Raw genomic sequence first — 144179 nt, forward strand, 5'->3', positions numbered from 1 at the left:
GCGTCGCACATCAGCCTTGGCCGGGAGGAGAGCTCCGGCTCGCCGTGCACATGTCGTCCTCGCTGGGGTCGAGGGGGCCCATTCTCAAACCCAGTCGCGGCACAGCGCCGCACGGCTGCGGGGGCACTGAAACATTAAAGCTAGGCGGCAGAATATTGTTGGACCATCATCTTTTTGAGGGCACAGACTTTGTGGAGAGGTTGAGGGGCCAGCGGCGTGCAGATATCCATGGCATTTAATATAAGCAAGCCACAGTGTGTATAGCAGGAGACGGGAGCGTGGTAATGGCCGTGGTAAGGACAGAATGGCAGTTTAACGAATCGGGGGAGGTTTACAAAAATGCTTAAATATAGAAAATATTATAGAAGGGGCAGAATGCCTTAAAAGTGAAAACTCAAAAAAAATATAACCTTCATATTCCTTTCAAGATAATATGAAGCACGTTAACACAGAAATTACACCGGTTTCACCTGGGACAGGTGAACCATAAATATCCTCTCGGTGGCTGGATTACTTAATAATAATGTGACCGGCGTAAGGAAATCGAGAATGATACAAGGCCCATGGAATCTGGGGGCAAGCTTGCCCGCGGGAACAAAGTTCTTGACCATAACTTGGTCACCTACCTTCAAAGGGGTGGGTCTCCGTCCACGATCATACCTTTCCCCAACCTTTTCATGAGAGACTTTAAGATTGGCTTTAGCCTTCTTCCAAAGATCTTTGATGTTGTCCGGATCTATTGTCTTGGGTAGAATGTCACTCAGAGACCAGAGGTTAGGGAGCGGCGTGTTGGGAACAAACTTGAACATCAAAGAGGCTGGAGTAAACTTATGTGATTCATGAACCGCCGAATTCAAAGCAAAAGCTAACCAATGCAAGGACGTGTTCCACCTGGAATGATCTTCATGATGATAGGCAATAAGCGCGGACCTAAGATTACGGTTAACCCGTTCAGCCAGCGATGGTTGAGGGTAATAAGCAGAAGTAGTTACATGAGAGATAGACAAGTCAAAACAGAATTTACGAAAAAGGTTTGATGTGAACGCCTTAGCATTATCAGACACAACATATTGGCACGGACCAAAAGAAGCAAAAATAGAATTTAGGCAAGTAATGGTGGACTGAGCGGTAGCCAGCTTAGTCGGAAATAACCAGGAAAATCTTGTAAAACCATCTACGCACACAAAGATGAACATGTTGGCATTTCCCTTTGACTGGGGAAGGGTCCTACATAATCAATATACAGGCGTTCCATGGGGCGCGACGCTTGATGCGAAGACAGAAGGCCTACCTTGGTGGACATAGTGGGTTTACTAAGCAAACAAGGTTTACAAGCTTTTACTAGTTCACGGATTTCACCGTCCATACCCTTCCAGATGAACCTTTCACGAATCTTTTCACGAGTTTTAAAGATTCCAAGATGCCCCCCTAATGGGGTCTCATGATAGTACTTGAAGATCATAGGTACAAGAACAGCTGGAACGACAACTTTCATCATCTTATCCTGCCTCGAAGGGCAACATAGAACACCATTCCTCAGAACATAAGGGACCACTCGTTCCCCAGAAGAAAGGGTTTCCATTATCGGAGCCAGCGTCGGATCTTCACGTTGGTATTTCTCGATATCCCTAAAAAGCATGGGGGCATCAGTTAAGATGGCATTAACATCAGATAACATGGACTCGGGAGGAGATGAACTATCGACCGGTTCATGGTTCTCAATGTCGTTGGAAAACATACGGCTGATTCCATCAGCGACAACATTTTCGGTACCTCGGATATGCCTGACATCGAATTGGAAGGCAGAAATACGGATAGCCCAACGGGCTATACGACCAGTACGACGCGGCCTACCTAAGACCCAGCTTAAGGCTTGATTATCTGTCTCCAGGTCGAATTTGACATGTTCCAGATAGAGACGGAACTTCTCTAAGGCGAAGAAGACTGCCAAACCTTCGAGCTCATATATGGAGTATTTTGCTTCTTGAGCCGATAGAGTCCTAGATGCGTAGGCGATGGGTCGCCTCCCTAGTTCAGTCTCTTGAAGAAGGACTGCAGCTACTGCTGACGACGACGCGTCCGTTTGGACGATGAATTTCTTTGAGAAATCAGGCATAGCAAGGACAGGGGCATTACAGAGAGCTAATTTAAGATCTTCAAAAGCGGCTTGTTGAGAAGGTCCCCACTCGAATTTGATGCCTTTCCTACGAAGCAGGTTCAAGGGCGCCGCTCTATTAGCGAAGTTAGGAATAAACTTCCTGAAGAAATTCACCATACCAATGAACCTGGCGATACCTTTAATGTCCTTGGGAGGTTTAAAATCACGGATGGCCTGTGTTCTAGAATGATCGACTGCTACACCATCAGGTGACACAATATGCCCTAGGAATGACATAGAGGGCTTAGCAAAGGCAACCTTGGACAACTTGACAGTTAACCCAGCCTTAAGAAGGCGATCGAGAACTTCTCCCAGATGATCTAGATGTTCTTCAAAAGTTTCTGAAAATACGACGACATCATCCAAGTAGTGATATAAGTACTCAAATTTGATGTCGGAGAAGACCCTATCTAGTAGCCTAGTGAGTACAGCTGCTCCGGTGGGGAGCCCGAACGGCACGCGGTTGTATTCATACAAGTTCCAGTCCGTAGCAAACGCTGTAAGATGTTTAGACTCTTCGGCAAGGGGAATTTGATTATAGGCCTGATTTAAGTCCAAGATAGTAAAGAACTTGGCCTTACGAAACCATGAGAAACAAGAATGAAGGTCAGGAAGGGGCACAGATTGTAACACCACCTTCGGATTGAGAGCCCTATAATCAATGACAGGCCTGAAGCCTCCTTGGGGTTTCGGGACTAGAAAAATAGGTGACGAATACGCCGACTTAGAGGGCCTAATAATACCGTCCTTCAACATCTGATCGATGATTTCTTTCAGAGCCTTCATTTTAGGTGGAGATAGCCTATAAGGTGGAAAACGGACAGGAATTGAATCCGTGATCTCAATTTTGTATTCAATAAGGTCAGTAACACCAATAGTATCAGAGAACACCTCTGGAAATGACTGACATAATTTACGAATACTATGAGCCTGCTCCTCAGGTAGATGTCTAAGGTCTAACAACATCTCATCCTGGGTAGGCGAAATAGATGAGCATGATACAGAATTACACTTTAACAAGGGAATTTTACAATTGAACGCAAATTTGAATGTGCACGACTTACTCTGAAGATCGAGCACAAGACCAGTGTGAGAAATAAAGTCCGCTCCCAGTATGATGGGGCAAGACAAATGCTTAGCTACAAACAGTTTGGTTTTCCATGTAAATTTAAAAATACGAATTTTGACCTGTACGGAACCTAGAATTTCTAATGGAGATGAATTAGCTGAAACATATTGAACAGGAGATGAGACATAGTCAGGTAGTTTACAAACAGATTTCAATTTAGAATACCATTCAGCCGAAATAATCGAACAAACACTGCCTGAATCTAAGAGAGCTGTTACATGTTCATTATTTAACTCAATCTTAAGAAAAGGAACCGGTGCGGGGGTATCCGCCGCAATCCTAAGACACTCCTTGGGGCATTCAAGGGATGGATTTGAAGATTGAAATTTCCCTGATTTTTCGCTCTGTTTACCCGGGGCTGAGTCTCGGGAAGATGGATTAATCGACTCAGCCGAAGGCACTAGTCACTTTATATTGTTGTTGGAAGTTGCACCAGAAGTTGAGCAGGAGGGGGTGCTATTCGAATTGGGACAATTCTTGGCGATATGTGAGAAAGCCCCACATTTAAAACAGTCTTGTGATGAACCAGCTCCATTCCTTGTCACACTAGATTTGAGCAATGGGCACTTGTTCCGAAGGTGGTCGGGCGACCCGCAAGCATAGCATTTACGGGGTGTGACTGATCGGCGAGGTGGAGGCCGAGTATTACTAAAAGAAGGCGGGGGTTCTTTCGCGACACGCAATGAATCGGCGTATCTAACTCCTTCCGCTGAGACGGCCAATGCCTCAAGTTCAGAGAAGGTTTGCGGGCACGCCGCGAAACACAAATATGACCTATAGGATGGTGAAATGCCTTCCACAATGGCTTGTATAATCTGGTCCTCCGGAAAGTGAAGAGCAAACACCCTAGTATAAAACTTAATGTCCTGTATGAAATCAGCCAAGTTTTCATCCAAGCGTTGTACACGGTAATAGTACTTCTGAATCAGAGATGACCTCGCGCGAGCAGGAATAAAATTTGCAAGCAAGTGTGCATGAAAATCTTCAATAGATGACTGTTCGGCTATGGCTCTTACTATTTTGTCTGAGAGAATACCAGTTGCATAAGGATAAATTATTTGCAAAATTTGACACGGAGAAAGAGAAAAAACAAGGGCATGATCCTGAAATTCAACTAAAAATCTTAAAAATGAAATTACTTCACTGGTGGTATTAACTGAAAACTTAGAGATACCCCTGAGCAACATTGCCAATGGATGGGGCAAACTACTGAACCCAGGTGACATAGTCGGTAAAGGTTTAAGTTGCAAAGGAGTTAATTCAGAACGTACATTAGTCAATGAGTTACGACGTTCAGACTCGTTGTCTAATGGGGCAGAGATAGTTTGAGCAGCAACGGTTATCCTATTGACTTCTCCCTTAGGAGGCTCTTCCTCGCTCCCAGCATTCATCGTGGCGGGTTGATCATTTTTGGGAGGAACTTCCCCAGTTAACAATTGAGTGTCCTTGCTAGATAATTCAGAAATATTTTCAAGCAGCGCACTAGCTTCCTTCTTCTGAACGTCATTCAACTTTAGAGACAACAGATCGTTAACTCTATTTGAAAAATGAAACAGCCTAGCTTGCACACGCTTAATTTGATTAGGAGAAGGATCATTTTCATCAAAAAAGCTAACTACAGAAGCTAGCCCAGTAGTATTCTCCGTGATCGTGGAAAGAGAGTCGTCAATTTCTTTCTCTCCCAAATTGGGGATGGAAATGGGCAAATCTAGGGATTCTCTAAGCTTGTTTGTGTCTACTGCAACCGTGCCTCTAGATTGTACATTTCTGATAGTTAACTCATAGATCAACTCCTCCTTGCGCAAATAGTTAAGATGGAGAACATCGCGAGGGCCGGGCATGGTGACAGAACAATTTTGAAAACCTCAAAAATTCCAGCAACTGAGAAAATGGTTAGAGTTCGGAACAGAACAATATTTAGCCGTCAAAAGGGTCTAAAATGAGACCTATTCAACCACGCTCTGCTACCACTTGTTACGGAGATTTCCGGGGAAGGTAGAGGTGAAAGAAGGTGCGGGTGTGAATAGGTCTCCAACTACGGAATTAAAGTTAAATGTAAAATTTAACAAGGTTATATTTTATTTCCAAAATTCAGAAATAACAAGAATGGCAGGTACGGAGTAGCAAGACAACAAAGTACAATTACAGTATTTACAGGATTTGGGCTTCGAGCCCTGAAAACACAATTCTTGAGCAACTAGCCCAACTTTACGATATACAAATTTCAACAACGGGGCAGAAGACCCCAATCAAACCCTGGAGCACTTGCTCCAAATTACACAGTAAAGCCTACTCGAGGCATACAAGACTCAGTTTCCGGAAAAGAGCCACTCGCTCTCAAATTTAAGCCTCTCCCAGGCCACACCAAACTCCACCTTCAAGCTGTCCTCAACGGACATAAACACAGGGGTAAAATACCCAATCTACTGAGGCCTATTAAGTGAGAAAAGGTTAATTATATGGCCTCTAAAATACCAACTTGAAAGGAGGCTCTCCGCACTCCCAATACACTTTATTTAAAACCTACTTGGCACTAGGCCGTTAATGCAAGGGCTAATCCCATACTACAGAGGTGACTTCAGAAAAGAACAATTTACATTATATTAACGAAGAATAGGTTGAGAAAAATAAGTTCACCTCAAAACAATATGATTGGGAGCTCGAGAGGGTTAAGCACTCTCTATCCCGATATGCAGTTTAAAAGATGAAATAGATACAAGTTTCTTTACATTTTAAGGAAGGTTACATAATGGAAAAAGTTTCGGACCCGCCCCGAGAGTTAAACTGCTGAGCTAGCAAAGAAAGAAGTTATTAATTGGCCATTACCTTGTTGTTGACCGCTGCCGAAGAAAGAGGCGCTTCCCGCCCCCTGCTATGTACTTTACACACAGAAAGATGGAACAGAAGTGGCGCAGAGACCCTAAAATCAGCAGTTTATATACTCTCGCGGAAGGTTCTAGGCGTTAGGGGAATGAGAACACCCGCCCACAATCACTTTATTAGAGAATAAAGAGAAACCCCTACACAAGATGGAGAAGAAACACATTATTGGTGGAAAATTAATTTCAGAAATTCGGGATTGGCTAGATTTAAAACAAGGGGAAAGAAAGGGGTAATATTGCCAACTTAACCAATGACTGAAAGAAATTTAACAAAGAACAAACTTTTGAAATAAAATTTTCTCCAAAGAACAGTTCTTTTTCTTCGCACTAGGGTGCACTATTGTAGTTCTTCAGTAGTGTCCTCTAGAAGAGAAAGTTCACACTTCTTACTTCAAGCAAAACAAAAACACATCAAAAATGACACAGTTCTAAAACTCCAAAATTTACAGGTAGTGACATCTTCTGAGAAAGTAGAAAATTAATACCGTCAATAAAGTTCAGACTTCCTCCAGCAGAGGAGTTTCAACTGGCGCACCTTTTGAATTAGCGGCGTGGAGGTGTACCGCCCGGTACAATTATTATTATTATTATTATTATTATTATTATTATTATTATTATTATTATTATTTCACGTTTGTTCCACTCGTTGGCTGAACGGTCAGCGTACTGGCCTTCGGTTCAGAGGGTCCCGGGTTCGATTCCCGGTCGGGTCGGGGATTTTAATCGTCTCTGATTAATTCTTCTAGCCCGGGGACTGGGTGTTTGTGTTTGTCCCAACACTTTCCTCTTCATATTCACACAACACACTACACTACCAACCACCACAGAAACACGCAATAGTGATTACATCCCTTCGTATAGGGTTGGCGTCAGGAAGGGCATCCGGCCTAAAACAGGGCCAAATCCACATGTGCGACACAGTTCGCACCCGCGACCCCACAGGTGTGGGATAAGCGGTAGAAAAAGAAAAAAACGAAGAAGTAGAAGAATTATTATTTCACGTTTACACTACCGTTAGCGAGATTTATGGTTAAGTGCATAAACCTTTACAATTTCAGTCTACTTTGGCACTAATCAATTGTTGTAAGACAAGATTCGCTTGGAGTATGATTATTATTATTATTATTATTATTATTATTATTAAAAATGGAAAGATGATATTTTAATTTCCACTCTTTAGAATTTAGTCACATATGTTAAATCCCGTTATGAACCACTAAGATCTGCTTTATATCGGTCGGGACAACACGGTATTAGGGACCGTACCTTCAGTTTCGTACTGCCGTTAATTTTATATGGGGACACACGTCCTCCCAAGACACATCTTACAACCTATGTCACATCGCGGCTGGGCAAATACCTCCAATGCCGGCGATTGCTAAACTATTCCTTCCAATTTGAAGTCCATTTCCTTTTATCGGAACTCTTCAAACATTTAATTCATAAATTAATCCTCGGTGCGTGGATTCTGCCACTAATAACACCGGAATATGCATTTTATATCATCTTAGGCCTTGAGATTCATCTATTTCATCATTACAAACAATACGGCTCAATTTATTTCACGCCGGATATTCGTCCCTCATGACTTCCAACTCTAAATATGGGCTCAAACCACTCTGGGCTTTTAACATATCGTGACCATTCTAATTCACGTGCCTCTATCGCTTTTAAGCAAATTTTAATGGTTAAAATAAAGTCCAAACGTGATATCAACAATTTACGTAAAATCAAACTGACTACGCGAATTAAAGTCTTTAACGCTACAGGTCATCTCCACATTGATTATTATTTTTGCACTGGCTAACCCACGAAGCACTGTCATTATTATTATTATAAGTATTATACTTTAACTTGCAAACGCAAAAATTATTAGTATTATTATTATTATTATTATTATTATTATTATTATTATTATTAATTTACTTTCCTTTGCCAACTCACAAACATTATTATTATTTCTTTGTCGCAAACACACCGAGCATTATTATTATATAGAACTTACGAACGCCCACAGCAGATAGAACATTATTATTATTATTTTTATGACCTTCCGTACGCAACACAAATTTTACATACTCTGGCACTTTCATAATCTGGCTGTCTGGTAGAAAATATTCCTAACTAAAATACAAATAATCACCGCAGTGATTGAAATCAAATAAATGGGTTAGCACAAAAAGGAATTTAACACTTGAAATGAATTGAAGTCAAAGTTTTACAAACAGCATGCATTAATTGAAAGAAATATATCCCATATTTACATTATATACAACAAACAAATACTCAAATTAATTAATCTAACCCATTATTACGTTAATATAAATTAGTTCGTCCGTCTAACAAAAAAATAAAATCATGACTCGGGAGGCGGACCATGTTCAGTCACCATAATTAATCTACACTGAACCCCGTTTAGTCGCGATAACAACCCCAAATATTAAATTTGTGTACTTATTCCTATGTAGAAATCCATTGTCTCGTAGCGGAAAAGAAACCTCACGGCCCCATGGTGATTTACTCGTCCATCGTGTCGCACAATATAAAATTAACACAGCAAAACACTTCTGTGCGATTACCCATGATTAACACCTTATTAAATAATTTACACTATTTTATACAAGAATACTAATTTAAAGAAACACTTATAGGTGCATCTAGACCCCTGACACTCGCACAATATATTCTTCATATAAGCCCGAAACACACGCCGTGACATATTACGACGAAGTGTCGTTCATTTGAACCGGCGCGTATCGCGTCTTAAACCGGCACTTCCTGGTTTGTTTCTAAGCCGTCTTGATAATCGCCTAGCTCCTATAGTTTCCTGCTCGGATAGTTATTCACCGTCTATCTTGAGCTATTTACTTCAGGCTCCGCACACTGCCTTCCAAAGGTACTATCGGCGTTCCCTTATTTATTATTTGATCACATGACATTTATTAAATTCAACATACAGTTGTACTGATTATTTACACTCGGTACTATGGATAATCTCACTGTTCATCTTCATTCTCATAACAACTCACGCACTTTCAGCTCTAACTGACTTCGAATGTGTCCCGAGGTACTGACTTACAGAGTCAACGTGTCAGAGTCTGAACTATTTCATACGACTGACACGACTGGTGACCGATAACAACTGGTGACTGGTAAGAACTGGTTGATGTGAGGTCCCACTACTGGTTATTTATGGACGATATGGTTTCCCGCCGGGGTCATCCGCGGTCATCTCCTAGGGAGGGGGTTGGTTATCCTAAATTGGCATATGCAGGTGGATTTTGATCCCTTGCTTTATCCTACTTAATAAACTGGCGATACACATCCATGTGCCGTATTCTGAACTCATATCGTTCGGTGATCATGGAAATATCACTTAATTCCTGTCCTCCACCTTTCGCGCACTACCTCGGCGTCCCTGATGGCGTGCTCATCTTGACCAATGACGAGATAGTGTGGGTTATTTCCACGAATTCATTACTTTAATTTATTACGATTACAATTAATCAACATGGGAATGATATCACAAAAATCCCCTCTATTCAATTATGTGGTTGGAATAATTTAATTATTGTTATCGGAGAAGGTAACTGGAGTTCACTCTGAGTTTTTCTTATGTTGGTTTATCTGCGGGCCTATGATAAACTTTTCCATTGGTCAACACCGCATTGGTTAGTTTAAAATCTCTTCCTTGCAACTTGACAATACAAAATGCCTCGAGGCGTGGGAAAACTGGTACGTCATATTCTCGGTATTGGTGCTGCACCTGCTCGCCCTTGTTCCGAAATACATACTCTTTCACTTCCTTGTAGTCATTACTTCTGTTGTTGTGAGCTCTAGATTTAATCCTCTTAGCTTCTGACCAAGAAACATTCTCCCCATAATGACAAGCTTAAATGTGGCGACGGATTGTCGTGACCACGTCTGGCTATGTTGAAATTCTTCCGTCCACACAAAACTGGTACTGTATTCAATTTAATATTCCTATATATTTGCATTCATCTTATAAATATTAAATCATGAAACTAGGGCCTATCTCATCCCGGTACAATACAGATGTGTTCACATTCAGAAAATAACTTGAAGGCATGCAAACTCGTAAGTTCGTGATCCTAGCCATAAGACCTCTCGTTTTATGTGGAATATTAGCATCAGTAACTTAAATTTTCAATTCAAAGTTCTCACATGTGTCGCGTTGCATTAATGAGTTGTCTCTAACTCTGCCGGTCGGCTTTCAAGCTCCCTTTTCACAGTCTGCTCATGAGCATTCATGATTGTAAATACACGGTTTTGATGCAAAATATTTCTTGATCTAGAGTATTTTGCTCATTCTACAATTCTTGTTGAATGATCTTTCGCTGATATACGGCAGCAAAAATCAACTTCTTGCGTAGCTTAGATGAGTTCGTTAACCAACTAGGGTACAGATAGAGGATTTTTTTACAATCTGCTTTACGTCGCATCGACATAGATAGGTCTTATGGCGACGTTGGGGTAGGAAAGGACTAGGAGTGGGAAGGAAGCGAACGTGGCCTTAACTAAGGTGTGGTGTAAAAATGGGAAACCATGAGGAAACATTTTCAGGGCTGCTGAATGTAAGCTGATAGTTACAAGACCCAAACCACATCGCCACGGCAGAAGTAGATAATTTCTCTAAACATCTACAGCACCATAGCGCACAATGTGATTACAACATTTCATTTATATTCTGCCGGACATCTTTTTGACTTGCGAATCTTCTTCTTCTTCTTAATAATAATAATATTATTATTACTTTTCCTTCTACCGCGTTTCGCATACCTGTGGGGTCGCGGGTGCAAACTGTGACGCACTTGTGGTTTTGGCCCTGTTTTACGGCCGCATGTCCTTCCTGACACCAACCCTATATGGAGGGATGCAATCACTACTACGTGTTTCTGTGGTGGTTGGTAGTGCTGTATGTTTTCTGAATATGAAGAGGAAAGTGATAAAACAAACACTAACATACAGTCCCCAAGCCATAAAAATTAAACAGAAGCGATTAATATCGCCGATCCGGCCGGGAATCGAACCCGAGACCTTTTGAACCGAGTGCCATAACGCTGACCATTCAGCCAAGGCATCGGACTTTTTAACTTGCGATTATTCTTGTTTATTAGCGAGTTCACAAATCAGCAGTTCTTCGTATTATAATTCCATGTCAAGCTGACCGGCTGGAAAAAACAGAGCGCAGGATACTAAGAAAAATCCTAGGTAATAGGTGGGTTGGACAGTGGCGAATGCGACCAAATGAGGATTTGTACAGCAAGACAGAACCTCTCACAGCATCAACTAAGAAGAGACGGCTATTATTTTACGTTCATCTCCTGAGGATGATTGATGATCGACTAACAAAAAGAATATGGAATTTTATTCAATCTAAGGCAACAAGGCCGAGATGGTCCCAGGAATGCGAAAAAGATCTGAAGCAGATTGGTATTTCAGACCAAGAAATTCATCACAGGAACGCATTAAGAAGATTGGTGAACAACTATCAAGGTTTCAACATGGCATGAACTTCCAGAAGACGGAAAGAACCTTTGTCTGAAGAGCATAAACAGACACTCGTCGCTGGGCTCAGAAGATACTGGCAGGAAGTCAAAGCCGGAACAAGAACAAGACCTAGACACTAAAATGAATTTGGTTGTTACCAGGAGGCTCAAATCGATGTATAAAAAATTTCCATGTCTTTTCTCTATTACTTAGGGTCGGCACTACATATAAAGCCCAATTTAACGGCCGAATGCCCTTCCTAAAGTTTACCCTTTTAGGAGGAATGTACAAGTATTCGCTATTACGTCTTTCTGCGGCGGTTGGTAGTGCAATGTGATGTACGTAAATGAAGATGTGTATTCCGATGAACACAAATACCATGACGCCGAGTTAGAGAAATTAAACAGACGCGTCTGAGAACCGACCTCAGGGCTCTCTGAATAAAAGACCACTGTGCAGACCATTCATCCAAGAAGTCAGATTTTACAGTTGGTTAATTCAACAATTTTAGTTGCTATTTTATTGGTTACAACTACTGTTCTTACACATGAGTGAACCTTTATTTTTTGGTAGTTGCTTCACGTCACACCGACACAGAAAGGTCTTATGGCGACGATGGGGCAGGGAAGGGCTAGGAGTGGGGAAGGAAGCGGCCGTGGCCTTAATGAAGGTACAGCCCCAGCATTTGCCTGGTGTGAAAATGGGAAACCACGGAAAACCATTTTCAGGGCTGCCGACAGTGGGGTTCGAACCTACTATCTCCCGAATACTGGATACTGGCCGCACTTAGGCGACTGCAGCTATCGAGCTCGGTGAACCTTTTGTACAATGTACAGTGTCATAATACTCAGCTAATGATCACAGCATGTTTCCATGAACTCACTGGGACGATATACTCGGTCCTACTTTCCTATTTCTTGTTTTTGAAGGCGAGTACATGAGAGTCGCAGGGTGAAAAATACGCTCCTTTAATCATCTGTTTCCCAGAAATGCCGATGAGTCGGACAAAATTCTGGTTTTGCACTGGCGGGGGAAAAAAGTACCTGGCTGAGAGGCGGTATTCACCTCCCGTCAGAGAAGAAACCTCTCTTCGCTCAGTTAATGGAATTTAATTTTGAGTCGGAGTGCTATTTAGGATGTAGGGGGAGAAAATTGTCTCCTTAAAAAACGGCACCTTGCAGGTTTTATTAGAGAACTTGTAAAACAATACGTTCTTCTCCGTAAAATGACTAAATTGTAACTGTGATTTTGACTCCAGCTTCACTTTAAGCAGAACTGCATGGGTACCATCCACCAGCGTATCAGTGTAGAATTAGGTAAATTCAACGGTACCGAGCGAGTTGGCCATGCAGTTAGGGGAACGCAGCTGTGAGCTTGCATCCGGAAGATAGTGAGTTCGAACCCCCCTGTCAGCAGACCCATTTTCACATCAGGAAAATGCTGGGGCAGTACTTTGATTCCACGGCCGCTTCCTTCCCACTCCTAGGCCTTCCCTATCCATAGTCACCATAAGACCTACCTGTGTCGGTGCGGTGTAAAGCAATGTTGTAAAACAAAATTCAACGGTATAATTTATTAACATGGATATGTTTGTGGACTGGGAGTCTATCCGGACTTGACGCGGCATCCGGAAAAAGGGCACATAGCCTATGTGACCTTTTACCGACCATCGTTTTTTTTTCGAACATGCCATAATGTTGAGATTACTCTGTGAAGCCTTTTTAGTTAAATATCTCAACACTAGAGTTCAGAGGCATAGTTCTGTAAGCGCATGTTTGATAGTTGAGCACCTGTTGAATCATAAGATAACCTAGTGATAGCCTACTGTATTCTTATAGTTTGTGCTTCAATGTGCATTATTAATTAACTACAGTGATAGATATAACTGTAGTTAACTACAGTGATAGATATAACGCCGTGCGCGTAGAGGCGCGCGGCTGTGAGCTTGCATCCGGGAGATAGTAGGTTCGAATCCCACTATCGGCAGCCCTGAAGATGGTTTTCCGTGGTTTCCCATTTTCACACCAGGCAAATGCTGGGGCTGTACCTTAATTAAGGCCACGGCCGCTTCCTTCCAACTCCTAGGCCTTTCCTATCCCATCGTCGCCATAAGACCTATCTGTGTCGGTGCGACGTAAAGCCCCTAGCAAAAAAAAAATAGATATAACTGAGCCAGTTGGAAATAATAGGCTATTGATACATAAGAAATGAGAAAATTCAAACATTCGTAAAGTACGAGGTGAAGAGTATGTTATTGAATTGAATTGAATTGAATTTATTGATCATGATTTACATGCCACTGAGACTGAAAAGCCCCTTTATGCAGCGTCTTCTTATAATACAATGCAGATTTATGAAAACAGTAACTACATTTTTATAATATTAAAGTATTAAACTAAACAAGAAACTTAAAAAAAATGAAAATACAGATACCACATCCAGTAAGGTTAAGACATACATAATATAATAAGTAAGAAAGTAAATCATTAAGCCCTTCTGTTATTCTGGACTACATGGGTTTAAAGAATATAAAGCTAAAGCAGAGAAACAATTTTCTTCGAAATATACATATTCCTGATTGTTCGACACAAGAATGCCTGATCTCAGCCTCTTGCGTACTCCTCCAGAAAGACAGATGTTAAGAACTGCTTTAGTTGGGTACAGTTAGTGTTACTTGCGAAACGGTGAAGATTAAAGACGTTGAAGATACGTGATGCAGTGCAAACAAAGGATTTGTTAAATTTAGTGGTACGATGAAGGGGAATTTGAAGGGTGGTTTTTGTAAATCTATTATCTCTGTTATGTACCGACTCCATAGGTTTAAATGCATTATAAAGGTAGGATGGTGTCTTCAGTTTGAGAATTTTCTGCGTAGCAACAGCTACTGAGATTTCCCGACGTTCATGGAGTTTCAACCATTGTAGCTGTATGTAATAGGGTGTTATGTGTTCATCACGCCTGGCATTTGTAACGTAACGAACACATGCGTTTTGTACCCTCTGTAGTTTTATGTTCAAAGTTTCAGATAAGTCGTTGTATACGACTGAACCATAGTCAATTATTGGAAATATAAGACTTTGAACAAGTAGTTTTCGCATGAAAGGTGGTGTACATGACACGTTACGTTTCAAAATATGCATGGATGACACAACTTTTCGGATTACATTTGACGTATGATCAGATCAGGATAAGGTTCTGTCGAAAATTAGACCTAGATTGTTAACGGTGTCACTATAATGAATATCTGTCTCTAGAATTTTTATTGCTGGTGTTACACACAAAGGTGAAGTAGTTCCATCAACAGATTTTGCATTGGTTAGTGAAAGTCATAGAAATAGACGTTATGAACATTTTCCACATCAAGACCAGTGTAACTTACTTGACTCATTCTACAATGGGCAAAACAAGGAACTTCAAGATGCCTACATATCAGCTTGTATGACCCTGTCTGCTACTATCAACATTGCAACAACCAAAAGAAACCTCGTCTCAAAACTTGGTCTTACTCGATGAAATGAAATGGCGTATGGCTTTTAGTGCCGGAATTGTCCAGTGACATGTTCGGCTCGCCAGGTGCATGTCTTTTGACTTGACACCCGTAGGCGACATGCGCGTCGTGATGCGGATGAAATGATGATGAAGACGACACATACACCCAGCCCCTGTTCCTGCGACGTTAACCAATGATGGTTAAAATTCACCACCCTGCCGGGAATCGAACCCGGGACCCCTGTGACCAAAGGCCAGAACGCTAACCATTTAGCCGTGGAGCCGGACGTCTTACTCGATGAAGACTGTGATTAGTTTGAACAAATACTCTATGAGCCTAATCAGTAACAGAGGCCACCTAACCTTTATGATATCAGCAGATTCGATCTTGTTGGCGTCTTAAACAACCTATAGTTATTTTTCTTCCACATCCTAATTTTTGCCAAAAAGTTTGTTTTGAAGTCATTTTTCAGTGTATACTAAACGAATATCTCAAATCTTAGAGTGCGCACTCTTTTATACCTAACACCTTGCTTGAAAAAGGGCACATAACACACTTATTTTATTTAAATGTCTTATTAAAGCTAGAATGTTTAATATCCAACACACAATACGGATTAAAAGTACATAGTTATACAAAATTATAAAATATGAATTAAATAATTTATATCTTAAGAGTTATAAGTGTATAAGTACTTGAAAGCTCACAATCTCAAAGTAACTTTTGATTTATGTGCCCTTTTTCTGGATGCCGCCTCTATTAGCGTCATTTATTTCTTCCCCTGTCGATGGGGGTGGTATATCTTCTTGTCGTAAGAGGAGACTTAAAGGGGCCCCAGGGTCTCTGACTTGTTAGTGTGGGTTGGCGACTACGGGTCCCTTATCTGAGTCCTGCAATTGTTTCTAATTAGTTGTGCCAGGCTCCTCACTTTCGTCTACCCTGTTCAACTTCGTTGTCAACACTTGTTCTCTTCATACCCCAACACTATTAAATCATTGGAGGGCAAGGGAGTCGTTCATTTTCACGCCTTTCGTGGCCCTTGTCTTTCTTTGGCCGATATCTTCATTTTTCGAAATGTGGGATCCCTTCCATTTCTCTCTCTGATTCGTGTTATATAGAGGATGGTTGACCAGTTGTACTTCCTCTTAAAATAATAATCACCACCACTACCATCAATTTTCTCGATACTATTGTAATCATCGTAACCAGTGTTCGTCTATGTATGCTAGCTCAGTAGCATGATCTTCTCACTATCCACTTCCTTCCTGTATTTAAGAGCTTAAAATCGGAGCACGGTTGCCCAGTTTCACATCCTCTTAAGACAGTAATCACCACTACCACTTGAGAAATCTCGTATGACGTGAACCACGTCCTACTCCTCAGTCCAGAAATGAAATTCTTGAACTTGCTTGAAAATGAACCCAGGCCTAGGCTTGAGAGATAGGCACTCTACCCATCACAGGGCTGCTTGATAATAATAATAATAATAATAAGAAGAAGAAGAAGAAGAAGAAGAATAAGAATAATATTTTGTTTTAGAATGGCTTTACGTCGCACCGACACAGATATGTCTTATGGCGATGATGGGACAGGAAAGGCCTAGGAGTGGGAATGTATCGGTCGTGTCCTTAATTAAGGTACAGCCCCAGCATTTGGCTAGTGTGAATATGGGAAATCACGGAAAACCATTTTCAGGGCTGTCGACAGTGGGGCTCGAAACCACAATCTCCCGGATGCAATCTCATAGCTGTGCGCCCCTAAACGCACGGCCAACTAGCCCGGTAAATAGGTAGATTATTATTATATTTAAGAGGTCTACAGTAGAATGTCTTCCATTTCCTCACAATGCATGAGCCTTACCAATCTTTTGTGAATACGCACATTTTTCATTTGATTTATCGAAACTCTTTATCTCCGCTGGAGGTAGCGTTAAAGGATGCATTATCTGTACCCTCTGCATGTTCTAAGAGGTCACTAAGAGAAGCTAAAGTCTCTCGTCTTCTTAGCCCAAACAACGTATTCATGATTCTATCCATTTCCGTGTAACGAAGAACACGTACGATTGCGATTATTTTTGCCAATCAGTACGTCGTGACTCATACATACCCGCTATGAGCTCTTGCTACTGAGTCTCATGTACTCAGGTCACTGTTTATGGCCTTACTTATATTTCCATTACTTTATTATATATTGTGTTCTGTTTATGCATTACGTGTACTTTTTAGTTTGTATGTTACTTTTTTCATTATGACCTTTGCTCTTTCTTTTTTTACTTGTAAGCTCCGGATTTCTTTATATCTTATATTATTTTATTATGTTTGTTGAGCTTTGTTTCTTTTCTCATTATATTTTCTCCAAATCTGTAATTTAGCTTAGTTATTTTTGATTTTATAATAGAATAGTCTATTTCTTTAATATATTTCTTTTATATATGTATTATCTTGTAATTTTCGTGGTTAAGTGTAAGAGAGGGCCACGAGCCCTAACTTCGCCGCTGCTAAAGTCACATAAACAATAAACATACTCGGCCCCTTTGAAGGAGAGTACCGGGCGAGTTGGTCGTGCGCGTAGAGGCGCGTGGCTGTGAGCTTGCATCCGGGAGATAGTAGGTTCGAATCCCACTATCGGCAGCCCTGAAAATGGTTTTCCGTGGTTTCCCATATTCACACCAGGCAAATGCTGGGGCTGCACCTTAATTAAGGCCACGACCGATACATTCCAACTCCTAGGCCTATCCTATCCCATTTCGCCATAAGACCTATCTGTGTCGGCGCGACGTAAAGCCCCTAGCAAAAAAAATGAAGGAGAGTAGTTTTACTACTGTATTTCTCGCTAATGAGTGATCATTTCAATACACTAAAACTAATATACTACTTAAATTCCTCAGTTTAACACTGCTCTGGTGGCGGACGAAATCTATATAGTTTCAGTTTAAGACACGAAATTCGTATCTATACCTCCGTTTATAATAATCCCTCAGAAAGAGAGAGTATATTAATTTGCGAGTCCCAACCGCCAGCCAATCGCTACTGATCTGCATTTAGGGCAGTCACCCAGGTGACAGATTCCCTATGTGTTGTTTTCCTAGGCGTTTCTTAAATGATTGCAAATAAATTGAAAATTTATTGAACATCTCCCATTGGTAAGTTATTCCAATCCCTAACTCCCCTTCCTATAAAGGAAAATTTGCCCCAATTTCTCCTCTTGAATTCCAACTTTATCTTCATATTGTGATTCCTACTTTTAAAGACACCACTCAAACTTATTCGTCTACTGACGTCATTCCACGCCATCTTTCCACTGACAGCTCGGAACATACCACTTAGTCGAGCAGCTCGTCTCCTTTCCCCCAAGTCTTCCCTGTCCAAACTTGCAACAATTTTGTAACACTACTCTTTTGTCAGATATCACCCAGAACAAATCGAGCTGCTTTTCTTAGGATTTTTTCCACTTCTCGACGCAAGTAATCCTGGTGAGGGTCCCATACACTGGAACTATACTCTAGTTGGAGTCTTACCAGAGACTTACATGCCCTCTCTTTTACATCTTTACTACACCCCCTAAATACCCTCACAACCATGTGCAGAGATCTGTACCCTTTATTTACAATCATATTTATGTGGTTACCCCAATGAAGATATTTCATGATATTGAGACCTAGGTATTTACAATGATGCCCAAAGAAACTTTCACCCCATCACGCAGTAATTAAAACTGAGAGGACTTTTCCTATTTGTGAAACTCACAACCTGACTGTTAAGCCCGTTTATCCTCATACCATTGCGTACTATCCATCTCACAACATTATCGAGGTCATTTTGCAGTTGCTCACAATCTTGTAACTTATTTATTACTTTGTACAGAATAACATCGTCTGCAAAGAGCCTTATCTCTGATTCCACTTCTTTACACATATCATCGATGTATATAAGAAAACAAAGGTCCAATAATACTGCCTTGAGGAATTCCTCTCTTAATTAATACAGGAACAGATGAAGCTTCGCCTCCTCTCCCTAATACCATTAAAGAATATCAAGTTTGAATGCCGATATCTTTCACAGACCTGCGGTATTTTAAGTAGACGTTCTTATTGACTCGGTACAGTAACTTTGTGTTGAATAGCTTAACTGCTACTTTCGTAATAATGTGCACTTTGAAGTATATTGATTCATATCCAGGAGCCTTGATTTTGTAATAACAACCGTTGAGCTCACCTCCCAGTAGTTCCATCAGACGTGTTGTCAAATTACACTGCTGTTTCTCTGCATGAGCCGGGCTGATATTAGTTCGCAATGAAGGGTTAGGCCGGGGTTGCCGAGGAGTTCTTGGTGGCGCAGACGTACGGGAATTAGAACAGCAACATTGCAAATGAAACGCGACGGAGCTGCACTAATATTGTATTGTGAATACTCACAGCATCTGTCTGCTGTTCAAGTTATAGATCCTCTAGATCCACTAGAGCTACACTGTAGTTTACTTCGTGTCTCACGCTCTTCGCAGTAAGTGAATTACAAGCGCCTGCAAATAATTAGCCGAAACTTTCTGGACATAACTTATTTAGTTGATCTCACTTTCAGTAGTTTTACGAAGAGACACATAATTGAACTTGTTAATCTTCTCCTTGGTGTCAACATCTGCTGTGATACTGGACCACCGTGTTGGAATGAATGTCGTTCCTTCAAACACGTCACTCATGTTTCTTTCTTTATCTGTCACCTACGACAATATGAAAGGTTTTAAATCATAATAGTGTTATCATAGCGTGAGGGTCGTGATCAACTCAGTAACTTAGGCACTGGCTTCACAAGCAGAAGGTTCAGGTTCGAATTCCGATGGATCCTCCTGGGTTGACATTTTCTTTTCATAAATCACGTGGCATCAGGGAGCGCATCCAGCATTAAACCCCCGACGAAAACCAGAATGAGCCTAGATGTTTCCAGAGAACCAGAAATAACTATGATGATGAAGAAAGGCTTTAGTCACCTAAATATCACCTGATTGAAAGATCTGTAACCAGGCGCTAAATGTATGTAAACACAATTTTACCTTGTCCTAGGCCAGTCTTCGTGATACACACTCTTCCCTCCCATGCAGGGCGTCAGGACGTTTGCACATTGCATTCTTGGAGATGCGCCAGTGCAGTCAGACAACTTTAGCTCAGACAGGAACACTGTAAGTCCGTGAACAGTGAGTGAACAGGATGGCAAGCTTCTCAAACCATGAGATATGAGACATGTTATTAATTTAAGGTGAAGCAAGAACAGGGCTCCTATACCGAGAAGGTTTCCTGGAATACATTCAAATAAACCTATGTTAGTTGCGGTAAAATGCCTTTGCTGGCGGGACCTAGTGCTTACAGTGCACTATGTCTTCTGGTATGGGCTAGAGCAATCTTGTTACTTTCATTGATCTGTCACAGCTTTATCCTTGGCTTTGACAAAATGAAAGTGACTGAGGTATGAGTGATGCTAGTAATGCCATTCCTTCTGCAGCCACTCCCTGCTATGAATGGTGTGAAAATATTGCTCATAGGGTTGGTTGGTGCATGCATTTCAGTGGGCTTGGCAGACTGATATGTAATAGCAACTTCTGGCTCGGTGAGGAAAGCAACGGGAAACTACCTCACTCCTCATTTCCCTGGTACGCCTCTTCAGTGATGCCTAGGTCATCTATGACAGCTGATGGCAGAGCTGTTGAGGATCCAACCAGCCTTCGGGCTGAGGACTAAACATACATACAGTTGCGGTAATAACCGTAATTATTTAAAATAAGTACCTCAATGTAAAATGTGTTTTTGAACGTGTTAACAAGACATCGGTCACAGGGATGAAGGTATCGGCAAACCACTTGTAGAATTTGCTCTTGCGCACTCGTACCTATTGACTTTCGCAAAACGGTTTAATTTCCGACCATTCATATATTTGCCAATGTATGAAGCCGTCTTCGACAGATTCTAAGGTTTTTTTTTTCTCTCAGTCCACGAAAGAGGTTTAATTGAAAGGGCCAAACAACCTCCAGATTGTTACATACATACATTATCGTTAAAGACTATTATGCCTTTCAGCGTTCAGTCTGCAAGCCTCTGTGAATTTGCTAAACGTCGCAAGAATCCTCTATTTGCAACTAGTGCTGTGGCCTCATCTACTTCTTTCTATGCCTCTTATCTTTACACTGGGTACGAAATGCTGGTAATTTCAAGATTGAAAAATCCTAAAGACTTAATGAGTTTAAAAGTAATACACAGTCTTGCGCCAAAATGGCTACGTGGTAATAAATCGTCTTTTTGAGAGGTTTTGTCACCCGACGTACGGATAACAGCTTCGCTACGCCTTCTCATGTTTCTGACAAAATAGTGTACGTTCAGTTGAGACAGAAGTTCCTTCCCTACCAAAAGGGCGTCTTCAAGTGATTGAACTGCTTGGGGTAATGGATTTCTCGCTTGGACGCGTTGCTCCAGTTGGTCTCATACGCGTTCGATTGGATTAAAATTGGGACTTCTGAATTTCAACTCCATTCGTTAGACGTGGTGCTCTTGCAAGAATCTTGGAACGATGTTAGCATCATGCGCTGTAGCATTATCATTCATGAATACTGCGTTCCCTTCAAGTTGCCTCGCATGAAAAATCGTATTTGGCACAACGATATCGTGAATATGCCATCGGGCAGTTACAGATTCATTGCGAATGGCCAGGAAATGAATGTTCATGTCAAGACTTATGCCTGCACAGACTATAACAGTTCCATCTGCATGAGCAACGGCAGAATTTACAGTTATCGAATTAAATCGCTCCCTATGTCGTTTCGCAGATGACCATCTGAACAATACACTATCACATAGGATTTATCTGAGGAGACCACAGGACACAAGCACCTTGGCTCCCAGTGCCGCTGGTCTCTAGTAAATTGCAGTCTCCTGCCACAATGTCGCCTATCCAGTCCAGGTAGTTGAGAGGGTCATCGGTATCTCAAACTGGCCTCTAGAAGCCTGTTTCTGACTCTTTTGTCACCAACTCATAATCCAATCCAGAAGCCTGCTGTAGGTTAATGTACATGGTTTTCTGTGATTTCCCATTTTCACACCAGGCAAATGCTGCGGCTCTACCTTAATTAAGGCCACGGCCGCTTCCTTCCAACTCCTAGGCCTTTCCTCTCCCATCGTCGCCATAAGACCTATCTGTGTCGGTGCGACATAAAGCCACTAGCAAAGGAAAAAGCAAAGGTTAATGTACACGTACAGTGTTCGTGCTGTAACTTGGTGGTTCCGAGGAACTTGTAGACGTAAATAATGATCCTGCCTTGGGTTATTTGTCTCTGACAGCCTGTGCTAGGGTACCTGTCTACATTTCCATTTCCATTGAATCGTATTCTGAACAGCCCCTATGTTTCAGGCAACGCAAATGTGTGAATAGCCCTCTTGAGGCAGTGCACTGATGGCTTCATTTGACAACTATATCCTCCATTGTCTACTTCAGTCCGCGCGATCAGAGAGCAACTTTTTTTTTTGCTAGTGACTTTACGTCACACCGACACAGACAGGTCATACGGGGCAGGAAAGGCCTAGGAGTGGGAAGCAATCGGCCTTGTCCTTAATTACGGTACAGCCCCAGCATTTTCGTGGTGTGAAAATGGGAAACCACGGAAAACCATCTTCAGGGCTGCCGACAGTGCGATTTGAACCCACTATCTCCCGGATGGAAGCTCACAACCGCGCGCCTCTAACCGCACGGCCAACTAGCCCGGTAGAGAGAGAGAGAGAGAGAGAAAGATAGAGCGCAACCTTTGCACACACCTTCTTACCTTTCAGTTGATAATGAAACCTTGCAAATATCGAATGACAGTATAGCCTTCTCTCATGTAAACAGAATACTGTATGTTGTTGCCGAAATAGTCCAATCCCGATCCTCTTCTTCATTCTTACAAATTTTTTGATCAGTTTATTTATAACATCGAACAAAAGAATGGTATATGCTAATTTTGCTTCTATTATTATGGCATATTTGTAGGAAATTGAAAGCTAAACTGAAACCAAAGTAATAAGTCATTTCAAATAAATACATAATTACCGTACGATTAGAGCTACAGACCTGATGAGGTGCCATCTCGGTGACTTCCCTACCAATTTCGACCTCCTGATAATAATGCTGTCTAGTAGCAAAAGTGGAACTCTCCTGGGCGGTTTCTGTGGCTGATTTAATTTCCTCGTGTTAAACTTTGTGCACCACTAAAACTCTTTAACTTGCGAATAATTAGGTATGACATAAGTTTTGAAGGTTTTTGTCCATCGTTTAAATGTCGCCAGGATTAAATCCACGAATATGAGACCTACGACTGATCTACCGAGCCAGATACATTTCTATGACCATCCACAGCGCATACATCCGGAGATGTAACCAACTGTCATGATGTTTAGCCTACTGGCTTCTTAAAATCCAGTTGTTGTTGTGATTAATACACTACCAGTGAAGCGAGTGGATAGTTGAAATAAGTCATAATCACAGGTAGTTAAAGAATGTTGGATCATTAATACTGGTTATGTCTACCCACACACTGTAACCCAGCTGCAGAGTGTTGAAAGATGGAGCAATGACAGGAAGTTAATTGCATCCGCAAGTAGTTCCACCCAGCATGAACATGTACCGTGTTTAGTGGGATGTACGGCTGCAGGTGGCTGGAAATAGGTAATCAAATCAATCCAAGACTCGCAACCTGTGACAAGAGAACCTAGCCACACTCTCAACTGGATCACTACTGTCAGAATTTGATCAATAAAATCAAGAGTATACAGATTCATCACCACCACCACAATTACTCTTATACTATATACACCGAGTTGACTACGCAGCCTGCATCACGTAGCTGTCGGCTTGTATTCGGAAGATTGTCGGTTCGATCCACACTGTCAGGAACTCTGGTTTCTGATTTTCGCACGGAAACTCTCTCTTAACTAACGCCTCAGTTGCTTCCTTCCCAGTCTTCGTCTTTCCTATTTCATTTTCGCCTTTAGCTGTTTCTGTGATACGTAAATGGATAACAGTAAATAAGGTAGAATCCTTCCAATGTCTTCTGTAACGTGATATTTAAATCACTGTACGTACATTTCGTCTGTAGTTCAAACGTTATTTCACTTGTTTGCTCTTTTAATTGTAACAGCTTTTGTGGATCACATTTTAAAATAAGAAGGGAAAAAGGAAGAGATGCGATAGTTTGAAACGTGGGAGTATTGGCAAGAGGAAGAGGAAAAACTTCTAAAAGTTTAGAAATGAAGGACTTTCTAGACAACACTATCCTAATACCGTCGGTATGAAAAGAGAAAAGAGTTCACCTAGGAAGATAGTACATAAAAGTTAAACATAAGGAATTTGGAACAAATAAGTCCAAACAACGCCAGACTCATCCTGAGTCCCCGTTGCTGCCATATCTTGTTCTGAACTTGAGATCCTCTGAAAATAACTCCATCTTTAAAACGTAGAGACGACTTTTGAATGAATGTAATTTTTTTAAATTTGGCTTTCGGTCTTTTCGACCATGCAGCAAGGTACATTTTGTATTTTTCTTATTATTCATTATGAATTGACCAAATGAATATAGCTAATGTATTTTAGACGAACACAAACATTCAACCGTGTACCATAGGAATTAAACAGACGAAGTTAAAATCTCTGATTCGACTACGCTTACGATTCAGCCAAGGAGCCAGACTAAATTAATCGATTAATTTTCATTGTGGTCTTGCTTAACAAATTGTTAAACTTAAATGTTACTTGAGGTGTTTAAAACCCGTCTATAACACGTTCAGCGCAGTGCCAATAAAACAAATCATACGGATTTTTTTCTTTGCTAGTTGCTTTACGTCGCACCGACACAGAAAGGTCTTATGGCGACGATGGGACGGGAAAGGGCTAGGCCTTAATTAAGGTACAGCCCCAGCATTTGCCTGGTGTAAAAATGGGAAACCACGGAAAACCATTTTCAGGGCTGCCGACAGTGGGGTTCGAACCTACTATCTCCTGAATACTGGATACTGGCCGCACTTAAGCGACTGCAGCTATCGAGCTCGGTAATCATACGGAAATGAGGATAATACTTTGATTTTGAAGTTTCAAACTGTCGCACGTGTTTACACTGATACTCGTAAACAGAAATTTCTAAAATATGTGAACTTTCTGGATCAAACATTGAGTGGAGTCTTACAAAGGAGTCAACGTCAAACTTTTCCTTCCTCTACACCTGCTGTGGTCCTTCGTAACAAAATATGTGTCTTACTATTTTAATAAATACATTTAACGTATAAAGTATCTTTGTTCTATTATGTTAGAAAAGTAAACAACAATATATAAGTTACAGTGTTGTGGCGAATATTATGTCCATCTCCTTGATCAACTGATCAGAGTAGTGGTCTTCATTCGGAGGGCCCCGGGTTCGATTCCCGGTCAGGTCAAGGATTTTAACTGTGTATCCTTAATATCTATGGCTCGGGGACGAGGTGTTCGTGTCCGTCCCAATAGACATCTTCATCTGAGTAAACACGAATCAATACTAATTTTTATTTTTATTTCATTTCCAAAATCTTCCTCCACTCGGAGGCTGCCAAAGAATACACAAACAATTTCATTCAAGAATAAAAGTTAAAAAATTAAAAAATTGTTTCTCAGTCTGGCGAATTGGTGTCTGAGTATCAAAAGAGAACCCCTGAGTGCTTTCAGCCCCAAATCGATGAACTTCTTGGCACCGATGTTAAAGGTCTTCGTCAATTCTATCGTCTTCCTAGAGACTGTTCCTCTCGCACCGATCATGAGACCACTCACACACACTTTTATGTCATCCAGCTCGTATTTATTCTCAAAATAATACGGCACTGCAGGCAGGTAGATAGACTTCTTTTCTCGGTCCACAGAAACAAACAATAGTCATTACATCCATTCACCTACGGTTGGCGTCAGGAAGGGTATCCTTTGAAATTCTAGGTCGAATCTACACACGCGCCAGTGAAAAAAAAAAAAAAAAAAAAATCAAAAATCGCCAGGAAGAAGAAGAAGAATGTAGCGAATATTATCTATAGCAACACAATAAGTGATCCATAATTTATCTTGAAATATACTGGAGCTCAGGTGTTATTTTTTTTTACCTTTTTAGCGGATAGCTCCAAAATTAAGTAAATTATTATGTTAACATTCAATGAATATACGGTAACATAAATCATATACATAGATAATTTTGGTTATGTCATGGCCTATCGGCAGGCGGAAGGGTAGTGTAAAAGCCTTGCATGGAGTAGGGTGTTTCAGTTACTGAGCAACATATGTGGCCCTAATAAGGACCTCTTTAAAATGTAATGCCATTATTTCAGTACAATATGTACTTCATATGACCAGTTGAGAGTTCTCTCCTCTGTTCAGAGAACACCACTTTCAGCACGGAAATAATTATGTTCTTTTATTTTGTCCATTTAAACTCTTTAGGCTGCAGCCAGCCAATAAAGTAGCCTGTTGGCTTTATCGGAATTACAGAGTTACGTGTAGTTCATTGAGTGCTCTGTGATGAAATGTATTCTTGAAGACAAGTGAGATTTTGGCGAAAGAAGATACAACATTTTCATAACTTTGTGCACTGTTCTGATGAATTTACTTGAAAGCAAGTGTATGTAGGTGCGATAAAGTGGAAGAAGTGATGTGACGAAAATCATAACATTGTGGTGATACCAGCTGTAATTGATTGAATTCGTTGAAATTCTTATAGCGGATTGGTCAATGATTTATTGATTAAATAAATTAGTTTCTTCAGGTTGCCGAAACGAATGTTGAATAACATTTATAAACTACCTGAAAAAGAAAACATATGGTAACAGAATTAAACATTAAAAAGGAACAATTAAAGTACAATAACATGTTTTGTTCCCGGAAGAACATCATCAGATTCTGTATTCTGATGATGTTCTTTCACGAACGGAACATGTCATTGCGGTTCAATTAAGCTGTTTAATTTTCAGGAACAATTCTGTTACCATATGTTTTTCCTTCCGCCTGTTGCCATTTCTTGATGGATGCAGTATTTTTGCATCCGTCTCTTGGCACAGGCCAGAGCAAAGTGTAGCTTCCGCCGAAGTCCCAGTCTCATCCATGGCTGTGACAATATGGAAGCTGCTGGGGTATGGGTGGTGCTGAGTAATGACATTTGGGGTACAACTAGTGTCTGAGTGTTATGAAAGGTTTTGCTCACAGGATCAGTCGTGCTGCAGTAGCACCTTCTGGTCCAGTAAAGAAAGCAATGGCAAACTACCTCACTCCTCACCTTGCCTAGTGCGCCTCATTTGGACTCTGCCATTGGTTTTTTTTCAGTTTCCATATAACTGTACAGCCTTTGATGGTGCTATTGAGGATCCAACCAGCCTCTGGGCTGATGACTTAACAGACAAATGTTTTTCTCTTTCAGACAGTATAAAAATTTTATTTTTTCAACATTCGTTTTGAAGAACCTAACATGAATTAACTGAGTCGGAACTGATACTTGATGGCTTCAGATATCAAAAAAGAAAGTTGACATTTACACTTTATATAAAAGGATAGACATGAACCCATTATAGAACAAGTAACGTTAAAAGATAAAATGGACGAAGAACAGTTGAAATGGTTTAGACACGTCCAACGCGGAGACGAAAATCACCTTGTTCAGACAGATGCAAATATCGAAAAAGTCCTGCATGAAGTCGAAGACCAAAATCACGTGAAGAATGTCCTGCGAAATAGTTTTCAGAACATAGATTTAGTATACCAAAGGGATGAGTAATCTCCTCGTATCCGCCGACCTCGACGCGAGTAATGTCAGCAATAGTGTTGTTGTAAGAAGTGGTAGGGAATTTACTACTCTTGTTCCGTGACAAGCTCGAAGATCAATGCAAAATATAGTGAACTTTCATGAAGGTTTTACTAAGGAAGGTTTGACATCTGATATTTCCGAGTCATTCAAGAAGTTTACAACCCCTGAAATAATTGATATTTTTGGCCTGCATATTAACCAGGAAGCAATTGTCAGGAACAAGAAAACAACAAACTCGGGGGAAATGTATGCATTCGTGAGTATATTGTTACAAATAGCGGCAAATAATGATGCCGTCTTGCCACTTCAAGACTTACGGAGTAGCGTACTGGTGTCCGACTTGATGGCTGAACGGTCAGAGTACTGGCCTTCGGTTCAGAGAGTCCCGAGTTCGATTCCCGGCCGGGTCGGGGATTTAAACCTTAATTGGTTAATTCCAGTGGCATGGGGGCTGGGTGTATGTGTTGTGTTCATCATCATTTCATCCTCATTACGACGCGCAGGTCACCTACGGGAGTCAAATAGAAAGACCTGCACCTGGCGAGCCGAACCCGTCCTGGGATATTCCGGCACTAAAAGCCATACGACATTTCATTTTTCATATATGCATTGCTTCTATGAGTCGTGTAAGATTTGCAGAATTGGTATCCCTGATCAGATTTGATGACCGACAAACAAGGTCAGAAAGACAAGGACATGATAAGTTTACCCCCCTTCGTGAAATGTTTCAGAAAACTAATGAAACGTTCTCCAAGTGCTATGTATCTGGTTTTTATCTAACAATTGATAGAAATACATTTTAGAGGGGGTATCCTTTTAAGGATTTTCTGAAAGATAAACCAGGAAAGTATGGGGTCCTTATCAGAATGTTAGCAGACGTTTATACCCGTAACGTACTACAAATGGAAGTTTATGCTGGCAAAGATGAGAGACCTACAGAAGAACGGTCTGCAAAGGCAGTTGTTAAACATCTGGTAAAGCTAGTTGTGGGGACTGGAAAAGATGTTACACAGATCGTTATTTTTACACATCAATTGAATTCGCAGGAAAGTTACTTGAAGAACCAGTGCTACTTCACCAACTGCTTCTGCTCCATCATACACAAGAGGAAGATGTCATCGGTGTTTAAAATCCATTCACACTAAGAAAGACAAAGACAAGAGGAAGATGTCATCAGTGTTTGAAATCCATTCACACTAAGAAAGACAAAGACAAGAAGAAGATGGCATCAGTGTTTGAAATCCATTCACAATAAGAAGGACAAAGGCAAGAGGAAGATGTTACTAGTGTTTGAAATCCATTCACACTAAGAAGGACAAAGATAAGAGGAAGATGGCATCAGTGTTTGAAATCCATTCACACTAAGAAGGACAAAGACAAGAGGAAGACGTCATCAATGTTTGAAATCCATTCACACTAAGAAGGACAAAGATAAGAGGAAGATGGCATCAGTGTTTGAAATCCATTCACACTAAGAAGGACAAAGACAAGAGGAAGATGTCATCAGTGTTTGAAATCCATTCACACTAAGAAAGAAAAAGACAAGAGGAAGATGTCATCAGTGTTTGAAATCCATTCACACTAAGAAAGACAAAGACAAGAAGAAGACGGCATCAGTGTTTGAAATCCATTCACAATAAGAAGGACAAAGGCAAGAGGAAGATGTTACTAGTGTTTGAAATCCATTCACACTAAGAAGGACAAAGATAAGAGGAAGATGGCATCAGTGTTTGAAATCCATTCACACTAAGAAGGACAAAGACAAGAGGAAGACGTCATCAATGTTTGAAATCCATTCACACTAAGAAGGACAAAGATAAGAGGAAGATGGCATCAGTGTTTGAAATCCATTCACAATAAGAAGGACAAAGGCCAGAGGAAGATGGCATCAGTGTTTGAAATCCATTCACAATAAGAAGGACAAAGGCCAGAGGAAGATGTTACTAGTATTTGAAATCCATTCACGCTAAGAAGGATAAAGATAAGAGGAAGATGGCATCAGTGTTTGAAATCCATGCACACTAAGAAAGACAAAGGCAAGAGGAAGATGGCATCAGTGTTTTAAATCCATTCACTCTAAGAAGGACAAAGATAAGAGGAAGATGGCATCAGTGTTTGAAATCCATTCACACTAAGAAGGACAAAGACAAGAGGAAGATGTCATCAGTGTTTGAAATCCATTCACACTAAGAAAGAAAAAGACAAGAGGAAGATGTCATCAGTGTTTGAAATCCATTCACACTAAGAAAGACAAAGACAAGAAGAAGATGGCATCAGTGTTTGAAATCCATTCACAATAAGAAGGACAAAGACAAGAGGAAGATGTCATCAGTGTTTGAAATCCATTCACACTAAGAAAGACAAAGACAAGAAGAAGATGGCATCAGTGTTTGAAATTCATTCACAATAAGAAGGACAAAGGCAAGAGGAAGATGTTACTAGTGTTTGAAATCCATTCACACTAAGAAGGACAAAGATAAGAGGAAGATGGCATCAGTGTTTGAAATCCATTCACACTAAGAAGGACAAAGACAAGAGGAAGACGTCATCAATGTTTGAAATCCATTCACACTAAGAAGGACAAAGATAAGAGGAAGATGGCATCAGTGTTTGAAATCCATTCACAATAAGAAGGACAAAGGCCAGAGGAAGATGTTACTAGTATTTGAAATCCATTCACGCTAAGAAGGATAAAGATAAGAGGAAGATGGCATCAGTGTTTGAAATCCATGCACACTAAGAAAGACAAAGGCAAGAGGAAGATGGCATCAGTGTTTTAAATCCATTCACTCTAAGAAGGACAAAGATAAGAGGAAGATGGCATCAGTGTTTGAAATCCATTCACACTAAGAAGGACAAAGACAAGAGGAAGATGTCATCAGTGTTTGAAATCCATTCACACTAAGAAAGAAAAAGACAAGAGGAAGATGTCATCAGTGTTTGAAATCCATTCACACTAAGAAAGACAAAGACAAGAAGAAGATGGCATCAGTGTTTGAAATCCATTCACAATAAGAAGGACAAAGGCAAGAGGAAGATGTTACTAGTGTTTGAAATCCATTCACACTAAGAAGGACAAAGATAAGAGGAAGATGGCATCAGTGTTTGAAATCCATTCACACTAAGAAAGACAAAGACAAGAAGAAGATGGCATCAGTGTTTGAAATCCATTCACAATAAGAAGGACAAAGGCAAGAGGAAGATGTTACTAGTGTTTGAAATCCATTCACACTAAGAAGGACAAAGATAAGAGGAAGATGGCATCAGTGTTTGAAATCCATTCACACTAAGAAGGACAAAGACAAGAGGAAGACGTCATCAATGTTTGAAATCCATTCACACTAAGAAGGACAAAGATAAGAGGAAGATGGCATCAGTGTTTGAAATCCATTCACAATAAGAAGGACAAAGGCCAGAGGAAGATGTTACTAGTATTTGAAATCCATTCACGCTAAGAAGGATAAAGATAAGAGGAAGATGGCATCAGTGTTTGAAATCCATGCACACTAAGTAAGACAAAGGCAAGAGGAAGATGGCATCAGTGTTTTAAATCCATTCACTCTAAGAAGGACAAAGACAAGAGGAAGATGTCATCAGTGTTTGAAATCCATTCACTCTAAGAAGGACAAAGACAAGAGGAAGATGTCATCAGTGTTTGAAATCCATTCACACTAAGAAGGACAAAGACTAGGGGAAGATGTCATCAGTGTTTGAAGTCCATTCACACGAAGAAGGACAAAGACAAGAAGAAGATGTCATCAGTGTTTGAAATCCATTCACACTAAGAAGGACAAAGACAAGACGAAGATGTCCTCAGTGTTTGAAATCCATTCACACTAAGAAGGACAAAGACAAGAGGAAGATGTCATCAGTGTTTGAAATCCATTCACACTAAGAAGGACAAAGACAAGAGGAAGACGTCATCAGTGTTTGAAATCCATTCACACTAAGAAGGACAAAGACAATATGACCAGAGCGCACTCACAATCGTCGTCACATACCAGAGGAGCTGAAGAATCACAGGGCCGTGAAAAATATTCCTCCAAGTTCTTATTCACGGAGACAAGAACACAAAGACCATCCGTAACCCTGGTTTCGTGCATCCCCTGCCAAAAGCCCATGAGAAATCTCCTCTTCCTCTCCACCCAGCATAGTGATGACAAAATTGACAATTCTAGTGAGAAAAGGATAACTTAGATCAACTTGTATTATAACGATACAAAAGGAGGTGTATATAGTGTTGACCAAATGGCAAGACATCACTCTGTAAAACGAGGTACGAGAAGATGGCCACTTTCTGTGTTCTTCACCCTAATAAATATTGCTTGTATAAATGCCTGCACCACATTCATAAAAAGTAAAGTGGAGTAAGAAGAAACCGAATCTCAGGAGGCTGTATATGTTAGAATTGGAGCAACAGCTTTGAAGACCACTTGCAGAAGACAGGGCAAAGAACATGCTTGGTTTGAAGAAACCTATCATTTCAGCCACGGAAAGGGTTCTTGGAAGGTCATTATCCAGTGCTACTTCAACAACTGCTTCTGCTCCATCACACACAAGAGGATGATGTCATCAATGTTTGAAATCCATTCACACTAAGAAGGACAAAGACAAGATGACCAAAGTGACAATGGTTTGCTGCATATGTTCCAAATACATCTACAAGGGTCATTACCATCTGTGAGAGTGAAAGTGAAAGTGAATGGAAGAACATCCATGCAACAACACCTGCTTTTGTTTCTCTATATTTACGGTCCATGCAACCATTATAATGAACCGACAGCTGTTGTTAAAATGTCCAAACTCAATATTGTTAACGCTATGAAGGTTAAAAGTAAAGTGAACAAAAGTACGGATATCTGCCCCAAACCGGCGGTGGAACCGGCCGCAGCGGAAATCTCCACTAATGTTCGCATTAGTTACAAAACTACCTGGTAGATGTTTGTGACATTGTATGGGAGGTTGCAAATACAATGCCAGTCTTAAAATCGGAAAGCTAATTCAGGGTAGATGGGATTCTCAGGATAGTGTTCTCATATTTCCGTCAACGAAAAATTTATCAAGACCTGGGAAAACCTAGTCAGGTAGCAATAATCCCAAGTGTGCGCAAATTTCTGCTTTAATGATGTGTTCGCAAATTTGCTTGTTCACACTTTTCCGACATCCGTTCTCGTCGGCCGGAATACCTGTGAGTTTCTTGAAGATTCAACGGGAATGTTCTAGCTCTAGTCACCTCGCGAAAATTCTGGCTCAAATCACCTGAGCTATAAAAAGGGAGGCTAGCCGCGGACAGTCATTCAGTGTTGGACTCGGAGTCAGAGTTGGGCTCTGTGGTGGAGTTAGTGTGATACTCAGTGTGTTGGGGTTTGGTGGCTGGGCTGAGGGTTACAGAGGTCGCTAGTGTCCCACCGAGGTCTGAACGAGGAGTTGTTGTTGTGATGTCGAAGAGTCCAGTGAGTGGGTGGACTGGAGACGACGGAACGGAAGACTGTACTGTGTGTTCGTGTATTTCTGTGGACTGAGGCTTGGCATAGCGAGAGTGAAGACAAATGGAGCTGTGTTAATTTTTCGCTGTTGTGAGTATCGTGCTGCTATTGAATACTGTTGAGCTGTTTAGTTGTTCACTGCATGTGACTGTGTGAATTGTTGGACTGTCTGTGGAGTCGAACCACGAACAGACATCGTGTGTCGAGTGGACTGTAGCCCTGTGTTCAGATCCAGCTGTCTACACACAGCTGCTGTATGAGATGACTGTGCCATAAGGAAGAGAAAGACTTTTTTAAATAGACGGCAGTTGATGAGTTTGGACATTCATGGTTAATTAGAATTGTGTGGGTATATATTGCACCCTTTGAGAGTAGCTTCGATGTTAACTTGAAGTTCACTGTTGCCACGGCTGCCGCTAAAAAGAATACACTTACCGAAGCCTTCAGGCTCGCCTCAGAGGTGATCAGTCCCTGTCGTCGATTTATTGATGCATAAGGGAATACTCAAATAAGGATAGCTATCTAACGAAAGAAAAGACCTTGACACAGACTGACTTATGAAAATGTGTATAAAATTTTATTGACCATAATCAAAAGAAAAATAAAGAAATGTAATTTTCCATTTTCAGTGAATATAATAAAAATTTAGAACCAAAAGGTGTAACTATAACATTGTTATTGTAACCATGACTATTATTAATTAAAATAAGACTTGATATCACATCATTAATTGACTTTTAAAATCAATAATTTCTTAACAACCTTGTGAGAAATTATTAATTAATTTCCAAATCTATTATTCAAATTCATTAAATACTTGCGCTTATATACACACACTTGCACGGTAATATTGTGATAATGATCATAAATAGCAATAATAATAAGTTGATAATAATAATAACAATAATAATACATTAAACTGAATAAAATACAGTGGCTGTCAAATATCAAGTATCAGAAATGCCTATAATCATCAAATGAAACTTGATCAAACCGATGATTATATCGTCCTGAAGTTACATAAAAATTATGTTAATGTTTATAATTAATTGAAGTTGTAATTAAATTTTAAAATGCATAATTAACAGCTTCTGAATGATTAGTAACTTGTCTCAAAAATAATATTAGGCCTTTCTAAATAATAGGTAAACCATTGCAATAACACATTAATAATGATAATGATAATGATAATAATAATAATAATAGTAGTAATAATATCTAGCCAATGGTATCCACTGTAATTTACTATCACTGTGTAGATGAGATTTTCTATTCACAAACTAATTAAACCATTACACCTCTGGTAATTACCATTAACTCTTATCTAAATAATTTAATAAACATTTGTTTCCATAAAAATCACCATGACACATTTCTTTCCAGAAAGAAAAATAATCTTCACTGTGTAAAATAAAATAAAAGTCCGTACATAAAGAATGTTTTTGTGACTGACAGTTATTTCATTGCTAATGGTTACTGAGCTGCCTAAAATAAATTCATAGTTCATTAACATACAAGTATAAATATATATATATAAATTTAGTTCACAAAGATTTTAGCTCAGTAACTCATTCAAATTTTCCGTTGTTGTTGTTGTTGTTGTTGTTGCCGTTGAATCTAAAACATTTCCTTCCGTTTATACGCGAGTCCTACACTAAATTTACATAAATTAAATCAGGGATAATAACTCTCCCACTTAAGAAAAAAGAATCACAAAAGTGAGCTACTATTTACAACAAGAGACACAGTCAAATAAATAGTCTACGAAGTCAATAAAAATATCGTTGAATGAAGACGATTATTGGTTGATTTCAGTGTCCAAACAGTATAAATAACTGAAATCACCGTTAACCACGACTATAAATAAATTAATCTCGTGGTTATTCAACCAGGTAAACTGTAAAATTCAATCACATATTCACGAAGTGGGTTCATGGCTTACGGGACTGTAGCACAAAAATTATCAATAAAAAGAATTGTAATAATAATAATAATAACAATAATAATAAATGAATGTCACGCGAAAAAGTAATTTCTTATAATTAAACTGTAATTAACAATCTTAATAAACCAATTGGCTATTTCTCACGTCAATACAATATTATTGTGGCAATCTAAAATGGTGAATTATAATTTTATATCAATTATCGATGTTGCGTCATTGTTAGCCTACAAATTCAACACTAGGTCCACACTACTACTCAGTTTAATCAACTAGTTGATTGCATGTCTTCTTCTCAACATTATATTCCATCGGCTTCCCAATGCCGGTATTAAAGTATTGTCAGCTGTACCGCTAATCTATTTCATTGCCAGTCTCCAGCTGCCACATAAATTCCTCAATTATTCCATGAGAACTGCCAAATCTTGGCTAAATATTTTGAATCTCTTCTTAACTGCGAAGAACCAGAATCAGAATTCACCTTTGAAGAATCCAGATATCCCAACCCAGACTCTTCTCCCCCCACAAAAGAGGAAATCAAACAGATAATTACATCATTAAAGAACAACAAAGCACCTGGAGAAGATGCGATAATTGCTGAACTCTGGAAGGCTGCAGGTGAAAAGGCGATCGATAAACTAACTGAGATCATTCGCGAGATCTGGAAAACAGAGAAGATCCCAAATGATTGGACAGCAGCCCTGATTCATCCCCTACATAAGAAAGGTGACAAAACAGATGTAAACAACTATCGCGGCATCTCCCTTCTCGCAGTAACATACAAAATTCTCTCCAAAGCCCTTCAAACTCGTGCAGAAGAGCAACTTGATTCACAGTTGGGCGAATACCAAGGAGGCTTTAGAAAAGGACGATCTTGTGCAGAGCAGATCATGAACCTTAAGTCTGTCCTGTCGTACCTATAATCCAGGAATAAGAATATTATAGTTACTTTTGTTGACTTCCAAAAAGCCTACGACTCCATAGACCGACACACACTCCTCCGCATTCTGAAGGAAATGGGCTTAGACAACAAAACGAGAGCTATCATTCAACAGACCTTAACCAGCACTACGTCCAGGGTGAAATTCAGGGGAGAAATTTCGAACGTCTTTGAAATCAAGACTGGTGTTAGGCAAGGGGATGGACTATCACCGCTTCTCTTCAACTGCGCTCTGGAGAAAATCATTCGGGAATGGCGCAAGGAGATGTGCAAGGAAGAGGTTGAGAATGGCCTTAGAATAGGATATAAGAAACATGATCTCATCATAGACTGCCTAGCTTTTGCAGATGACCTAGCGATCTTTTCTGATTCCCTAGATACTGCTGAAAAACAAATTAACCAACTGAGAATCCAAGCAGCAAAAGCTGACTTCCAAATCTCTTTCCAAAAAACAGAGTTTATAACCAACATCAAGCCAGCCCCCAGAGAGCTCATTGTGGAACAGGGAAAAATCAAGCAGGTGGAAATTTTAAGTACTTAGGCGAGTGGATAGTACCTAACAACTCTGAGAAAGAAGCAATCATGTGCAGAATCAACAAGATTGAGGTGACATATCAGCTGTCTAGGAATGTCTACAACAAAAGATCAGTGTCCATCAACGCCAAGCTTAGGCATTATTGTTCGGTTGTACGCCCGGAAGCACTGTACGCAGCAGAATGCCTTGCAATGAACAGAAAAGGTCTGATGGAGAAGCTAGAAGCTAAAGAAAGAAAAATCCTGAGAAAGATTCTTGGACTAATCAAAGAAAATGGTGAGTACAGGAGACGACACAACATCGATCTGTACCAGCAAATGGAGAGGATAACGGACACGATTCGGAAAAGGAGGATTAATTTTTATGGCCATATAGCACGCATGAGCACACAGAGACAAACCAATAGGATCTTTTCCTACCAAGGGACCCTGGTTTATCGAAGTTGAAAAAGACCTTCAAGAAATAGGAATCACACTCGAAGACATCCAGAAACGTGCTCCTCTCCAGAAAAAGCTCCAGGGATACAAGAGGTTCCAAGAAAGGCCAAAGTTGAAAACAGGCAAGAAATGGACTGATGAAAGGAAGGAGGCTCACAGAACGAGAATGCGTGAGTACTGGGGAAGAATTAAAGCTCAAGGATGCAAACGGTTGAAATAACGTGGTCCACAGCAGGCCGAAACGGAAATAATAATAATAATAATAATAATAATAATAATAATAATAATAATAATAATAATAATAATAATAATATCTGTACACATTAACAAGACAAAAAAACCTAAATAATTTGACTGCCCCCTCGTATCTTATCACTACGACTCGCGTAACTACAACTACATTACGGTAAAGATATGTTTTAGATTCTATATAACTTATGAAACGAACTGACATTTTGCAACCAAATCCAGGCCTGTCACCGGGCTCCGTCATGGTGAAATTAGAACTCCATTCTTAGCCAATTACAAGTCTTCATTTTTTTGCTGTATCCCACATTGCTTATACACAACGTATATCTAACACAGAAATATGACGTTTTATTATTCACACTCAACACACGATATTTTCACGCATAATACGGTGGAGCATTGATCAGCTTATACTCGCACACATTACTCCGTGCTAAATCGCGAAGGACAGCTGGTAATTATTTATTTATCTCGGACGTCGGCCTTTTCCACACACACAACCAAATCCTACAGTTGCAAGCCTTCCCTTAAGTCTTGACAAAGAGTCTCACTTAATATGCTAGGGCTTGTGTTTGTCCTTGACCGAGTATACTGACTGCCGTTGAAAGACCCTCCTTTTAAATGGTGAGAGTGAATATTTCCAAACAGCCGCTCGCCAGCTGGCTTACTACAAACATGGAAAGGAAAGTGTTCTTTAAAATGGAATCATTCCCTGCTGGTTGAAATGTCCGCCGTTATTACTGAGCGTAACAAAGACTGTACTGCAATTTGTGTTGTAATTATTATGTAACTCAAAATCTCTTATTAACATAAGTGCCTGCTGTTCCATAAATTACATTTCTATATCGCTTAATTCCATAATGATCTAAATGACACTGTCATAAACACTTGATACCTTGATTAAATACTGCATTTATACTTATACAGATGCACTTGGATATACCGTATTTGTCCACAATACGGAGCGATGATACACGTCTGACCAACACAGTCTCTTCCTGTGAACTAACTTGTGCGAATTGGGCTCTGTATTGGCTTAGTTGCGCTTCAGCGGAAGGATCTTCACTTTTAGCATATGGAAATCCCCGATTGGAGAGCATCTCTCAGTTAAAATGTTCAGTAGATTAATTCTACCACCTGACTAATTATATAAAGTGCGTGTCATACCAATGCCATGGCGTGATCCTAAAATTGTTCGTAAGATTGTATGTAACATTGACGGCGTGGGTCGCACTAGTTATTCCTACGCACTGTTGAACCAAACTCTGTTGTGGCAGTAACTCCACACATCTGTTACTAACTCATAGCTTAGTGCGTAATTAATTATTTGCACTTCAATTAATGTAATTACTTGGTCCTAAAAATACTTGGTAAATTCAAGTATTTTACTGTTATGAAATTCATATTAATTATTTGCAGAGGTCGCAGATACCGTAAGTTAAATATTTTTGTCGCGCTACTTTCAAAATATTTGAATGTTGAATTCAGATTGGGTGAGAGATATTCGCGATTCACTTGTATAGACGAGTCCATCACAGATCAAGGGGTTTTGGGTAGTAACTTGGTTGTTTTCTATCTCTGTTGCACAGTGGAATTTTCCGCTGTTACTGCGTAGTTTCCCCTACTCCTATTCTGATGCAATCCACCGGGTGTTCCTTGCTTACTTTGCAAAGATAACATTTCCTTCTAGAAAACAAACGTGGGCTTTATATAATTCCTTGTTCGCTTACAGTGGCCTCATGAATATACCATAATTATATAATTTAGATTCCATATGTGAATACCTTACTTCTGGCTACAAATAAAATTAATTAAATTTGACAACAGGCTCAAAATGATGGGTACAATACGTGTGTGCATTTACCAGGTGTATGCATAAGTCTTTTCCGGTTTCACTGAGAGATGGCGCCAGTGAACAGTACACAGCGTTTGAATTTGACACATACGTCAGTTTATTCGTCTGACATAACCCTATCAACGCACACAAGTTGAGTCTGCCAAACACTAGCTTCTGTTTTGTATAGTTTAGTGATCATGTCTGCGTTTGTGTCTGAAAAAGAAAATTTCCGATACGCATTGCTTTTGTTGTTTAATCAAAAGATAAATGCTGTGTAAAATCATGGTGTGCTGGTAGAAACATGCGGTGAGCACGCTCCTTCGATTAGAACGTGTGAAACATGGTTTCGACAATTTAAACTTGGTGATTTCAGTGTGAAAGGCAGTGCGCACTCTGGTAGCGGTATAGTGTATTATGAACTCTTGAAGTCCGGCGAAACCGTTAATGCACAATACTATCGCCAACAAATTATTAATTTAAATCACACATTGATCGAAAGACGACCGAAATGGGCCAGGAGACAGCAAAATTATTTTTTAACACGACAATGCGCCGTCTCACGCAGCGAAACCAGTGAAAGATACCTTGAAATCACTTGAATGGGACATCCTTCCGCACCCGCCGTACTGTCCCGACCTGGCACCATCTATCACCTCTTCGCATCAGTGGGGCACGCGCTCACGAGCAGAACTTCAGCAATTTTGGGGAAGTAGATAAATGGCTCGACGAACGGTTTTGCAGCAAAACACAAGCAGTTTTTCCTAGCATGGCATTCACAACTTACGTGAAAGATGGGTGAAGTGGGTAGAAGCCGATGGCCAATATTTTGAATAAACAAACAATTAATTTCACTTAAAAATTACGTGTTTTCTTTACAAAAATCGGAAGAAACTTATACATACACCTGGTATTGGGTCATCTTGAAATAAATTGGAGTAATGAAACAGACGGAGTTGTATTCGTAAACAATACTATAGGTTGAGCTTACTACGAGATTAGCATTACAACACTGGCTTATACAAATTCACATGTACCTTAAGTGTATCAAAATTTTTGATTGAGTGGTCCGGTTACTGTTTCCATTGTAAATACAGCACGTTCATATACAGGGTAAAGCGAAATTCGCGCACTCGGGCGTCGCAGCGCGACTCCTCACATGCCAGTAATAAAAAGTCTCTCACAAAAGTTCGTACTTCCAGTATATCCGGCAGAAAAAGGACGTTGAAGAGTGGCAATCTGGCAACACTGTAACCACATGTAGGGTAACTACCTCTGTCAGGAGATGTTATTAGTGCTGTACAGTTAGTGCAGTGGATAAAGTTTTGGGTTAGCATGCACGAGGTCGAGGGATCGATTTTGGGTTGAAGCGTATTTTTTTAATTTCGTAAATGTAGTCCAGGTGGTATGGTATCTGGCATCTTAATCGTCAACAGCGATTGCAGCGGGTCCTCTAGAAACCACTTGCACTTACATACTACGATCCTAGAAATGGACGAACAATCGTTTTCATTAGTCAGCTTTGAAAGACGCCCTTTCCACGTCGTGGGCGTGAATTATTCGCACCCTCCTCTAATGGTCTCATAGATTAGTAGCAACTATTATTCTTGCCTCGTCCAGGTCCATTATATTTCGTTAGGGCCTTACGTTACCAGTAGGCCTAGCAAAGTATTTGTTGTGTTCAGCGTTACAAAATGTTGTAAATGTAGGATACATGTGGCCTAAGGTACGGTGTCTTACTGTATTACAGTATGTAATGTCCGATGGAAATTAGCAAATAAAAAAATGCGCCTCAAACCAGGATCGAACCCTCGACCTCCTGCGTGCCAACCCAAAACTCCATCCACTGCACCAACCGTACAGCACGGTTAACATTTGCTGACAGAGGTACTTACCGTACATGTGGTTACAGTGTTGCCAGATTGCCACTCTTCAACGTCCTTTTTCTGCCTGATATAGGCTACTCGCAGGACGAACTTTTGTGAGACATTTTTTTATTGCTGGCATGTGAGGAGTCGCACTGCGACGCCCGAGTGCGCGAATTTCGCTTCACCCTGTATAAAATCACACATACCTTAAAGAATTTAGATGCCTTACTACTATAATTTGCAGTGGGTTGAGCACTGCATTAATATATGACACCATCACATAGAAATTTTGGGAGTCTAGTCTTGAAGCATCTTACATTTTTGGGAAAAGGCTCTAAGACAGCTGCAGGTAAAGCATTCTAGTCCTCAAATCCCCGATTCATAAACAAATCGCAACTAATAGCATGATTAGATTGTTGGATATTAATCAATGAAACGATTTTACAGTAATTCCAAATTTTCAAGTGATACAGCACATTGCGTTACTAACTAATCACAACCTTTTCTGCAGATGTAGTGTAGCTTTTCAGTCTTGGATACTACGCTGGCGTAGTGGGGGAAGAGGTGTCGTAATAGGCGACTATAAGGGGCGACCCAGGGATGATCAAATTAGAAATTTGAAAAGTGGTACGAGGGCTGGAACGGGGTCCACTCAGCCTCGGGAAGTCAACTGAGTAGAGGTGGGTTCGATTCCCCCCTCCAGGTTCGGTTTGTCCCTCGGACTCAGCGAGGGATACCACCCCTCAAGGGCAGTGTCCTGGAGCTTCAGACTCTTGGTCGGGGGATACAACTGGGGAGAATGACCAGTACCTCGCCCAGGCGGCCTCACCTGCTATGCTGAACAGGGGCCTTGCGGGGGATGGGGAAGATTGGAAGGGATAGACAAGGAAGAGGGAAGGAAGCGGCCGTGGCCTTAAGTTATTAACATCCCGGCATTTGCCTGGAGGAGAAGTGGGAAACCACGGAAAACCACTTCCAGGATGGCTGAGGGGGGAATCGAACCCACCTCTACTCAGTTGACCTCCCGAGGCTGAGTGGACCCCGTTCCAGCCCTCGTACCATTTTTCAAATTTCGTGGCAGAGCCGAGAATCGAACCCGGACCTCCGGGGGTGGCAGCTAATCACGCTAACCACTACACCACAGAGGCGGACTAGAACCATGATACTACTTGTAATTAGTACCACCACGCAGGGAACACCATGGGTCGCTTTCACTTGCGCGTAGTACAGCTGTGTTAGGTGCCAAATAGGTTTGTGATTAATAGCAACAGAGTGCGTTGCCGGCTTCTACGGTACCTGTGGTTAGTACGGTACTACTTTAGGAGCGACACCATGGTTCTGGCTTGCCTATGATTAGTACCAACTATGTGAGCAACACCACGGAATAGTGCGGGTCCCTGTGGTTAGTACACGTATGTGATGAACACTATAGATTTGCGTTGCCTGTAAATGGGTCCGGTATGTGTGAAACACCATAGGTCTCTATTCCATGTGCGAATTTCATTACCTGTAAGTAGTACCCTACTGTGTGCAATGCGGCGAGTCTACGCACCTTTTGATAAGTACCGCATGGTCCTACTTTCCTAGCGATAAGTACTATTATGAGGGGCCGATGACTTGGATTTTGGACCCCTTTAGACTAAAACCATTATCAATTCAGTGTTATGCTATAGACGCAGTCCCTTGATCAGTAATACTATTGTTTCACGTCAGTTTCTGTGAATGTGAGACATTGCGCGTCGGATCCACTGATTGTTTTAAATTCTTATCCATCCATTCATTCTACGTCCTCACGGTTTGAATTCTGGTCAGTGGAGGATTTTGGACCTTCAATTTGTCATTCCATTTCGTCTCATGTCGTACAATAAGTGGCCGATGACCTAGATGTTAGGCTCCATTAAACAACAAGCATTATCATAATCGTCAGTTTTGTACATATAAACACGGCAGAGGTGGTGGAATTTTTGGAAGGCACATTGAAGTACATTCTGCATTCGTGATCATACGATGTGGGCATGAAAAGGATTCCTGATGACTCAGCACTAGGTCGTCCAATGAACTGTAGGTTTCTGTCTCGTCTGGTAGAATAAAATGGAAGGTCAACATTGACACGTGCAACCTAAATGACAAAGCAGCCTGCCTGCATACAGTAGTTGAGTCCGTATTATTACTATTATTATTATTATTATTATTATTATTATTATTATTATTATTATTATTATTATTATTATTATTATTATTATTATTATTATTATTAATTCCTTACTGTTGGATAGATCATAATTTATGATGTAGATACTTTTACCTGAGATGTTCATAACTGAAATAACAGCATAATGCAGATTATTTCACATTACACTCTTTCTTACAGGACTCAGCAGCTGAACGATTGCCCGGAAGATTTCCTGACTTAAAGGTAAGGTAGCTTATTACAGTATGTTTCCTGTGAATAATTATTAACATAATTTTATCTCTTGATAAAGAGTATCGCAATAACTTTGCAGAAGATACTGACTTTCAAGAAGCTAGAACGTACAACATAGATGTGAACATACCGAGTGAGTATGGCCGCATGGTTACGGTCGCGTAACTATGAGTTTGCATTCGAGAGATGACAGGTCCAAATCCTAATGCGACCTTCCTTGTAGATGGTTTTCAATGGTTTCCCATTTTCACACCAGGAAAATGCTTGGGTTATACCTTAATTAATTCTTCGGCCACTACTTCGCCAATCATAACCCTTGCGTCGCCGAAAACATTCGATGTTTTAGTGCGACATTAAAAGCCACCAAGAATAAAATACATGAAAGTCATTAAATTCTAACCATCGGCGTTCGAATACATAAAGCCATCTAGCACACCTATTCTTCTCGATTCTGTTGCTGGGAATAGCACTGACTGCGGCGGGGTCAGTTAGCTGAAGTTAGAGAAGACGTGTAACCGGCAGCCGTTTTTTATCTTCTCCTGTCTATATACACGATTACTTATAAAATGAATTTATAATAAACTCATTCTTATGCGAACTACATCGCTCTGTGTTGTGCGACTTAATATGAAAGTAATATATTTAGGATACACGTACATTTATTGAGGATGATGTACAACGTACAAGAGTGTAATGTTTACAATGAAGCTCCTCTTATGCTTTGTTTTAAATTCACAGTACGTTCTCTCCTGCTTGCCGACGCTGATTGAAGTGGTGACACTGAAAAAGGATTGAAAAAAGTAGTGGAGTTAATGGTATTGCAACTTGTCACCTTCCCAACCTGTTCCGCTTGACATGCAGTAAAGTTTATTTTCAGTAGCGGTCGGAGCACTTGCCCAGCGAGTAGATACGAGCACAAGTTTGTAAAGTAACTTACATTTAAACGCCTCAGATGACAAGAACTGGTTATAGCAGCCAGGAACAAATATACATGTCACACACCCTTTATGGTACGAGTTGAGGAAAACTGTAACAATATTCTCTTGGTATTTTGAAAACTATAAAATAATATATTTGGGGGGAAATATCATCATTTATGAGACTCATGTACATTGTTGAGTTTGTAACATATTTCAAATTAAATTTAATATGATAGGGTTGGCAGTAGAGAGAGATGTCTGGGTTAGAGCGTGTGTGTGGGTGTTGAAAAAATGTGAATAGCTGACATATAGAAGTGCTCGTTTTTTCTTCTGAATAAATAGTAAAAATATCTGATTTCAGCGGGGTGTTTTCTGATTTTTAATTCGTGAACCTAACATTTACTGGCGACCGTGACAGGACATCATTAATAAAGGAAGACCCCCGTGAAAAAAACGATGGAAAACCTCACGAAAGCAAGGACCGTAAAGCGGCGGTTATTTACACGAGTATACAACGAGGTTATGTCGTCGTTACAAGAAGGTGAACCAGACACAGAAGAAATTCAGGTACAACTAGAAATCCTTCAAGAAAGGTATGATACTATCGCTAATTTAGATGGATTGGTATTTCAACAGATAATAGATGATAATTGTGAGGTTGATCAAATAGCAGATGAGAAAGAATCAACTGATGAATATAGACGTAAATTCTTGAGCTGTAGGGCTAAAGCAAGAAGATTTTTGAATACCACTGTGCCTTCCTCTATCCAAAGTGTAGTAAATGAAAATATAGCTGAAATAAAGAAATACAGGCTTCCAAAAATAGAATTGAAGAAGTTTTCTGGGGAAATAATTGACTGGTTATATTTTTGGAGTCAGTTCCGTAAAATACACGAAGATGAGGACATGGGGGAGGAAGATAAATTCCAGTATCTCATTCAAGCTATGATAGAAGGTTCTAGAGCGTACGAGTTAGTCACAAGTTTCCCCCCCGACTGCCGACAATTATCATAAAGCGATAGACAGTCTTTAAGCTCGATTTGGTAGGGAGGACTTACAGGTAGAAGTTTACGTTCGTGAACTGCTGAAGCTAGTTTTAACCAATGCAGTGAATTCTACAGAAAAACCAACACTTAGTAGCTTATATGATAAATTAGAATCACATCTCAGGTCTCTGGAAAGTTTAGGAGTTACTACAGAAAAGTGCACTGCAATGCTATACCCCTTAATTGAATCATCCTTGCCAGAAGACTTACTAAGTGCCCGGCAAAGGAATACTTCTTTCAGATGTGATTCTGTCTCCAAAGACCGTTTGAAACAGCTCATGGCTTTTCTCCAAAGTGAAGTTGTTAGTGAGGAAAGAATTTCATTAGTAATGAAAGGGTTCAACATTAATACATCCCAAGGGCTCAAGATTAAGGGAGGCAAAAAACCAAGGGAAGCCTCTGAACCAAATGTCCCCACCGCTTCTGCCTTGTTATCTACTGATATTTCTAAAAGACAGGAGTGTGTATTTTGTCTTAAACCTCATTCAAGTTCACAATGCATTAAAGCTCAAGAAATGACTGTGGAGGAAAGAAGGACAATCTTGAGTAACAAGCACTGTTGTTTTAATTGTTTAAAGAGCTACTTGCTTTACGTCGCACCGACACAGATAGGTCTTACGGCGACGAAGGGATGGGAAAGGCCTAGGAGTTGGAAGGAAGCGACCGTGGCCTTAATTAAGGTACAACCCCAGCATTTGCCTGGTGTGAAAATGGGAAACCACGGAAAACCATTTTCAGGGCTGCCGACAGTGGGGCTCGAACCCACGATCTCCCGGATGCAAGCTCACAGCCGCGCGCCTCTACGCGCACGGCCAGCTCGCCCGGTAATTGTTTAAAGAGAGGTCATCAAAGTAAAGCTTGTAAATCCATTATTAGATGTATTGTTTGTGGTGGGAAGCATGTGGTACTAATGTGTTATAACTTGGTAACAAAGACAAAGAAAGTGTTTCCAAAAAAATAATTTTGAGGGAGAAAAATAAAAGTCGATTAGTGAGGATGCCACTCATGTAGGTAAAACTATGGCTAACGTCTCTTGTTCTCCTGAGGTATATTTGCAAACTCTGGCAGTTGTTGTTATGGGTAAGAGTAAACAAAAACAGTGCGAGCGATCATTGATACCGGGTCTACTAAATCTTACATTGTGCGTGGCCTAGCTGAACAAATGGGGTACCAGTGAGTCGGAAAGGAAACTCTAATACACTCTTTGTTGGTGGAGTACGTTCCCAAGAGGTAAAGCATGATTGTTACAACATAAGTTTAAGAAGATTAGAGGGAAACTATTCCAAGCAACTGCAAGTTTTGAGCCAAGAAATAATGTGTGTGAAGATGTCCCATATGTTAGGAATGGTACTTGGAGTGATGAGATAAAGGATCTGAAGTTTTGTTTAACAGACGTACAAGAACGAGGACCCATACAGATTCTACTGGGGACAGATGTCGCAGGTGAATTGCTTACTGGGAGGACACATCAACTAAATTGTGGTCTAGTTCTAGTTGAGACTGTTCTAGGGTGGACACTAATGGTAAAAATTACAAGTAATAAACCTAGAAGGGATGCAGCGTCACTGTTGGTGATATTTTTTTCAAAGCAAACAAAAATTTGTGATCTCTGGGACTTAGAAATTCTTGGAATTACTGATCCTACAGAAAAGGAATCTACCATCGAGAAGAATGAACGAGTTAGGAAGAATTTCTTTGAGACTGTGAGGCTGAATGAAGACAACAGATATGAAGTGTGTCTCCCTTGGAGCGATCAACATCCACCTCTTCCGGACAATAGCGAAATAGCTCAGCGCAGATTGGAGACAGTCACCATGAAACTACAAGCTGAACAACATTATGGGGGATACGATGGCATCTTACGAGATTGGATGGGGCAAGGAATTATTGCAATTGTATCCAAAGAAGAGCTGGCGAATGGCGGACACTATTTATCACATCGACCTGTCTTGAAAGAGAACAGCACCACCAAGATAAGACTTGTATTTGACGCCTCTGCGAAACAGAGGAACGCTCCTTCCCTAAATGATTGTATTTAAAAAGGACCTAACCTTATAGAGTTGATTCCTAATTCATTACTGAAGTTCAGAGAAAATGATATTGGAGTCATCGCAGACATAGAAAAGGCATTTCTCCAAATAAGCGTTAATCCTAGAGACCGTGACTTTCTAAAAATGTTTTGGTGGGATAAGGAAAGTACAGAAAAGGTGAAAGTGTTTCGTCATAATAGAGTTGTTTTCGGTCTTGCATGTTCTCCTTTCTTACTGTCGGCAACAATAGAATTCCATTTCAAGGAGATGAAGAGAGAAGCAGTTGATAACAATCCCTACTTGGTTCCGACAATAGAAAGACTGAGATAATGTTTCTATGTAGATAATTGTACTACAAGTGTTAACAAGGAAACTGAGCTCAATTCATTCATGAAAGAGACAAAAATAATTATGGAGAAGGCATCTTTCAACCTGCGAGGGTGGGAGTATTCTCACGACAAAGCAACCGAAAACCTGTCACAAGTGTTAGGACTCGTTTGGAATAAAGAAGACGATACTATTGAGTTGAATCTGGCACATGTCATTGATATCATACCTGATGTAATAACAAAGAGGACAATACTAAAAGCTGCTCATAGAGTATTTGATCCTATTGGTTTTTCATGTCCTGTATCTCTCTGCCCTAAATTAATTCTGCAGGAACTTCGAGCTTCTGAGCTGGACTGGGACACTGAGGTAAATGAATCGACAAAGAAAAGGTTTCTGAAATGATTGGCAGAACTACCTCTCCTGGCTGAGATTAAGATTCACAGATGTCTGATTGGAAGGCTGCAATCGGTTGAAGATATCTCTATACATATATTCAGCGATGCTAGTCAAACCGCATATGCAGCAGTTATATTCTTGCGAGTACAGAGGATTGATAACGTGGATCTACGGCTTGTACAAGCAACGGCACGAGTGGCACCCAAGAAGGAGATCACCATACCACGTCTGGAATTATTAGCAGCGACTATAGGTGTTAGACTTGCCACATCAGTGTTACCATCATTAAGGTCAAACTAAATTATTGTTCATTATTGGAGTGACTCATCGACAGTGTTATCTTGGATAAAATTAGACGAACCTTGGGGAACTTTCGTATGGAATAGAGTTCAAGAAATCCGAAGATTATCCAGACTTGAACAGTGGCGACATGTTCCTGGAACCATGAATCCAGCTGACCTGGCATCAAGAGGATGTGATCCAAAGCATTTACTGGAACAGAGATGGTGGGAGGGTCCGAAATGGCTCAAATAATCCCCTACTCAATGGCCCTGCTCCGAAGTTACAAGAAACGATGAAGAAGTGTTCGAAGAAAAAAGAAGAAAAGTCAACAATATGACCGCAATAGAAAATAAGTCAAATACGCAAGAGTGGCACCTCAACTATTTCTCGAGTTTTCGGAAAACAGTTCGCATGATGGGGTGGATCTTGAGATTTCTGCACAATTGTCGACAGCAAAAATTTACTAGATTATACGCAGAACTATCAGTTGAGGAGACGACCAGAGTGGAGAAAATTGTGATGAAGTTCATACAAAAAGAGTGTTTTGTAGATGTAAAGTACGAGAGATTTAGCACACTCTGTGTTTTCACTGATGACGAGGGAGTGATGATACTGAAAATAAAGATAATAGATAATAGCACGTCGGGATGATTACGCTTTCGCTGTCCTATTATCCTTCCTGCAAAACATGCTTTAGTTCGTGCCCTCATTAGGGAAAAACACAAAGAGTTATGTCATGGTGGTACACAGATTCTGCTCAGCGGGCTCCGACAGAAATACTGGATCCTCGGTGGAAGAAGAACTGTGAAGAGTGCAATCGCGTCATGTGTTGTCTGGCGAAGATACCATGGAGAACATCTTGAAACGGAACAGGCTCATCTACCCGTTGACAGAGTGAGAGAGGCTTCGGTTTTTGAGATATCAGGGGTAGACTTTGCAGGACCTTTGATTTTGAGAGGAGGAGAGGGAGCCTGGGTCTGTTTGTTCACGTGTGCTGTTTTTCGTGCGGTCCATCTGGAGCTTGTGACATCTTTGGCTACCTCAACATTCCTAGAAGCTTTTCGACGCTTTGTATCCAGACGTGGAAGGTCAGCGATAGTCTACAGTGATAATGGGACGAATTTCCATGGCGTCTGTAATGCCTTGGAGAAGATTCAGTGGGATAAAATTGTTGAATACAGTTCTTCAAATGAAATTGAATGGAAATTTAATCCTCCCGCTGCACCATGGTGGGGAGGTTGGTGAGAGAGGTTGATTGGTGTTATCAAACAAATGCTCAGGAAAGTTCTGGGAAATTCGTGCTTGTCGTACCAAGAAATGATGACAGTCTTGTGTGACATCGAAGCTGTGATGAATTCTCGGCCGCTTACCTACCTGTCCAATGATGGGAGTGACCTGATGGCAATAACCCCTGCAATGTTTCTGCAAGAGGTCAAGGAGGTTGGAATGCCCGATATCGACATGATAGAAAGTGTAAGATTCGACAAAAGATACAGATATAGACAGAAAATAAAAGAAACTTTAAGGTTGAGGTTTAGGAATGAATATCTTGGACAACTAATTCAGGAGAACCACCATACAAAAAGTCAGTACAAACCCTTCGTGGATGAAGTAGTACTAGTAGACAATGACAGCCCCAAGAGACTGAATTGGCCGTTGGCAAGAGTGATGGAAGTTATCCCTGGCAAAGGTGGTGTTGTGAGACTTGTTCGTCTGAAGACTGAAAGAGGGGTACTCGTGAGACCGGTGCACAAGGTATACCCACTCGAAGTGACATCTGCAGAAGACCACGCCTTCAGACAATTTAAGCTGTGTGAAAAGAAAGAAAGTGACCGAAGGACAATTAAATCATCGACCGATAGCTCCAAACTGAAGACTAGTAGTGGGAGACTGGTGATTAACCCGAAAGATTTGAGGATTGACTGATATTTTTTCACAAGTGTTCATTTATTCTATGTGATATTTATCTCAAGTGGTTTTTTTTTTTGTTCCAAAAGAGACAAGAAAGGGGAGAGGTGATCTTGCTGTTTTGTATTGTGTATAGTAAATTCAGTTCTGTATTGTAATATGGATAAATGATGTGTTGAGTTGTTCCCACAACTCAAGGTGGGAGGATATTGAGTTTGTAACATATTTGAAATTAAATTTAATATGATAGGGTTGGCAGTAGAGAGATGTCTGGGTTAGAGAGTGTGTGTGGGTGTTGAAAAAAATGTGAATGGCTGACATAGAGAAGTGCTTGTTTTTTCTTCTGAATAAATAGTAAAAATATATGATTTCAGCGGGGTGTTTTCTGATTTTTAATTGGTGAACCTAACATACATGGAAAGAAAAAGCAAGGAAGCTATACCATGCGGAAAAGGCAGACTGCTAACAAACTTTATGTATCACGAAGATTTTGCCACACTTATTCTAAGACCACCATTGGGACTGTTCCAGAAATGATTAGAAGATTAGAATTCCACTTACCGTCACTCTTCACTCTCGTTCGTCATCAATATTAGGGCATACCCTATCACTGTGCCATGAGATCGTATTCCAAGATGTTCGAGCTATTATCCATACAAAACACAACATTGTTAGGTGATTTTTAAATTCGATTCGTTAACTTTGTACGTATTTTATCCATGTCCTGTCCCCTTACCTTTAGATGTGTAATAACGGTATGTGGGGGTGTGGGATTTTAGGGCTACTAAATGAGCCATCACGCACAGTATTTGAAAGAAGGATTTTTATTTTGTTGTAATTCAAGAAGTGAATTTTTTAAGTGAATTTGGTTCGATGATTTCTCACGGTTGATTTACTACTTATCTGTCCGATTCCTTGGCTGCATGGTCAGCGTTGAGGCCGTCGGTTCATAGGGTCCTGAGTTCGATTCTGGGCCGGCCAGGTCGGGGATTTTAATTGCGTCTGATCAATTAGTCTGGTTCAGGGGCTGGGTATTTGTGTTTGTACAACACTATCCTATTCATATTTGCACAACAGACCACATTACGAACCACTACAAAAACACGCAATACTGATTATATCCCTCCATATAAATTTGGCATCAGGAAGGTCATCTGGCCATTGAATAGGGTCATATCCAAATGTGCGACATAGGTAACACCCCCAAACCCACAGTGTGTGAAAATCGATAGACAAAGAGGAAGTTTTAATATATCTCTGAAAATGTTAAGATTATCGGTTCACCGGGCGAGTTGGCGTTAGGGTCGCGCAGCTGTGAGATTGCATCCGGGAGATAGTGGGTTCGAACCCCACTGTCGGCAGCCCTGAAGAAGGCTTTCCGTGGTTTCCCATTTTCACACCAGGCAAACGCTGGGGCTTCCTTCCCACTTCCAGTCTTTTCTTGTCCCATCGTCGCCATGAGGCCTATCTGTTTCGGTGCGACGTAAAGCAAATAGCAAAAAGAAAACATTAGAGGTTTATTCGTTAAATGTCCATATTGATTTTTAAACCCTGAAGTCAAAGTAATCCAATTTGAAAACGTACGAAACAATATCATGAAGCAAAAAGAAAATTCCGAACTTCACTCAACCATACGTCTTACTAAAATGCTACCAACGTATGGATTGAAGTTTACTCCATAAGTTAGTGTAAACAACAGCCTTCTATGCTCACTCCTTTTGGAAATAAATATATTTCAATACGAGCACATTAAAGGCAAGCTAATGTCAACACAGCAAACTTAATACGAAATTCGTGGTTCAGGAATGAGATTCCTAGGAAGTTATGTATAAATTTGATTATGAAGTTATTGAATTACTTTTGAGAATGAAAGTCTAAATTGTTTTCCTACTCTTCGTGAGATTCTGCTGGACATTATATTTTATAACAAGAGAAATGTGACATGTTTCCAGGAGGCGATTTCTAGTCATTAATCTTCACTTACCAAACCCCTATTCATTGCGACATATCGAAGAACGAAGACCTTAAATCAATCAGCAAACTAATTGCATTGAATTCGGTATGCTAATTTATGGAGGAGAGAGTTTGATTAATTCATGGCAGACTTCCAAGTGGACACTCATTTGTTTTTCAACTATTTAACCCGTCTGCTCAGTAGGAATGCACATTTTACTTGTCTGCCATTTTCATGAAACTTCGCCGTCCTTATTTTTAGTTCCGTTTTATGCCTAGGATAACCTAAGCACTAGTTATGAATAATATTTTACAAGAAAGATATATAATTAGCCGCATATCCATCATATTTCGTTGATTTCATTCTGTCAGTGCTATGCCTCAACGCCGGTTTCATATCTGTAGCGATTACAACTGGAGATCCTAAATACAGAGTATACCTGAAAAAGGTTCGAATATTAACAGAGGAGGCAGAATGCAACAAGCCGGCCCTGTGGTGTAGGGATAGGGTGCCTGCCCCTTACCCGAATGCCCTGGGTTCGATTTTCGGCCAGATCAGGGATTTTTACCTGGGTCTAAGTGCTGGTCCGAGGTCCACTCAGCCTACATGATTAGAATTGAGGAGCTATCTGACGGTGAGATGGCTTCCCCGGTCTAGAGAGCCAAGAATGGCCGAGAGGATTCGTCGTGCTGACCAAACGACATCTCGTAATCTGCAGGCTTTCGGGCTGAGCAGCTGTCAGTTGGTAGGCCGAGGCCCTTCCGGGGTGCAGTGCCATGGTATTAGTTGTAGAACGCAACAAACGAAGGAAGAAAGGTCCTATAAAGATTGGTCGTAAACCCAATATCTTCGGAGTTACGGATTGCTACTAGCCTCCTACCAATACTATCAATGATCACAATGTTGTTGTTCTATTCTTCACAACATGTACTGGATGTGACCAACATCTCTGGCAATGCAGTCTTCCAACCTACGTCGCACGGAATCACGCATTTGTTGGAACACCCCTGACGGTTTCCGGATTGTATCACAAGCATTGAACACGCATTCTCGCAGTGTATCCGCATCATTTATGGGGACCGCACACACAATGTTCTTGACATGTCTCCAAAGCCACAAGGCGAAAGGGTTAAAGTCGACCGGGCAGGCCAAGGTATCGCTCATTAAAGACCCGTGTTAGGTGTCGCGTAACACTACGATCAAAATGGGCCGGTGTCCCATCATAATAAAACTATGACACGCTAGTACGTTTACGACCAATGTTTAGGTAGGAACGTTTATCCGCCCCTTGTTGCATACGACCCCCCGTAAGTTATTATAACACCGTAATCGTTGTTTGTAGTAATAGCGAACCACAACTCCGAGTATATTGGGTTTGCGACCTGTGTTTATATGACCTTTAATCCTTTATTTGCTGCGTGCTACCTCCTCTCTAAGTAATGGAAAGTTTTTCAAGGACATCTTGTATACCGTATGTTATTATATATAAAAAGGTCATAGGTACAAATATGGTGAAATTTATAAGTGAATTTTACAAATTAGGGGGTAATGTAGAAATACAATGAATCAGAAAGTACGGCTCCATGGCTGAATGGTTGGCGTGCTAGGCTTTGGCTACAGGGTTCGCTGGTTCGATTCGCGGCAGGGTCGAGAATTTTAACCATAATTGGTTAATTACGCTGCCCGAGGGCTGGGTGTATGTGTCGTCTTGATAATAATTTCATCCTCATCACGACGCGCAGGTCGCCTACGGGAATCACGTAAATAGACCTGCATCTGGCGAGCCGAACTTGTCCTCGGACACTCCCGTCACTAAAAGCGATACGCCATTTCATTTCAGTGAATCGGAAAGCTAAGAAAGACGTTCTGATATTCTACACGATCGCACCTGTCCATACTAATGCTCACTATATTGCTTCATTTATTTCAAATGCTAACGAATATAATAATTATCCACCTTCTTTGTTGAAATGTCAGCGTGGAGACCTTTGATTCAGAGGGCACCAGATAATTTAACAGTTTCTAGTTAATTCCTCTAACTCCGTGACTACGTGCATACTTTCATCTAAACACATACCTCTTCATTTACAACATTCCACTCTACCAACACCACCGAATCACATAAATTTTGAGTACATCCCGCGACGTATATTTGGCGTCAGAAGGAGCATCTGAGTGTACAATAAGCTTAATTCATATGTGCGACACAGAACTCATCTGTAACTCCATCCGGGCATGGGAAAAAACGGAAGAAGGGGAAGAAGTTAATTAACACACCAATTTGTTGCCTATCTTACAGTGCTAAAAAGGAATTCATCCTGAAAGCCACACATGAGGTGACACGTCCTATAGGAGGAATCGGATTAAAAAAATATAAAAGTATCAAACATCAAAAATACTCCACCTGAACTTACCATTGATATGAATAAAATTGCAAGAAAATGGCAATGAAAATAAACCAGTAGCTTCAACATCATAAATGCATCATCATTATAGACCGTCATGCCTTTCAGCGTTCAGTCTGCAAGTCTCGGTGATTTACTACACGTCGCCAATATCCACTATTTGCAACTAGTGATTTGGTCTCATTTAGTTATATACCCCTTATCTTCAAATCATTAGAAATCGAGACTAACCATCGTCGTCTTGGTCTCCCTCTAATTATCTTACCCTCCATAAGAGAGACTATTCACCGCACAGGCAACCTATCCTCCTCCATTCGACCCACATGACCCCACCACTGAAGCCGGTTTATGCGTACAGCTTCATCCATTGAGTTCATTCCTAAATTACACTAATGCTATTTTTACCACCTGTTTGAACCAGCAATCATTCTCGCTACTTTCATGTCAGCTAACTCATGAATAAGGTATCTTGAGCCCACATAGTTTTCACTCTCGTAAAGCAAAATTGGTCTGAAAAAAGACCGATATAAAAATAGTTTAGTCCGGGAGCTGACTTCCTCCGTACAGAATACAGTTAATCGCAACTGCGAGGTTACTGTATTCGGGTCACTGCAACTTGATTCAATCTCACTTACTATACCACCATCCTGGGAGAACACACATCCTAAATACTTGAAATTATCTACCTCTTTCAGCTTTGCATCACCAATTGAACATTCAATTCTCTTTTATTCCTTACTTACTGATATCAATTTAGTCTTCGAAAGGATATATTTTTATACCATATTCATTGCACCTATTTTCAAGTTCCAGGATATTAGACTGCAGGCTTTCGGCACAATCTGCCATTAACACCCAGTCGTATTATCCATGCAAACAATGAACAATAAAGTTGAAAAATTACAGACTTATCTAACTCCTGTAAGTACTCCGAACCAAGAATTCGTTCTACCATCAATTCTTACTGCAGCCCAATTGTCAACATAAATGCCTTTGATTTATGTTAAAAATCTACCTTTAATACCATAGTCTCCCAGTATGGCGAATATCTTTTCCCTCGGTACCCTGTAACTTCTAACTCATGCATTAGATATCGTGAATCCTCCCAGCTTTCACTTCCATAAGAGAATATATGCTTTCTCGAGATCTGCCAAACATAAACATAACTGTCTATTCCGCTCGTAGCACTTTTCAGTTACCTAGGGCATATTGAAAATCTGATCCTGAGAGCCCCTCTGTGGTATGAAACCCCACTGGTTTTCATCCAAATTCCTATCAACCACTGATCCCATCCTCCCTTCTAAGATGCGAGTGAATACTCCTGTTATACTAATCAATGAGATACCTCGATAATTACTGTAACCCTTCCTGTTTCCTTGCTTATAGGTAGGTGCAATTACTGCTTTTGTCCAATCTGAAGGTACCTTACCAACACTCCATGCTAATCTTAATACTCTATGAAGCCATTTCATCCCTGCCTTTCCACTATACTTCACCATTTAGGGTCTAATTTCATCTATTCCTGCTGCTTTATGGCAGTGGAGTTTATTTACCATCCTTTCCACTTCTTTAAGCGTAATTTCACAAATATCATTTTCCTCCTCCCCTTCAGCTCGGTTATTCGCACCACCAGCAGAATTTTCTTTTACGTAGTGAACCCTTTAGGTCCATATTGAGGGATACCTACCTTTCTTACCTATCAGCAAAGTTCATGAGATCTGTCTCTTGGGTCGTATCGGGTTCTTTGTCACTTGCTGAGGTAAAGGTAGGGTTCAGTAATTCTAATCTATATGCTGGAATGAAAGGTCTGTTTAAAAGATTCCTATTTATTCAGGAAATTCTGAAGCAATCTGATATGTCAACGGTATCATAGAAGTCAATTGTGTCCACTGGACACCACAATCATTTTTACATAAACGTCAGAACACTGGTGTGAGACTTTAACGTAACTGCCTGACGGGCATTCATACTAGAAACCATTGTCTCAATTATTAATCATTTAAGAAAGGAAAGTCTGGAAATCCTTAAATTCGGCTTCCATGTGAGACCACATGTACCATCATAGTGATTCGTTATGGTCCAGCTCTCGTAACACGAACTCTGGACTCTGGGTATAATTAAGGCCGTCCAATCGGTGTGTGCCACACAGTGGTTCTACGGCATGGACCCTTAATTGAATCGATATGACCTGCGTCTATGTCATGGACCGACATCTAATCTTCTAAGTTACTTTAAATTCATTGTGGATGATGACCGCAAGGAAATGATGCTACAATGGCATATGGCCCTAATCCAAGTCACTGATGTTGATGACCCCCTGACCATCCAGTTTTCTAGGCTGAAGGCTAAACACAATTAAGTTACATCGGTTGATGACCAAAGTTTCCACTTTACTATCCCCAGCACATTCACTGCTCAATCAATCAAAGTTCAATAATTACAACAATAGCAATGCTCACAAACTTTGTGGCAGTAAAATCCATTTCCTTCGGATATGTCCCCTTAATCGTTACTTTATATTTAAATATTCTCCCAGAAAAACAAACTAAAATTTCCAGAATGCATCTCCAAGTTATTCGCTTGATTAAAGTTATTTCAAAATGCGGTTTCACTGAATTTAATAATTTAATAAATTTAAATGATTTGACGAAATGTTAACGAACAACAAATTTTATCTCCGCGGACTCTGGTTTCTTCACAAATTTCTACGCAGCTGTGATGTAAATTCAATCTTGTGATGTTTATCTGGCTGGAAAAGAATTGTTACATAATTCATGTCCAGTTATATATCTTGTCTCCTGATCTCACACTTTTAAAATCTAATCTAGCCCTAACCGTTGTTAACACTTGGATATCCTAATAATCTACGTACAAACCAAACAACTCGCCATATAATTACGATGTCATCTCTCGTCATACCATTTATGAATTTTGCACACCCCTCACAGACAAACCGATCATCACAACCATCGCTCTATATTTTGGACAACCCTGAATTTTGGTTACTCTGTTCCTTATACTCAAAGTTCGTGGTTTCAAATGTTCATTACGTCCCCAATTACAGTATTTCACAATACTCAGATCATTACCGGTTATGAATTTCAACTAAATCCAGCATTTTAACGTTTTCCCCGGCCGAGAATACAGTACAATCTCAATTCCACGCCTGTCCCGTTATCACAGCTGAGGCCTCTCGTCCCCAAGTTCGCTTGGCAGTAACATGAAACACCTGGTTTATTCCAGTTGATTGGCTTCTCAAAATGCTCATCTTTTAAACTCTGTCGACATAATTAAACAAATACGATATTCTATCCAACAAAATGCACAGATTATGCTTCAAGATGTCCACACTAATTATACGCGTCGCAAATTAACACTGCTATGGATTTCTATGTATTTCTTTCCATTCACAACATTATAAAATATACCTCGGGCTATCGTGTCCCGGCTTCAATGACTGGACTCTAACCTGATTCGCACATCTCATCTCAACTCATATAAAACATTCCTCGGGCTTCCATGTCCCGGCTTCAATGACAGGTCCAACCTGATTCACAAATCTCATATCAACAAAACTAACCTCTGTTTCCCAGCTCCACAATTATCATCGACAAAGAACTGGAATAAAATCCTCACTAGAAATCTCGACGTCTAATATCGCACAATGCATTAATCATGAATAACTTCGCATAAAGGATATCGTATTTAATAACTTGATTTTTAAGAACAAAATGACTGAAACATTCTACTAGATCTTTTTATTGTCAGTCAGACATAGTTTAAAATGGGCCTAGAAAAACGTTTCTCTCCGTGACCAAATTCATCACCCTAGGTTCTCACCCGACAGCGCGCTTCCACTAGATTGAAAATGAGTGACCATGGATTTCTACATTATTAACGTCAAATTGCAGACAGAAAAAATTTACGTCGAATGAACATCTTAATTTGGCATCACAAAATATAGGCAGTACACTCACACGGATGACGATCTACATTGGACGTGATATCACTTCGGAACCCTATTCAATAACTTTTACAACATTATACGGCACTCGCAAGACTTCAACATTTTTATCCAAGTGGAAAATAAAACAAATGACTCTTTTAGTCGTATTCTCACATTTACAAAACTTAGTAGGGGTGACCACTGCGTCGTATATCCCCATTCAAATACATTTTTAGAGATCATGAGACAAGATATAAGAGGTAGTAAGATGGAAAGTCACCTACCTCATGTAGTCACACCATCGTTCGTCATAGGGCTCACCTGCGACCCTGGCATTTTATTTAGCCATTTTTACATTCCTGGCTGTACAGATCATTATGTTTCTTCAGGTTTCCTGGAATAAAGCATTAAAAAAAGGAAAATACCCTTCACTTTTTTGCTGAGCGCACACGATGGACTAGAATTATTTCCGCACACGAATTACTTAATCACATTAGAATTTCAGTACTTTGACCGTCCTATCTGGTACAATTATTTCACTCAAGAAAACTATCTCCTCATGGAGACAAGACATAGCCACAATGGCTAAAATCTGCAGTTGAACTCAGTCTACTTTCGTTGGTTTGATTTCCCAGAGCTGCTCAACAATTTTTCGTCCGCTTTGTATCACAAATGCCGGAGAAGGAGACTTCGGCATGGTGTCCCTTCATATTTATAGCAGTTACCCCCTCTCTTCGGATATCTCCCTTGGCCGCCAAGAAAATTTCTATAAATTTTCTGACTAACTAAACTGTAATTTCAAGAGTTTTTAAAGTGACTACATGCTTGCTACATTTCTGGCGGTAGTATTCATGGACATTTAAAATTTATACGGGTTCGATTTGTGAGATGATTGACCCCCTTTGATAGGCACTATATTTTTTGACTTGGCTTGGGTCACGCCATGTACACGCGCTTTGAAATAGTTCATAAAAATGACTTGAGATTCTTCCGCCGTTGACACGTGTGGCTGACGTCACGTACCCCAGAGCGTGGGACCGAAGGTAATCACCCCCTCGTCACGTGTCAAATCCATGCTATCAAGAATCCAACTTTTAAATTATTGTCGATTTATGCATAATGTTCTTAGGGCACAAAGGTCATGGGTTCAATAGAGAAACTTCAAAATATTCGCTCGACCTGCCCAGTTATTCCCTGGGATCTATTATTAGTTCACATGAATTACCCAAAACACTGTTGATTTTCATTTTACCTCCCTTCGTAAGATTATTTATTACTGTCCAGAAAGGTTTCCCTGCTGCTTGACGTATCCTTTCCACGTCATTACCAAAATCTAGCCAATACTTCTTTTTGCATTCAAAAACTATTTGTTTCGCTCTATTTCTTTCATCTACGTACAATTCCATATCTGCATGAGTCCTTGTTTGGACCCATTTCTTATAAGCCTTCTTTTTACGTTTACAAGCTGCTCTCACTTGACCATTCCACCAAGCTGTTCACTTTTTCCCATCGTTACACACAGTTGTTCCTAGGCATTCCCTTGCTGTTTCTACTACACCATCTCTGTATGCCACCCATTATCATTGTATATCCTGAGCCTGATTACTGCCCACTGTTCGAAACTAATCAGAATAACGTCAAGAATTAAGAAAATGGAAATTGCTTTTGAACACACAAAGAATTTTTATAACAAGAAAGGCATGTACTGGAACAGTACAATTCGTCATTACTTGATAGTGATCAAACCTGAAGCTATTTATACTTCAGAAATGCTCAGTTTACATTATAAAAAAGGAACAATTCAAGAGTCATGAGAAAATCTTAGAGCCCAGAAATAAAAATGGATTGCATTACCCCAAACCCAACCCGGAAATATATATTTAAAATTTTTAAAATTCTAAACTTACTGATACAATGAAGCTGCGACGAATTCAACTTTTAAACCATTTTGAAAGAATGAATAACAACAGACTTACTCATCGAATACACACATTTCTGCAAACGAAACGTACCAGATCAAAATGGTATAAGTATAGAAAAACCTAACTGACCTAGGAATCGCCAAATCTGCAGGATAGAATGTAATAGGGAAAATTATTCACACAACGGGATTTGACGAGGTGAGAAGAAACAAAGTGCCTGGTCGAAGAAGAAATTACAACAAACAATGAAAATGAAAACCTATTGGGCAAAGAGAAAAGCTCAAAAATGTTGATTTCACGTGGTCGTAAGTGAACCATTCGCGCAGAAGAGGAAAAATAAGAAGAAGAGATAATCTTGGTTTGATCAGAGAGCCCAGTGACTTTTGTTCACCGGATTATTTCACGTTTCATCCATACGGAATTCCGACTCGTTGGCTGAATGGTCAGCGTACTGGCCTTCGGTTCAGATGGTCCCGGGTTCGATTCCCGGCCGGGTCGGGGATTTTAACCTTCATTGGTTAATTCCAATGGCCCGGAGGGTTGCCTTACAAGGGCTGCACTCGGATAGAAATTACCACACGAAATTATTATTATTATTATTATTATTATTATTATTATTATTATTATTATTATTATTATTATTATTATTATTATTATAGCCATACGGAAGACATCAGTATGTAATTTAAATGTCTGAAGTTGCACATAATGTATTACAAGATAACTGAGAGGGGTTGTTGTCAGGTTGGTGACCCGAATATCCACGGTTGATCACTGCGTTGAAGTGTAGGCAAATTTCTTAGTTTCAAGGCACATTCTGGAGGAGCCGGTAAGCTCTCCCAAATGATTTAATGTGGAGTATCCCATCTCGTCATACTCTGTCACTAGTACACGTCGATCAAACTGTAGACTGACGACACTGCCTTCACTGCTTAGTACACAAATCAGGACACTTATGAAAATGGCAAGTGAAATTTCATTAGAGTGTTGGTTTTCCATCTCCTCTCTTCACCCAAATATGCAATTACGATAGACGTACAGTGTGTAAAGTTTACTGTAAGTAGTGTGACATATGTACCTCTGATCGTGGGCAATAGAGTGAAATGGCTAGGGCCACCGTCACCCAATTGGTAGTGTGTTGGCACTGTACATAACCATAGGACTTCAATGGGTAAAACATTCCATTTCTGTACTGCCAGCGTCGAGAAAATGGACGTTTTTGCGTAAGCGCGATTTCAGAGCGCCAATTCCAATTTTTGAATAGCTCATGTAACTACGTACAGTACATCATCAAGGAGTTTACAAAGAGAAGTTTTCATGCTGTAGTTAATTTCTCTGATACTATTCTGCCCATAAACTGTAAAGGACAAGACGATGCAATATTAAGTAAATAAACATTGGTGATGGTAGTGGTGGTGATTATTGTTTTAAATGGAAGTAAAACTAGGCAACCATCCTTTGTTAAAACTAACCGGAAGGAAAATGGTGTAGGTCCGACACTTGGAAGAATAAAGGCATCGGCAAAAGAAGGCAAGGGCCACGAAAGGCGTGAAAATGACAGACTCCCTAAGCCTTGAAAACCTAACACCGTTGGGGTTGGTAAAGAATAAGACTCATTGTTGACCGTGGGAGGTCAGATGGGAAAGATAAAATTGAGTATTTTAGAGGAAGTAAGTGATTTATTGCCTACTAGCAAACGTACCCGTGTTTCGGTACGGTATTCTACATTGTATTCGGATTTCTATGTATATTACTGTACACGTAGTGAGTAAGATTTTATTAAATCGCATGTCTGCTGGCGTTATCCAAGAAGCACAATGGGAAGGTCTGCATACGTTGTTTCCGGTTTCAGGTGCGTGTTGGGGATTTTTGATGACGATGGCAGGCCACGTTTCCTAATACCATTCTCAATCGAGTTCGGAAGTTTCCTACTACAACGGCAGGCTCACTTGCCAACTGCCATTCACAATCGAGTTGGGGAGTTTTCATTATAATGACAGGCCCCTTTCGTAATGCCATTCACAATCGAATTGGGGAGTTTTGATGAGAATGAAATGCACATTTTCCTACTGCAAGTTACATTTGACAATGCGAGTTTTGATTATAATGGCAGGCCCCCTTGCATACTGCCAGTCACAACAGCAGGCTCCATTGTGTACTACCAGTTACGATAGAATTCGGGTATCTTCATTACAATGGAAGGCACATTTTCCTCTGCCAATCCCAGTCGAGCTGAGAAGTGGTCTTTATAACGGCAAGGTTTCCTACTGCTAGTCATATTCTGGTTGGGGAGCTTCGATTATAGTACAGGCCGCTTTGCCTTCTACCAGTCACAATCTAGTTGGGGAATTTTCCGTATAATGGCGGGTACCCTTACGTACTGACGGATACAATAGGTTAGGGAAGATTTGACTAAAATTGCATGCTCCTTTGCCTACTGCCAGTCAAATGGAGAAGGGGATTTTTTCATTACAATGGCATGCAAAATTTACTAATGCCAGTTACAGTGGAGTTAAGAAATTTCCCTTATATTGGCACGCCCACATTCCTACTGACTGTGGGGCCGATGACCTCGATGTTAGGCCCCTTTAAACAACAAGCATTATCACAAATATCATCCTACTGACTGTTACCATCGATTTGGGAATTTTTAATTATGATGCAGGCTCCCACTTTCTAGATCGCTACAAATCGAATTCAGAATATGTATAGTTGGGTATACGAAGGTATATGTAAGTTTTATAATTCCAGACCATTATTTCGAGATTAACTGCTGCTGAATGGTATATCATATTGACAGGCGGATTGCTCCATCAGTCGCTACTTTTAGTGGTGTATATGTTTGGTCCTGTGACATTTTCTCATATCCCCTTTGTTTATGCGTTAGATACTTTGAATAGAGAAAAATTTGGGTAAAGTTTTCAAACATTGCTTTAATTTTTACATACTTATGTGGCAGCTAGAATCATAAAATTTGTTTCGCATATAGCCACGGTTTATGCCAAAGTGCGTGCCGAATTTGATGATTCTATATTTTCTATAAGTATGCCAAAATACAAAATATGCATTTAAACATTTCAAAATTTACCTACAATCGAGAAATGAAGCTTTATCTGAAGTATACGGGATCAAGATCGTCAGACAGTCAGAGAACCTAAGTTGTAGATCTCTCCAAACTGATAGAGGTTGTGCTATCTGCTTTCTGATACGACATACCGTTTAGCCACCAATTACCTCCAAACGATGGTATGCGACGTCATTTAACTTTCCTCTATATTTCGATATTTTTCGGGGGTAAAATGTTAATTATTTGAACATCTTGGAACTTTTCCGTCTGTTCAGGAAACTGTTGGGGAGTTTTTATGATAATGGCATGCCACGTTTCCTAATGCCATTCGCAATCGAGTTCGGGAGTTTTCTACTACAACGGCTGGGTCGCTTGCCTACTGCCATTCACAGTCGAGTTGAGGAGTTTTAATTATAATCACAGGCCTCTTTCCTAGTGTTGTTCACAAATGAGTTGGGGAATTTTGATGAGAATGAAAACTGTATGCCATCGCTTTAGAAAAATATGGGCGAAAATATGGGTGAAAGAAATGCTTACACTTGCGGTCTTACGCTGAGCGAGAACTTTCCAAACCGACAGTGGGTTTAATCCTGCCTCTGTTAGATGGTATTACGAGAGGTGTCGCTCGTGGGAAACTGGCAATCTCCAAATCTCCTGTCGATAGATCTACCTGTACATAAATGAACTCTTGCCGCGCAAAATACTCGGCTCTCGGTGTCTTCAGAAACCTTAGGATGTACAAAATTATTAAAAGCACTCTCAAACGTCCTAGATTTTCAATTATGTTCTTTCTGCCAGCTGAAACTGGTATGTTATAAGAATCTTTCCCCAAATGTCTTCCTAAATCTGACCACATTCTAACCAGCCTCACGTTCAGGATAATTCTCATAATTCTTAGACGTAGACCTGTACTTTTAGGCTTTGAACGAAGCTCATTTTTTAGTTGCCACAGAACGAGGCATCAACTGTCAAATGTGTCACAACCTACCTGCTGACTCTAAGTAAGTTCCAGTTAACGGAAGGTACGTTTTGCGAATTAATTGCCTAAATCATAGACTGCGAAGGAAAAATTCTCGAATGAAATAGTTCGTAGTATCATTCGAAGTAAGTTATTTCCATATTTGGGCATTAACACTCACATATATTCGGAGAAATTAAGGAAGTAATATAGTAAAGAAACTTGACATTAATTGAAGGTAGGATTATGAGCGAAGACAGCCGGATATGACAAATAGGTAAATACCATGTGGATATATTGGAAACATGAAATGTCCCTCACTAAATTCCGAAGATATGAGCTACGGATTTGAGAAAGAGGTAACAGAGGGGAAATTTTGGCCCAAGGATTCTTAGGAATTCGGATAAGTAGATGGCTTATGATCCAATTATTTAAGCCCAAAGAGGGAATGCAGAGGCAAGAAATTAAATCAGAGACGGAAGTAGAAGAGAAACACAGCAAAAATTAAAGCAAATGCCAGTAAACCCCTTACGGTGTGAGTTAATGGGCTACACTGCACGGTGCTAACGGAATTTTAAGAGCCACGCCTATTCGAAGGTGATTGTAACCTCCAACTCTATTCCGTAAATACACCATAGAATAGTAGCTTGACTTCTCTCTCGCCCTCTAACCAACAAACAACCACGAGTTTACAGGAATGATGACGAAAATGGCATTACGGTACTTCCTTGATAGCAAACAGCCAGAGACGTTGTCATGGTAACCGGTAGAATCGTTGTTGCTCTGCAAGGGTGTCCGTTAATCGATTAAAAGCAAAAAACCCGTATAAAATAGTACTTTATTCCGTCAGCTGAATAGCAAGTCAAATTATGTAGATTACAAAACTTATTTAAAATTAAGGGTCGTTTCACGTATAGTCTACAGATTTTACATAAAATCAATAGCGTATGAGAAGATATCAGATAACTCCTTTGATCTCCCTATAAACCACCAATCTGTTCAATGATTTTTAAATCATTTGCATATCGAAACCTGACCCTGGATGGGTATAACTTAAATATGAAGTTTGGTCGAGATCTATCAAGCCGTTTCACCGTGATGATAGAACAGACAAACAGACAGACCGACACGAAAGCTAAAAACTACTGATGCAGTCTTGAGTTGACCTAAAGCGGAGAAATATGAAAAACTGGCAAATTAAACGAAATTAGGCCTACAGTTAGCTGCCCCCCCCCCCTACAACTTTATTTAAGTTATATAGATTTCAGATCAGGATACGGGTGATAGTATTGCATACAGTGAATCCGTTATTCAACTTCTTAGGGTAATAATGTTCATTAGTTGACAATGAATAGTGACAAATGGCCGAACTGGGCTATAACCAGCGATCAAATTTTAGATTTCAATTTTCCACCGATAAAAGAAACTCAGGTAGCTCATATAACATACGGAGGAAGGGAAGGAACTGCCAAGAAGAAGGGAGTAGTCTCAGAGTAATAGGTTGAAGAAGAAGCTAGGAAAACTGTGGTAGGCGAAGAAAAAGATTGGGTGATGCAGAAAGACTCCATTCCTCTAAATTTCTATATATTGCTTTCAAACTCGGAAACTGAAAACCAATGATTATTTTTTTTACATATCAGATTGTTTACTTTTCCTTCATTTCTTGGTAATTGACACTTAACCCGCTACTGCATGAGTTATTTTTCGTTTCTATTTGTTGAAGAATATTTCAAGTTTTAAAGTTCAACTTACCTTCAGTGTTTTAGATATACCAACAATTCTTAACTGGGGCTATTTGATGTGTTTTGTCACAATGGGACATATATGAGACCCTTCGCGATTTTACAGTAAGCTTTTAACATTCAAAGACCGAACATTACTTAATGGTCATGGGTTCGTTTTGCGAGGCGCAGGTATCCATTTACAGAGGTGAAAATTTATATATTGCGTGATGGGTAGAGGGTTAATTTCTATATGTACAAGTACACTTTGAATTATTTTATGCCTATACTTCTCGATATTTAATTTAGTTGGCTTTTTAAATCATCTAACGAAACAATAATGGTAATTTACAGTAAAACCTAGCATAATAATTATCATTATTATAACCATTTAAGTTAGTTGATACTTTATACGGAATTTCTCCCTGAAGCGCATATATTACTACGCGGCAGTCCTTGAGTTTACGCACCTTTTGGCCTGTATTATACACACTCCATATGATCCAATATTTGAAAGCCTAAATTTTAAAATTACTAAATTTTTCTCCAGTTATTTCTGGGGTCGCTGGAGTCACCTAGACTCATAGTAGTTCTGACTGGGGTTTAAGCCGGATACCCATTCCGAAGCCACGTGGGTTTTAAGATGAAATTCTCAACCTCACCCTTCCGAGTGGGAAGCCAGCAGCTAAGCCACTGAGCTAAACACGCCTAATAATAATTGAAAGCCTAAACGGAAAGAAATACTGATCGTTCCCATGACATTCAATTACCTAGCATAACGTTTAGAGGCCGCTTTTTACTCAAGGGCTGTCACGTTTCACGTACAGTATGTTGCATAAACTGAAAATGATATCAAGATTTCCTGAACACAGGTTTTGTGAGTTTCGGTTCAAACTGGAAATAAGTAGCACTTTGACTTAACTCCCCCTCAAGAACCTTACAGGCAATATTTTTCCAGTATACATTGTACTTCCTTTTGTTTGCCTTCCCCTTTCATCCGCACATTGTTCAGTATGTGTATAACGATTTGGCAAGGAGCTAGTCGTATGGGATGGATGTTAGAGTGCAGCCCGGGGCTATATATCAGTGCGAGGGAGGTTCCTCTTTCAGCTTCAACTCTCCTTCTTCCGTTCTTGATACGATGAGCTCTGATATTCGTTTCTTGTTCAATCATTTCTCTCTTTCTCTGCTTCTTCTCTCTTCACAGCGCCGTTCACGAGCGGAGAACGGAAATAAACGAGGGTCAATTATTTCCTCCCTCCATTCAAACTTATATCTGAGAAATCTTTACAAAAATGTTCCACCCCCTCTTTGTCCCATTGACAGTTTCCTCGCTTTTTTGTACTGAATACATTATCATCTTTCTTCTGTGCTTAAGATATGGTCAGTCGACATTTGTTGGCGACACGAAGTAATTCTACCCCTAGTGCCAGTACAGCCACCACAACTACGCTGTTTATCATGCAGGTATTAGATATACTCAGCCCACGAGGTTGTTAGGCATACATTTCCTAATCTACAAAGTGAAACGCCAGTAAAATCACTGACAGGATCTTTATGAATATACTTACAATTTTGTCTTTCTGTCTATCAGTTTGTTTGTGTGATTGTTTGCTTGTTAAAAATCACAGGGAAACGATGCAACACAATTTCTCGAAATTCGGAATGCAAGTACATTGATAGCCGAGTTATATACTGTGTTATACATTATTTCGTTAATATACAACAGCACAGCAATATTGAGTGAGTAAAGGGAGAAATTACCATTTTCCGTTAATATTATCCGTCCTGAAACACAAAACATACTAAAAGTTACACAAATTATTATTTACCATTTTTAAATTTCATGCGCTTTGACCACAGGAGGGATAATAATGGTAGTGTTCCCAAATATCAAGTTTTTCACAAACTAATATTATAAACAAATGTTTTTTTCTGTCTAAAAAATCTAAGTGGCCCGCAATTTTCAGCCTCTTGTATCTGATACATTTTTACCTATGCACTCTAATAACGGAGATATTCGTGAATTTTGGTTGTTATTGGTTAGCCGGTTCGAGTCCCGTTGGTCGAAAAAAATTTCACCATCAGAATGTTGGCCGGCAGGGTAGGGGAGGTGGTGGTATACAATTTCTAATCACTAGATTGCGTGCCAAAAGCCTGGATTAAATTCCAAACCTCTCCGCAGTGCTCATATGGAGTGAGGACATATGACGCTGTTGATGGTGATTCGTCCGTCGGATGGGGACGTTAAGCCTTGAGCAGACCCCTTGGTGCTATTCGACAGGAGTAGGCTATGTGCCGGCACCGGGTTTCACCCTCTCCCTACTATCATATATCACGTCATTCATTTCATCTCTCATTAACTCCTCTGATGAGGTTGACGTCAGGAAGGGCATCCGGTCTTAAAAAAACCGCCACGACAAATTCATCTCACCTCATACCCGACCCCGTAGGGAAACGGGAGAAGGGTTGGACAAACAAACATTGCTAATTCTATCAACGACGACCGTCACTGACGTGGAAACAGTGTTCAGTCGTCATGGTAACGTACTAAATTGCTGTGTATTTGCTGTCGGAATGACTGATGACCTCATGCAAGGCATCGACAGAAGCGAAGATAATGATGCAGTTTACGTGTTTGGTTATGTTCAGCAGAAGATAAACGAAAAGTAGAAGAAACTGTGTTATGTGTTTAACTATTTATTTCAGGTTACAAATGAAGAGAAGAGAGAAGAATCTTCAGGAGGCTGAGTGAAGATTATATAAAATATAAAACAATTACAATTTGTTTCTACGTCACACCGACACAGATAGATTTTATGGCGACGATAGAATAGGAACGGCCTAGGAATGGGGAGGAAGCGGACATGGCCTTAATTAAAGTACAGCCTCAGCATTTGCTTGGTGTTAAAATGGGAAACCAAGGAATACCATTTTCAGGGCTGTCGACAGTGACACATGAACCCACTATCTCCCGGATGCAAGCTCACAGTTGCGCACCCCTAACCGCATGACCATCTCATTCGGTATATATAAAATCAGTGAAATGTTTTTGATGAACTTGTGCCAAATTTACAAATTTATTTGCAAGCTCTCGATATGTAAGATGAACGTGATGTTCACCTATACCGCAGTTCCGGAAGACCTGCAAACGCCTGGGAAATAGGATCGGTCTTTCGCTGTGGTTGGTAACATCTGAGTAGATAGTCTTGAAACTGATTCTGCCTGTTGTTCCTGGTATGTGAGTTCATGGTGTTGGAATTGCTTCAGCCATTGCATTCTTTACGCGAAAACAATATTAAGGTAAAGCATGAAAAATAAACTGCAGTAATTATACATTCATGATAACCGGTACTACGGAAATTGTAAATACCTGGATATGGCGGCAAGGGCAAGGGGCCGTTATGTCAAAGGTCAAGAATGCAGGATTTTAAAGCCTTCTTGACTTGAAAAATTAGTGGATTTAGGAGTCTAGAGCGCGATGTGTACGTTCAAGGGAAGGATCGCATGCAGTCCACGAATATCTTCGATATGGAATAAGATTATTATTATTATTATTATTATTATTATTATTATTATTATTATTATTATTATTATTATTATTATTATTATAACGAACAAATGATTATCTCCATTTTCATTATCATCAGCAGAATTAACATTATGTCTATGATTTTGCTTGAGGGGATGTTACAAGTCTTTTAACAGAAAAAGTATGCCACATGATTTAGGCAATGGCAACGAATTTTCAAAATTATTTTTCAGCTTATATGAAAAATTTCTTACCCTGAAGTTTTCTGCTAGCATAGAGGATCTCTGACATTTCGACCTTGATTAGGAAATCATGGAAGTTATTCATGCTTTACATATATAAGTGATAACGATTAATAACATAATTAGAACCAATTTAGACTAAGTTTCTTGTGCAGTTCTTTAGCCACATATCCTAATGACATTTAAAATCAACTCATGAACAAACGCAGTTACACATGTTCATAAAACATACCTTCAAATTTTAATCCAAAGTACAACAAATGAACTAACAGTTACGAATATCGCCTAGTTTAAGAAGGATCCAGATCTCATCACCCTGAGAAGTACGAGCAGTACATATTAGAGACAGGAAGAGAGAGAATTGAATTGAATTTATTGATGACTAGCGAATGTACCCGTGCTTCGCTACGGTATTCTACATTGTATTCGAATATCGAAGTAAATAGTGTACATGGAGTAAATAAGATTGTTTTAGAATTGCATGTCTCTTAGCGTTATCCGAGAAAGAGCATGGGGAGGACCCCGTACGTTGTTTCCAATGTAAAGTGTTTGTTACGGATTTGTGATATAACGGCAGGCTCACTTGCCTACTGCCATTCACAATCGAGTTGGGAAGTTTACATTATAATTCCAGGCCCCATTGCCTACTACGCGGACAGAATCGATTTGGGGAGTTTCCGTTAAAATGGCAGCCCCCCTTTCCTACTTCCAGACAGATTACAGTTGAGGAGTTTCTATTATAATGGCAGGCAATTACCCTACTATCACTCGAAATTGAGTCTTGCAGTTATCATTATAATGCCAGGCCCATTTTCCTACTGCCAGCCAGCTAACTGCCAGTCACACCAAGTTGGTGAGTTTCCATCAAAATAGCAGGCCACTATGCTTAATGCCAGTCACATTTTAGATGAGGACATTTCTTTATAATGGCGGCCACCCTTGCCTACTGCCAAACACAATCGGGTAAAGGAGTTTTAAACAAAACTGCATGCTCACTTGCCTTCTGCAAGTCACATCGAGAAGGGAACTATTCATTACAATTGTAGGCCTTCCTTACACAGGAGTTGGAGAAGGAACCCTTTCCTACTGCCAGTCAAAGTCGGTGTGGGGAGTACTGATTACAATAGCAGACCCACCCTTTCTCGATCGCTACAAATCGACATCAGTGAATATATATAGATCGACATACGAAAGTATATGCGTGTTTACAATATTGAAGACTTTCATTTACAGATTAACTGCTACTAAACGTACGTCATATCGACAAAGGATTATACCATAAGACACGCCGGATGTAGTGGCCTAAATGTCTGGTCCTATGATATGTCATCTATTCTTGGGTCAGATTGAGTTAGAAACGTGGAACAGGGTAAAGGTTTTGTAAGATTATCTCACATTACATTACATTCCGGATAATTATGTGACAGCTACATACATAGCATTTGGCTCACATATGGCTACTGAGTGGGCCAAGAGTTTGATGATTCTGTATTTGATATAAGTAATTGAAAGAATGAATTATGCATGTGAAAATTCCAAATTGACTTAACATCGATTAATAAAGAAAAACGTAAAAGGGATAGAGATACGGCAAAAAGTCATAAGACCAAGGTTGTAGATCATTCCAAATTGAACGGAGATTGTGCAATCCGTTATGTGATAGGAATTTCCGAAGGTCTGCACCATCATTAAAATTGCCTGCATATTTCGATATTCTTCGGGGATAAAAAGTGAAAAATTTAATGATCTAGGATGTTTTCCGTTCGTTACAGGCTAAAACGTATAATTTTGTCAAATTTCAATTATCTTCTTTTTCTTCTGGCAGATTATGCCACAATCTGGATTTTGGGCGAGGCGGGTAAAAATTAGGACTTTCAGGAAACTAAACCAAAAATTATGGAGATGATCATTATTACCCCTTAAACGGAAAGCTGTACGAAAATTTCGCCAAAATAGTCAGTGTAGAGGCACACAGTCGTTACGATTTGATTTATATAGATAAGGAGTCTGTTCCATGTAAAACACCCTTCGGGCTATGTGCGCTGGACTTAACATGCAAAAGTGACCATTCATGATATCTCCCTTATTAATCCTACTGACGAAAAAATGCACATGAAAAAAAAAGCGTCTAGAGGTGGAATTCTATCACGCTTGGTCGATTTCGTCAGGTTGGTCTTGTTCTGTATATATTGTGGAAGAGTAAAATAACCATTTAGGTTCCCTATAAACCGCCAGTCCATTCCGGAACATGAAATGTTATTTAAGTTTAAAACCAACCTTTGGACAGGTGGATGCTAAATACAAAGTTTGGTTCGAATGTCTTCAGTAGTTTTCAAGTTGTAAGGAATACGCTTTACACGCACCCGCTCGTGAGTTAAGTCCGATGGGACTTGTACAAAAAAACGGTCCGTTAATGATATCTCCCTTATTATTCCTCGTATCGAAATGATGCACATGAGAAAAAAGGTTTAGAAATTAATTTCTACCAAGGCAGGTAGATTTAAATTAACGTTGGTTGTGTATATTTTGTGTAAGTGCAAAATCACTGTTTCGGTTTCGTATAAACCCCCAGTCAGTTCAGAGATTTAGAAACAATATTTGCCCAAAACCTATCAAGGACAGGTGTATTCTAAATGTGAGTCTTGGTGGAAATACATCCAGTAGTTTGTAGCACACGCGTACATACGGCGTAATTAAGGAAGAAAATAATACAGTTAAGAAAGTTGAAAGTAATAGAAAATGGATTATAACTGAGGACAGCCGGATAACGACAAATATGTGAATGCCAAGTGAATATTGGAAAATCAAATGCCCCTCAATAAATTATGCTAGTGCGAGTTATGGATATAATAAAGCGGTAACAGAGGAGAAATTTAGGTCCAGTTATTCTTAGGTAAACAAATAATAAGAAGATGACTAATGGTGTTATTACTTAATCTATTCGAAGGCGGTTATAACATCCATCGATATTCCGCCAATATCCCGCAGATAGGCCGATTGACGCCTCTCTTGCCTTCTACCCAAGGAACAACCACGAATTTAAAAGCATGATGAGGAAAATGGCAATACGTTACTTCCCTGCTGGCATGCAGTCAGAGACGTTTCCATGGTAACCTGTAGGTTCGTTGTCGGTCTGTCGGTCACTCAATGCAGAGCATGATACCAGCGGAAAATTGTAAATTTCTCCGTCATGTGAAGAGTAAGGTAAATTATGAACATAACGAAAGTTGTTTATAATGAAGAGACGTTTCACGTACGGTAAACTAAGTTTACTGAAAATCAATAGTATAAGATAAAATGGAGGAAAACCATTCGGGTTTTCCTATAAACCCCCCGTCTATTCAAGGATTTTAAAATAATATGCATATCAAAACCTTCCCCGGGATGAGTATACTCTAAATATAAAGTTTGGTTGAGATCTATCCAGCCGTTTCGAAGTGATGGTGGAAAAACCATTCAGGGTTTCCTATAAACCCCCGTCTATTCAAAGATTTTAAAATGATATGCATATCGAAACCTTCCCCGGGATGATTGTACTCCAAATATGAAGTTTGGTTGTGATCTATCCAGCCGTTTCGACGTGATGGTGGAAAAACCATTCTGATTTTCTTATAATCCCCCGTGTATTCAAAGATTTTAAAACGATATGCATATCGAAACCTTCCCCGGGATGAGTATACTCTAAATATGAAGTTTGGTTGAGATCTATCCAGCCGTTTCGACGTGATGGTGGAACAGACAAACAGACAAACAGACAAACAGACACGAAACGTAAAAACCACCGATTCGGTCTTGAGTTGACCTAAAACGGATAAATATCTGAAAAATTGGCAAAACAGAAGAAATTACAGACAGCGGACCCCCTACAATTTTATTTATATAGATAATTTACATGCCACTGAGGCTGAAAAGCCCCTTTATATAGCGTATTCTTATAACACCATACAGGTTTATGAACACACTAACTACATTTTTATAATATTAAAATATTAAAATAAACATGAAACTAAAATTAATTATATTACAGATATCAAACACAGTAAGATTATAACATGCATCTATATAAATAAAATTGTATCTGTTTGTCTGTTTGTCTGTTTGTCTGTTCCACCATCACGTCGAAACGGCTGGATAGATCTCAACCAAACTTCATATTTAGAGTATACTCATCCCGGGGAAGGTTTAGATACGCATATCATTTTAAAATCTTTGAATACACGGGGGGTTTATAAGAAAACCAGAATGGTTTTTCCACCATCACGTCGAAACGGCTGGATAGATCTCAACCAAACTTCAAATTTAGAGTATACTCCTCCCGGGGAAGGTTTCGATATGCATATCATTTAAAAATATTTGAATACACGGGGGGTTTATAGGAAAACCAGAATGGTTTTTCCACCATCACGTCGAAACGGCTGGATAGATCTCAACCAAACTTCATATTTAGAGTATACTCCTCCCGGGGAAGGTTTCGATATGCATATCATTTTAAAATCTTTGAATACACGGGGGGTTTGTAGGAAAACCAGAATGGTTTTTCCACCATCACGTCGAAACGGCTGGATAGATCTCAACCAATTTTCATATTTAGAGTATACTCACCCCGGGGAAGGTTTCGATATGCATAACATTTTAAAATCTTTGAATACACGGGCGGTTTGTAGGAAAACCAGAATGGTTTTTCCACCATCACGTCGAAACGGCTGGATAGATCTCAACCAAACTATATATTTTGAGTATACTCCTCCCGAGGAAGCTTTCGATATGCATATCATTTTAAAATCTTTGAATACACGGGGGGTTTATAGGAAAACCAGAATGGTTTTTCCACCATCACGTCGAAACGGCTGGATAGATCTTAACCAAACTTCACATTTAGAGTATACTCGCCCGGGGAAGGTTTCGATATGCATATCGTTTTAAAATCTTTGAATAGACGGGGGTTTATAGGAAGACAAGAATGGTTCTTCCACCATCACGTCGAAACGGCTCGATAGATCTCAACTAAACTTCGTATTTAGAGTATACTCCTCCCGGGGAAGGTTTTGATATGCATATCATTTTAAAATCTTTGAATACACGGGGGGTTATAGGGAAACCAGAATGGTTTTTCCACCATCACGTCGAAACGGCTGGATAGATCTCAACCAAACTTCATATTTAGAGTATACTCCTCCCGGGGAAGGTTTCGATATGCATATCATTTTAAAATCAGTCAATACACGGGGGGTTTATAGGAAAACCGGAATGGTTTTTCCACCATCACGTCGAATCGGCTGGATAGATCTCAACCAGATTTCATATTTAGAATATACTCATTTCGGGGAAGGTTTCGATATGCATATCATTTTAAAATCTTCGAATAGACGGGGGTTTATAGGAAAACCCGAATGTTTTTTCCACCATCACGTCGAAACGGCTCGATAGATCTCAACTAAACTTCATATTTAGAGTATACTCCTCCCGGGGAAGGTTTCGATATGCACATCATTTTATAATCTTTGAATACACGGGGGGTTTATAGGAAAACCAGAATGTTTTTTCCACCATCACGTCGAAACGGCTGGATAGATCACAACCAAACTTCATATTTAGAGTATACTCATCCCGGGGAAGGTTTCGATATGCATATCATTTTAAAAACTTTGAATACACGGGGGGTTTATAGGAAAACCAGAATGGTTTTTCCACCATCACGTCGAAACGGCTGGATACATCTCAACCAAATTTCATATTTAGAGTATACTCATCCCGGGGACGGTTTCGATATGCATATCATTTTAAAATCTTTGAATAGACGGGGGTTTATACGAAAAGCAGAATGGTTTTTCCACCATCACGTCGAAACGGCTCGATAGATCTCAACTAAACTTCATATTTAGAGTATACTCATCCCGGGGAAGGTTTCAATATGCATATCATTTTAAAATCTTTGAATAGACGGGGGTTTATAAGAAAACCAGAATGGTTTTCCTCCATTTTCTCTTATACTATTGATTTTCTGTAAACTTCGTTTACCGTACGTGAAACGTCTCTTAATTATAAACAACTTTCGTTATGTTCGTAATTTACCTTACTCTTTACATGACGGAGAAATTTACAATTTTCTGCTGGTACCATGCTCTGCATTGAGTGACCGACAGACCGACAACGAACCTACAGGTTACCATGGCAACGTCTCTGACTGCATGTCAGCAGGGAAGTAACGTATTGCCATTTTCCTCGTCATGCTTTTAAATTCGTGGTTGTTCCTTAGGTAGAAGGCAAGAGAGGCGTCAATCGGCCTATCTGCGGGATATTGGCGGAATATCGTTGGATGTTATAACCGCCTTCGAATAGATTAAGTAATAACACCATTAGTCATCTTCTTATTATTTGTTTACCTAGGAATCAATGGACCTAAATTTCTCCTCTGTTACCGCTTTATTATATCCGTAACTCACACTAGCATAATTTATTGAGGGGCATTTGATTTTCCAATACATTAACTTGGCATTTACATATTTGTCGTTTTCCGGCTGCCCTCAATTATAATCCATTTTCTATTACTTTCAACTTTCTTAACTGTATTATTTCTTCCTTAATTACGCCGTATGTACGCGAGTGCTACAAACTACTGGATGTATTTCCACCAATACTCATATTTAGAATACACCTGTCCTTGATAGGTTTTAGGGCAAATATTGTTTCTAAATCCCTGAACTGACTGGGGGTTTATACGAAACAGAAACAGAATTTTGCACTTCCACAAAATATACACAACCAACGTTAATTTAAATCTACCTGCCTCGGTAGAAATTAATTTCTAAACCTTTTTTCTCATGTGCATCATTTCGATACGAGGATTAATAAGGGAGATATCATTAACGGACCGTTTTTTTGTACAAGTCCTATCGGACTTAACACACGAGCGGGTGCGTGTAAAGCTTATTCCTTACAACTTGAAAACTACTGAAGATATTCGAACCAAAATTCATATTTAGCATCCACCTGTCCAAAGGTAGGTTTTAAACGTAAATAACATTTCATGTTCCGGAATGGACTGGCGGTTTATAGGGAACCGAAATGGTGATTTTACTCTTCCACAATATATAGAGAACAAGACCAACCTGACTGGAAATCGACCAAACGTGATGGAATTCCACCTCTAAACCTTTTTTTCATGTGCATTTTTTCGTCAGGAGGATTAATAAGGGAGATATCATGAATGGTCAGTTTTGCAGGTTAAGTCCAGCGGACATAGCCAAAAAGGTGTTTTACATGGAGCAGATTCCTTATCTACATAAATCAAATCGTAACGACTGTGTGCCTCTACAATGACTATTTTGGCGAAATTTTCGTACAGCTTTCCGTTTAAGGGGTAATAATGACCATCTGCATAATTTTTGGTTTAGTTTCCTGAAAGTCCTAATTTTTACCCGCCTCGCCCAAAATCCATATTGCGGCATAATCTGCCAGAAGGAAATGAAGATAATTGAAATTTGACAAAATTATACGTTTTAGACTGTAACGAACGGAAAACATCCAAGATCATTAAATTTTTCACTTTTTATCCCCGAAGAATATCGAAATATGCAGGCAATTTTTATGATGGTGCAGACCTTCGGAAATTCCTATCACATAACAGATTGCACAATCTCCGTTCAATTTGGAATGATCTACAACCTTGGTCTTGTGACTTTTTGCCGTATCTGTATCACTTTTACGTTTGATTTTTCTCTATTAATGGATGTTAAGTCAATTTGGAATTTTCACATGCATAATTCATACCTTCGATTACTTCTATGAAATACAGAATCATCAAACTCTTCACGAAAATTGGCCCACCCAGTAGCCATATATGAGCCAAATGCTATGTATGTAGCCGTCACATAATTATTCGAAAATTAATGTAATGTGAGATAATCTTACAAGAACGTTATTCTGTTCCACGTTTCTAACTCAATCTGACCCAAGAATAGATTACATATCATAGGACCAGCCATTTAGGCCACTAAATCCGGCGTGTCTTATAGTATAATCCTTTGTCGATATGACGTACGTTTAGTAGCAGTTAATCTGTAAATGAAGGTCTTCAATATTGTAAACACGCATATACTTTCGTATGTCGATCTGTATATATTTACTGATGTCGATTTTTAGCGATCGAGAAAGGGTGGGTCTGCTATTGTAATCAGTACTCCCCACACCGACTTTGACTGGCAGTATGAAAGGGTTCCTTCTCCAACTCCTGTGTAACTGTCATTAGTAAGGAAGGTCTACAATTGTAATGAATAGTTCACTTCTCGACTTGACTTGCAGAAGGCAAGTGAGCATGCAGTTTTGTTTAAAACTCCCCTACCCGATTGTGTTTGGTAGTAGGCAAGGGTGCCCGCCATTATAAAGAAATGTCCTCATCTAAAATGTGACTGGCATTAGGCATAGTGGCCTGCTATTTTGATGGAAACTCACCAACTTGGTGTGACTGGCAGTAAGCTGGCTGGAAGTAGGAAAATGGGCCTGGCATTATAATGATAACTGCACAACTCAATTTCGAGTGATAGTAGGATAATTGCCTGCCATTATAATAAAAACTGTAATCTGTCTGGAAGTAGGAAAGGGGGGCTGCCATTTTAACGAAAACTCTCCAAATCGATTCTGTCCGCATAGTAGGCAATGGGGCCTGAAATTATAATGTAAACTTCCCAACTCGATTGTGAATGGCAGTAGGCCAGTGAGCCTGCCGTTATATCACAAATCCATAACAAACACTTTACATTGGAAACAACGTACGGGGACCTCCCCATGCTCTTCCTCGGATAACGCTAAGAGACATGCAATTTTAAAACAATCTTATTGACTGCATGCACACTATTTACTTCGATATTCGAATACAATGTAGAATACCGTAGCGAAGCACGGGTACATTCGCTAGTTATATAATAAGTAGGAAAGTAAATCATTAAGCCCATTTAATGTTTTAGGCTACATGGATCTAAAGAATATAAAGCTAAAGCAGAGGAACAATTTTTCTTCGAAATATACATATTTGATTGTTAGACACAAGAATGCCTGATCTCTACCTCTTGCGTACTCCTCCAGAAAGAAAGATGTTGAGGGCTGCTTTAGTTTGGTACAGTTAGTGTTATTTGCGAAACGGTGAAGATTAAATATGTTAAAGTTACGTGATGCAGTGCAAGCAAAGGATTTGTTAAATTTAGAGGTACGATGAAGGGGAATTTGAAGGGTGGTTTTTGTAAACCTATTATCTCTGTTATGTACCGACTCCATAAGGTTTAAATGCATTATAGGGGTAGGATGGTGTCTTAAGTTTGAGAATTTTGTGCGTAGCAACGGCTACTGAGATTTCCCGACGTCCATGGTGTTTCAACCATTGCAGCTGTATGTAACAGGGTGTTCATCACGCCTGGCATTTGTCACGTAACGAACACATGCGTTTTGTACCCTCTGTAGTTTTATGTTCAAAGTTTCAGTTAACTCGTTGTATACGACTGAACCATAATCAATTTTCACATGAAAGGTGGTGTACATGACACGTTACGTTTCAAAATATGCATGGATGATACAACTTTTCGGATTACATTTGACGTATGATCAGACCAGGATAAGGTTCTGTCAAAAATTAGACCTAGTTTGTTAACGGGGTCACTATAATGAATATCTGTCTCTAGAATTGTTATTGCTGGGAGGGAGATGAGGTCAAGAGTTTTCAGGAGTTTTGTGTAACCTATGCAAATAAGCTGGGTCTTAGCCACATTTAATTGGAAGTTATTATTTGCGCTCCATTCGATCAATCGAGAGATGTCTTGGTTAAAATATATTATATAAGAAGATGCGTTAGTGGGACAAAAGTGGAAGTAAGATTGTCATTCATCAGCATACATGTGAAAGGTACTGTTTTTAAAGACTTCAGATATATCATTAATATAAATAGAAAAACATAAAGGACCGAGAACTGATCCTTGTGGTACGCCACAGTTTACTGATTCCCAGCTAGAGGATCGTCTAGCAACGAACGTAACTCTTTGTGATCTATTTCACATACAAAATTCAAACCACAACAGAGCACTCTGGGAGAAGCCAATTGACTTCAGAGAGAGAGAGAGAGAGAGAGAGAGAGAGAGAGGAAGAGAGAAAGCCAGGATCTGAGTTTAAACCACAATTAGAACTCGCCTTAGTAGAGGATTTGCAACTAGCTTTGCAACGACTCGCAATGTCTCCGTTATGCTTAGAGACTACAGTCGCTGGAGAATCTTGCTACCAAAGAAGACTTACACGTTAAGAATTGCTTAGAAACACAGTATGACAATATATAACTAAAAGAATTCCAATAGTGAGCTTGATTCGGATGCTTTGACACACTGAAGCCATGCAGTATTTGTATTTCTGAGATTAATGTGTATTTCAGATAGCGTATATTAAAGATTGTAAGTTTTCACGTTTTTCTATTTGCACCATCCGACCTCAATCTGCTTTATATAATGCTCCATGCCACTTTACTCTGCATAAACCTGTTTATATCAGTATAACTGGTGTTTACTGTACTTACTCTAACATTTTGTCCGTATGTAAGTATTAAATAGCTTTCCAATACCATGCCTAACTATTAGCAACTTAAGAGCTCCTAGGTACTTCAACATGTGTGCTATCAATATTTTTCTAATAACAAATACATCGCAATTGGGAAATATTCCTGTATCAATGATCACTTACAGTAGCGTGATAACAAAGTAAAGTTAAATCATAATCAACCAACAACATTAACAACGACAAGTCCGGCTCCATAGCTAAATGGTTAGCGTGCTGGCCTTTGGTCACAGGGGTCTCGGGTTCGATTCCCGGCAGGGTCGGGAATTTTAACCATCATTGGTTAATTTCACTGGCACTGGGGCTGGGTGTATGTGTCGTCTTCATCATCATTTCATCCTCATCACGACGCGCAGGTCACCTACGGGTGTCAAATCAAAAGACCTGCACCTGGCGAGCCGAACATGTCCTTGGACACTCCCGGCACTAAAAGCCATACGCCATTTCAACAACGACAAAAGAACAATAGAACAACATCTACAACAAGAGTACAACGAACAATTCCACGGAAAGGAAATATTACAAGAATTACTACTAGTTCAACATTCTAAATCCAGCATTATCATATACAAATTCATACACAACTTAAGTATTTCCAGTACTTAACACTACGGCTTACTATACTGTTTGTTCAACTTACTACCAGCCACAAATTCACTCGAGCATCAAGTATTTCAAAACTTTACATTATGATTTACAACAACAACAACAACAACAACAACAACAACAACAACAATCAATTCCCTGGAAAGAAAATATTACAAGAAATATTGCTATTTCAACATTCTAAATCCAGCATCATCAAATACAAACTCACATACAACTTAGTATTTACAGTGCTTAACACTACGCCTTATAATAATGTAGGTTGAGATTACTACCAGCCTAACATTACAACACCGGCATATGCAAATTCACACGAACCTTAAGTATTTCAACATTTTACAGTATGACTTACAACAACAACAACAACCAATTCCTGGGAAGACAATATTACATGTTCTTGTTCACATTTTCACAAGTCGTTCTCCTCTCAAGAATTTCAGTAAATATCTCCTTATTTATGATCCAGCCTACACAACACACATTGGACATTCTTTGGTAACACCAGATTACAGATAAACTCTTTCTTGCTGTTTCGGTTGTTCTAAGCCTTTCTTTCATTTATCGTTTGTGCCATACAAACGTTAATAAGGTTAGTGAGGAACAACGCGAAGCAGGTTGGTCGCGCGTATAAACGCGCTATGGCTATGGAGCCAAGTTATGTAATTTGGAGATCAGTGGATTTCAATCACGCCGTCGGCTGTTCTGAGAATGATTTTCTGTTGTTTGCCACTTTCACATTTAGACAAATGCGGAGAAAGTTCCTATTCATAGGACACAGCTGATTCCATCAACCACCTTTCGCCATTTCGAAATCAATCATTTCATATTAATTAAGGCCCTCACTGTGTTTGGCGTCAGGAGGAGCATCCGGCGGTAAAATACGGCATTTAATTTCATCCCATCTCCGACCCCGTATAAGGAAACGGAACTATGGGACATACATACATACATACATACATACATACATGCATGCATACATACATACATACATACATACATACATACATACATACATACATACATACATACATACATACATACATACATACATACATACTGTCACCGTATATATATAAACCCAGACTAGCAGTTGGGAGTCATGAGGAATCCAGAGGGGTGGACTGTTCGGGAGTCCGATGCTTTCAGAAGGGATACGAGAAATTCATGTATTAACCAGGGTGACATAAATAACAAAATACGTAAAATGGCAGCCTACCCTTATTAAACAAAATAAGACGAAAGAGAAATCAGGTTGGCAAGGAAACAAAACATAAACAATCATCATCGTTCCATCGTCTTTGTGTTCAAATAAAATAAATTAGTTCTGAAAAAGTCTTCCTATGAACATTGACCTCAAATGTATTTTACAAAATTGAATCTATTAATACCCATTGGTAACACTTATAATTTATAAACTCATTTTCAATAGTATTTAAATTAATTTTGGTCCTTTTCATTATACGTTATTAATTCACTAGTGTTCTTTAAATAAATTAACGTTCCTCTCAATAAAATCAAATTTATATAAAAGTATCCTTTCCACTTCGGAAAACAACACTATTCAACGCTGTCATTACGCATTGAAACAACAAGACAGTCATTGAAGTAAATCACCAAAACACAATCAACGTTGCACTGGAAATTAAATAATATCCATAAAATCTGCAAGATATAAAATACAAAGCAGAATATATGGTACACGTTATTTACAAATTATTTAATTCACACCTAGGCAATAATTATTAATATTCATCATTATTTAGATCTGGATAGATTGAAAGGGACTACTCTGGAAAATGCAGGTCTCATATGAAGAAAAGTTATAACCCACGTTATTTCACCACAACGTAAATTAATTAAAAGTAACCTAAGCTACAGGAGACTTTCAGCACAATACGGGGGCATTATTTTGCCTCAGCGAAGTGTTTACCAGTGGATTGAACAGTTCAAAACAGGTCGCACGTGTAGTCGTAATTTATGCCAATATTGAAAAAGTGAGTGATAAGATCCTGAAGAAGAGACGGTTTACTGTTGATGACGAGGCAAACCATATGCACATTAGCCATAGTTCTGCATGTAAAACCATGCATAACAGGCTTAACTTTCACAAAGTCTATTCGGAGCATCACTGGAGATGAAACATGGGTTCACCACTTCGAACCTGAGAGCAAATGTCAGAGCATGGAATGGAAGTATCCCGGATCCTCAGTCAAAAATTATTTCTAGAGTCAACATTCTGCAGAAAAAATGATACTCACAGTGTTTTGGGACTCTCAAGGGCCAATCCTGAAACATTACCGGGTAAAATGGGAAACAGTAAACAGTGAACGTTTCAGTGACATGCTGCGAAACAAGCTGAAACCTACAATTCGCAACAAACGCAGAGGTCGATTGTCGGAAGGAGTTCATTTGTTGTATAAAAATCTACGTCCATATACCGCCGCCCACACCGCTCGAACTCTTCAGATGCTGCGTTTCGAGATGTTGGAGCATCCTGCGCGCAGTCCCAATCTTGTCCCTTCGATTTACCATCCTTTTGGTCCACTTAAAATGCTGTAATGGGCCGTCGATTCAGCTCCGATCATCAGGTGAATGAAGCGGTGCAGACGTGACTTGCTGAGCAACGAAAAAATCTTCTTTTTTTGTGGACCATGTGCATTGAAAAGCAGGGTGACTATGTTGAAAAATTATGTCAATAAAAAGTGTGTACTCTTTTTTAATAAATTATAAGAATTGATTGCAGATACCGTTTGACTTGATAAAACGACGTACCGGTACTAATCTAACAATGCTTGCATTCTTAAACTCTATTCCTGTTTGGCAAGGAGTTCATCCAAGTTCTCATTTTAGAGATCTGTTGAGTTAAGTATCCATGTATAAAATATTTCTGACTTTTCACTATATTCAAAGATCTTTAAGATTTCAGAACTCCTGGTGCTTTCTTGTTATTTGATTCTGCTAGAGCTTCCTCAAATTCCTCCTTTAAAATTTTTGGCCCAGATTCACCTGATTAATATCATGTTCTTGTTCGATGACTGGATGCTCTGATTATCCTCCTTGAAGATATTCCACGTATTGATGCCATCTCTTACCTATGTTCCTTTCTTCAATAATTGGTATTTGTCTCGTATAATATTGGTGGTTTTGCTTTTTATCATGAACTAACTTTTGATAATAGAGTATGCAGTTTTATGCATATTCTGTATGAATTAAATCATTACGACCGTGTGTCTGTACATTGACTATTTTGGCGAAATTTTCATTCAGTTACCCGTTTCAGGTGTAATAATGACCATATGCATACTTTTTAGCTTGGGTGTCTGTTTGTTTGTTTATCTGCTTGATTTTCTCAGTTCTTATAACTTGAAAACTACTGGATATATTTCTACCAAACGTCATGTTTAGAATCAACCTGTCCTTGGGTACGTTTTAGGGTATATGTCGTTTCTAAATACCTGAACTGACTGCGGGTTTATACGAAACCGGAACCGTGAATTTGCACTTCCACAAAATATACACAACCAAACTTACTGGAAATCTACCTGCCTTAATGGAAATCACTTTCTAAACCTTTTCTCTCATGTGCATCATTTCGATACGAGGATGAAGGCGACACTCCGGAGAAAAAATACATTTTTACCTAATGCATGGGTTTTCAGGAAACGTTGTGAGAATGTCACCTACGTAAAAATATAGATATCACGAATATTTCGTTCATATACAATTAATAGGTATTCCATTTTTTATTTTTTAAATTTAATTTAATTTTTTCATTAAATTTAATTAACATGTTAATGTAAATTTGGAATTAGGTAGATAATACTTCTTTTAAAAGCACTATGTATAGATTTTTCTGTACATATTTTATATAAGGAGATATGTCGTACTGAAATTTGTGTTATCATGACAACTCCACAACTCACACTTTACATTGGAAACAACCCATGTGGACCACCCTACGCTGTTTCTCGGATAACACTGAGACACTTGGAATTTTAAAACATTCTCATTCACTGGATGTACAGCAATTTACTTTGATATCCGTAAACCATGTAGAATACCGTAGCCAAGCAAAGGTACATTTCCTAGTAAATACGTAAAAAATACCTGCAGTATCAGTACATTTAATTTTTGAAAACGAGGAAGACTTTACGTTTTCATCTGCTAAACTTCAAATACACTGGTAATATTGGTAGAATAATTCTTTTTTAGAGTAACTGTGAGCGTAGTAACATTTCTGAATGTCACACCTTCATTCATTTATATTCATGTTCATAAAAACCAGAACACCTTGACAGACTAGAAATAGGAAGTACATATTCCCAGGATATGTGCATTATAATGATCTGAATAAATGAGTAGCATTTTGAACCAAGTCGGCCCTCAGGTTCAAGGTCCACATCGATTTATCGACGTGCCACATCTGACTGGCAAAATGTGCCGGCGGTTTACATTGTCGCTATGAATCGAAGGTAACGGATCAGTGTGACTTGAGCAGACGTCCTGGATACCTCGCAGACGTATGCGAGAACCGTACTGTCAAAAGAATGAGTTTAAAATAAGGCTCATTATTGGCATGAGAGAACGTGATGCATCCACCCGTGTCGTGTCCACCCGTGCTGCTCGTGTCGGACGAAGTGCGTCGGCAGTGGAACGAGCGTGTACAGAATGGCTCACTGAGGGCCGTAGATTACGACGAGATCGGTCTGCTCGAACCACCCAGACCACAATCCCGAGAAGTTCAACCTCTGACTAATGCATATGCTAGACTACAATGGTATATGGATCGATGTCACTAGGGACAGGGATGGCAGCAGATAGTGCTTTCAGGTGAATCTAGGTTCTGTTTGTTAAAAAATTAAGGTCGCACTTTGTTTCATCGCAGATACGTGGAGAGGCATCATACTGACTGCATTCGCACTAGACATACACCACCATTTTAAGGCCTTGTGGTTTGGGGTGCTATTGAATACCACCACAAATCACAGTTGGTGCGTGTCCAGGGAACTGTCACCGGTTTGACCAACGTGAATGACATCCTGCGACCCGTAACCATACCCTTTCTGCACGACATCCCAGACGCCATATTTGAGCAGAACAATGCGCTACTAAATGTTGCTGCACGACCTGCTTTCTCGTTTACACAGGATCAAATCAAAACTCAAATCAAGATCTCTTTATTTGCAAATGAGGTGTCTACCTCGGTGGCAGATGGAGCTAAACTGTGTAGCTTCGTTTAAGAAAACAAATCCGGTATCGACAACACCGTTGTTATCAATCGCACGATCATTGGAACTTAATAACTTGTAAGTACACACATTAAAACATAATATCAATATATTTAATGGATCTGGGGACATCTGAGGTGGAGATTATTATCTGTATATTTGGTTGGCATTGCTACTTTTAAATGAAGCACTGCTGCAAATCAACTTATTCTGTCATCTCAAGGGGACAGTCTGGAGATAAACATATATTTTTACCTAATGCATAGATTTTCACGATACTTTGTGGAAATGTCAACTAAATAAAAGTATTTATTTCATATACGATTAATAGTTTTCAAAAATATTTTGAAAATATTTTTTAAAAAGTTTTAATTAAATTTTATTCCTGAAATTTACAGTAATTGAGACGTTTATAAAATTTGGAATTAGGTAGATATATACTTCTTTAAAAAGAAATATGTATTGAAAACTTCTTGAAAAAATTCTCCAATTAAAAATTCCGTATCGAGGTTTTCTAATATACCTGTGATACATATACACCATAAAAATTTTGTTACAGTTGGCAGAACATTATGGGAGAAAAATGGAATTAATATATACAGTTATAATTGATGATTAAATGAAAGCAAAGCGGATGCCACGTCCGTATCTGCTATGTGTATACTGACAAACAAAGCATTATTAAAGTGATATTTTTTTTAATTCAGCAGTATAACTTCATGACAAGAAAGAAAAAATCAATCCTTTCAGTTTCAACCATATCATTTTTTTTCGCCCAAAATGACCAAAGTATCGATTTTTACTTTATCTGAAGACTGTGCCCTTAACAAGTTTCTTTTCCGGTACAGAATGTGCTATTGAAATGACCAGGGAGTACTGTATATCTGACTCGTGTTCTGTACGTGCAGTGATTGATTCACGGATTAAATTAGATTTGCAATATTTACAGTAGATATCCCAGGACAGGAGCAAGTAGGTAGAACAGGGCATGTGATGTGAGTAATCACATTACTTGTCCATGTGTGGCTTGTTCGACGAGCAAGTTGCTCTCGTTACTCAATTAGGACAGAATTTCCCGTTATTCCTTGTGCCCTGGTGCTCGTGAACACAATGAGCAGTGCCGGATAGAACAATAGATTCACTCACTAGACCTCGCATTGTTCATATGCTGATGTGTTCCAGAGGGTTACCATAATATCTGACATAAATGTGAATTCTGAACCATAGCAGTTAATTGTGAAACTACAAGAATTATTATTTTGAGTTCCGTAAAGATTAAAATTTGAAGAGCTGGTGGACTATCTGTCAAAGTCATACCCATTGTTGCTATTGGTGTTTTGGAAAAAGGTTCATGGAAGATATAGAGTTTGCCTATGACGATGAAAATATGACCTACGGATATGACATGCAACGGATTTTGTGTTATTTTGTTGTTGTTGTTGTTGTTGTTGTTTAATAGTTTTTGTTACCGTTTTTCCGTGGCTCACAGAGAAATAGGAAGCACCTGAGTTGAATGGGCAGACAAGCAATATTCAAAGTATAAGTATCTAATAACATTTAAAAATATTTTCATTCTTCTATAATAGGCTTTGATTTAACCACAGTATGTTTACAATAATTAAAAGGGTACGGTTGCTTGATAAACCCTTAAATGAAACAATACGGGAGTTCGTCAGCTCGAGAAAACGAAATAAGAGTAAGAAGCCCTGACACCGGTACAACATGAGCCTATTAGCTCCTAACAAGTACAATTATCAAGGGATTGAGTTCCCACTTCATTAACATGACAATGATAAGGTTGAGTTGATTCAATCTCAGTTCAACTGGAGGCTAGCCTTAAAATTTGAGGAGACAACGTCTCCATTTTTACACTTCCGAACAGGGGTCAAAACCCATTTCACAATTATTTTACATGATAAAATGGGCTTATGATTAAATCCTTCAGTTTAATTTAGTGGTAAAAATTCACCTATATGTATATACACTGACTGAGCATATGTCATGGGATAGCGGAGCACTGATGCGCAGGTGTGTTGTCTGCGCACCACACGCCCCCTGTGCCAGCGGCAGTTGTATAGGAGACCTTGTGAGCAGTGACAGGTGTAACATGGAACGTCGTCGTGAGCTGATACCGTTCGAACGGGGTATGGTGGTCTGTGCCCGACGGATGGGAAGTGCGATTTCGGAAGTGGTGCGGGAATTCGGCTTCACACGATCAACCGTATCCAGGGTGTATCGTGAATGGTCGAATGCGGGTGTCACCGTCCACAACAGACGAACGACCGGCCGTCCAGCCACCCTCGATGACCGTGACCGGCGACATCTGAGACGGATTGTCAATAGTGACAGACGGGCAACCGTGCAACAAATCACGGCTCAATTCAACACAGGCCGTGCCAGACATGTCTCCCAGGGGACAATCCGTAGGAACATGGGTTCTATGGGGTATGGGAGCCGGCGCCGCACACGGGTGACACTGTTAACCCAACGTCATCGGGCACAACGACGCGCATTTTTCGCCAGTCACCAGGGATGGACACTGGAACAATGGCGTAACGTGATATGGTCGGACGAATCACGATTTCAACTGCACCATGCCGATGGGAGGCACCGTGTTTGGCGCAGACCACATGAAGCGATGGCTCCCGCCTGCCTCGAAGGTGTGGTCCAGGGTGCTGGTGTCTCTGTTATGATCTGCGGTGCATTTTCCTGGCATGGAATGAGTCCCCTAGTTTTTCTGGAAGAGTCTTTGAATGGTAGTCGGTATGTTGAGCTGCCCGGAGACATTCTCCACCTATTTTTGCCTTCCAGCGCCCAGACGTACTGCGGTGTTTCAAGATGATAATAACGCGCCGCCACATCACTCCCACCTCGCCCGGGAATGGTTCCAGGAACATGCAGCCATGGCCACCCAGGAGCCTCGATATGAACCCTATCGAGCATATCTGGGATGTCCTGGAACGCAGGCTCAGTGCCATGGATCCTTCAGCCACGAATAGACCAGCATTGGCGGCCGCTCTGCAAATGATTTGGTGTCAGCTGCGTCCAGAGGACTACCAGGGACTTGTAGACTCACTTCCACGGCGTCTCACTGCAGTTCGCAGGGCCAGAAGAGCCACACACGCTATTAGGTGACTATCCCATGATATTTGCTAAGTCACTGTATATATATATATATATATATATGTGTGTGTGTGTTTGAGTCATCAGTCCATCGACTGGTTTGATGCAGCCCTCCATGCCACCCTTTCCTGTGCTAAACTTTTCATTTCTACGTAACTATTTCATCCTACATCTGCTCTGATCTGTTTGTCATATTCATACCTTGGTCTACCCCTACCATTCTTACCACCTACACTTCCTTCTATAACCAACTGAACAAGTCCTGGGTGTCTTAAGATGTGTCCTATCATTCTATCTCTTCTTCTCGTCAAATTTAGCCAAATCGATCTCCTCTCACCAATTCGATTCAGTATCTCGTCACTCGTGATTCGATCTATCCATCTCACCTTCAGCATTCTTCTGTAACACCACATTTCAAAAGCTTCTATTCTCTTTCTTTCTGGGCTAGTTATCGTCCATGTTTCACTTCCATACAATGCCACGCTCCACACGAAAGTCTTCAAAAACATCTTTCTAATTCCGATATCAATGTTTGAAGTGAGCAAATTTCTTTTCTTAAGAAAGCTCTTCCTTGCTTGTGCTAGTCCGCATTTTATGTCCTCCTTACTTCTGCCATCGTTAGTTATTTTACTACCCAAGTAACAATATTCATCTACTTCTTTTAAGACTTCGTTTCCTAATCTAATATTTCCTACATCACCTGCCTTCGTTCGACTGCACTCCATTACTTTTGTTTTGGACTTACTTATTTTCATCTTGTAGTCCTTACCCAAGGCTTCATCCATACCATTCAGCAACTTCTTGAGATCTTCCGCAGTCCCAGATAAAATAACAATATCATCGGCAAATCTCAAGGTTTTTGATTTCCTCCCCTTGGACTGTGATTCCCTTTCCAAATTACTCTTTGATTTCCTTTACTGCCTGTTCTATGTAAACATTGAAAAGGAGAGGGGACAAACTGCAGCCTTGTCTCACTCCTTTCTGGATTGCTGCTTCTTTTTCAAAGCCCTCGATTCTTATCACTGCAGACTGATTTTTATACAGGTTCATGCACCTACATTTCCTTTCTCCAAAGGTTTCCTTGATTTTCCTGTATGCAGCATCTACCTTTCCAAGGACCATACAGCCTTCGACATCCTTGCACTTCTCCTTCAGCCATTCTTCCTTAGCTATCTTGCACTTTCAATCCACTTCATTCTTTAATCGCCTGTATTCTTTTCTGCCTTCTTCATTTCTAGCATTCTTGTGTTTTCGTCGTTCATCAATCAGGTCTAGTATCTTCTGAGTTATCCACTGATTCTTAGTTGATCTTTTCTTCCTTCCTAACATTTCTTCAGCAGTCCTGCTGACTTCATTTTTCATGACTCTCCACTCTTCCTCTATTGTGTTTCCTTCAGCCTTTTCATTTAGTCCTTGTGCAACATGTTCCTTGAAACAATCCCTCACTCTCTTTTCTTTCAACTTGTCTAGATCCCATCTTTTTGCATTTTTTACTTTCTCCAATTTCTTCAACTTCAGATGGCATTTCATGACAAACAAGTTGTGGTCAGAGTCCACGTCTGCTCCTGGGAAATTTTTGCAATCCAACACCTGGTTCCTAAATCTCTGCCTAATCATAATGAAGTCTATTTGATACCTTCCAGTGTCTCCAGGTCTCGTCCATGTATACAGCCGTCGTTTGTGGTGTTTGAACCAAGTATTGGCAAGGACTAAATTATGATCAGTGCAGAATTCAACCAGCCGACTTCCTCTTTCGTTCCTTTGTCCCAATCCAAATTCTCCTACTGTACTACCTACTCCTCTTTGGCCTACCACTGCATTCCAGTCTCCCATCACAATTAGATTCTCGTCACCTTTTACATATTGTATTAAATTTTCTATCTCCTCATATATTCTTTCAATTTCTTCATCATCCGCTGAACTAGTAGGCATATAGACCTGCACTATTGTGGTGGGCATTGGTTTGGTGTCTATCTTGGGGACAATAATTCTTTCACTATGCTGGTCGTAGTAGCTTATCCGCTGCCCTATTTTCTTATTCATTATTAAACCAACTCCTTCATTTCCCCTGTTTGATTTCGTGTTGATAATTCGGTAGTCGCCTGACCAAAAATCCTGTTCTTCCTGCCAACGTACTTCACTTATACCAACTACATCTAACTTTAGCCTATCCATCTCCCTTTTCACATTCTCTAACCTACCACAACGATTCAAACTTCTAACATTCCACGCTCCGACTCGCAGAATGTCATTATCCATCTTCCTGATGATCGCCCCCTCTCGTGTAGTCCCCACCCGGAGATCCGAATCGGGGACTAGTTTACCTCCGGAATATTTTACCCGGGAGGAAGCCATCATCAGTACATCATTCATACAGAGAGAGCTGCATGTCCTCGGGAGTTAGTTACGGCTGTAGTTTCCCGTTGCTTTCAGTCGTGTAGCAGTATCAACACAGCTAAGCCATGTTGAGTATTATTACAAGGCCGTATCAGTCAATCATCTAGACTGCCGCCCTTGCAACTACCGAAAGGCTGCTACCCCCCTTTCGATGAACCATTCGTTAGTCTGGTCTCTCAACAGATACCCATCCGATATGGTTGCACCTGCGGCTCGGCTATCTGCATCATTGGGGCACGCAAGCCTACCCACCGCGGCAAGGTCACATGGTTCGCAGAGGAGGATATATATATGTATATATATGGGCTGTCTGGCCGAGGCGCTAAAGGCGTGCTTGGTTCGCCCGGAAGAACGTGGGTTCGAATCTCCGTCAGGAATTCGTAAAATTTAAGAAACGATATGTCTACTTCCGGAGGTGCACATGTTCCTGAGGTTCACTCAGCCTACACCATAAATGAGTACCAGGTTAATTCCTGGGGACAAAGGCGGCTGAGCGTAGAGTCAACTACGCTACCCCATCAAATGCCGAGGTTACAGATAGTGGAAGCCTTTACCTTCCACCCCTCCAAGGGCCCTTCGTGGCCTATACGGAGATGACTTTGCTTTTGCTTGGCTATATACATACAGAGCCAATGGACTATACGACTTGGCCACAGAAAAAAAAAGGTGTAGAAAGGAAATATTTACAATAGGCCGATAACTGGACTCTTGTTCAGAAAAAAATAGAAAACCTTCAAAGACTTGAGATAAGAAGTTCATATTCACAGGACATGTTCAGTAGTATGTTCTCCAGAAACATTAAAATTTCAGTCCCCTAGGCTCAGCACCTGTCCTGTTGCCTAGTGGGCACTGGGTCCTTCATAGGCACTGATAACTTGTTCCATGCGTAACGGCATCGACGCGTATAAGGAGCGAATGGGTATAGCCATCCACGCTGCATTCACCTGGTTCCACAGTTCATCTTTGCTGGTTGGCATTGGGAACGCCACAACCGTCGTTTCACCATATACCACACATTTTCGATTGGCGACAAGTCCGGTGATCGGGCGGGTCAGGGCAACAGTCTGGCATCATGTGACAACAAGAAGGCACGTGTGCGTGCAGCAACGTTTGGTCGCGCATTGTCCTGCTGAAATATGGCGTCTGGGTTGTCGTGCAGAAAGGGCATGGCTTCGGGTCGCAGGATGTCATTCACGTAGGTCAAACTTGTCACAGTGTTCTGGACACGCCCCAACTGTGGTTTGTGGTTGTACCCAATAGCACTCCACATCATAAGGCCTTGAGTTGGTGCTGTATGTCTTGTGCGAATGCAGTCAGTGTGATGCCTCTCCACCTGTCTGCGGCAAACCAAATTGCGCCCCTCATTTTCAAACACTATCCCTCCTGCCATTCCTGTCCCCAGTGACGTCGTCCCATACACCATTGTCGTCTAGCATGTTTATACACGTTAGTCAAAAGTAGGAGGAGAAGTGGAAGACGCGCCAATAACCCAGACCGTAATAAACGGCGACGGACTGTCACTCCTGATAGCGTACGATGCGTTACACTGTTCCGCTGTTGCGCCAGAGCCGAGGACGACGGAGATCTCTCCTGCAATGCCATTCGAATGAGGTGTCGATCTCCTCGGAGGTGGTCTGGGTGGTGTGACCAGACCCATCTCGTCGTGTTCTACGCCCTTCTCTGAACTATTCCGTATACGCCCGTTGCACTGCCGACATACTTAGTCCCACACGAGCAGCAATTTCTCGGATGGATGCGATACGTCCTCTCATGCCAATAAAATGTAACGATCAACAGGATTTCTTAAATATATTTTCAATTGTTCTGACCGGTTTAAATATTTTCTAATAGTAACACCTAAGTTTTTACAACTATCAACTTCAACAACACTTTCCCCTCCAATTTCGTAATAACTCAATCCTGTCATTTTCTTTTTAATGGAACACAATTTCTTGCTTTTTCCGCTGTGGATTTTCATTCGATTTTCGCGCGCCCGTTTTTCAATCGTATCTAAATCCTACTGAAGCAATAGTTCGTCCTCCTCTGTCTTTATCTCGTGGTATATGACGCAATAATCAGCAAAGATGCGTGCACATTTCCGATTTTATCGTATCAGGCATATCATTTACGAAAAGTATGAAAAGAATTGGCCCAATAACGCTACCCTGAACCACACCAGACGTAACGTTTATTGGAGAAGGTAACGTTTTTTCTCACACGAACCCTCTGATTTCTTCAATTGAGGAGTTCTCGTATCCTTTTCACAACTCTTATGTCAATGATCGTACTCGCTAACTTGTTGAGGAGGATGTCATGTTGCACAAGATCGAATGCTTTAACAAAATCAATTACTACTGCATCAGTCCTTGATACATTGTTGAGCTTATCCGCTACATCTTGACATAAAGGACATATCTGGCTTTCGAAGGAGAAGCCTTTCCTAAAACCATTGCTGCTCCTTAAATACAATTCCAGAAGAATCCAATTTTAACCTCAAATAATCTACTATTGTTTGCTCCATTTATTTGCATACGATTGATGTTAAATTACCGGTCTGTATATATTCAAGTCATTCTTGTCACCGCCTTTGTGAATAGGAACTGCAATGGCCGATTTCCAATTTTCTGGAAACTTCGTATTGTTCAGTGATGTACTGAATATTCTTATTAAGTACGGTAGGATCGCTTAATCCCCGAGTTTAAGTGCCTCTCAGGAAATAGAATTTTGCCCACAATATTCTTTTTGTCGTTGTTCAGAAATAGATTTACGTATTAATGAAGCTTTAATTTGGAAATCGTTATTAATTTTTGGAATATTGTCCCGCAATAACTGTGCCACCGGTTTAAAACCCTTTCCATATTGCTTATTTAATGCTTCCGCTTTATCCATATCTGCTGTCGCTAATAAATCCCCTCCTATGTAAAAAGACAGAATTAACTTCTTCTCTGCCTTCAACCTTCGTATATATATATTTTTTTAAAGGGTTCCAGTAATTTCAATTTTATTTAGGATATTGTCAAGCTATTTCTCTCCAGCCACTTTCTTTTCTGCATCAAACGTCTATACTCCGCTTTTCACGCATCATTATTATTTCTTCTGGTGAACCGACGTTTAAGCTTCCTAATAGTCGCCGTGTAGTAAGGCGGATCTGAATTTTCCCTAATTATCCTTTCGTGAACGAATTTATTCAGTCAGGTATTTAAAAATGTTTTGAAATTTTCCCAAATATCGTCCATCCCCTTGCCCTCCCTTAACAAATTAGTGTAACACAATCTCAAATAGTTTCGAAAACCTACGGAGTGTCCCCTCGCATAGCACCAAGCAGTCTTAGAAATTCTCACATGCCTCGTAATTCAAATTTCCCAACAGAGGCGTGTACCACTGCACTGTGGTTACTAATCTCTTTGAATTGCGTCACAAGATATAACTATGTCATCCGGTCTGACTAGAAAAACATCTAAAAGTGCTCGTTTACGTGTGTTCTTTGTAACGACTTGGGAAAAGCCATTGTTCCACACTAATAAGTTAACTGCTTCCTGCGATACCCCACCCCTCGTCGTTGACCCAGCCCAGTTCACTAACGGTAGGTTTAGAGCCCCTGCAATTATAGTTCTCTTCCCGTATCTTATATTTGCACATGTCAATTCTGAAATACGAGTGGTCGTATTTAAACCTGATTTAGGCCGGCGATGAGCTCCAATAATGACTATATTTTTTATTGAGTGCATTGTTTACCTACACCTCAATTACTTCGCAGTAATCGAGAACCCAATTTAATGTACTGCTTAGCTTTTACCTCATAAATGAAAATTTCCCCTGCTTTCGACCCTCCATCCAATATAAACGTTAGAAATTTTGACCTGAATAATTTTGAATTATATATATTATCCGATAACCAACTTCCCGTTCCCACAATTATATCAGGGCATCAAATAAGTTTTCGAATATTGCGATTTTATTACCGATACTTCCGCTGTTTACCTGTAACAAGCTAAGAAACTTACCCGATCCGTTATCACTGCCTCTCACAATATCCTGTTGGTTGCCCAGTTGCTGTAGCTGCATCGAATCTGCTATCTGCTCCCGTCGTGGATCGTAATTAGGCTGCCCGTTCTGCGCTGTCATCCGTTTGGGTGGAAAAGTACTTTATTTCAGGACTAATTAAGGTTTTGCCCATAAGTTGTCTCTTAAATATCGATGGCAGAGCCATTTAAACATTGAGATAAAAACTATTATATTATCTCTAAGTTCAGAGTCTTTGGCAGCGATAGACACAGTAGAGAAAAAGCTCATGGAATACTCAAAGAGAGACACTGAACCCCCGGTACAGTTTTATTGTCCTTTTAATTAATATGTCATAGTTTTGGATATTCATCCTGTAAAGGTTTCACAGAGTGCCAATAAATTTACTAACAGTCAGACTTCTCGTATTAGAACACTTTGAAATGCCAACCGACTGCATCAGGGCTACAGCGAAAGAACATAAACATAGGTGGGGAATACTTTATACTACGAAACCGTATTCTGTGTATGGATACGTGGCCTGTACTTCCGCTTAAAACATCAATAATTGTCACCACGAACCTACCTCTCTTACAGTGGGAATTAATATATTGAACATCGTGTGACTTGTAAGTATAGTCGTCCTCTAATATATGTATATATATTAGAATTACTCATTATTGTAATATAAGTAATATAAGTCTCTGGTAAGACCCCAACCAGAGTATGGTTCCAGTGTATGGGACCCTCACCAAGATTACCTGATTCTGGAAAAAATCCAAAGAAAAGCAGCTCGATTTGTTCTGGGTGATTGCCGACAAAAGAGTAGCGTTACAAAGATGTTGGAAAGTTTCGGCTGGGAAGACTTGGTAGAAAGGAGACGAGCTGCTCGACTAAGTGGTATGTTCCGAGCTGTCAGCGGAGAGATGGCGTGGAATGACATTAGTAGACGAATAAGTTTGAGTGGCGTTTATAAAAGTAGGAAAGATCACAATATGAAGATAAAGTTGGAATTCAAGAGAAAAAACTGGGGAAAATATTCATTTACAGGAAGGGGAGTTAGGGATTGGAATAACTTACCAAGGGAGATGTTCAATAAATTTCCAATTTCTTTGAAATCATTTAGGACAAGGCTAGGAAAACAACAGATAGGGAATCTGCCACCTGGGCGACTGCCCTAAATGCAGATCAGCATTGATTGATTTATTGATTTATACCTGAGAAATTATGATATAATAAATGATGTAGTAAATTTCCGTCTCGTTTTGGAAATATGCAGCAAAAAATATACTCGACTATAATCTAAGGGATGCGGTTCCAAAATTTTCTCCTCTTTAGCAAATTGATCTTTCTGTATTCCTTTCACCAGTATTTCTTAATTTTCTGGCTCGTTCCTTATCTCCGTGATGTTTCCTCGCGACAGATCCTTGATCTTTACAATTTTCACTCTGTATCCTTCATTTTCTGTCTCGATCGTGCAATTAAATGACGTTCGCCCACGAAACTTGCATCTTATGTTTCTCTTGAAGAAGGGGATACTTTTTGCCAAAAGTCTTGGTTCAGTTCTTCAGATTATGTTTCCAGAGAAGACCGATTTTCATCTATTCACTTGGGTTGCAATATTTCTAAACATTTCGTATCACTCGTGGTTTGCCCTCAAACAGTATGTAAATTAACTTTCTGTTGCATTTCAAGCCAAGATCTTCCTTAGAGTTCTTTTTCTTCTTCATTTATAATGTACTTATACGAGTCCCACTTTTCTTTCCTTAGTTCTGTTACTTAGAAGCACTCCAATAAAGTCTATTTCTGGCCGGATGCGAGAGGAATTTGTACAATGTCTTCATGCGTAACCTAAGGGTAGTATCCATTTTCCCCGTATTTCCTTCGGTAACTGCTTTGTTGTTAGTATTCAGGGTCAGACACTCAGCTACTTGTACTGATTATTATTATTATTATTATTATTATTATTATTATTATTATTATTATTATTATTATTATTATTATATTAAAATAGTTACCTAAAACATATTTGTTAAATCCGTTCGTCCATTCTACTGGACCAGTTTGCTTCATTTTTCTGATATTCTCTCCGGAATTACCTGCCGGTGAATCATAAGACATTGATAGGTCTCTAAGGTCAGCCAACTTTGAGTAATTATAAAATCATGTCATTAAATGATCACTCCAATAATTGCAGGCAAAGACTTACCCTGACCCGCAATAGATTCTGCACTTAGCAGGTTGCTAAGCGACTAACACTGTCATTAATACTCTGATATGTGATTTTCATCCTTAGTAATGCCATTGTATGCAGCCATGTTTGATTACTACCTGTCAAGTCAAACCAGAGAGTATACAGTTCATCGGAATACGGGAGAATGCTATTTATTCCCTGTTAGATACTCTTTGATTCTCTAACCTTTCTCAGGTTCCAAAAATTATTCAACAGATGGCAGAGCGTTCCTAATAACTTACGTACTGCTAAGAGAAAGTAGTCTACGTACAGCCTTAGAAATTATCTGGGAACACCTATCGAAGGACAACCTAGTTATACTAGAAAGAGTGAAGGCCATGTATCATAAAACAGTTCTATGCCTGGTAAATAACGCTCCTTCGAGACTAACTATGAGGTCACAAGACAACCGTTCTATATAGAAGAACTGGGATTAAAAATACCATTGCCTCCAACCACACAATACCAAGCATTACATCAAGAAGTATATGATATAAAAAGCGAATACATCAATATATTTTTACCAGACAGACAACATGATGACGTCAGAATGGATGAATTCTGACTACGAACTGTGGCACACCATAACACGTTTCTTATTAAACATTCATAAAAGCATTGAAGAGGGTAGCCAGAACAATATGACTACAGCAGGCATATCAAGACGAGTGCTGATGAGCAGCACTAGTCCTCTAAAACCAAACCCCAAACCCCATGGCACTAGAGCCCTTGAAGGGCCTTGGCCTACCAAGCGACCGCTGCTCAGCCCGAAGGTCTGCAGATTACGAGGTGTGTTGTGGTCAGCACGACGATTCCTCTCGGCCGTCATTCTTGGCTTTATAGACCGGGGCCGCCATCTCACCGTCAGATAGTTCCTCAATTATAATCACGTAGGCTGAGTGGACCTCGAACCAGCCCTCAGGTTCAGGTAAAAATCCCTGACCTGGCCGGGAATCGAACCCTGGGCCTCCGGGTAAGAGGCAGGCACGCTACCCCTACACCACGAGGCCGGCTCACTAGTCCTCTAGTTATTATTAATTTTATTTGGTTTCATATTCAACCGTCTTCCCATGCTGACATCTTCAGACGGTATCGTACCCACCATCTCTGAAACAGAAAAATAATAATTCACTGATTTCCCAATGAAACTTGAAAATATCGAATGTCTTTGCATTTAATTAATGTTGAAATACAGTAATATTTAGAGCTTGGTAAACTTGTCACTTCCTCATAAGGATTTGACAAAAATATTTATCCTCCCAGTCCAAGCAAAATACACGTTTTCGTGGACGTTATTGTGGTCCTGAAACCGAAATTTCAGATGTCTTCGAACAACACTGTATAACGGGATGAATCACCTGCTGATACCTCTCTTGAGCCATGTGAAGTGATTGAGTAACGAGGGATATGTTGTGACGTCTTACCTCATCTCGTCTATGTTCATGGGCTTGTCTGGGAAGACCACATTTTGTGACCACTGGTTTAGAGGACATGAGATGTGCAATGGAAAACTGTGTTATCTAACGTTATATGCATCACGGAACATATTCTATGGCATCTGGAGTGGAGAAACGTGCTCGCTGTTGGAAACTCAATTACCTTATTTGGAGATAGATAAAATAAGCGCCTGAAGTGTATGAAGAAACAGCGAGTGAAAGAGAAACATCCAATAAACCACGCCTTCACAGGCTCTGCCATTTTTCTTTCATTTTTTGAATAAACATGGATCACCTTTTGCGGACGAACAGAACGTGTAACTTCGTAAATACAAATAGCACTAGATTCCCCCAGAAGGTTGAAGCATTACACAACCACACATATAACTCACCAATTCCGAAGATTGAAAAATTCCTACTTTCGCCTGCAACATGGAAAAATAGAAAATTGATAATTTTGCTTGTATCTACGCTTGGTTAGCACCTCTGTATTTTATATTCCGTTAGCCACCAATTTTCTGTTCATATGACTAACACCAGGTTGGAGATTACAAAAGAAATCCCATTAAGATAGAGAATAAATATGCCCCACCTTTAAACAACGTGCTACGGGGCGAGTTGGCCGTGCGTGTAGAGGCGCGCGGCTGTGAGCTTGCATCCGGGAGATAGTAGGTTCGAATCCAACTATCGGCAGCCCTGAAAATGGTTTTCCGTGGTTTCCCATTTTCACACCAGGCAAATGCTGGGGCTGTACCTTAATTAAGGCCACGGCCGCTTCCTTCCAACTCCTAGGCCTTTCCTATCCCATCGTCGCCATAAGACCTATCTGTGTCGGTGCGACGTAAAGCCCCTAGCAAAAAAAAAAGAAAAAAATAAACAACGTGCTAGAAAGAATTGGGAGGAGTATATAAGTTCCATGTTATTCACAGAACTCATTTTTTAATTTGTTCCAACTTTTTACAAGCTCGTTTGATAATTTTATTCAGATCCTGAATCTGCTTTCATCGCTGAAGATCACGGCGCGCCATTCGATTCTGAAGGTGATCTTCTGACGACACCAGTCCAGCTGTGCACGTCGATGCTGTGGCATGACTAGAAGAGAGATGCTAGGAACCACTGCTAGTAACCGGTTCGCAATAGATCGTGTTGACACTTCTGGGCTCTCATTCGCTCTTATCCGTGCTATGGTAGCTGTACGATATACCACTGCTGATCTCACAATACGATGATCATGGCGGGCTTCTGTACTGCGTGGACGTCCGGAACCTCGTCTACGGGTATGAGAATGTTCACGTGTCAACTGTTGCCAGCATTGTTGCACAACCGACGACGCACGTCCAAATTTTGTAGCAATTCTCCGAAAATATCATCCTGCTGCGAGCATTCCCTTTTAAAGGGTAGGCACAAATGACGCTCTGGTAGCTATAGCACTACGCTATCTGCCGTCGGGCGACGCTGAAGCCATAATCAGTAAATCTACTGTACCCCAGGTGCACTATGCTGTCTTCGGATCAAAATCCACATTGCATTTCCAGGTGTTCTAAATTTTAGTGCATTGTAGTGCTAATGTTGACAATTGTCTCAAGAAACGTCCAGTTTTCTGATTGAGAAACACTAGTTATACGTGATTTAAGCAATGTTGTTGTTTGAGTCATCAGTCCATAGACTGGTTTGATGCTGCTCTCCATGCCACCCTATCCTGTGCTAACCTTTTCATTTCTACGTAACTATTGCATCCTACATCTGCTCTAATCTGCTTGTCATGTTCATACTATGGTCTACCCCTACCGTTCTTACCACCTACACTTCCTTCAAAAACCAACTGAACAAGTCCTGGGTGTCTTAAGATGTGTCCTATCATTCTATCTCTTCTTCTCGTCAAATTTAGCCGAATCGATCTCCTCTCACCAATTCGATTCAGTATCTCTACATTCGTGATTCGATCTATCCATCTCACCTTCAGCATTCTTCTGTAACACCATATTTCAAAAGCGTCTATTCTCTTTCTTTCTGAGCTAGTTATCGTCCATGTTTCACTTCCATACAATGCCACGCTCCAAATAAAAGTCTTCAAAAACATTTCTAATCCCAAGCAATACCTCTATAGAATTGCCTCTTCCAGTCAAAATTGGAGTCCACCAGCGCAGGGTTCTCAGCTCTTTCGCTCGGTTTTATCATTGTCATGAGTTTCGTGGCATTTAAATCACAGATCAGCTTTTTGAGACATTAGTGTTTGCTGGCGATGGGCCACTTATCAACGACAAACTTAATAATTTTGGGGGAGTTATTTTAAAAATTTCGAAAATTTCTAGAAGGCAATAGGCTGGAAGTTAGCCTCTCAAAGACCGAACATATTTACTGCACTTTAAAAGATCACTTGGCTCTTTATGATCTACTCCAAATTATGGGCATAAATGATGATGATAGCTGCAAACGGAACATTTTTCCAAGTTTTGTGGAACGGTGTATGGTAATTTGAATAGTTCTCTTAGTGAACCATGTTATACATACTACGAACAGATTCCATCGGTTTAAATGCCTTATAAAGGTAGCACAGAGTCTTCTACGTTTACATAATTCCGTGCGAAGTGGAGAGAGAAAGAAAGAGAGAGGGAGAGATTCACTCGAAGAGGGTTTGTCGATTCTAGTCTCAATAAATATTTCAGGGGAAACTGTAGCTCAATTCCGTTTTGGTGATAATTCGTAAACAATCGACTTTTTTCTTCAGCTAAAAATTTGTTTCTCTCTATCTCGTTGCATTATGCTGTGAGCATGTGGTTTATCTGATTTGGGAGTATTTTATCTGCTTTTATTTCAGGTGACAGATATATCCATTAATTTTCACTTCCGGTAAAACATTCAACATCCTCAAAGACGATGGCGCTCAGGAGGCCTGTTCGTATGCACTCTGCAGGCAGTAACTTTGCTGAAGTTAGAGGTGAGCAGTGTTTCCTTCTGTTGAATTACTGCAGGGTCGTACTGTGGGCCTGCGGGAAACTGGATAGACGTATCTATGGTTTGCTATTTATGATGGGCACACTTTATCGTTTGTGTGTCGCTGCTTTCTGCAGTGGTCTGTGGAACATTCCCACACCCGTAGACCAGGCTCGGGACCCCCACGTGGTACAGACGCACGTCGAGATCGACGCATTGTGTAAGCAGCGGTGGCCACCGAACATCATCCAGGAACGAAATCCGGTCACAAGTTGCACCTGCTGTGTCACCAAGGACCACTGGAAACCGTCTGTTTGCAACATGATTACGATCACGTATGTCTCTAGCCAGGCTTCAAATGACACCACGACACCGTCAAGCATGGCTGCTCTGGTGTCGCGAAAGAGTCGACTGCTGTGGGGAATGACACTCTGTTGTATTCAGTGACGAGAATAGGATCTGTCTGTGTGCAAGTAATGGATATATGTGTACGGGGTAGACATAGTGAGCGGCCAATTCCAAAGTGCATTCACCCATGATATCCAGGTCCAACCCCAGGCTTTATGGTTTGGGAGGCCATCAGTCACACCTCGCTCCTGCAGGGCAACGTAACCAGTACCCGCTATATTGCACAGGTTGTTGTCTTCGTGCTACACCCATTTTTTCGACAGAAAGGTGGTGTGCTTTTTCAGCAGGACAGTGCACGTCCCCATACAGCTGCTGCGATGCAACTTGCTCTACATGGTGTACAATAACTGTAATGGCCAGCAAGATCACCGGATCTCTCGCCAATTGAACACGAATGGGACATGATGAAGCTGGAACTTAACGAGTTCTCCAGAGCCTGCTAGAACCATCACCGAATTGTATCAAAAGTGTAAGATTCTTAATACTATCTCCCGCAAGATGCCATTCGGCACCTTTATGATTGTTTGCATGCACGAATATACGCCTGGATTGCCACCAGAGTGGGGGGAGGGGGAGTACTCTGTGTACTGATGCAACGTTTGGGCGCCCTTTACTGTGACGAGTGTTTCATTTGGTCTGAATTTGTAATCAAATACAGCTGCAATTATGAACTACCTATCACATCACTTGTGTATGAAATGAACATGTTCTTGAGGATTTTACTTTTCTTCCCGGCAGTGTAAATTTTTGTTGCCTAGTCCATACAAGCGCCGAGCCACGAGAAAATGCCTGAAGAGAATTTACTGAAAAAGGCATATACAGTCAGAGAATAAAACAATACAGACTACTCCTTAAGCATGTTCACGCTTGGTAAGATGGTAGTTTAGGGGAAGGACTAAAGTTTAATTTGTAATATTTGAAGCCTTCTCTTTTCAGTTTCGACTCAGTTATTTTATAACTCTTAGGATCTTCAGTTAGATGAAACAACTTTGTGTAAATTAATTTGTAAAGTACCTGAAATGGAAAACATATGGTAACAGTATTACACATGAAAATATTGTTCTTTTTGGGTTGGCATTGTCCAAGAGTCGTCCGGCTCCATGGCTAAATGGTTAGCGTGCTGACCTATGGTCAAGGGGTCCCGGGTTCGATTCCCGGCAAGTTCGGGAATTTTAACCATCATTGGTTAATTTCGCTGCCTCGGGGGCTGGGTGTATATGTTGTCTTCATCATCATTTCATCCTCATCACGACGCGCAGGTCGCCTACGGGTGTCAAATCGAAAGACCTGCACCTTGTGAGCCGAGCATGCCCTCGGACACTCCGGGCACTAAAAGCCATACATCATTTCATTTCATTACTACAACTAGTCATATAAAGAAAGTTGTAGGGGATCGGATGTCTGTAATTTAGTTTATTTGGCCATATGTTGATATAATTATCCGCCTTAGGTGAATTCAGACCCTATCAGTAGTTTTTTAGCTTTCGTGTCTGTTTGCTGACTGTTTATTCCACCATCACTTGTAAACGGATGAATAGACCTCAACCAAACTCATCGAAGAGCAGGCTCTGATATGCATACCTCTTAAAAATCACAGAATAGTCTGGGGGGTTTTACGAAGACCATAACATATGTTTTAATTTTCTCTTACACTATTCATTTTTTTGCTAAATTTGCGGACTATATACAAAACGTCCCTTCATTTTAAATCTTTTTTTATTTAAATAATTTCGCTTACTCTTCAAATGACGGAGAGAATTACTCTTTTCTATGGGTTTCATGATCTGTAGCAAGGTATGGATACACTCGCAATCCGACAGCGAAACTACCAGTTTCCACGGCAACGTCTCAGTCTGCTTGCTAGCAGGGATATGCCCTAATGTCATTTTCGTCACCATTCAAGTAGACTCATGGTTGTTCTTTGGGCAGAAGGTCACAAAGGAGTCAAGCCGCCATTCTGAAGGACATTTGTGGAATACTGTTGGAGGTTACAGTCGTCTTAGAATAGTGCTAAGCGTGGCTGTTAACTGTTAAACAGTACCCCGGAGTGTAGGCCGATATTTCGCACTGTAAATGGTTTTATGGCAATTGCTATAATTGTTACTGTATTTATCCTCTACTTCCGGTTTCTTCTTTTAATTTCTTACTTCTGCTTCGCCTCTCTAGGCTTAGATAATAACATCATAATTCATTTTTCGATCTGGATGCTTAACATGGCCTACGCCTAAATTTGTCCTCTTTTAACGCTTTCAAAAATCCATAACTCGCATGATCAGCATTTAATGAGGGACATCTAATTTCTCCAATATATCCACATGGTTTAGTTACATTTTTCATATTCGAATGTCCTCAGATATTATCCTGTTTTCAGTTAGAATCAACTTTCTTAACTGTCTCAATTTGTGCGTTCTCCCTACGTATGGGAATGCTAATCCCGAACCTGGACTCTCCTTTCTTTGAGTGATGTTATGCACTATTTTTTCGCCCATTTATTCCTTCGTGGTCTATGATTTCGCTGATTAAACATACTGTTAACTGGTATTTAGTGTCGGAGGGTTGGTTTTGACACTTAGAGAGTTGGTGTTTTCTACTATAACCACTAAAAGTTGGCCTTCCCATGGAAAATCATCGTTCAAAGCTGAAAAACAACCGTTCACATCTGGGGCGTCTGGGAATGCTTCTGAACGTGAGGCGAATTTTGAATGCGGAGAGATTCAGGAAATTCAGAGAGCGATGCTGATAGTAGGCCAGGTTCAGCTCGCAGAGTGAACGTCATTGTAAATCTAGGAAGTCTGAGTCTGCTTTTAATAATCTGGTTTTACATCCCATTGTTTCCGAAGACGCCGAGAAGCCGGATATTTTGTGACACGAGAGTTCATTTATGTACAAGCAGATCTACCTACATGAGCTTTGCATATTTCCACGAGCGGCACCTTTCACATTCCACCGAACTAAGGTACGATCGAACCCAATAACTTGGGGAGAGCTAGCCCACAACAGAAATGCTTCAGATGCCGAAGCTAGGCTATCTGACGGCCGACTTAAGAAGAGTGCTGCTCGTTATTGTGTGTGATGCTGATCGTAAGCCGAAGTTCTGCTTCCGGAGGATTATACAATACCGTTTAAGTGAAACATCTTTTGTTGGATCCAATAAACCTGGTAGAAGGGTCTATTCATTTAAACGAAAGAAACCAACCACTGAGGAATATTTGCTGGCCTTAGCTGAAAGACAATTAGTTATACGTCGTCAAACGAAGTTCATATTGTTCAGCAGAAGTAAGAAAGACGGCCAGCTCGTTAAGACAGATCAGAAAGCACTGAAGAAGGTAATAAACGTTTAAAAGGGGATGGAGCAGGACCTGAAATTTTTAGAAAATTAAGCTTACCCTCAACTGAAGTTATATATCTTATTGTCCCATGACATGAACGACAGCGAAATACATTGGCATATATTGCTCTCGTCAATGACATTTAGCATCTTGAATTAGGTCTCTAATGGAAGCACGAATCAGGAGAAATATTATATTTCTATGGCAAAAATAATAGGATCACTTGGTTAATTAATCAGGATCTCAAATTTCCCTACCTAAAAAGGATACATGTCCACTTTGAACATATAACTGGCTGCCCGCATGTGAAGGAGGTTAAGATGAATAGAAGTTATGCTGGATCCACAAGAATATTGAGGCTACTGCAATTAGTCGACAACGGATGAGGTAGTCGTGTTATTGGCGTGGATCATTATGATATGCAAGGCTTTCCTGAGAACGAAAGACTCCTCTAAAGAAAATATATGTCCCTCTCTATTCTTAAAAATGTATATTAAGGCAAGGTGATATGATCAACTTGGAATTGTTTGGTCAACTGCCTGATCAGTTCTGGGAAGACATGGTTGCGAAGATAGAAATTGTTAGGTCACTCTATATAATAACACACGAAAAGGGCTGATGGATACTTTCAGCTTAAATATAAGTCAGCACAAGTGGGCTTTCTTTCAAACACTTAAACCGGACGAATTTGATAGATGCGAGTGCATTGATAAATTCACTGTTACAAGTGGACCTTGGACCTTTCTAAGTAACACGAATAAGCTCAATATGTTACATGTGTAAATATTCCTTATCCGGCCTTTGTATTACGAATATAATTTACCCGAAGGGGGTGGAAATGTCATCTAATACGGTCAGTCACATAATGATCGTCACAACATCACCTAATGTGTATTTCACTTGAAATTGAAAGCTCTCATGGACTTAATAAACGGAAGTCAAATATTTGTGCAGGCTCTTTGTTTTATTACCTCGCTTGAGTTACAAATTCGAAGGTTGCCTGTATTGTTATAGGCAGAGGTTACAACACTAACTGCCGACATTGACTAGGACATCAACGCAGAATTGTCAGAAAAATGCGATGTCGCAGAGCTTCCAACCTTTCTTATAAATGACATACTATAGTACATGAGCTATGGAGTACTTTGAAGTGGCGCTAGCCATATATGAAAGACGAGCAATGTTCAAAGCGGTATTCATGAATGTCGATCAAATAAGCACACACGAGTGCGGTGGATAGTATTCTGACCATCAACATGGGATCTTCATAGAGACTGATGATTCCCCACTTCAGCATATTCATGACATAGTGTAAATGCATATCCAGTTCAGCTATGTTGTGTGGTAGTCTGTGCCTTCCCATCAATGATAGGTTGCTCTACTGGTAATCAACAAAATAGAGGGAAAATGATGTGTAATTTATCGTTTTGCTCCAATCGGAAGTTGTCCAGCACTCTCAAAACTTGTCCTTATGATCATTCGCAGGAATGCCTTCCAATCGGTTAATATTTTGAAATTATTCACATTCTCAGAAGAAGAACAAGGGGACGCCAACAAGCAATACCTCCTCGATGTCCAGTAGATCGATAGAACCAATACGATTCACTACTTCGAAAAAATTTTAGGACTAATAACCGTTGGACGCCGTCAACCAAGTCCTTATTTCTTAATCGGACTACAAAAGGAGCACACAGGCACTGGAGCAATACTAAACCAACTAAAACTTGGTCATACAATGAGAAAATTTCGATGCTGCCGTTAATAAATTACAGAATCCAACATTTTAAACATTGTTTCCCAAATTACAAAAATTAATGAAATGTGAAACAAGCGTGTTTGCAAATATTTTCCTCGGGAATAAACATTTGTTGGGGACAACAGTTCTTTGAATTACATGACGTATTAGGAACAATGGATCGATGGGTAATTACCGAACATGTTACGAAAGAACTCTTATGTGCTAACGCCTTTCGATTTAGACTAGAGATCCTTCAAGCATTGGATAACGTCTGCCAATTGTGAATCCGTGATCGTGTCATGATACAAGGTGGACTAATGTATATGTGTACCTCCCCCTTTTCAATTATATTAAGAGTTATACGCAACTTTTCACTTCAGAATTTGGAAATCGAATAGCAATATAAATTTGGGAGGTATCATATTGCTTGGTTGATCCAGTTTTCCGGTTTTAATCTCTCAGTCCGACATCACTCAGTTTCCCTCTGTTCTTCTCCTACCGCTGTTTCATTAGTTTCGCGAGGTCTAAGGAGGACATTCAAGTACAAACCTTCCATGACTGCTTATTTTCTTGTACCTGACCCACTATCACGACAGTATGCCCTTCCTGGCACCAACTCTGTGTGAAGAGGTGTATTCACTATTTTCTTGTCTCTGTGGTGGGTGGTAGTGTAATGTGTTGTCTGTACATGTATTCAAGCAAATGCAAACACCCATTCCCCGACATCAGTTACTCAGGTGCGGTTAAATCCTCGGACCCAGCTTGGGATCGAACCCGTTACCCTCTGGACCATAGACCGCGATGCTGACCATTAGCTCAAGGAGCCATCCAAATAGACATACCTTTACGAGAACAAATTATCGCTTTGTTGCATACGCAGATGTACAGTTCATCAACACAGTTGATCTATCCATCCATCAATAAATCTAAATGTACCATATTTTTACCGACAAGTCAGTCGTATGTTTTTGAAGAAGATTATAGCAAGTGGCTGCCGAGTTACGCCTGCCACTGTCGTAACTAATGCCTATGTCCACACAAGCTCGCTCCACTGCAATGTTCTCCATTTTTTTGCTCAGCAGTGCTCTGAAACGAAGTTGAGAAGGATCGTTAGTGCTAAAGATTTCACTGCTCTCCTTTCTGCAGCTGTTATGGCCGAGGTGAGCCCAATGTTAAGAAACGTATAAGAAAAGTGAGATCGGCTGTGTTGGCGCTGATATATGTCTCTCGGTCTGATTTATAACCGGTCCTTCCCTCAGCTACTTGATTAATGAGCCGTTGGCGAGCCACGTTATTAGTAATGTTTATGCAATGTACTTGCTGTTTGGATAATTAGAATTATTTTCTTGTTTCCACCACTCTCAAGTTAAGTTACTGCATGTATAGAGTCCTTTACCAGCAAAATACTGACTTGCTCTTTCGTTGGTGAGGGTATTAATTGCACGTCATTGAAATGCAGATATAGTGAAGGGCATTTAGAAGTTGTCTGCTCCATCATGACAGTAGCACTACTATCAGACAATTGACTGGCGTTGCTACAGTCGGTGGGAAGCTTTTGAAATGGCAGCTGTAATCAGCACCTGACACTGAGATAAGCTCAGTCTATCATCTCGAAGCCCATGCTAGGAGGACTCAAATGAAAGTGGCTGCACATCAGAACGCCGACCTCAAAAACAGACACAGAGTAGAGGGCGGATTTTGGCATATTTTCATGTTTCTTTTGTTTAAAGATATAATATGCCCACAAGAAACTAAGGCGATTCATAGCATTTAAAATCGATTGGCTAAGTTAAATTCATATTTACGCAACACGCGCATATTATTGACATACGTGCATGTAAATGCATAATTGCAGTTTTCAGTATTATAAAAACAACGTATATTATTGTATATTGATATTCAAACCTGTACGAAAATGCAAAGAAATGAGTATGTAAAATTCCATTCGCTGCCAGAAGTCGTTACAATGCAGTGACAGTCGACAGTAACAAGAGCTTGACAATGTGTAAGATTTTCCTGTGGCGTTTTGTTATTCGGTTTGGATGTCAGAATCACAACAAAATAATGTGATACGAGACCCGAAATAACAGAGAGGAAATATCCTTCCTCGATACCTCCTCGCCCCAAAAAGTATTCTTATATAGAGAATTAAAACAGATACTGCCTGAAACTAAATAATGCCACAATTTTCTTCGTACCTATGATCGTGTCACTAGCAGGACGTAACCAGTCTCGACCAATAATTGTCTTGACCAGACCAATATTTTCTAGCTCTAACCTATCCTCACCGTTCATCTTCCGTGTTATTCAGTATCTGTGGGTAATGCACCGACGTTGGCAAGCCTGTTTAGTCCATGGCGAGCTCGCCGAAGCCACCGCTGTGCTGGATCTTTAGCCTAAACATTCATTTCTGTTCGTTGTATGAAGGCCAGTAAGCACTAAAAATTATTATTATTATTATTATTATTATTATTATTATTATTATTATTATTATTATTATTATTATTATTATTATTATTAACAAAATAAACGCAAATGGGAAATATCCCGGTGATTATAGTCACTTAAAGTAGTGTATTAATAAGGTAAAGTTAACATAATTGCCCAACAACAACAACAACAACAATAACAAGAGTACAACAAGCAATTCTATGGAAAGAAAATATTGTAAGAAACACCACTAGTTTAACATTCTAAGTCCAGCATCATCTTAAACAAATTCACACACAACTTAAGTATTTCCTATGCTCAACACTACGGCTTAAAATACTATAGGTTGAGCTTACTACTAGCTTAACATTACAAGTGGTAATGAAAACCTGTTTTCCAGTCATTGACCAGGTCAGGGATGGAATGAATGAAGCGACGAGAATAGGAATTGTGCCGGCTGCCGAGGCTTGTCGCACTCCTCTGGGGCAATGATTAATGACTAACAGATCAAATGAAATGATAATGGAGAGTGTTGCTGGAATGAAAGATGACAGGGAAAACCGGAGTACCCGGAGAAAAACCTGCCCCTCCTCCGCTTTGTCCAGCACAAATCTCACATGGAATGACCGGGATTTGAACCACAGTACCCAGTGGTGAGAGACCGATGCGCTGCTGTCTAAGCCACGGAGGCTTACAAGTGGCAATAAAGTAAAGAAAAAGCAGTTAAAAAATTCTGCTTCAGCAGTTGATATTTGGAGGAACACCCTTATACATAGAGGAAAAACAAATATTTTTCAGAGATGCAATAATGCATAATTTGCTGCTTTTAGTGCATATGAATCCGTCCTCTAATTATCACAAAGTGCCGGTCATTGTGTCTGGAAACACGTCCTATCCTAACGCGAATATGCTATGGAAAAGTGATGACCGTTGTTTTAACGAGTAAATCAAGGTGACTATATCATTCTCGTTAATGAAACTGAAATGGCGTATGATTTTTTAGTACCGGAAGTGTCCGAGGACAAGTTCGGCTCGCCAGATGCAGGTCTTTTGATTTGAGGCCCGTAGGAGACCTATTCGTCGAGATGAGAATGAAGATGACACATGCACTCTCTCCGTGCCAGCGAAATTAACCAATTATAGTTAAATTTTCTGACCCTGCCGGGAATCGAACCCGGAACCCCAGTAACCAAAGGCCAGCACGCTAACCATTTAGCCATAGAAGCGGACATTCTCGTTAATGTAAACCTAGGGGAAAAGGGAGGGTTCTTACGTATTGGAAAACAAAAAAGTAAGGGGCATAGTAAGAGATTACTTAGACATCTTTACGTTACACTTAGGAGGAAGACAGACACTTGTTACACGTTGATGGGAATTATAGGATCCTCGTTGGCTGAACGGTCAGCGTACTGGCCTTCGGTTCAGAGGGTCCCGGGTTCGATTCCCGGCCGGTTCGGGGATTGGTTAATTCCAATGGCCCGGGGGCTGGGTTTATGTATTGTCTTCATCATCATTCCATCCTCATCACGACGCGTAGGTCACCTACAGGCGTCAAATAGAAAGACCTGCACCTGGCGAGCCGAACCCGTTCTGGGATATCCCGGCACTAAAAGCCATACGACATTTCATAGGATCCTTGTTTCCTTAACCACAGGATGAGGAAGTTGAGTAATTACACGTGTAAAATTGAGATAGTGTGTTGAGACAGCTACTTAAATGGTCTCCCGAGACTGACTGAACAACATTCCAGACCTCTACCTGGAATTAACAATCTTGAACTTGCCAGAAATTGAACCCAGGTTCCCCATGCAAGAGACATGCACACCAGCCCTATATTATAAGGCTCTGTTACATGTTGTAGTGTTAGGCATTTTACTATTATATTATTTTAATTCTTTACGTTATGATACGTTTCTTATTAGGTCGTGGACATCCGATCCGCGGCGTGGTCAGTGTATTGTTATTGTTGATCCGCCACTCAACCAAGGTCATAAAACCATGATCAGTTTTATGAGTTTACTATATTGCAGGCCTCATATTTAGGACGTGGGTTCTATCTAGCATTAGGAAGTCGAGAAAATTAGAAACAAGTTTTCCTCTTGAAGAGAGGAACACGTGATTCCACATAGAATAAAACACCATTTGTCCGAAATAAAGGGAGCGGAGCCACTTCCGTTTACACGCATTTTCGGACGACACATAGTAAATATTTTCTGAAGTTAAATGTTGAAATAAAAATGCATAAACTCTGTTAAGCAAAGATGCATACTGTATATTAACATAAAGATGTTTATATAATATCACTCATTGCACAAAATCAATGATTGTCTTCAGTATTCTCTTGGTGCAGCGCTGTCGTGCAGCTATGTCTCCCCACCGTTTAATCCACTGTACATCAGCTGGTGTAGATTTATTGCTTTGTTCAACAAAGCGCAAAGCGATCTGAAATAATAAAACAATTTCGTTTGTTACTACTGAACTGAATATTGTATATATTAATGTTATTACAGTACTGCAAATAAAGCGTGTGGTACTGTATTTTAATTTAAAAAAATCGAAATCAGTCTTACCATTATGCATTAAATCCATCGTCTGCAGTAACTCGATTCTCAGATCTGCTGTTGTCTTGGTCGGAGTCGTCTGCTTCAACCCTTGGCAGTAACACGGAATCCACTATTTCTTAGTCTATTGATCAAGTTCAGCATCATCTGTCTGTAACCACTTGTTCACCTCACACTGGTTAACATTGTCACATATTGAAATATGTTTCACGATCTCCTGCAAGTTTTCATCATATTCCTCATCTTCCGAAAAATCCCATCATACAGTTTATCCACCGGATAATTCACAATCACTCAGAATAGATTGTAGCAGAAACGCACGATAATGGCGTTTGAATGCTTCCAGAACACCCTGATGCATGTGTTGAACTATGATAGTCACATTAGGGGGCAGAAGTCAAACAACAGTGTCACCACTTTCCAACTTCCCTGGGTATGTTGGGGCATTGTCAATCAACAAAATTGCTTCAAAAAATATTCAACGCTTGGTACAAAATTTTGCATGGACTTCTCTTCGAAATGTTGTGACGATATCCAGACACGTTTTGAGCTCTATAATACACTAGTAAGGCAGTGGCAATAATTTTTTAAGAGCTCTAGGATTTTTTTATTCTCATATGCACATTAGTGGCACCCTACGAGTGCCTGAAGCATTAGCACACGCTAAAACCGCAATCCTCTCCTTATTATTTTTGTGACCTGGTGCAGATTTTTCTTTTATTGATGCTAAGGATGTTTTTGGCAACATTTTAAATGTAACCCTGTTTCGTCAGCATTATATGCCTGATCTTTGTCAAACATTCACTGATCTCTTCAAATTCTGTTTTAGAAACATCAACAGCCAGTGGGTCTGCGGAAAGCTTCTTGCCATTTAGATGTAACTGATATATTCCATATCTATTTTTAAATATATCCAGCCATGCCTAACTAGCCTTGAAATACTTTCCATCATCCCCTAACTTTGTAGCCAATAATTTAGCCTTCTCTTGAATTATAGGACCGGATAACGGTATTCCTTTTTCACGTTGTTGTGTAAACCAAGGAAATGCTGCTACATTTACCTTTTCATGCCCATCCTCTTTCATAGATTTGCGGTTCGGTATTTTAGAGGAATGCTCAATTAATTTAGATTTTGTCTTTAGTGAATCCGCCACTGCTGGCACACCAATTCCATAATCCGCAGCAACATTTCGCAATATCGCAATTCTCCACTTCTCCCACTGCTTGTTTTTTTCGATGGTTACAACAACGTGTTTCCGTTTAGTTGTCATCACCCAATGAACACGCACTTGCCACTACACTTTTAACACAACTGACTACTGTATACTGTACCTTGCTACTGTATTTCAAAAGAACCCTGTCCAGATGCCTGGATGGTAGGATAAGAATAACATAAGATACAGTACCGTTATGAGTAGGTAGTTCATGTTGCAGTGGGGTAAGGAACGCATTGGGACTACAGTAGTAATGGGAAGAAGCAGTTCACCTCTGGGAACTAGTTCATTCACTCTCGCTCCCAACAAAGAACTACTTCACGAACTACTTCGCGAACTGCTTCAAAATGTGTAATTTTCCCGCCAGAGCACTCTGCAACCGCCGAAGTAGTTCGTCCGCGAACAAGTTCTTTCTCATTCCCTTCACACAAGGCTTCATCGCTTCGCGAGCTTTCCAGAACGAGGAAGTACACAAAGCGGACAACAGGTAGCACGCAGGTGCACTTCTCTGTAGTAACATTCATAAATGCTATAGAGGTGAACGTTCCTGTTACCGGTAATGTCAGTTCACACTCTCCCCCGCCCTCAAACCCTCAGAAATGTAAGTGTAGGGAAAATCGATTTCTTTTCAAAGATAATCAAAATTTCTGTTAAATATTGTCGACTTGAAAATGAGATGTTTTAAACATGGATTTGCTATCGCAGGAGAACCCTTTTCTTGGTGGTGATTTCATCCCCTGACTGAAACATAAATTTATAACATCTGAGCGTTGGTCAACCTTTTCCTCGCCGGTGGCGCTAAACATCAGACTCCAACACTCTCGCTGCCAAGAAAGAACTACTTCACGAACTACTTCAAAATGTGTAATTTTCCCACCAGAGCACTCTGCAATCGCTGAAGTAGTTCGTCCGCGAACAAGTTCCAACCCATTCCTTCACACTCGTGAAATCCTACAGTTCGCGAAGTAGTTCTCCAGAGACGAGTAAACACTTCACAGTTCGTGGGAGTGAAGTAGTTCCCGAGAACTAGTTCGTTCGCGAACTACCCATCACTAGACTACAGTATAGAACTGCAAAGCCAGCGGAACTACCTTGGGTGAAAGAAGAATGTGAATAGAGAAGGGTCGCTGGACTTCCTGGTTTCTTAACAGAAGCTGCGTTATAGTCAGAGCAGTAAACAGGATGAAACTCCCGCAACTGAAGCAACGTTAACCAAAGTCTACGTAATCTTCATGACAAATAATACAGTAATAATAATAATAACTATTGTTACGGGATTACCCGTGGAGCAGAAAGAGATTAAAGAAGGTGCTGGGGTGAATGGGTCTATCTACAATATCAAAAATTGAGTTAAAACTTTAAAAGGTTATATTTCTTTTCCGAAAACGAACTTAACAATCTTTTTCATAACAACATTACAGGTACAAATAGCAATCATTAAGCAAGACTGGGAAAATCCAAGGTTATTGATATTTACAGATTCTGGGCTTCAAGCCCCTAGTTTTACAATTCCAGAGATACCGGATCCAGTTTACACAATTTAAGTTAAAATCGGGAACCATTAAGTCAAGGGCAGAAATCCCCCAAATCAACAGCACTTGGTCGCTCAATTACAATAGTCAAGCCTTCCAGAGGCACCCTTCACAATTACAAAACTTTGAAAAAGAGCCAACAGGCACTCAGTTTCTTACAGCCCACTCAAGGCAATCATCAAAATTTTACACTCTCTGGCCTTCCATGGCCCAACTATAATTTGAAACAGGGGTATCTAGTACCCAAACTATAGGGCCTTTGTGAAAAAGAACAGGTTAAGTAAACGACCCGAAACACAAACTGAATGGAGGCGTACACATACACTCCTAGATAATGAAGAATGAAATCCTAACGGGGCTCTTGGCCCAGAGATACAGTGGCTAATCCCAAGCTACTGAGGGGACACGAATAAGGGTTCAATTAATGCATTACGGAAAGGAAGAAAAACAGTTACGAAACGTCGTCACCTCAAACCAAGATGAAGGGGTGCTCGAGAGGGTACTTCACTCTCTATCCCCGGTTTACAGTTAAAGATTTTCTGAAATGTTTACATTAGCCAGAAGAAAATTTACATTTTAGAAAAGTCATTTACATCGTTGAAGATTATTCGGACCTTTCCCCTCGGGTTAGGTTGCGGAGGTAACTATAACAAGAAAGAATTTATGTGGCCATTACCTTATAGATTTTCTGCTGCCGACGAAAGAGGCCGCCCGCCTCCTGCTTAAGCACACACACTCAGATAGACGACGATCAATTGTCCAAGAAACGTGAAAAGCCGCAGTTTGTAAACCCTCATGGAAGGTTCGAGATCATTCAAGATTAAACCAGCCACACCCTCTCAATTTAATTGGTTAACCTCAAAGTTACACTCAGAATCGAACAAGAAGCCTGTGATACTCTTTCAAACCCTAAAGGGACGAGTTGCTTCTCTGCTGATGTAGTCATAAATGTGATTATGTATAGGTTTCATACATTGAAGAAAATGGAAATTGCAACACCCAGAAGAGTGGTGCTGCATTGCTGCAATTTAACATGCAGGACGAGTGTTCGGTTGTGATTCGATGATTAAACTTTCAGGTCCCTCTGACCGCAAGTCTGGACAACAATCAATACAGGATGTGCCCACCACGAGCTGCAATGCACTGATGAATTCGTCGAGGTATGGAGTCAATAAGGCCCTGGGTCGCTTCCTGAGGAATTGTGGCCCACGCTTGCTGCACTGCACGGGTCAGTTGTTCCAGAGTTGTGGGTGGCTGAGGACGGTTGGCCAGTTGTCGACCCATCGTGTCCCAAACATGCTCAATAGGACTGAGGTCCGGGGATCTGGTGGGCCATTATAAGGTTGTGATGTCGTGGAGAGCTTCTCTGGAGATGTGTGCAGTGTGAACCCGGGCATTGTCCTACTGAAACATCCCATTAGCAATGTTCGCCATCATAGCGACAGCCACTGGATTGAGTACCCTATCAACGTGCTGTCTAGCAGTCTTAGTGTCCTCAACAAGCACTAATTGTGATTTCACATTAAAGCCAATAGCTCCCCAGACCATAATGCTTGGTGTTGGTTCTGTGTGCCTCTCGACAATAAGACCTGGGCGGCCCTCTCTCCGGTACATCGGCGCACACGATTCCGGCGATCACTGCGGGCAAGATAGAAGCGCGATTCATCACTAAAGACGACCCTATGCCATTCGTCGACCCACGTCGATCTTTCTCGACACCAGGCCAGCCTTACACGTCGCTGTTATGGGATCAATGGAACACCTTCTGCAGAGACACGGGCTCGTAAGCCAGTTGCACGCAGGCGATTACCAACTGTTTGTTGTGTAACGTGGGGTGCCACATCTGCTCGAATTTGCACTGCTGTTGCATGGGGTTCCATCCAGGCCATCCGAATGATGGGGATATCCTCTCTCATAGTTGTCCGTCGCGCTGGGCCTGTTCCAGGTCTACGAGTGTGGGTACCTTCATTTGACCACTGCTGCCATACACGTTGTACCGTAGATGCCTGTCGGCCAACACGTGCAGCGACAGTTCTTAGCGATAATCCAGCCTCACACAGCCCAATTATCCGAGCCCTCTCAAATGGAGACAGTTGTTGATAGCGTGCTCTTCTCTGTCGTTGAGGCATGTTTGACGGGGAACACTTCACTGCACTGACTGCAAGTCAACTACGCTACACCAGAGTCCATATACTGGAGTTGATTCCTCCGCGACCAATCACGTGGGGAGACCAGTAGCAACAATCCAATGGGTCTGAAACTTTGATCGTTTACATACCTACATGGCATCGTTCCATATCTTGAAAATCAACGCAAACGACCAATGCCTTCATGGTGTTGCAATTTCCATTTTCTTAAGTGTATTAAAACCATATGTTATAGAAGAAATCTGGAACCTCATACGTTATGTATAACACTCGGCTGAAATACTGTAATTGGGCTCGTTCATTCCAATCTGTTAGACGCTGAGTTACTCGAGTGCGGTATGAAAACTCACCCAGCCGTTTGAACGTTCTCCAAACACTTCCGTCGCTCAAAACTAGTTTCGGTGATCTTCCTCGTAGACTACACTTTGCGGACTGTACCACGTCAAGCATTCTTGTTTGTGTTGAAGGTGCTTGGGTGTCCTGTTGTCTCATATGGCGGAATTTGCCAACGATATCAGACATTGTTCTATTATTTAGTGCCTTCTTATCGTTCATTGCACTGTTGCCTAACATGAAACAAACCCGGATCATTCTGACAAAATTGGAAACCACGGGGAACCATCTTCAGGGCTGCCGTCAGTGCGACTCGAACGCACTATCTCCCGAATGCAAGCTCACAGCTGTGTGACACTAACCGCGCGGCCAACTGGCCGGCTTTCCATTATTCATTTCCCTGATAGCCGTGGCAACTTCTTCAGTAGTGATGGCTGGGGCTGCGGCTGGTCCAAACAGAGGGTCCATCGTTGGTTTAATGGGTGCGGGAATTCATCGTTGCTGATGGTCTCAAAATGCCTCTTCCAAAAGCTAAGGGTCTTGGCCTGGCATCACAGTAGTTCCTAGTTTCCTTCCTTTATCGTCATGATGTGTTAAATATTCTGCGTAGAGCAATGGCAATGGCAATTAATGATGTCTGATAAATCTCTTTAGCATCATCTGATGTGTCCAGCTGAACGTAGAAACTATTATAACGGTCCTGATTTCCCTATGTCACTTCTCTCTTTTCCATCAACTTCAACTGTTCATACATCTGGCGATTCTCGTCGAGCTTACCTTAAGTGTCTTGTACATGATCATTCTACCACCAAACCTCCTTGTTGATGAAATAACGACCAGATTTCGCTGTGTTCACAATGGTTCCGGCACACCATTTTATAGTCATGGTGGCTCTTGTTCAAAACCTCAGTAGGATTTTGACCTTGCTGTAGAAGATCTAAGTCACCAAAGGACGTTTTCAGCAGTGCGTGCTACTGGTTGTATTTTTACCGCCTAATTGGTCCATCTGTTGTCTAGAGAGTGTTCATGCAATGCAGGCGAATCCTGAAGCTTAGGAGTGGCAGATGGTTTTGTTGTGCGATATTGTCTCACTGAATAACTTTCGTGCTCTCTGAAATAAAAGTAACTTAATTCGTGTAAAAGGACGTCAATATGTGGCTTAAGCTTTTTCTTTTAATCAATTAAGCTGTTTTGCTTTATGTCGCGCCGACACTGATAGGTCTTATGGCGCCGATAGGATAGGAAAGGCCTAGGAATAGGAAGGAAGCGGCCGTGGCCTTAATTAAGGTACAGCCCCAGCATTTGCCTGGTGTGAAAATGGAAAACCACGGAAAACCGTCTTCAGGGCTGCCGACAGTGGGGTTCGAACCCACGATCTCCCGGATGCGAGTTCACAGCTGCGCGCCCCTAATCGCACGGCCAACTCACCCGGTAAATCTTTTTCTAACTTCTGTACTAGCTAGTATTCCTTCATTATAATTCTCAATATAAGTGTACTTGATAGCGTATAAGTTAAAACAACATTCTCCATCATCAACCAAATCCTTACCTTGACTGTACGATACCACTATTTTGGAGTATTATCCATAGATGTACACATGCGCACATTTACTAGCGTTAAACTTTAGTTAATATATGAGTATGTTATTTTATATGTGTATCAAGCTCTTAGTCAATAATGAGTCAGCCTCTGTCTATTTAGCCTAAATGTGAATGTGGTAATTATATAAAACATACATCACAGGATGTAATTTTGTTCAATTGGCACTTTAACAAATGTTTATCTTTATGTGAATGTAATTGAACACGGGCAGATGGATGTGTTCAGTTTGTATTTCATGTTAATTATTATCATTGAACTAAACACATAAATATTTACTCACATTTGTAATTCAAATAACTGAAGACACTCTCCTCTGTAGTATTAGAAATGCTCGTTTGTTGGTTTTCCAGTCTCGGATAATGTTTGTTTTGTTTGTCCAACTCTTATCCCGATTCTCTCTATGGGGTCGGGTATGAGGTGGGATGAATCTGTCGTGGCGGGTTTTTATGACCTGATGCCCTTCCTGGCATCAACCTCATCAGAGGAGTTGATGAGATGAAATGAATGACGTGATATATGATAGTAAGGAGAGGGTGAAACCCGGTGCCGGCACATAGCCTACTCCTGTCGAATGGCGCCAAGGTGTCTGCTCAAGGCTTAACGTCACCATCCGACGGACGAATCACCATCAACGGCGTCATATGCCCTCACTCCATATGAGCACTGCGGAGAGGTTTGAAATTTAATCCAGGCTTTACCGCCACCACCCCTACCCTGCCGGCCAACATTCTGATGGTGAAAATTGTTTCGACCAACGGGACTCGAACCGGCTAACCACGGTGTCAGACCATTTAGACTTCAGCGCCTTAACGATAATGGCCACCAGACGGGCCAGTCTTAGATAATAATAGCCTAATAATAATAATAATAATAATAATAATAATAATAATAATAATAATAATAATAATAATAATAATAATAAGTAAACTCGTGTCCTCATCCCGAGGACTACCTACGCCGAATTTCAACTCATGGCCTTGAGATCCGAAAGCAGACGCGAACTATCACTCACCTATAAATGGAACTACAGTAATTATGTAAATGATTGTGAAGCTAACGGGATTAGTTATATATTGTGAATTCGTTTTTTTAAATATCTGTAGACGATTCCAACAACATGTTCGATCAATCAGTTTTTTAGCTCTATTTAGACACACTCCCAATGGAGGTGAGCTGCACGAACAATTTCAACAACATGTCAGTCCTTCTGCCGTTCTTAAATTTCTGGCAGTACCGGGAATCGAACCCGGGCCTCTGAGGACGGCAGCTAATAACATTAACCGTTACGCTGCGAAGGCGGAAATAATAATAATAATAATAATAATAATAATAATAATAATAATAATAATAATAATAATAATAATAATAATAATAATAACTATTAATAATAATTATAATTAATATAATTAATATAATTATAATAATTATAATAACTGAAACTATACCAACTTGGAACTTTAATCAGAAGATGTCACCACTAAAATATTGAGTAATTTTGTTCTTGTGCAGTTTCCTAACCTGAGTGAATTTCTACTTGTTTGTTTGACATTCATCAAGAAGTTTGGACATTTTTCCACAGAGGACACCACTAAAAACTAGGATCATGAACCCTGGTGCGAGTTGTAAGAAGTTATAATTTAAAGAAGTTCATTTATTTTTGGGTTGGCAATATTTTCTTTTTCTTTCCGCCAGTTTTGAATCTAGCCAATCCGTAATTTCTGTATTTAATTTTCAACCTAACACTGCCTTCTAGTTCGATTCCAAGTGTAACTTTGAAATTCATCCAATAAAATTGAGAGGGTGTGGCTAGTTTAGTCTTGAATGATCTCAAATCGTCGTCTTAGTGTGTGTGTCAAAGTAGGAGGCGATCGGCCTCTTTCATCGGTCAACAGAACATCTACAAGGTAATGGCCACATAACTTCTTTCTTTCTTTCTTGCTACCTCCGCATTTTAACCCGAGGGAACGATCAAACTCTTTAGTTACGTACCAAGCTTTTCTAAAATGTAACTTTCTTCCGGCTAATGTAAAAACCACCATAAAATATTTAACTGTAAACCGGGGATGGAGAGTGATGTATCCTCTCGACCTCCCCTTCATCTTGTTTTGAGGTGACTACGTTTTCAAATTTTGTAATTGTAACGAGTGCCTCTGGAAGGCTAGATATTGTATTTTGGAGAGCAATTGCTCTTGAATTAGGGGATTTCTTCTCTCGAATAATTTGTGCTCTTTTGTAAATTTGAGCTTAGGGCTCAAGAATTGTAAGGCGAGGGGCTTGAAGCCCAGGACCTGTTAATTTACTAATATTGTATTTTCCTTGACTTGTTTCAAAATCGCTAATTGTATCTGTTATGTTGTTATTTGTTAATTTTTGAAATTCTAAAGAAATGTAACCTTTGTTAAAGTTTTAAGTTAATTGTGAGACTGTAGTTATTCGCGTGATCGGCGTGGTGACATTCCCGGTCGTATTTCTTGACTTTTGCGACCAGATCTACAGCGTCTCATATCAGATAACTCCTCTGTTGGTCTCACACGAGGTTGAGTGAATCCCATTCCAGAAATGAATACTGATTTCAAATCTTTGGACTGGCTAGGAATCGACGGAGCATATAGGTTGAGTCAATGCTGGGTAATTAAGACCTCCCACATATTGTGTATTATTTTATTTTCCATTCCAATGTGCCGCTGAACCACCGACATCGTACGAGATGGATGGTTAAGTGTACTTACTCCGCCTTTCCAAAATACGACTACCTACGCCGAATTTCAGCTCATGACCTTGTGATCTGGAAGCAGACACGAACTAATTACTCACCTATACATGTAACTAATTATGTAAGTGATTGTGAAGCTAACGGGATTAGTTAATTTCAGAATTATTTGAACTAGCATAGAAATGCTTTCCTTTTAGAACTCTTCGAAGTTACACTCAAAATATGAGGCTTCTTTTAATTTTTCATTATAAAAACCTCCATCATTTCGTTTCAGTACTGGTTCCTTAGGGAAGAAAATCATGTGTCTCAAAATTATGCCTACCAGGCTTCCTTCAACATTTTCAAAAATGTAAAAGTACACAATACATTTTAAAAGATTGAAATGGAGCAGTAAGAAACCATTTAAAGTGTGTACAACCTTATATATTTTAAACTCAAAAAGTAAAAACGTATTATTTAATCTATGGCTGTTTTCTCAGTTGGAAGCGAAATCAAAGTGTAAAATAATGCTCAGTGAATAGTTTTTTCAGTATAACGTATTACCACTCTTGAAATATCATTTCATGCTGATTTTAAAACATATTAAAAGATACGTTTTTTAAAAACATCTGGCAAAACGTGTCTAGATAACGTCTTTATAAAATAATGATTTAAGACTGAAATAGGTAATGATATGACCGAGTGGTGTGGTTGCCCCATTTATAACGCAACGGCTATGGAGCCAAGCTGTGTATTCGTGAGAATAGTGGGTTCAAACCTCACCGTCGGCTGTCCTCGGGATTTATTTATTTATTTATTTATTTATTTATTTATTTATTTATTTATTTATTTATTTATTTATTTATTTATTTATTTATTTATTTATTTATATCGTGTCAGAAGCAGAATTGCGAATAGAGATGTAAAAACAATGACTAAACAAAATAAATATAAATAAATTTGCACTTCAGTTTCGTATAGTGGTGCACCAGAAATCAGCAACCTTGAGTGCATTCCTTGTCGCCTCAAGCAGCTCGTTTGCATGATCACATTCACGGTTTTGGCACTTCGGTGACGGTATCATATGACATGGAAGTGAAAAACAATATTTCATGAAGATGGCAAAGCGGGTGAACTCTCAAAATTCTATCTGCTGCAGTGGTTATGATGTGTGGACTGAAGCAATTAACGAACGATCCATCAGTCCACTGATGCTCCGTCGCATTAAGGAGTCAGTAGTAGTGTCCATTTATCTGTTATTAAGTAGTGTTCAGTGGAACAGCCATACACAGCTGCCATATGTCATCACATACGACCTGCAATGTTATTAAGAGCTTAATTACACACCATCTGACCTCATGTGAGGCTGTCATCTGCTAAGCGGGACGAGGACCTAATGAGCTGATAACTGACGTGAAACAATGAGTACTGAGTGATTCATTACATTTGCTGAGAATCCGGGGAGGTTCAGTTTGAACAATCAAATCAACATTTCTTCAAAATAAGTTCACGATCACCGTTACGGCAGGTTATCAAATGTAAAACATGACTAGCGACTAGACAATGAAGGCAGCACGAGAGTTCCAGCATTATTGTACGAGTGCTTGCTTCACTCCGTACGCTTGTAGATAGGGTTAGGCTTCGATCACACTGGAGGCACGCTTGTGCAAGTAATTTGGTGGCGCGCGCGCGTGCGCAAACGTGCACATATAAAACAAAATCTGCAGGAGAGCGACAGAAACAAGTGGTGACTTGTCCATCGTCGCTCACACTGCCGGCCACAAGCAAGTGCACGCTTGCGCAAGCTTGATCCAACTCCACTTCGAAACAGAAATATTTGTTTTGTAGTTGCAAGCGTGCATGATCTCAGTTGATTTCTGACCACCGAGGCTTCTCTTCAGGTGATACACACTTTCGGAAATTAGATTGCTTCTTTATTCTAGGTGTGATTTTGTCCAGTATATAGCAGACAGTGTCTGGTATCATTCTGAAGTATTCAAAAAACTTATCAGGCTGTCTAAGCAAATCTTTGAATATTCGTGCATACTCTCCATCTTCCTCTCTGTCCAAAAAATACTCGTTCACCCACTCTTCCATGATTTCCTGCTCATCCAAAAATAAAAACTTTAAAACACCATTTCCCAAAACAATGTGCTCATCGACTGACCTGTTTATAATAATTAACTTGCACCAATATTTGCTTGCACCTGCTTGCATTTAGTATGAGCACATTGCTGTTCACGCCAGCTTGCGCACGCGCGCGCACAAGGGTGCCTCCAATGTGATCGAAGCCTTAGGCATGTTGTCATGCACTTCTTGTAAGTTACACGTAATTCACTTCGTGCAGATAATCAGTTTTTATGCAGATGTAAACCATTCAATTCGGAAATTACTGACATAGGTAGGTAGGTAAGGATTATTCTGCCCGAAGGCAGATCCGAACCTCCGCAGAGGTGTTCCTGAGCCGGAGTTTACGTGCGGTAGGGTGGCCAGTTCCTTTCTGCTCCTCCATTCCCTTACCCCCACCAACAGCGCGTGGCAACCCATCCAACTCCTGACCACGCCCAATGTTGCTTAACTTCGGAGATCTCACGTGATCCGGTGTTTCAACACGGCTACGGCCGTTGGCTTACTGACATAAGAACTACTTATTTTAAGATAATAGTCTTGCCTAGCTGAGTTATGAGTCAGTTCTCATAGTCAGGTTTTCCGATACGAGGTCAGTCATGTCATTACTGTCTGGTGCCATTCCTGACACGTCCGCCTCTGTGGTGTAGTGGTTAGCGTGATTAGCTGCCACCCCCGGAGGTCCGGGTTCGATTCCCGGCTCTGCCACGAAAATTTGAAAAGTGGTACGAGGGCTGGAACGGGGTCCACTCAGCCTCGGGAGGTCAACTGAGTAGAGGTGGGTTCGATTCCCACCTCAGCCATCCTCGAAGTGGTTTTCCGTGGTTTCCCACTTCTCTTCCAGGCGAATGCCGGGATGGTACCTAACTTAAGGCCACGGCCGCTTCCATCCCTCTTCCTTGTCTATCCCTTCCAATCTTCCCATCCCTTCACAAGGCCCCTGTTCAGCATAGCAGGTGAGGCCGCCTGGGCGAGGTACTGGTCATTCTCCCCAGTTGTATCCCCCGACCAAGAGTCTGAAGCTCCAGGACACTGCCCTTGAGGCGGTAGAGGTGGGATCCCTCGCTGAGTCCGAGGGAAAAGCCGAACCTGGAGGGTAAACAGATGATGATGATGATGATGCCATTCCTGACACTCCTCAGTTGAGGAAGTGATGAAGATCAAATGAATGATCGTGAATTAAACTCGGTAAGAAGTTGGAAGAAATAGGTTCTGCCCAATGAATGGAAACTGTCCCGAAGTTCACCTGGAAGTGAAAATAGCAAATGACAGTAAATCATACTGAGCTTTTGCTCACGCAGACGTTTATTGAAGACCACACAGAAATTTGAAGGAACACAACAACACGGAGACTCACTTTGTGGCGAGCTGGGGTTGAACATCTTGGACGATGGAAAACACATTGTGAAGACTTATCAACTGGACATGCAGAGAACTGGACGACTTGGAGATCTCTAAATAGACTGCGCTAGGGTGTTACTAGGTGCAAGACCTATCTGCACAGGTGGAGATATTCGGTGGATTCTGTTTTGTGTGGCTGTCGTGCATTGCAGGCTACGGTCAATCTGCTAGATTGTCACCTTTGTCCTTATGAATCGTACCGCACCTTAATGTATGTTTGCATGACATATTTGCTTACTCTTAGAGTATGATGTACTTAAGGTTAATTTTCTTTTACACGCTCACATAGGAAAATGGATTTAACGAAAATTGTTCTGATGGGCTACATATAAATATGTGGGTGAGAGGGGTGACCAGCATTAAGGAAAATAATGGATAGGAAGATCATTGTCACATTCGCAGTTTTTGCACAGCAACGACAAAATTAGTCTACTAATAATCTGAGAGGCTGACAGCTTCGGGGTGTGGGTTGATGATCATGGGGCCTCCGGCTGAGTCTGCTTACCTTTACTTGTACCAGATTTTTCACTTCTTGTTTCCTATCTGACCTTCCTTGGACAACTCTCCTTCTTTTTCGATCCCTAGGGAGTCCACGTTTTTCATGATCCTTCCATTCCTTTGGCTGACATCCTCACTCTTCGAAGGGTGGAAACCTCACCATTTTTGCTCTTTACAGCGTTAAGAGGGGATCATTGTCTGTTATTTCTTCCTTTTAAGACAGTTATCAACACCACCAATCTATTTTGAAACTTTTCCTTGGCACTCTGATGCTAACGGTACATGATTTTCCGTTATAAAGTGTTTCATAAAGCTATTTTAGAAAACATTAATTTTCAAACTTTGCTCCAATTTCTAATAGCTATTTTCTTGTGCAAAAGTTCGTGTTTTTACCATTTGACACTTCAGATGATAATACCTCGGTTTACTTTGTTTCTGCTAAAGAAAACTAAATAAACAAAGAAAATTGAATAATATCGATTCAACAAATGTTTCTCGACCCACTAGCTACGTTTGCAAGTTTCTGAGACACCTAAAGTTTGACCTGTAGGTGTTAATTTACCTGCACGTACATTCACGGTATGGGGCTAGTTTGAACACCGAACTGAACTGGGATCGTACTTGCCTACTTAAAGTTGCGCACCAAGCAGTCGGTCATCTGAGCCTCTACGCCTGGAAGTTTGACATTTATTAAAGTCCATAATTTATTCCAGAAGATGTTGATTCCCCTAATGTGAATGACAATGTTCCAAGCGCTAGCATGATTTTTATTGTGCCAATCCTCGGGACATGATTTTAACCCTCCACTATTCCTTCTTTGAACCAAACAAACAAACCCCATGACACTACAGCCTGAAGGACCTCGGCCCACCAAGCGACCGCAGCTCAGCCCGAAGGCCTGTAGATGACGAGGTGACACATGGTCAGTGCGACGAATACTCTCGACCATTTTTCTTAGTTTTCTTAACCAGAATTTCCATCTCACAGTCATATAGCTCCTAGGCTGAGGAGACCTCGAACAAGTCCTCAGGTCCAGGTAAAAATGAACCTGACCTGGCTGGGAATGGAACCCGCTTGAGAGGCAGGCACGCTAGCCGTAGACCGCGGTGCCAGAAGTCTATACATCAGTACACACAGTCCACATTTCATTGATATTGAATAATTATTGAATTGAAGCGCTTTATAATATTTCAGGATTCCCGCTTGAAAGAAGAGATAATAAATCCTCGTGACCAGATGTAGTCTCAAACAGCTCATTTCAGAGACAATCATCTTTGATTGACCGTGCATTAAAAGGATAATCGTCTAATGGTGCAGAAAGCTTGCCTTTTCATATGCCAGGATCAAGGCATTCATTGTTCGTCCCTCTCCTGCACAGAGTGCGGGACGTATTACGTCTCGATCAATTCCAATTTAAACAGTGGATGTATCTATTTCCTTTGCCTCGGTAATCACAGGAGAGAGAGACATGCAGAAACGTTCGACACAACGGGATGTCCCCAGATGGCGACCGACGTGAGATTCGTCTTCGTCTCCCAACTGCTGAAAAACAAAATGTGGCCTCCATTAGAAACTCCTTTACACACACAAACAAAATAAAAGAGGTTTTGTTTTCTCTACATTGACGTATGTGTCTGGGACTGCCGTAGAGATAAATTGGTTACGTTTCAGAGCGCAAATAAAAGAGCTCTCTTCAGTAAGTGGCTGTACTCCACACAGAGCGGAAATTTCAAACAACTCCCCAGTAAGTTTGCCTGCGCACATTATACGTATTCTCTATAACGGCCTGGCTATTGGACTCATCTTCGTTCAGTAAACTCTTGCAAACGATACAGCTCAATTGGAGCTGCCTTGAAGTATCTGAGGTGGACTGTCGAACTAACGGATTCGATCCCGTGTTAGGTTCTCGATTTTGAAACAAAAGAGGTTTTGTTTTCTCTACATGTTAGCTCTTCATGTCATGAATTTAAGCGTGCTAAAGACCTCTGGTACTACATTCTGCATCTATACGACGAAATTAAGTGAGTAATAGAAACCGTCCCGTAGAATCCTGCTTCGATTTGAGATAACAACAAATCGGAATGTTGGTACTGATATACAGGCCGCCTGGGTGAAAGCACTTCAGTAGATCAGAAACTTTGTAGCTGAGGCCATACGATTATCGTTACCCCGTTTCAGATCTGGGCTTTATCAAGAGTTTTACGGTTTCGGTTTCCTTCTCAAAACCTCATGTTCCTATGGTGTTATTGGAGTGCCCAGGCTAACGGTGTCTTGGCTAGATGCTTGCGCTTTTGATGTCCCCATTGGTGTCATGATTAACAAACACACCACTCTAAACACAACCAGCAGTGAACTCGTTATGTAAACAAATAGACGCAGCCTTCCTTAAGAAGTCCGTGACAGACAACACACACCTCTCCCCTTTCCACCGCCTGCAACTTAATTACCATTCTGTTAAAGAGGCCAAGGACTTACTCTTGTTCCACAACAACCTTATATTTAAATAGATTTTACGTACGATCTGGGTAAAGGCTGAGCGGCCTTGAAATTGGTGCTGAGATTTGGGGTACTACTTGCTATGGATTATAACTGAGCATGCTGCAATATTCTGAGTCACTTGCTCGTCTCTGGAATCTTCTACCATCTGAAGAAATCTGCTTCCTCTTCCTCACTTTCTCCACGCAGTAAAGAAATTGTATATGTAAATAGAAACCCATATGTGATGTATGTAATTTGTATAAATTGACATTCCAAGAATGATGTGTGCACGTACAGTTGAATGTGTGCGAATTTGTATGCGTGCGGGTGTGTGAGTAATTGTGAATGAGTGTGTTTACAGTGGTATGAGTGAAGGTATAAATGACTGGGTCTTATTATTCTAATATGTAGAGCATAAATAAAGATAATTACAGTCTTTGGAGTGTAAATATTTAAACTTAAAAATTGTCTATTCATATGTAAATATTCAGTAGAGTTTATGAAAACATACTTGTGGGGATGGTGGCGCATCCGTTGGGGGTGGGGGGAAGGCCCTTTCTCCATCTACCATCCCTAGATAGTACTTGTTCATAAGGAAAATAAATAGTAATAAATCAGAGCCATCGTATTACGACTACAGGTCATAAGGGGCCCTGGAGGAGTCGAAAGTAAATACCAGCAATAATCTTAATCGCATGGTTCGTGGTGTGGATTTCTGTATTCACGTCCTAGATCGTGAACCATGGACAATGGTTGAGTGGCCTAGAAATTAGTGGTGAGAGTCGGTTTACTACTTGCTATGGAATAGAACTGAGTATGTCGGGCATATTCTGAGTCACGACTCTCCTTCTGCTCCAACGGCTAGGACTGTACAATCCACCGGTGGTCCATAAACCGATAGAGAAGAGGTTTTTTGCTGGAACTATGATGTGTAAGTACGGTAGCATCCTGTTCCACATAACTTTTTACGAGCACCATCAGAACTTTTTAAGTAAGCCTCGGACCTATGGGAGTAACGGTGTCCCACTTCGATTTGACAGGCGAGGGACTCACTGGAAACTACTTGGCGAACGAAATGGAATTCGATGAGGAGCTTACAGTATCAATGGACCTTATGGGATAAAGATAGTAGAACTTCCCGAGTCAGCAAAGAGGGCACGTCTGGATGTGTTAGGCGTTAATGATATTCGGGTAAGGAAATAAACAGAAAATTCTGAAATGTTCAAATAGGTGTTAAAAAGGGGAAGGGCAGAGTATGAAATGGTACTGTTCATCAAGAATACCAATGCATGCAACATAGTTCCTGAGAGGCACGTAAATGAGCGAATGACGTGAATAGATATGGTTGCTGGAGGAATTAGGACGAGAATTGTCATGTTATTCACCATGTGAGAGTTCAGATGAGGAGGAAGTAGACAAGTTTTAAGAAGCATTGAATGACGTCGTATTCAGGGTCAACAGCAAAGATAGGATAGTGCTAATTGGGCTATTTCTATGCGAGACTTGACATTAGAACTGAAGGGAATGAGAAGTTGATGGGTAAATGTGGGGAATATATGGAAGCTAATAGGAACGGGATGCGTTTACCGGACTTCTGTGTATGTGTTTAGCAGTTGCGAATACATTTTTGAAACATAAGGCTGTTCACCGCTACACATGGACTATATCATAACTAAGGAGCGGGTTTTTATGTAATTACATAGTTTCTTGCGCATGTTTTAACAAAATTTACAACGTTCATTATTTCTATCTTATTTCACATAAAACACATGTTTTCATAATTTGTTTTATGTAAATATATATTTTAAGAAGATCCATGATAAACACATATCGGCAATATGTGTTATTCAATACAATTTAAAATTCTACCGTGTTATAAAAGGGTGCTCGTATTATCATTTTACGATTACGGTCTTCTTTTTAACACTGTATCTTACGTGATATTTTCGTATGTTTTGGCTATTTATGGACTTCCCTCCGTAAGTTCAAAGACTTCCTGGTCACTGACTAAATATACCTTATCATTCTAACTGGCTCGTATTAATCAGCCATCTCTGGTCTTGTTTATAGAATGTTAGCGAAACGCAGTCACAGAGAGATAAGGTGACAGGGAATACCGTAAATAAAACTGCGCTGTGAGGACTAGTGTTGGCTACTGAATGTATGATTCGAAGCAGTGTATCGATTCATTCAAGTGCCCGAATGAATCGATTCACAGGAACGGCGAGCTCACGGCACACGATTCAGCTTACTCCCAGCGGACATTGCTGAGTGGCGCACTCACTGGACATTGACGGGGAGCCGAGCTTCCGCTGCAGCGAGACAGTGAATCATGGCACATCGAAAGAATCGTGAACGAGCGCGGCTCAGTAAGACACATGATACACACGGCTCCTTATCGGCTCACTGGACACGCGGAGAGCCGAGCTTCCGCTGCAGCGAGACAGTGAATCATGACACATCGAAAGAATCGTGAACGAGCGCGGCTCAGTAAGACACATGATACACACGGCTCCTTATCGGCTCACTGGACACGCGGAGAGCCGAGCTTCCGCTGCAATGAGACAGTGAATCATGGCACATAGAAAGAATCGTGAACGAGCGCGGCTCAGTAAGACACATGATACACACGGCTCCTTATCGGCTCACTGGACACGCGGAGAGCCGAGCTTCCGCTGCAGCGAGACACACAGTGAGCCATGGCACATCGAAAGAATCGTGAACGAGCGCGGCTCAGTGAAACACAAGATACACACGGCTCCTTATCGGCTCACTGCAGCGTGATATACAGTGAGCCATGCTACACTGAAAGAATCGTATGCTATAATGGACTCTCGAGCTCAGCTAATTTGAAAATAATACCCATTTGCATTCACTGTCCTCTTCTTACAGGGAGGTTTAAATAATAGATGGATTTATTTGCAGTGTTAAAAAGGTAGTCACAACATAATTCTGAAGTAGCTAGTAAGTAGGTAGGCTATTAGGTTATACTATTTATTAGTTTAATGAATCTTAGTATTATAAGTTGACATTTGACAATTAAACTCGACTCTAGCCTGCCCTATGACTATGAGTCATGCTCATGACCACTCAAAAGTACCTGTTTTATATTGGGAAGAACGGCTCAGTATTCTCTTTCATATGTCACATCGTTGCACAAGACTTCAATCATATGTGGACAGACGCAATAACAGTATGTTGAATCAGAAAACCAGCGGACTACTGTACATCTCGGGTAGCCTATACAAAATATGACTATTAAAAAAAATCCTCAGCTGATAGAAAAATACTTTTTAAAAAAAACATGACTGAGCGAGTTGTCGTGCGGCTAATATCGTGTGGCTATGTGCCTGCATTCGGGGGATGGTGGGTTCGAAACCCACTGTCGGTAGCCGTTAAGTTGGTTTTTCCGTAGTTTCCCCATTTTCACACCAGGAAATGCTGGGACTGTACCTTAATTCAGGTCATGGCTGCTACCTTCCTCATCCTAACCTTTCCCACCCTGCGTCGGCGGAAACCTTCGATGTATTAGAGCAACTAGCATTTTTTCTAAGAAAGGAGTTCATAGTATGAAGACCAGATGGCAGCTGCGAGCACTGAATGCTGTTGCTGCTGTCTTAACAGCACATGCTACACAGATGCAGTAGGAGCGGTGACCAATGAGCCGTGAATCGGATCACCGTATCGATTCAGTAACATGAACGGAATCAAATGAATCGATTCGGTAAAATGAATCGAATGTCCCATCACTAGCGAGGACTGGGAAGATATTCTCAGTGGGATTGTGTCGCTCCTAAGAGTAAGATTACTTGTTCGGCTCCATATATCATTCCTGTGGTCGTGTGATTCTTTCTGAATATCTAAGAAATAAATATGTCTTTCTCTGTCTGCTGCTATTATATTTTAATGAAATAGTGATTCACCGTAAATGCGGGCGTAACCTGCAAAACAATGCCAAAAGTGAAGTTGAGTACAAGATCGCGTCTTCAGCAATACGTAGAGGAATTTTAAAACATTTTCCCTACCGATAGAAAAGTATTGTTTTGCCAACCATGTAGTAAAACAGTAAGTGCAGTTCAACGTTCTCAAGTAACATACCATTTGTCTGGAAATAAGCACATTCGGCTGCTTCGCGTGTGCGTTCGCGACAATTACTAATAGATGTACCAGCTACTTCAAATGCAGGCGTATCCCAATACTCCCAGTATTATCTAGATTTATGAATAGCTTTTGTTGGCGCCGACATTCCTCTTGGCATAATAAATAATCCGGGACTGAGAAATTTCCTAACAAACTACATCAGTTTTGAGCCTCCAGACGAATCGACATTAAGGAAAAACTATCTTCCAAAATATTAGGAAGAAACTTTACAAAGAATTCTGGAAGTGTGCGATAGCGGAAAACTGTGGGTGTGCATTGACGAAACCACTGATTCCAGTGGCAGTAAAGTAAGAAATGTTAGTGTGTTGAAGACTGGCAAAACTGCTTGTGAACATTTTTACTTGCTAGCGTGTAAAGGATTGCCTGCTGCAAACCATTACACTGTAGCTATTTTGTTTCATGAAGCCATGCATTTACTTTGGCCAAAAAAGGTGTAATTACAACAATGTATTGCTTAAACTTACTGATAGTGTAGATTACACGAAAAAAGCATCCGAAAGCCTTTCTTTAAGATTTCCTAACTTGCGTAGATGTTATGCGAAACTGTAAGGGCTCAGTAACCTAAAGTAGATAAATATGTGACTAATGGCAAAAACAAAATCTTTGTAAAAGCACCCTCAAGAATCGATCTGTTTGAAGACAAAAACAAAGGTTCTTCACTTCCTCCTCCGCCTATTGTCACGCGGTAGAGTACCTGGGTTAGCGCAGTGGTATACTGCGCAGAAACTTTTGAAAGTTTTGCATCAGTTGGAAATGCACTGTAGACGGAAGATGAGCTGTGCTCACGAGGCACGCAATTAAAGTATATGTCTCGTATACTGTTCATAGTCAAAATCATATTTTGGTGTCTTTTGCATTATTAATGCATCATGTCCTGCGATGTAGAGTGATCGTTTTCATAGTATAAGGTGTTATTCAGAGATAGTCGCATGCATTTTTGATAGAAAATTTGGAGATGAACTTTGTAGTTCACTGCAATTCTGAGACTACTTCTAGCAACTAATATTCCAGCGTGTGATTTGACAGTACGAACTGGTACAATTTTTTCAAAGATGATAGGTTGATCTTGCTGTAGTTACTCAAAACATTACCATTTCGGTACATACCGTAATATCTAGTCAGGCACGTCAAAAGTTAATATACCGTACTGTATGTTTCCATAAACACATATCCATTTGTCTTAAGGAGCACGTTTGGTAGCATCTTATTTAATATAAGATTTTAGATTTATATTCCTCTTCAACGCGAGTGGTTATTTATTTATTTATTTATTTATTTATTTATTTATTTATTTATTTATTTATTTATTTATTTATTTATTTATTTATTTATTTATTTATTTATTTATATGCCTTTAGTAGTGGCGAAGATAGGACGCATGGTCCTCTCTCATATTTAAAGCAGATTATTTTAAAATTATTATCAAATATATTTAGGTTTTTTAGCACAAAAAAATAATATTTTACACTTTCTAGCACATAGAAATCCGCCCTCTAACTATAACAGAATTGAATTCAGAAACTCGGTTAGGAATGTGCAGGTATTCCGGGATTGTTCCATGATACAGACCAGTCTGTAGTGAGCCAAGCATCTGTAGTCCTGGGATAGTGAATGCGAAATTAGTATGCAGACGTATACGGGTAAAAAAAAACAGAACGACTAGGAAATCAGATTTTATTACATGAGTATGATTAGTGAAAACTTTCAAACAATAGACAGTAAGCAAGTTCAGGATATAATAAGGGAATGGGGGGCATAGAGCGATGCTGTCGTAGAAACAGAAAGGAAACAACTGTGTGTAAATAAGAAAAATGCGAATATCTTGGTGGAATGATGAAGTGAAAGCAGCTTATAAACTTAAAAAGAAGGCGCATCAGTAAAGGCTCCAGAGGAGGACTGATGCTGACAGGCAATTTTAGGTAGGTGAAAGTAACAGAGCAAAACAAATCAATGTTGAATCCAGGATGAATTCCTGGGAAGATTTTGGTAGTAACAGGAAAAGGCTTGACAATTGGCTTTTATGTTGCACCGACACAGATAGGTCTTATGGCAACGACGGGATAGGGAAGGACTACGGGTGGGAAGGATGTCGCTGTGGCCTTAATTAAGGTACAGCCCCAGCACTAGCCTGATGTGATGTGAAAATGGGAACCACGGAAAACCATCTTCAGAACTGCCGGCAGTGTGATTTATTATTATTATTATTATTATTATTATTATTATTATTATTATTATTATTATTATTATTATTATTATTATTATTATTGTTATTGCCTCCATGGCTCAGGCGGCAGCGCGCCGGCCTCTCACCGCTAGGTTCCGTGGTTCAAATTTCGGTCAGTCCGTGCGAGACTTGTACTAGACAAAGCGGAGGCGGGCCAGGTTTTTCTCCGGGTACTCCGGTTTTCTCTGTCATATTTCATTCCAGCAATACTCTCAAATATCATTTCATTTAATCTATCATTCATTAATCATTGCCCCAGCGGAGTGTGACAAGCTTCGCCAGCCCGACACAATTCCTATACTCGCCGCTAGATTGGGGCTTCATTCTTTTCATTTATGATCCGGTTGAATGACTGGAAACAGGCTGTCGATTTTTATTATTATTATTATTATTATTATTATTATTATTATTATTATTATTATTATCGTAATTTTCTACAAAATATAGACCAGGTGCAGGCGTGTACAAATTGTGGTTTAGAATTGCTCAAGAAATTCACATCTCTGAAAGAAATTCACGCTCTTCCTGGTTCTCGTATTTCACTTACGTGCTCGATATGTGTGAAACTAATAGTTATGTTGTGGTATGGGGAGAAGGGAGAAATAAAATGGAATAAAATAATTTAAAATGAATGGAAATATCAATTGGGACAGCAGTACACAGCTATGCTGCGAGGCTTCGAAACATTCCTGCCTCGTTGGGAGTGTATCACATCTGGCTGCGAAGGCTGCTTTGCGGTTTGCATTTCCAACGACAGTCGGGACGCAACGCAGCTTTGACCGGTCTTCGTGTGCGAGTAGGGTACGACATTATTCTTCACAGTCCTAAGCCAATTCAGAGTGGCCATTAAGGATTTCTCGTGTTCTCTTCATACTCAAGCATAATCCTATAAGATATGCGTACCAAGTTCTTGATGTACTCATTTAACAACATAATTCCAAGCTCAGTAGTACAGTGGGCTAGTAGTTATTACTCTATTCCCAACCCATAATTCGTACCCAGTTGCCGTAAGTGGCGTGTATTTATTTATTTATTTATTTATTTATTTATTTATTTATTTATTTATTTATTTATTTATTTATTTATTTATACAACCAACAGAGACGTCCTCCATTTACAGGTGGATTTTATTAAACACTAGCTGTTACCCACGGCTCCGCTCTCGAGGATTTGGTAAGTTGATAAAAATTAATTGTTCCTCTGGTACTGCACTAAGACATTATCTGAAAATCCCTAATGTATAAAAAATCACCGAAAAATTGCATTTCACTTACCCCAGAACTTCTTTGTAAACCACGTTCGTGGCATTGCCTTTTGGGGCTAGGATGACCAGGCTACTAGCAGAGCTAAATCTGGAACATGCGACATGGAACTCTACATGTGAGAAACAGTCCCTCTTAGGGTCAAAAAAAGGGTTTCTTTATTTCTGAAGAAGATTCCAAATAGCGATTTTCACGTCTGTAACATCTTCGTTTTTGAGATATAAGTACCTCATAAAGAAAATTCAACTCCTTCTTCACTTATATTCGATCTCCAGCTTAAAGTTGATTTTCCGAAAAAAAGTACGCGTTTCTTTATTTTTAAAGGTGATTACATATACCAATTTTCACGTCTGTAATATGTTAATTTTATGAGATATACTATAGATATACTCATTTTAAAAACTGCCCCACTCCTTGGCTGAGTGGTCAGCTTTGAGGCCTTCGGTTCACAGGGTTTCAGATTTGATTCTGGGCTAGGTTGGGAATTTGAATCGCGTGTGATTAATTCATCTCACACGGGGACAGTCTGTTTGTGTTTATCCCAGCACTCTCCTCTTCATATTCACTCGCAAACACACCACATTACCAACCACAACAGGAGCACGCAATAAAAATTACATCCCTTAACTCCTTCCTCACTTCTTTTCACCTCCCGCCCTCACCCTTTAAGTGGATTCTCTGAAAACAAAAATGTGTGTTCTTTTATTTTTAGAGAAGATTTCGAATACCAATTTTCATGTCCTTAACATGTTAGGTTTTTGTGATATATTGTAGATAATCTCGCTGCTGTAAGAGTACTGAGGCTGATGTTGCCATGGTTACGGCAATTCGTTTCTTTATCTGATTCCTAGAGCAGGCGTAGTTTTGTGCCAATATCTCCATAACGGTTGGTTTAAGGCCCTTAAAACATGGTTTTCGGGCCCGTAGGGCACACCGAGTTTAGTTTTTTATTGCAAGGGGCTCAAATTAAGCTTTGTCTCGTCCTTGTACGACAAATTCGGTATTTCGGCTATATTAGCCTAGTATTTTCATATCTCCCCCCGTGCTCTCCCTTCCACCCCAATTGTTTTGAAAATAAAATACAGCCCATGTCCCTCACGGATAATGAATATGTACTTTAGTAAAAACAATTTTAGAATTGATTCAGTAGTTTCTGTGATTAGCCATTACATACAAACATTTTTTTGCTAGTTGCTTTACGTCGCACCGACACAGATAGGTCTTAAGGTGACGATGGGAAAGGAAAGGGCTAGGAATGGGAAGGAAGCGGTCGTGGTCTTAATTAAGGTACATCACCAGAATTTGCCTGGTGTGAAAATGTGAAACCACGGAAAACCATCTTCAGGCTTGCCAACAGTGGCGTTTGAACCCTCTATCTCCCGGATGCAAGATCACAGCTGCGCGCCCCTAACCGCACGGCCAACTCTCCCGACACATACAAACAAATTTTACCTCTTTTCTATGTAGTAGTAAGTATATATAATGCACACTATAACGAACAAAATTTATAAATAAGTAACAATAACGTAAAATTCAAAAATGGAGAAAAGAGAAAAAACAAACACGATAAATAATACAACAACAAATGTAGTACGCTTGTTGTTTCACCAGCATATTTAATTTAAATATTTTATTATACAGAAGTATGTATTTTCTAATATAATATTTTAACAAATACTTATTAAGCCTATAACCGTTCTATATTTACACTAAGTACTAAATAATGATACAATATTTTATTTTTGATCATAAGATGTTATCAGCCATAGTAAAATCAATTTTGTGATTACATGTAGCAATTTTGTTGAAAAATGACACATTCTAACTATTGGGGACTCTTGTGGGTCACTGCTTTAGTGTGTTCACAATAAAACACGTGCCTTGTTCGTAGATTCGTAATGTTCACATTAAAGTTCACTCTAGCAACTAGCTCACTGTCTCTTAAGGGTTATTAAACACGAAACCACAATCTTTGGCTCCCGGCAGGTTAAAGAAATGGATATGCAAAGGACGGTACATATTAACTATATTACTGACTAGCAGAAGTACCCGTTCTTCGTACGGGTTATCAGAAACTGACTTTAGTACTCATACTATCGGTGTGACTGACTTCATTAGATATTTATATCACTGGTGTATTTACTCAAGTACATATAATTATTTGTCATGTTTGGAATTATAGTGTATCTTCTTCTTCTTTTCTTCATGGGGGCCTCTAAATATTAGTCCCTAATTAGCGTCGACCTCTAAGATCTTTTGCTACCATGTTTTACCTTCATTCCCGCCTAGATATACCTGCTCCCTTCACAAAGCTGCAGGTTTAGTGAAAGTATACTTCCGCTAGATAGTACCACAAATATAAATATTATTGAATGTATTTGTTTGATCCGACACTTCATAACTATTATAAATGATCAAGGAAATACGCGATGCATAAAAGTAACTACTATAATTATCGAGAATTATAATTTTCAGGGCTTGTCACTCATGTCGCACATCATATAATGAATCTGAGAATAAATGTTGAGAAATTTTATCAAGTCATGAGCGCACCATCTTGACAATTGTGTACAGTATATAGGTTGTCTTCATGGTTACAATGACCGTAAAAGTGGACCAAAATATCGTCACTAATAATATCAGTGATCCTACTACTCCATGGTTTGATAGAAAATAGTTTAAACTATAGGTAACAGACTCCGCAAAATCTGAAACCTAAGCCAGTACGTAAAAACGGAGGCCCGTCGGCAACCGCTGGTCACTGTACTACGGAGATCCCCGGGGCTATTATTTTTATACTTCACTCCCTTTCCATCCCCGCCCAAAGTAGTGCTATGAGCGTCTTACACAACAGTTTATTTTTTCCAGATAGTAAGTCATATGTGTATCAATTTTGGTTGGCAGCTATGCCCAAACGTACATGCATAATCTAGCTGCTGTAGAATCCTGGTGGTGACGTTGCCATGGTTACGGCCGTTCGTTTCTTTATCCGATTCATAGAGCAGTAGTGTGGTTCCAATATCTCCATAACGGTTGGTTTTAGGGCCCGAAGGGCTTACTGAGTTGTGTTCTTTGCGTCAAGGGGCTTAAAATGAGCTTTGTCTCGTCCTTGTACGACAAATTCGATTTCGCCTATATTAGACTATTATTTTAATATATTTCGCCCCGTCGCCCCCTTCGAAGTTTTTTGAAAATAAAATACAGCCCATGTTACTCACTGGTAACGTAGCATTCTACAGGTGAAGTAATTTTTAAAATCGGTTCAGTAGTTTTGGAGTCCATCCGTTAAAAACAAATATACACATTTTTCCTCTTTATAATATTAGTATAGAAGTATGGATTACATCCCTGCACACACGGTTGGCGTCAGGAAGGGCATCCAGCCGTAAAACAGGGTCAAATCCACATGTGCGACACAGTTCGCACCCGCAACTCCACAGGTGTGGGTATAGCGATAGAAGAAGAAGATACTCACTTTAAAAATTCACCCGCTTTTTTATTCTTTTCGCCCCCTTAAGTGGATTTTCCAAAAAGAGTGTGTTCATTTTTAAAGGGATTCCAAGTAACAATTTTAAAGTCTGTAACATCTTCATTTTTTGAAATATATGTATCCTCATATAAATAATTCAACTCCTTCCTCACTTATTTTCACGCACCCCTCCCCCCCCCCGCCTAAGTGGATTTTCTGAAAACGAATATTTGTGTTCTTTTATTTTTAAAGGGGATACCAAATATCAATTTTCATGCCTGTAACATGTTAGTTTTTTAATTTATTGTAGATAATTTCGCAGCTGTAGAATCCTGGTGCTGACGTTGCCATGGTTACGGCAGTTCATTACTTTATCCGATTCCTAGAGCATGGGTAGTTTGGTGCCAATATCTCCGTAACGGTTGGTTTTATGGCCTTAAAACGTGGTTTGGGGGCCCGTAGGGCTTACCGAGTTTTTTCTTTGCCTCAAGAGGATTAAATTCAGGTTTGTCTCGTCCTTATACGACAAATTCTATATTTCGCCTATATTAGCCTATTATTTTTATATCTCCCCCCAGTGCCCCCCACCTAGAATTGTTTTGAAAATAAAATACAGCCCATGTTACTTACTGGCAATGTAGCGTTCTATAGGTGAAGTAATTTTTAAAATCGGTTCAGTAGTTTTTGAGTCTATTCGTTTCAAACAAACATACACATTTTTCCTCTTTATAATATTAGTATAGATATTACCCTTCTTCCCATATCATAAGCACTACACTCAAGTTCATTAAATATAGAACACCTTGAAAGACTAGAGATAGGAAGTTCATATTCACAGGACATGTTTATTATTATGTTCTGCAGAAATGATTAGCATTTTAGTCACCTAGGTTCAGCATGTGTCCTGTTGCCTAGTAGGCACTGGGTTCTCCATGGGCACTGATAACTTGTTCCATGTTACATTCACCTGGTTCCACAGTTCATCTTCGGTTATTGGCATTGGATCACAGCGTAGCGCCCGTCGTTTCACCATGTCCCACACATTTCCGATTGGCGACAAGTCCGATGATCGGCCGGGCCAGGGCAACAGTCTGACATCCTGTGACAACAAGAAGGCACGTGTTCGTGCAGCAACATGTGGTCGCGCATTGTCCTGCTGAAATATGGGGTCTGGGGTGTTGTGCAGAAAGGGCATGGCTACGGGTCGCAAGGTGTCATTCACGTAGGTAAAACTGGTCACAGTGCCCTGGAACACGCACCATCTGTGATTTGTGGTTGCACCCATTAGCACCCCACACCGTAAAGCCTTGAGTTGTCACTATAAGTCTTGTGCGAACGCAGGCAATGTGATGCCTCGCCCTGTCTGCGGCGAACGAAAATGCGGTCATTATTTTCAAAGTAACAGAATCTGGATTCGTCTGAAATCACTATTGGCTGCCATTCCTGTCCCCAGTGACGTCGTTCCATACACCATTGCAGTCTAGCATATTTATGCACATTAGTCAAAGTACGCGGGTAAGTGGACGACGCGCCGGTAACGCAGACCATAATAAACGGTGACGGACTGTCACTCCTGATAGTGTACGATGAGTTACACTGTTCCACTGTTGCGCCAGAGCCGAGGGGGTCTCAGATCTCTCCTGCAATGCCATTCAGATTAAGTGTCGATCTTCTCGGGGGGCGGGGGGGGGGTGTTGTGTCTGAGTGGTGCAACCAGACCCATCTCATCGTGTTCTTCGGTTTGTAGCGACAACGAGAGCCGCAGGCACATTTTACCAGTCGATGGTGGTGCGCAGAGATATCGATGTGGACCTTGAATCTGAGGATCGACATATTTCAAATGCTAACCATTTCTTTCGAACATACTAATACACATGTTCTGTGAATTTTAACTTCCTACTTTAGTCTTTCAGGGTGTCCTGGTTTTTATAAACATAAGTGATGTTTCACACATATCGACCACTTTAAATGAAATACGAGAACCAGGAAGAGCGTGAATTTCCTACAGATATGTGAACTTTTGAGCAATTCTATTCCTGAATTTATCTGATGAGATAGGCATGGAGGGAAGACCTTGGTTTAGGTACGTACTCACATTGTGGAGAGGTGAATGAATCACATCTTTAACCTTCAAACACACGCGTATGGGGTGGAATCCACCCCAGGTCATTTTATTTCCTAGTGAAATGTACAACTAACTTTCTTGTGCTCTCCCCGCTCTTGTACCTTTATGGCTGGATCCCCATAGAAAGAGTCATTCTTACATTAACTATCTTAAAATCCCTAATTAATACAGTAATTCATATTTTACAATACAATGATATGTGGGGTGGAAAGCACCCCCACGCGTGTGTCTGCGTCCTAAGATCTGGCGCGTGTACTTGAGGGTTAAAAAATCCTAGGATAAAGCTTATTGATGAAAAAGTTCAAACAGGGGAACGAAATGTTATGTTCAGTACAAAATGGAACATCCCAGAACTTTGTGTAAATATTTTTATTTTTATAACAGTATGACAAAACCACAAGGATGTGTGCAGGAGAGAATTAGGCCATTTATCTAGACATGGGTGGTCGTAATTCTCCAGGCCTATAGTGTGATTACAATTTTTAAAATAATGTACAAGCAAGTAATGTACTTATTTTCTTTTCTTTGGTTAAGGGTTGTTTTGTTAGCCATTTGTTAGCCGTAAATAATAGTTTTATAATAGGGTGTAAAATATTGTACCTTTTCTCAGTCTCTGGTTACCAATAGTTTTCAATAAGAACTTATATTCCTCATTCAAATGCTAAAGAAATTAAATTTACTTATTAGCATTAATGAATATTTCATACCCGTACTTTTCGTAGAAAGAAACTGTAACTTGGCTTTGAAGCGATGGTTTGGTAGTAATTGAACTTCGACGTTTGAAATGTTATGAAACACTTAAGAAACCTGCAATATGCTATACTTTCAATCATCCATATATATTTTCTTTTGAAACTCATGGAGATGGAAAGTATATTTCAGTTTTGTTTTATAACAGGTCAGTCTGCTCCAATAGTACAGATGAAATTCATACAATCAAGGGAAAACCGCAATTTCCTCATTTCTGAATTTTATGAAATTTAGTTTCAACATTAAAGTTCTTACAATAAATGGTTATAATTGTACAGTGTAAACTGTACGATAAAATCATGACCTGACGTTACACACATCAAAAGTAAAATAAAATCCTTTAATCTATTTCGTTCCAGGTGTTTGTTTTCTCTTCACTCAATACTTATAATTGGAGGACGTGAATACAACGCGAGTTCTCTGCAGACGTTACTATCCCCACTTCTCTCCATCACTGTCTGCGCTCAATGGCTAGATTCCCACGGTCATTCCTAACCCCTTCTAAGAACCAAGTATCAATTTCTTCCTTCCTGCTTCCACAAGACTAGCCCCGTTATTACGTCCAACAAGTATATCCTGTCATACACACTTCAGCTCTGTTTCGTTTTGCGATACAACAGAAATTTGTAAATTGAATTATTTTCTTTACATTAAGGTTTATTCAAAAGGCATAACTTCCATTCTTTTTACTGCTTGAGGTAATATATAATAACCTGTTTCTTCTATCGGTGGCGATGTTCCAAACGTTTTGCTTATTCACATACATGGTAAGAATATTGACAGTAAACTGAAT

This window comes from Anabrus simplex, chromosome 5, assembly GCF_040414725.1.
Source record: "Anabrus simplex isolate iqAnaSimp1 chromosome 5, ASM4041472v1, whole genome shotgun sequence".
NCBI lineage: Eukaryota > Metazoa > Arthropoda > Insecta > Orthoptera > Tettigoniidae > Anabrus > Anabrus simplex.